We start from the raw sequence: 106,125 nt of genomic DNA, 5'->3' as shown, positions 1-106,125 counted from the left end.
AATAAACACTGCTCATTTTCCATTAATATATATATATATTTTTTTGGCAATTAGCTGGTCTCATTTCATATCAGAAACAAATGTCTCAAGTCAAATAAGAATAATTTTCAATTTAAATCTGTCAGGGGTATGAATAATTTGCAGGTTAGCCGTGTATTAAGATCAAAACAATTAAAATGATTGTTTTTCCATTAAAAATAAAGCAAATAATATGGAATTGTATACATCTGTTTGAAGTAGTAATACTGTGAAACCTGTAGCTTGTGTTATAACGTTGAACCTCATACCAGCCCATGCCTAATCACTATGAATGGTCAATCGAATATAAAACAAATAAACAAAAAAAAAAAAGCAAGTCCGTCTCTCTTTGCTCCATTTAGTGGCATCTTGCATAAACATTTTAATATAAAGATGTTCAGACTATTCTGCTGAAACGGATTTAATTAGTGCAGATTATTCTGTCTGGTGAAATAAATAAGCCCTTCCCTTTCTGCCCACTATTTGGCTAAACATCCGTTAAAAAATATATGGTCGCTAGCATTCAAAACTAATAGACAATTTACAGAAAAGGGAAAACAAAATAAAACAAACACACTAAAAAGACATAGGACGATCTTAAAGCTACAGACAGATTTTGCATAATGCTTCTAGCATAAACATTACAAGCGTACATTCCACAACGATGCTTGTGCTGCGACTGTGGGGATTAAACTTTCTTTGTGGCTTTCTTAAAAAATAATTTTTGATTATTTGCCACACCTGGTGTCCAGCAAGGATCATCTCCATCTTTGGATGTCAAAAAAAAAAAGAAAAAAGAAAAAAGAAAAACTCCATCAAGAGCTTGCAGCTGGCTGATGCAGCCATCATATATAAAGAAGTCACAAAAAAAAAAAAGAAAACAGGCAACTGATCTGAAATAGCTCTCATGATTAATTACATACAGTACATCTGCCACCATTATCTTCAATACCTGACATTTTCACTCTATAATAATCAGATTTTTTTTTACATTTATATAAAATGATATAAAAAAAAAAATACAAAATTTAAATGATACCGTTCATAGCTTGGACTCATCCATCTATGTGTGGTCCGTTCAGATGTTTCTTTTGGTCAATTCCTTTTAAAATTTAACATCAGCTTTCCTTAAAATGTGTTGGACACTTTTGTCAATACTTTTTCTTAACGTAGCAAAGCAACGTAACAGATCATGGAATAGGTATGCGTGTTTGATAGACATATCTGTACCCAGCCGTAATGACACAGTCACATCAGTCTATGGCTCACAAAGTGGCAAAAATGGAGAGAGCCGATCCAGCGAGATGAATCGGCGTTCCCGGTTTCTCTTTGTTCAAACCTGAAAGGCTGGCAGAGAAGATTGGCCCGTGCCATTACAGAGATAAAACAAGTACCAGACAAGCCATTTCCTGGAGTCCACAGCAGAAGAACCGTTCCTCAGAGGCGTTCAGTCATGAATAATCTCCAGCTACGGTTAAGAGGCAAGTGCAAGATGTGACTTTTTTTTTTTTTTTATCCCCCCCATCCTCGTCACGGATCACTCGGGACTGTCGTCACTCAAACCGATATCTCGTACGTGGTCCCTCCAACGCCGGTTACCTTCTTCACCCCACCCACCGGTTTGGATGTGGTGTGATTGGCCAAGGCTGGGCGAGAGGCGGATCTGATTGGATGTTCATTCAGAGGCGAAGGTTGAAAAGAGAGGAGAAAGAAGGAGGTGAGAAGTTTGGCTTATGAATTCACAAAACATTCAAGCAGCAAATGTTGCTCCACTGAACCACTTATAATACATGTGATAATCAAAAATGCCTTGCAAAAGTATTTAAACCCCTTGAAAATCACAAACTTTCATGTATTTTAATGAGATTTTAAGTAACAGACCGACATGTATTCATGTACTTTTAGTCTGTTTCCTGTAAATAAAAATAAAAAGGTTGAACCCTATAGTCTAATTTGTAAACACAGTCCACCTGTGTGTAATTTAAACTCATAAAATCAGCTCTTCAGTTTGTTAGAGAACATTAAGTAACAAACAGCAGCCAAGTCAGAGAAACGTTTAAAGTCAAGTTGTTATTAAATGATATTCCTACTGGGGCTGGGAGATATGACTTAAAAATCAAATCTGATTTGTTTTTGTACGAAATTCAGTTTCCAATTTCAACTGATTTTCTTTTTCTTACCCTTTTCCTTAAGAAAAAAGAAATGACAGGAAATATCTTAGAATCTGGTTTTTATTTGAATAATTCCTTATGCGAGTTGACCTGAATTCAAAGGTGAAATAAATAGAAGCTGCAAAACAAGATGGTCGTTCTTCACTGGGTTAACATCACTCTGGAAACCCGAGAAGCGCATTGGTGAAAACAAAATCCAGATTGTCCAAAATTTAAATTGTCAATAACAGAAAATTTGACTAATTGATAAAAATCAATTTATCGCCCAGCTCTAATTCCTAGTTTCAAAAACGTCAATCCATCAGGACGGGCAGGAAGAGCAATAATAAGAGATGCAGCCAAGATGGTTCACAGTAACTCTGGGATTCATGCTGCAGTAATGCTTTTCTCAGGCTTGGAGAGGGAAGAGGATTAGAGGTGATGGGAAGTCTGATGGAGATGAACTGGTAGAAATAAATGACTTGAGACGGGCCGACGTTCACTTTCCAGTAGGACAACCACCGTAAATATAGCCAGAGCTACAATGTTTGGATTCAAATATGTTTGTATGTTAGAATGGCCCAGTCATAATCCAAAAATAAAGTAAAATGATGACTTGCTGCAAGGCTTAAAAATGAATACTCAGAGAAACTCAGATTTCAGATGTTTTTATCAGGAGAAAAGGATAGAAATAATCCAATGTATTTGCAGCGGAAGGTGGTTCTACTAAATATTGACTCAAAGGGGGTAAAAACGGATGCATGCCACACTTTTCAGATTTTTATTTGTAAAAAGGTTGAAAACCAAGTGTCGATTTTCTAACACTTCACAGTTGTACACGGCTTTGTGATGGTCTATCAATTAGAATCCTGATTCAAGTTGCACTGAAGTTGTAACATGATCAAGTGTGAGAACGTTCAAGGCGTGTGACGTCTTTTGCAAGGCACGGCGTATTTTGTGAGTAAAGACAACAGAACGTCCAAATGGACCACAGGACAGGAAAAGAAACCAGTAGAACAACACATGCTGTGAGGTCAACAAAATATACTGGCATGCTTCAAATATCAAACTACAGATTCCAACTATTGAAAGAAAATCACGTGTCCAAAAACACACCCAATCAGTTACAACAATTACGCACTGAATGTAAACCATGTAGAAGAAGGAAGACTCACACAGATCAGGAAGGAAGAGACAGGCTGACACAAACCGGGAAAGAAAAACAGCAGAGAAAGGAGAAGAGTGGCAGGCTGACGACTCTGGTGACGGATCACTACTCACTGTGGAGCCTGTTGCCCTCCTCCAAATCCTTCCCCCCCCAGCACAGAGCCCGCCCCCACAGGCCGGGGCTTGTGCTGAGACCCCGTCTCCCCTATGTGAACCGGGGACTTGGTGAGGGAGAGGCCACGGGGCGGTGGGGACACAGGGGGGTCTAGTGAGCGAGCCCCGGGGGAAGAGGACGAGGAGGAAGGGTTGCGGGGGATTCGGGAAGTCAGGTCCTGGTTGTGATGGAGCAGGTGGCGGGCTTCAGGAGCCCCAGGGGTGGAGGACAGGGGTGGGCTGACAGCACGCAGGTAAGCCCTATGGGGGGAGGAGAAAGTGGTAGAGCCCTGGAGCAGCTGCCCCTCCCTCTGCTGAGCGAACTGAGCTGAGAGGAAGGGCGACGTGTAGCCCTGCAGAGGGTGGCCGGGCGGCGCCACCCCGGGTCGCCCGCCTCCTGCAGTCGACAGGAAGGGAACGTGAGGCTTCTGTGGCGACAGCTCATGGGCGGCGGACTCAAACTCCGGGCTCTCGGATGGCGTCAGCAGGCTGTCGTAGGACAAGCTGCCATTCCGAGGCGTCTGATTGGCTAGGCTTTTGTAGCTGGTGTCTGTGGTGCCCTCCGATTGGAGCGTGGCCAGCGGGTTATGAACAGTCTGAGCCGAGCGAAGGCTGGACGAGCGCGAGCCGCCCGTGGACAGAACCAGCGAAGATGGGTAGGAGGTGTAGGAGCGCCCAGCCAGGGAGTAACCCGACACGCCCCCTGACACCACACCAGCCATCCCGCCGGGGCCCCCAGGGCCCTCACCCCTATCCCCTCCCCCTCTGCGCACCCCTACACCTCTTCCCACCACTGTGGCCCCGTCCAGGTTGCTGGGCTCCGAGCGGTAGCTAGGCTGACGACTGGACTGAAGGATGGAGGGCGACGGGGAGTCAAGACTCTCCCCGCGGGTCATCTGAGGAGAGGAGAGGAGGAGAAAAAGACCACAGGCAGAGAGGGAGAGAGGCGAGGAAGAGATGACAGGGGGCAGAATGATGAAAATTTCCATCTAAGCTCAGAAAGAATAAAGAAAGTACAGGTACATCTCAATAAATTTAAAGAGCAGGTAATTTCAGTAATTTAATCAAAAAACAGGAATCTAATATAGTCTTTTCACAGAGAGTGATGTATTCCAGGGTTATTATGTGCATAATTTCTGATCATTTTGATTTTGGCGGCTCACAGCTAGCCTGGTCATTGCCTTCCTACAAAATTCAAATCTCACTTCACTGCTCCGTCTGGATCTCTCCCATTATAGGGGATTCCCTCCAGTAGATTTTTTGACCGGACCAATCAGCGAAGGAGATTTTGCGAATGATGTTGATTTTATGCGCTGCTTTAGAACTGAGGTCTATCTGTCGTTTTAGCGATAGCAGCAGAGAAAGTGAAAGACGGCGTTCAGTCCATGTTGCCCACGCTTTCAAATATTGAATTAACAACAACAGCCGCCTGGTTCGGATCAGCACTTCTCTCTTCGCTGTGGAGGATGGTTGTTTACAGTGCAGGCAATTTCTGCAAGCATCAAACTGCCACATTAAATATGTCTTGGACAAACGTTAGCAATTGGATAAACTTCAGAGTCCCCGCCTCCAGGAAGCAATCGTTTCTCTATAGCAATGTTAGATTATGGTTCATACAGGGGAGACTGCCGACTTGACTGCTGTCCAACAGACTCTGCACAACAGGTGTAAACCACAAAACAGCGTGGTTGAAAAAATTGCTATATCAAAGACATTGACGGAAAGTTGAGTGGAAGAACCAAGAGTGGTTTAAAAATTGTGATAATGGCAGCCTGGGGAAGATTATAAATCAAAGGTAATTAAAGAATTGAAGGCGTAGACGGTAACTGGAGTCACTTCTTAAGAAGCCACATCCACAGTCGCCATTTTCAGGAAATTGAACTACAACTGTTCCTGGATTAACGTGTGTAGGCTTGTCGCACAACAACAAATTTTGCTGGGTTATAAATCGTTCCAGAAACTATTGCGATAGTTGTTTTGAAACCATTTTAAAATGGTGGTAGTTTATTCAAAATGAGCTCTGACAAACGTAATTACATACGATAAACTGAATTGGCTTTCAAGTACATAATTAGCTGAAAGTCATGATCATCGAAATGAACAAAAATTATCACTCTGTGTATAACAAAAATAGGAGATGCACTTTAAAAAAAAAATGTAATTAGAAGTTAACCTTTTAATGATATCATAATTTATTGAGATGTGCCTGTAAAGAGGCTTTGCACAGATTGTAAAAAGACAAAAGAGTGGTGGGGAGCATTGGATGCTTAACTGGTGCTCTACTCCATCATCACACTACTGAAGTAGAAACATTGACTGGTTTGAGACTCCGTGTGCAAACACATAAATGCAAATGCAAATACATATGAAAGATGAACTGCACATTCCAGTCAATGCAGTCTGAAGGGAGAGGGTAGACCCAGTCAAACACACACAGACAGCCAGGGGAATACACACACACACACACACGACTTACTGCTCAACCGATGGCCACTGATCAATTTCAAGTAAAAACAAAAAGAAGGGCATTTATTTAACAAATGAAAGCAGAAGGCGGACACAACTGCCTCCACACCACTTCACACTTAAACAGATCGGTGCTTTTCCTGCTCTACTGGTTTCCTTCTCATGCAACAAGCTGAAAACTAGAAAATTAGCTTTCTGTCAAATTTTAACATGTTTGTTTCTATTTAAATGACCGCATCAAGATCTCCCCCCCCACCCCCTAGTTTCCTTCCCAGCATATAGTTGCAGTACTTACATGGCATGCTGTGAATAACCTACATCACTGCTTTGAGCATTTAAATGTACCTTGTTTGGATGTGTGACACCAGTGTGATTCTTCCCCGGGCTGCTGTACGCTGGTCGGTATTTGTACATCGACGGCGTAGGTGGAGCGTCTGACAACAAGCTGCTCGCTGCAACACAAGGAAGCAAAAGTGACACTTAAAAGGAGTTGCAGGAAAGATTAGAAAACACATTTATCCTAAAGAATCTTCTCAACATTTTATTGTTAACACTTCCTTTTACACACATCAGGTGATTTATATCTCTGTAGTTATTCTCTCTTATGTGCTTTCAGGGCCAGAATCACGGCAAACAATTTCAGTGCGCTTAACATTAGCTAAGCAGGTGAGGTTTCAGGTGGTATCCCTCCACATTCCTCCATGCTAAGCAGAAAAAGCGAAAGGAAATTCCTCCAAATGTCTGAAGGGAATTTGCCTCTAACCTTCTGTGTCGGCACGGGGCAGACCAGGGTAACGAAAGTCCGGCTTCGGAGGCGGTGGAGGCTCTATGTCAGCTGACTGGCTCTCCATCTGATCCAGACTGCTCTTAGACTGGAGGAAACACAGTTAGTTGTTAGAGGCGCATAAACTGATAAGAGAAGTAAATAAAATAAAAAAAACACAGTGATGAGGCTGCCACATCCTTAAAAACTTCTGAAACTATAAACTCCTGGTCTAGTATTTAATACAAGATTTCTCTTTAAAATGTCTAAAAGGTCTGTCAAGTCAGGTCTGACTGATATTTGCTTTCACTAAAATGGAAAGGAAAAAAACCCATAAAGTGTTTTTCAAACACAAAATGTAAGAGCAGCAGGCTTCCCTGCTTACAGAATGATTTTTTTTTTTAAAACGCATCTTAAAATATATTAGCTGTGTGTTCAGGAAAGCCAATGCAAGCATGACTCACCCTGCTGCTGTGTCGGTCATTCTGGATCCCGTTGTCCAGAACCTTAGCTTCCAACTGAGCCTCAGTAAGAGACGGTCTAAGAAACGGTGGTTGTACTTCCACTGTCTGACGGTTCCACCACCGGCCCATGTACCTAAAACACACACACAGATATTTAAGCATCATTCATTAGAAATGATGCTGCAAAAGGTGTTCACAGGCTATTCCCACCCTCATGTTTCAGAAACAAAACACAGTTGAAAACCAAAAAAAAAATGGATGCAGAGAATGGAAGAGTGAAAAAAAAGACTTGAAGCCAGGAACTGAACACCAGCAAATACGAGGAAAAGTGCTGACCTCGGTGCCAGCGGGCTGCAGAGAACGTGTGAAATATTCCTCCAGCAACCCTTGGTGAAAGGGTTAACGCCTCCTCTGAACTTCCCCGTCACCTGCAGTGGGAGAAAAACGCATGTGCCTGCTCAAGTGGATTTCAAATGTTTGAAGGAAAAAAAGTGAATACATGTCAGGGAGAGGAAAAGATGCACACTAAGCACTTCCTTGTACCTGTTCATTAGTGGTCCTACCACGGGCCACCAACACTATGTGGAACCCAGTCAGGCCAGCAACTGGGACAAAAAACAGACCAGCGACACACATCACAGCCATACTGGTAAAAAGGGTTAAGGAGATTTTTAGAAATGCAGAGAAATGAACCGAAAAGAAGAATAAAATACATGAAAAGTAATTAAAATAGCCTCATTGTGGCTTCAAAGTCCCCACTTAAAGGATACGTAACAGCAGCATGCGGCGTGTCGAGCTGCTGGCGGTGATGCAGGACGTAAACCAAGCCGAAGCCAAACACGTCCATGATGTGGGTGGTCAAAGACAGTAAAAACAGGAAGAAATAGCGATAATTCCTTCGGCCAATACAGTTGTTCACCCAGGGACAATGGTGGTCAAAATCCTGGGAGAGGAAAAAAAAAGATCAAATTCAAAGTAAATATACAGCTTAGAAAGAAGGAGGGTATAAAACAAGGGCAGTTATGAAATCATAAACGCGCTCAGTCTCCACTTCTCACATTGACCATCAAGAACGTAACAGATACCTGGAGTTTATAAAAACCAGCAGTGAAATGGGGATTTAACATCAAAATTAATACACAAATTAATTTTAACATAAAAATTAATACACAAATTAGGACATGTATGCAACACCTTGAGTAGTATCTCAAAGAATATCTACAAAGCATTCACTCAAAGGGGCTGAATATTTATGCAGGCCCGAATTGTTTGCAGTTTTGTCTTCTTCCACAATAATGCACAACTCTGCGTTCTGCACTTCTTTAAGAAACTAATGTTTGTGGCAGCTTGACTACAGAGAAAGAGATAAACAACAAATGCCAAATTTAAAAGGGAAACCAAAAGTGCAATCTTATTTAAAGAGCCGAAAATTTTCCATAAGTTGTGCGAGTGTCTTTACGTGAACATGCATGTGTTGGTGTGCATACCTCCACACAGTTGTCACAGACAGAGCAGTGTGAGCAGCGGGGCGGGCGGTAAAAGCGGCAGGTCGAGCACCACTTCATTCGCACCTGGATGCTTCGGATCTCAACCGTCTTATAGAGAGGAGCACGGAAATCGTCCTCTTTGTCCTCGTCTTCCTCGGCTGCAAATACAAAACATGCAAAACAAACTGTAAGCGCGGCATTTGCTTAAATGAAGGCGTGCTCAGCAGCAAAACGTCTCAAACTGAAAGGACAGATGCCGCTGAAGACCAGAACTGCCGACTCCGGCTCCACAACATGCTGCTCCAGTGACTCACAGCAACATTTGTAATAACTTATGTTGTGCATCATGCTCTGAAAGTATTGAGGCATTTGCATGTGTGCACACACTGGCTGCCACATCCTTACCTCTGGGGAAGACTCCAGGATCCATGAATGTAGCCATGCAAAAGTTGGCAAGTGTGAAAAGGAAGATTACAGCAATGTAGATGGGAATTATACCGGAGATGTACTCCGATAACCATGGGGACCTGGAGAAGACATTCAGGGATTAAAAAAACAAAAAGGAACATGTTGCTCAAATTTATTCTGATTTCTAGATTGTCATAAAGACACAGAAAATGCTCTTTTCACACCCCTTCAGCACCTGATGAGGAATCTTTGAGAAAGGCAATTTAACTCCCAAACACCTCCACTGAGACTGGAGAGGGACTAAATTTATACCGCATCCAGAGCTCAGAGGTGTGACAGTGTGAAACCGTGGGAGTGTTGATGAACAGATGGCAATACTGGTCGGTCAATTCTCTCTCTGAATACATGAAAGTTACAAACCACAAAAATAGCTACTTTTAATCCTACATGATGCGTTTCAGACACAGGGGCATCTTAACAAAGGAGCATCTTTGAAAATGAATTTGAGTAATTCAATACAGAAACTAAAAGTCATACAGGGATTTATGTAAACAGTGTTATATTTCAATCTTTTTTTTAAATTTATCCCAGAAAAACTAAATAAAAAAACAAAAATGGTGATTTTTAATTCTGAATATTATGCTATGATCAATTACAGCTCACACAATCATGGGGAAGACTTGACTAAACAGATGTTCTGCCACATAAAGTCATTGCTACAGAAGGCCGTTAACATAGCGCAGTAACCAATCATATAAAGACAAAGTGGAGTGAAAGAAAAAAAATGTGGTAGGGAAAACAGTAGGGATAAATAGAGTATTGAAAGGATTGTGAAGTAAGGCAGACTCAAGAGTTCAAGAGAGATTAAGAAGGTGTGGATTGTGGCTGCAGCGAGTGAATCAAGAGCCAAAACACAGATAAATGCAGGACACAGCGTGCAATTATTCGCTCCTTGTGTTTGAAACTCCTAAATGAGAAAAAGCTGCCAGGAGAGTTTTATGTGGGTTAAAGAAAAAAAAAAAAAGCCTCAACTGCTATTCAGTGGTCCAAACTCCTCTTTACAGATCAAAATACATTTTGCATTTCAACGTCCCAGAGTTTGGAGGAAACGTTGAGAGGGATGAATCCACAATGTTTGAGGTTCGGTGGGAAGTTTCCACAGTCAGAGATCATTTGTGGAGTCCCACAATGTGCTGGTGTTGGTCCACCATGTTTTATTAAGTCAGAAACCAGCACAGCACCTCACTGGATGTGTCAGAGCAGTTCATGCTTCCCTCAGCTGTAAAGCTTTATGAAGGACTTGACAATTACCAACACCACTAATACTTGGTTTTATGAATGAGCAGCTATCAAAGCTGTGAATTATCCTCAAGAGGAAAACAACAGACGTTAAACTCAACATGGCAAGTGAGCTGAAAGTCGTATTTAAATCAACACATCAGCAGAGGAACCGGTCCATCCAAAAGGAGGCCTGACCAAGGATGGAGTGTAAACACCAATATATATTAGTTTCCATGAATTTTTAGTCATACTCATATAAATCAAAAGAAACAAACGCTTGAAAAATATCATCCTATGATGTAATTAATCTATACAGTGGGAGTACTACTTTATGATTTGACTTACTAAATAAATTCACTTCAAAATTATATTTCAATATACTGAGATGTACTTGTAGTTATCCAAGTACAATGCATTAACATTAGGCCTGTCACAATAATCAATTAATCAATTAATCACATGATAAATTAAAACAAACTCAATTTCCATTGGCATGATTCATAGTTTCTCTTTTTTTCTCTTTTTCTACCAAACGCTGGATGATAAAAGTCTTCAGTTTGGTGCTCTGCGCTCAACTGGCCCCATTTTTTGAAGGACAATTTACAAAGACTTCAAAATTCATTTTATTTTTTTGTTTTGTTAAATTTATTTTGGATATTTAAAATGTCTTCCAGTTTCAGTGCTAATCGTTCACTAGAATGTAAAGTTCACTGACTTTTTTTAGAATGTGCTCTTGCATTATTAATTTGCCATTATCATCATGATACTCAAAACAGCAATATTATCGTTTATCGCGATTCCTTCTGGAGCAACTTATCGTCCAGCAAAAATTGTGTCAGGCTTGATTAACATAAACCTGTAAAGAGATTAATCTTTTATAAAATTACAACAATTTTTATAAGTAAAAAAAAAAAAAAAGGAAAAATACTCACGTGAAGCAAAAGAAGAGGGTCGTGGACCCAACCAAGAAAGTTATGGCTGCAGACACCGGCACATATCGGCTGGGGCGAAACGGACGGGGAGGAGCAGAAGCTGGGCCCCCTACTCCTCCCCCAACCACCCCACCACTGAAACTGGGCATCAGTGACGGAGAGAGGGGAGGAAGAAGAGAGCGAGGTAGATATCGACTGTCTACCTACTGTAAAGGGGAGGTTACAGGTCAAAATGACGATGCAGGTGTTTAAGAGGCGGGGCCATGGCTACAAATCTATGTAAAGCAGAAATTGAGCGGAAACATGAGGGATTCTGCGTGTGCACACTTCCAATGTCTCCTGACTGAGATATAAAACCGTTTTCAAAACAGCAACACACAAAACTTGGATGCGCACAGCTTCTTGTAGATAATTAATTTGAATGCATACATTTAATTTCTATACAAGAGCAAAATAATACAAAAATATATGTATGCAATTCATATATATATATTACTGAGTATGGCTTAATGTATCTGTATTTGGTGCAATAACGCAACAATATAAACACTGCTGTGCATATATGAAAAATAGGGCAAAAACTCAAGCACAAAACTAAAACCGGTGCAGTGTTTAGTTAAATTTGTGTCGCTGCGCTTGAGTTTTGATTATCAGAGGATAACAGTATAAAAAGAAAACAAAATGAAAGAGGTAGTCCATCAGAGAGAGAGAGCAGAAGCATGTGGAGAAGAACAAGTAGAGAGGATTGAGCACAGCAGCTGCTGATGACTTCTTCCCAAGAGAGCTTATTTAGGCACTGGGTGGGTGGAAGAAACTGAGGATGGCGGCAGAAGGGACACTTCTGGCATTTCAAACTCAGTTAGGAGAAAGAACCACCTGAAACAAATCCACTTTTAATCCAGGTGTGGGAAGCTTCAAAACAAAAGTTCAGGTGTTTGTTTAAAAAAAAAAGTGTTAACCAGTCCTTGTGTTTAAAGGCTTCTAAAAAGGTTTTAAAAAATTTTTAAATTATCCAAGAAGAGCCTGTTTCAGTTTTCACTTGGTCTGCTGATACAATGACAGAATCAACTCATTCCATAAAGAAGCCCAATGGAGCTCAGCAAGGTGCCACTGTGCTTGCTTTGGGATGGGTGTAGCAGGGACCTTTCCCACCTCCAGCTTCTCTGCAGAACGCTCTCCTCTCATTCTGCATCCCTTAAGGAAGGTCACACACAGCTTGGGCGTCATGTAGATGGACACATGCCAGCCCTCTTCTTTTCATTGGTTCCAGGTCCTTCTTCATGCCCTAGCGCTGTGGATTAATTGCTGGAGGTACCTGAGACAACATGAATGCAACTCATTAGAAAACTATCAACATGTACATATGAAAAGCAAAACACAAATTATGCAAATAATTTGAGTTTTAACAAATAGTAAATTAGCTGGTGCTCTTTGCTGGTAGGATTGCACAAACCCTGCCTGACTTGCATTCCTGAATTTATGCTTGGAGTTGTTTTCCAGTTTTCAGACTTTTCCCAATCTTACTACATATTAAGAATGGAAATAAGAGATTATTCTCAAAATGTTTGAAAAACAGCAGAAATGTTTTCTTTACCTGAGGAGCTGAACCATTAAATACTAGAGGGACTACTGATAAACTATCCAATATGACTATACAATACAAATAACTGATGCATTAAACTCTATAGTATGCTAGGAATGGACAGTGGTTCACAAAGTATTGCAGATCCCTCAAACTTATCCACTTTTTGTCACATTACAGCCACATGAGATCATGTTTGTCAGAAAAACTCAAAGTAGTGCATATTTGTGTTGTGTAAACTGGATACATAGTTCCAATACTTTTACTCATAAAAATATGAAAAAGGGTGTCGTGAATTCTTATTCATCCCCCATTTACTCCTTATACCTAATTAAAATACAACCAGATACATTTATAAGTTATCTTATCAGTAAATCTAAGTCCACTTATGAGTTATTTAAAATCAGTAAAAATTGAGCTGTTCTGTGAAGGAACACAACAAGAAGCGAATCTGTAACAACGATTAGTTGTCTCCCCACAAAGTTGGCCTTTACGGACGGGGGAGATGAAAAGACTTGTTGAAAAAAATCTACAAGATATCTACAAAACTCATCTCTGGTCAGATGAGATCAAAACTAGATTGGTTTGACTCTGATTTCACAATAGTGTGACTGACACAAATTACTATTACAGTACTTTTCACCATTCCTCAGAAAGTTGTTAAACTACCGGCTGTCGGCCAACTGTTAACGTCAATGCCCTCAAGCGGCAAAAGGAAAAAACCTCCCGATACTGGAAATGCAAAACACCCCTATGACACACACACACACACACACACATATCATGCTCATTTATTTCATATCCAGAAGAAAAACTTGTCCGTGTTGTGTGAGCCAACCGCAAACAGATCCGCTGCTAACAGTGTAATCTGATAGTCTGATAGACACACCCCTCTGTCCAACAATCATCTGTACTTGGTGATAATAAGGAGCTGGAGCCGAGACACCGTCTCTTGTTGTTAATCATCTCGTCTGACCCACAACAAATCCCCCCACCCAGACTGTAATGGATGTTAATCCTAAAATCTCCGTGTCGAGCTTTGTCGGTCTTGTCACAACTACAGCCTGCTCCATTAAGTGGCCGATTGAGTTCAGTTCTCCCCAGAAACTGAAACCAGTTTCTGGTGTTTTGTTTGAAACCACACAGGAGATGTTTAAGATGTATGAAACAATGAGGCAGAACAAGACGTGAAAAGGAGGAAGGCCATGCGAGCGTAAGGATTCAGTGAAGTCAACTAACGTTACCCATAATCTGCTCCCAGCGGAGATTCTCGTAAAAAAAAAAAAAACACAAATACTACTCCTTTGAACGATCCTTGTTTCGGCCTTCATTTCAAGTGAGTAATAACAACAGCCATATAAACATCGCAATTACTCACAGGCTCTTTTTACCCAACCTCGAAAGTTTTTTGCGACACTGCTCAGTCTTTTACCACAGCTACTGAAGTGAGCTAGCGTCAGTTCTCTGCCTAGCTTCTCGGCGAGAAGCTTTCATTGAAGATTCGAGGGGAAAATGTGGAGATTTTTACACGAACAGTCACTAAAGACAACAACTAAACACGTACCCTAATGTAGTTGTCTTCTCTGTGGTGTGTGGGGGTCGTTTTAGTCCTCCTTGAGTTAGCCACCAGCAAACTACTTAGCCGCTTTCTAGGCCGACATCGGAATCCAGGAACTGGCCTGTCGTTTCCCAGGTTGGACGAACAGCCAATCAGAAGCAGAGTGGGCGTGGCCTCCAGGAAAAGCGACAGCAGAGATTCTCACTAATAAAGAAATAACTACAGTATGAAAGAGGACCACTCAATCTTTTTAAACAAATACATACAGGAGCGCAACTACATACGCTACTTCCTGCGGTGTATGCGAACACGTCATCGGCATCCCCCACTTGTAAATTACAGTAATTAAATTCAAACCATCATGGTATGTAGGTTTTTGTTGCCTCCTTAATTTAAATATTCCTACCTGAGATTATCACTTGTCCCCCCCTATAGAGCCTATTACTGAGCTTCAGCCCTTCTCTGTGGTGTTCTCCACTAAGTCATATGGTCAAAAAAGTATTCTATTAAAATTTCTGATCTTAATACAGTTTTTAAAAATAAAGTTTAAAAATTATTGCTTGGGATGAAGTAGCTGAACCCCATTCTGGGTACACACAGAAAATTAATCACACATGTGCAAAGCTGCTTCTTGTCAGATTTTCCTACCGTAGCACGGATAGATAGCGATGTACTATGCAGAGAATTAGGACCACTGAAAAAAAAAGATATTCTGATTTTAATCTCAGAATTCTGATTTTAATCTAGGACTGAGTTGGTACATGTTTACACACCAAATATGAAATGAGCTCTTTATGTCATGCTCCTAAACATTTACCGCCATACTGGTAGCGCTGCTACTGGTAACCACCAAACAGGTTGGTGTCCTTTGCAGCACTAAAAACAGACACAATAAACACGGTCTGGACGTGGACAACACAAAATACCGGCCATTCCTCCCATTTTATACACAAGCTTAACAGGTATAAAAAAAAAATCTACATGACGTCACTTAGAAGTGACAATCTAATCATTTTCAGGATTTAGTAAATTAACCACCAGTTAGGATAAATATGATTAGCTTTTGGAATTGTAGTTGTGTTAGCAAACTGCTTCATTTTCGAATAAAAGTATAATTAACACACAGGTTTTCTCAAAGTTAAAATTTATTTGTACAAGAGAGAAGAAAAGACATTCTATGAAACAGATTATCAAGAAAAATATTCCAGCACCTATAAATGCGCAATAAAGGAAGGTATAATTTAACTAATTGTAATTCCTTCTCGTTTTCTTTTAAGTCCTTGCAAAGCACCTAGAAAGAAAAAAGTGCTTACAAATACGATCATTACGTCATCCCAAGTCCTCTTCTCCGACTTGTGGCTTCATTTCATGTCCATAAAACGGATGTCCATGATGAGCAGCGTGTGTCTGGGTAGTGGTCTGGGTGCAGGCGACAGCACTTTCATCACCTGCGCCTGAGTGTCAACGTTTGTGACCACAATGAAGCCGCAGACGGGGCTCTCCACAATGCTCTTCCTGGCGTCTTCGTCTCCGTCGTCGACGCTGCTCACACTCAGCATGTGATACGTCAGGTCCCTCCCTGGAGTTACCGGCACCAGTTTCAGCTGCGTGTCGTCCTGAGACATTCCCAGTGGCAGGCAGGAGTCTGGGATGGACGGCGCCCCTATCTTGTAGATGCGAACATCTGAGAATCGCACTTCAAAAGAGAAAGGGAAGAAGGAAAGCCCGCGGAAGCCATAGAAGTACTCGCGGATCTTTTCATCCCGAGTCTCCCGCCGGCACTCCTTGGAGCGTTCCACCACTCCTCCGGACTTTGGCAGCAGCACAACACGTACAAAGTGCGGCAGGTCCCGTTTGAGTTCATTGTAGAGTCTCTCATGGTCCAGCACAAGCACCACGTCCACCTGGAAGGTGGAGGCACAGTGGACCAGTGCCTGGTACCCAGAACCCTTCACCCAGCCACAGGTGTTGATGATGCAGCCGCCAACGCTGGCCTTCCTGTTTACCTCACAGCGTTGAGAGAACACATCGGCCAGGCACGATGTCAGCTATGAGATTAGATGAGAAAGTCAGACAAGTACAAAACAAACCAACTTTACATCAGCAAAATGCAGAATCTTCCTTCTTACCTTGTTGTAAAGTTTGATGTTGGTTCCAGGAGTCGTAGAACCAAAGTGATAAACTAAAGGGGCCTGGACAGAGAAGCCCTCCTCCACGTCTGCAGGACGTTCGATGCACAGAGCTGATACAGTCCCTGGAACAGAAACCTGAGACAACATAATACAGTACACGGCTTAGTCCGCAGAACAACAACAGAATAAGTCTTGCCAGAGTCTTAAAATCACCAGAAATTAGGAGAGTAACATAATTCACATCAATTTATAGCTCCTATGATTAACATAGATTCACCTGGATACACATCAAGAATAGCTGCACAGTAACAAAACTCATGCAACAGTGATATTAGTGTTGCAAACTGTGAATGCAATAAATCTAATCTTTCTTATTAGCCATTACAATGGATCCACATCTCCCTGCAACCTTTAGCCCCTTACAAGTTCAAGACTCATGCAATAAAGTTGGTGTTATTTTTATTTCTTTAATATTTTCCAAGTGCCAAGCAATAGTTTTGCTTGGCACTTGGCACAGCAATGTTGATTGCTGACAATACCACATTTAGTTGTTTAGGAGAATTTTCTTTGCCCTTTAAGCCCAATTTTTATATATATTTTGTTAGCCAAGAAGCTAAACTTCATGGAGAGTTTTGGGCTCAACATGATTGAAAAGAGGGGAAGAGAAGACTGAGGAATATGTGGATTTAACCCAACCAACTTCAATAACATTTCATTTCCATACTTCCTAATATCATGAAGCACTACTAAGCAAAGAATTAAACAAAGTATGTATTTCAAATATCCATATGACACTACGAGTTATTTGTGCATTTCATCATTATTCATGTCACTGGAAACGGAGTAATGAAAAGTAAAGTCGTTGTCCTCGTACAGATCAACAACCCTATAATGTCATATTGACATAATAAAATGAAAAATGAAAAGGCTTTTACCCCACTCTGTCCAACATCCAGTTCCACCAGCGTAGGTCTCCTTCCAACTCTCACAGCATAGCTGAGAAGCATCCGGCACACTGTGGACTTCCCCACGTCTGTAGGTCCCACGACCATTACCTGGAGAACAAGCATTTAGTGGTCTTGTTGTCATTTTGTTCTGAAGCTTTTATGAAGAGATCTAGAACATCCTTATTAAAACTTACTCTGGGACCCCTCTCATTTTCCCGCTCAGCTTGTTTCCTCATCTGTTCCAGGGCAGCATGAGTGTTCAGGTAGAGCAGCATAGGAGTATCCTTGGACACATAGGCCACCTGCAGTGATAGCAACACTTTTATAACCACTCTTATTAAATTTATGAAGAAAAAGTTGAGAAAAAACCTCAAGCAATTTCCAAGTAAGAGCGCAAATATTAACCCAACTTCATAAATTGTTTCCTGATTTACAACTACTGCAGAACCCAAGTTTTATTCTTATTAAAAAAAATAACATTGGTATATGTTTTATTGCAAATAAGAATAAAAAATGAAAACTTTCAAACATCTACACCAGGCCCTGACCTCTGGCTTTCCATACAGATTCACACTGCATCCCTGCCAAGTGAAAACAGCGATCTTGGAGCCTGGTCCGAAGGTGTACTTCTTGTTGCGGTTCAGCTCAGAGCCAAACACCTCAGCCATCCCCGTCAGGAGCTCCATCTCCACCTGATCCGCGGCCTCTCCGGCCTCCACCTCGAAGCGAAGCTCGGTCTCCTTCTCCAGGTCGAACCTGGTGCACACCTTCCCAGAAGAAGATGCATCTTCACTGGTCTTTTCCACACCCTCTGCTGCCATTACTGTCGAGCAGAAATCACGTTCCTTTCAGTAATTATCTTATGTCATTAGAAAACGCTTCATTTTGCCTTAGCAGAGAAAGGCTGTAATAGTTTTTGCAAGCTTTAGGAAAGGAATAACTTTGTGTTTTATGCAAACATGTCTTCCAGAGCAAAGTTACTGAAAATATGTAAGTATTAATTAACATAACATAAAATAATTAAAATATTAATTAAAACAATGTATAGAAAAAGCGAACAGATGCTAGAATACACGATACAACGTCGTATTGGATTAAGATACAAAGAGGAAAACAGATGAAAGTAAAAAGCAAACTAGCTCTCACTTAGCATGCCGCTGCTAATCTACAAAAACAATCAAATGTAACCAGGAATAATAGCCTACAAATGCGCCACATGACTCCAGTTTTCTATACAGGGTGATTAATATGTTGCTTTATTTGCTGTGTACGGTAATACTCACACGTTAAATTTAAAACTTATTTTGGAGGAAAGAAAAAATAGTACGATTCTCATGAGGAATTGGTGTCGCGTAATGATGATGTCACGCAAATAGTAGACGTACATTTTTTTATTACTGCCCCCCTGCGGACAGTATTTGCTCTGCAACGTCCTATTTCTAAATAACTTTATTAAACTGCTCTACTGGACCATTTCAAATAACCTGGGTTGTTCAAATAACCAAGAACTGTTCGCTTTACTGGAGCAGATGATCCAGAGGCTCCTTTTCTCATCGACTTAGTTACCTTTATGAATTAAGTAATTTTTGGTTGACACAAATGCTTGTTCCTACAAGCACAAACTTGAATACATTTTCTCCAACTATATAGAAATACATATTTCCAATCATTTCCCTCACTTGCAGTACATTAAGAAAACCAAAGACCAAAATGGGTTCTGGTTTTGGATCCTAGTGTGTTAGCTAGCAGAGTTAGACATTCTCAACAATTACAAATAACAAAAAATGCTACTTCATGTTTTCCTCTTTGGGTTTGTAGTTGTGTGAAATAAGACCTGTTTTAGAACTGGTAACGAATAAGATTAAAGTGAATTTAGGGACAGCAATTCACGTTTCATCAATTTTAACCAATTTTTTAAAAATAAATTACAGGACCTATATTTTTAGAGTTATGCTTGCTCTCTAAAAGAAAATTATCCAACCCTACTTTTTGCAATGGCTTGAAAGAATTGTAAAAGGTTTGGGCTACCACTCTTTGATTTATATTTTAGCATTATCTCTTAAAATTATATTAAGATGAAAATATATCAGAATATTAACTTTTTTTACATGAAGCTGACTCCATCAATTCATCTATTAGTGGTGATTGAGTGATTGTTTGAAGACAGTTTCTGACATTTACTCATTTATTTACTGAAAATAACTCACAAAAGTAAAACACATCAATTAAATGACTTTATTTAGGTATAAAACCAAAGGTTTTCAGAAATGGGACGTAGAAAAACTTTGCAAAAACATAATGTTGCATTTGCTCAGATGATCCACTAGGTGTCGCCATGCGTCCAGGAGACTTCAGACAGAGCTGGGCTCATCAGAGGAGAGACTGAGAACGTCTCATTGGTCACTCCTCATCATTCTGCTTCCACCAGTCAGATCTCCTAGATGCTCAGCTACATATAAGCCAGATAAATACCTCTTAAATTTCATTTAAGACACAAAAAATGTAGTATAAATGTAGAAAAGCTTGGTTAAATGATATAATGATACAATTTAAATGCTTGGACTAATATCTGCCTAAATTAAAAATAAGTCAGCTTTGACCAACCTTCACTTGGTATTTATTCAGTCTTAAGAACTTCCTGCAGAGCGGCAACAACACTGTCTGGCTGAGGAAACTTCAGCTTACGAGGTGGACCCTTCTTTATTCCCGTCCAAAGAGATGTTTCTTCAGGGACGACACAAAAAGAGACGAGTTATTCGAACCAGCAAGTCAAACCATAAGTATAAAGTCAATAACAGGAAATATCTTACAACAAACAACTGAAGCAGGTGGATAAAGCAAGAAAATTGGCAAATGAACACCAAACTTCAAGGGATTATTTTTCTGGAATGTTTTGTTTGATCTCCCACTTTGGGAAATTTTAACGAGTCGTGACAATGATTCTACGGTACGAAAGGGCAAAAACTTGGCAAGAACAACAGTGTTCCCTTGGGGAGACCAAATGGCCCTGTTATTCTTGGCGCCTCCATCTCATCCCTCCTCACCTTTGCCTCCGTCCAGCAGAGTGATCTCGAAGCTGTTCCTGCGGGGCTTCTCGGGGTTGAGGACCACTGTCAGCCCGGGGCGGGCGGCCAGAAGGGCAGATTTCACCTCCTCGGCGTTACGCCCATACACTCGTCAGCTTTTGCTGCAGGACACAGAAGATCAAGAATGAGCAAAAACCTCACATATGTACATACTGTGGTGGAATAGAGCGGTTTAGATTAATCATTTAACAAGAAAAACAGTTATGGAGATCCGGCTCTGATCATCTGGCTGAAGTAAACACACCTGGTTTACTGGATGTCGAGAAATAAATGCTCTTTTAAAAGAAAAAAAGTAATAATGTTGGGTAATTTGCAAGAAACAGAGAATCTCAGGGCATTAATCAGCAGGAAGTTACATTTTTACAGTATAAATCCTAATTGACATAATAAACTTGTATCACTCTGAAGGAAGTTCTTCCTCCACAAATGGTCACCTCTTTAACGCGGCTCATTCACCCGCTGGCTGGAAAAGAATTGGCCACATTATATTTATTTGCAAATTGTCTTCCAGGGAACGTTTAATGCTAGTTACGAGCAAACTTGGAAATATCCACTGGAGATGAGATCTCCCAGGGTAGACTGTGATGTCTAAGTGTGAATGTAAACAATCAGTGCAGTTTTTTACTACAAGACCAGACCAATTTACAGAAATGTTGTCAATTAATATCCTTGTCTGTGTGTAAAAAGTACATATCAGATGCTAAGTGAAGCTACTTCAATTTAAGCCATTGTTTAAAGAGAGAGTTTGGAAAATCTTTTCCTTTTCCAGGAGTTTCAAATGACTGAATCACATCAAGTAATCAGGTTCCGCTGGAGTCATTTGACTCAGCTGAGTTGGAGCAGGAAAACATCTAAAATATACAGGATGACAACTATTGAGATTTTTATTTGCACATCCGTGGGTATTTTCCGAATTCAGTTGTTTTCTTTAAAAGTCATCAGTGGACGATTTTAATAGAAGGGTGTACAACATGGCTGCACAGTGTACTGTTGCCCAGCAGCGAAACGTATAAGTGACCTGGCTTACTATAATGGATGACAAGCAAAAAGTAAAAAAAAAAAAAAATATTATAAATAAGTGTTACTTGCTTGAAAGTACATGCGATGCGTCAGTAAAAGACAGACAGAAATTGAAATATTTGAGTTAATGAACTTCAGAGGACTTCAAATAAACATAAAATAAATATATTTCACCTCTCATATTTAATTTGAGGTTCAGTAATTTCTCTTAGAATGAATTAATGTGCTCTTACACACAATACAAATACATGTGTGCAAGTTTGTTTGTCCTGTGAAGAACTGGGGACCTGTCCTGTGTGTATCCCGTCTCCCATTAAACACCGACTGTTCATTTCTATTAATAATAATAACAATAATAAGCTGATAAAAGAGCTCACCAGTGTTCAATGACCACTTTCAAGACATTTTGGCCGCTCTCCTCCTCTCCTTTCTCCTTCTTCTCCTCCGTAAATGTCTGAACTTCTTCCGCTTTGCGCTTCGTCCCTCTGCGGCCTGAACACAAGATGTTACGTGTGTGTTGCATGACAAAAACAACCAAAGTTTATCTGTAAATGCTTCAGATAAATACCCGTCTGGATTAAACCAGGTGACGCTTTGGTATTATAACGTCATTACATCTGTCCTAGAATGGTGTCCGAAAGCGAGTTCAGGGTAAAATGTGTTCAGGAACTTAATTTATAAGCTTCGAAATGATAAGAGATACTATGAAGAGTGAAACTAACGACAAAATGTCCAGATATATCTTTAACAAGGAGATTAACGGATGTCACCTTCATAATGTAAATAAAATAACCAGCTTTTCCCCAACAATTTGTCACAACAAAACACACCCACCTGCCTTGGACGCCATATTTGTTGGAGAGGTTTCGCGCTCAGACCGACTGAACCAAGAACCGCAGCAGAGAGGGGCAGTTTACACGGACTGAACCATTCACGTGAGGGCGGGGGTTTCCATCCAGAATCCACCCAAAAAATGTCACCAGAATGGACAAATCCTCATTAAAACACGTTATGACGGTAAATAGAAAGTATTAAACTACCCAAGTATTGCTCACACCCTTTGGAGGACTTATATTAGGCCTGGATGGATTCTTTGGAAGGAAAATTTGAATCCAATAATTCTACACTATACACAGAATAAAACACGTTGTTGTCACAAATCATAACATCTTCTTCAGTTTTACTGCCAGCCTTCAGGGCTGGTTTCTGTCTTGTTTCCATCAGTTTTGTCCAGTTTTTGTCGTATTTGCTGACACTGATGACCCGTGAGAGGTCAGAAAGATGCTGAAATTAAATCAAAATGAGTTCCAAAAAGTATTATTATAAGGTTATAAAAATGAAGGTAGTCAGGTTTTTGCTCATTTTTTTATTTTTGGATGTATGATTGGTGGACTTTGGTCAATCACTTTATGTATGTTGATGACCTGGTTTTCCTCTCAACCAGCAGTGCCGGTTTTCAGCAGTTACTGAATGTCTGGGTTGAGATTTGATGTGCAGTATAAGACTAAGGAAAGTGTTGTATTAAGCAACTTTGTTTCCCTGATTTTTATTCTGTCAGGGCAAAAGTTAAATGTTTGTTCCAAAACTAAATATCTGGGTCACTACGTCACAGACCAGCTCTGTGATGATGATGACATTTATCGGCAGTGTCGCATGTTGTTCGCCCAGGCAAACATTCTGTGGAGGAAATTTCATATGTGCACTGATGAGGTAAAAATAAGCCTGTTTAAAGCTCACTGTACATCCTTGTATACAGCTCCTTTGTGGTGTAAATTTTAAAAAGCTAGCATGCAGAAGCTTAAGGTTGCTTAGAAAGACTTTTTGAGAATTCTGCTTAAGAAACCCAAGTTCAGCAGTGCAAGTGAGATGTTTTGTGACGCACATGTCAGAACCTTCCAGGCACTTGAGAGAAATCTGATATACAAGTATATGAGTCGTCTGGGCAGCTCATTGAACAGTGTTATTGTAATATTTTCACATCCTTCTCTCAGTGCGCTAAGATACCAGCTCTGTGGAAACATTGGTGTGCAAGTCTTTTATAAGATTTTATTTAACTTTTTTGTTTTTTATATGTGTATTGTTGTGTATCATCTCTTTGTGGACCACAAGTCTGTTGAATAAAGCAATCACTTGATTACAATTCAGAAATTTGAACCAGGAAGTGTACACTTTTCAGAGCCTCTCCAAACTGTTGGGCTGCCATATTCTTTAATCATTTTCCTAATCCAAAAATATAGTCTTATTTGGAGAGCTTACAAGACTGAATCCAAGACAGGCATCAGGAAAGAGGACTAAATCCTTTCAGAGCAGCAGACGGATATGACTGAATACTCCAAAGTCGGGAGCCAATACAGCGTTCCCAGAATAGCAATCCTTATCCGTCACAGTGGATATGACAGTGACTTTTTTTGGGCACATAAAGTTGGTTCGTCCAAGGGACGTCACAAGTTGCGTCTGTGCCGGAAAAATACAACTCTCCCAAAGCGAGGCGGAGTGACTCACAAAAGCACATCTAATCACTCTCCTATTGTCCTTTGTTACCAACAACCTCATTGTTTCGTCTTCTCTTGTCTTTGGCTTACAATTATATCTCACCCTTTCTGAATCACGTCATGCAAATTGATACATCAAATCTCTGTGGTTTCTGTGGGTCTTAGCCTGTCTTTGCGATCTGTTGCAGTGTATTTTTAGCTGCTTACAGAAGGATTGAGAGGGGTGGACAGACTGCAGGACAGATGTGCCCTTCCTTCACCTCGTCCCCCACTTTAACCCCGAAGTGACTCAAAACCGGACATTGCTCTCATCACAAATGCTCATACCAGCAGCATGTTTACATTTCTATGCAAATACAAGCAGGTTTAGAGGAGTAGGAGAACAACAGGAGGCGGATCATTCATGACTGTCAGTAGCTTTCAGCAACAGCATCTTGCCTCTAAATGCAGTATTCAGCTGGTGGAGGCAACGTTTCACGTTTACTGAACTCAAGCATCTGTTTGGCAAACTTGGATTTCTGTGTTGATATGTTGAAAACTTAAAATGGCGGTAAAATCATCCAAAGCAACCTATGAAAGCATGCCCAGACTAAATCAGCTACTCTTCTTGAACCTTTTGGAGTGCATATAAAACCTGCTCCCATTGTGAAAATAACTATCTAAATTTTGCAGTCAAACATGTATCTGTAATTAGTATGTAACTATTAAGTTCTTAACAGAAATAAATAAGAAAGTTTAGCTCGTCTTTCTTATTCTTGTTCATCTTTATGTAATTACAGATGGGTGAATATATGGACAGAGAAATAAAACCGTAGAATAAAGTTTTGTCTACTTGTTTATTTATTGTTTATCTTTTTTTCTTTTTTAAAAAAAGCTCAAAAATTAATTTTATCCACCATCGATCATGCATCCATTTAGAATCTCCATATAGATCACCTTATACATACCTGACCTATATACTTCAAATTGCTGGAACTCATTCACGTGTCAACATGCAGTTATCAATAAGGGCTCTAGTGAAAGGAACAACTCAGAGGAATCTTCTGCTATTCACAAATTCACTGAAAATATGACATGATACAAGCACAACAAAACAGTAAAAACCTGTTTGATTATTATAGTTCAGTAATTAAGTTTGGACTGATTCAGTGACATCTGCGTGGAAAATATGTTAAACCACAGGAGTCAAACTCCAGTCCTCAAGGGCTTCTGTCCTGCAGTTTTTAGATGTTCCACAGTAGAACTGATCTCCTTGTGTAGATCAGTTCTCCAGAGTCTTGCTAATGATTTAATTATTCTATTCAGGTGTGGTGCAGCAGAGGCACATCTAAAAGTTTCAGGACAGCGGCCCTTGAGGACTGGAGTTTGGTGCTCTGCTAAGCTAGTGATGATGGAGTGGATCCCTGTGTCTTGAAGAGGGTCGTTTTATTGTATTTTATTTTATGTTATTTTATTTTTTAGCAGTGGTGTCTTTGCAGTTCAGACGTTAAAGTTCTCGCTTCAACCTCATCACATGATTATGGATGAATGTGTATTATTTAATAAATTATTTCATGCATCAGGATTTCTTCAAAAAGAAAAGAGAATCTCCCAGTCTCTGTTCTGTTTTTGTATATTTATTTATTTTTTACTCATTTTCATTGAGGTACCAGAGCAGACGTCTGCTGCACTGCATTCACTTTTTCTGGTATCCAAAGCTGAAATATTAAAGTTAAATTTCAAAACTACGGTACTGAGCCCAAAGACAAATTAGTTAAAATTGTTTGTAGATTTATTGTAGATAGTGAAGGCTGTTGGCAGAAATCTCATCTAGCAACAGCTCATCAAATGTGAAAGCAAAGGGTTTTTTAACCATTGAAAGTTGTTAGTTAAATATTTTCCTTCCCATCAAAGACTGAACTTTTATACATTTTCTTTTCCAGCAAGTCTCTTCCTTCCTGCTCCTTTCTTGGACCTTCCAAGAAAGGGCTTCATGATCAAGAAGGCCTGAAATATCCGCTGCACACAACACGTGCGAAGGTGAACGTCAGCAAATACCCAAGATCTACGCACATGAACACGCCGACTGGAATAAACCCAGGCAAGAAAGACACAGCCAGATGGGAAGAGTGTGAAAGGGATGTAGATGCGCTGGAGTGATGGAGCTTAAGATAAAAAAAAAATAATAATAATAATGAGATGACTGAGTGACAGCCATATAAAGACACGCAGATACACAAAAGAGATGCTGAAAAACTGAGCATGACTACACTGGTTGCCAGATGGGTGGAGAAAGAGTGGGCCCATATTGTCAGAGTGATTCTCACAGATAATGACCTGGTTTTACACCGGAAAAAACACAATGAAAGTCTACAGAACTCCCAGTAAGGGAATGACTGCAAACGCCTACAGTTTTGTCACAACAGAGAAGCTCTGAAATATGGAAAGGAAAATCAAAGTGGGGACAGTGAACTTGTAACTCTGCAGGTGGTCATCTTTTAATACTGAACAATGAATATCCTGTTACATAAAAATCCTAGTATTGTTTCCTGGGAGATTGAAGATTATTGGATTTTCTCACAGGCTTTGTGTAAATAACAGGACCAAGTCAGCACCTTTATAGCAACTTTCTAGCACATTTCAAATACAGATTTAGGGCTAGACTTAGACTGGTTTGATACAAACCGTTCCAGTGTTGCTCCAGCTGTACATTTAGGGCTGTTGTCCTGCTGGAAGGTGTTCCTCCACCCCAATATCAAGTCTTATGCAACTACTGACAGGTTTTCTTCAGACTGTATGCTCTGTATTCAACTTTGTTCATCCTCACATTAACTTTGATCAGAAAATTATTGCCAAAGCATGATTCTGCCATCTCTGTGGTTCATGCTTTGATGATAGATGCTTGCTTTGGTCATTCACTTAGTTTAGGCGGACCTGTTGTTGTTTCTTGATAATTTTGCAGATGTGCCATAGTTTGTTCAGATGTTTGAACAGCGCTCTATGAAACGTTCTAAGCTTGGGATATTATTTATTGACATAAATCTTCTTTAATTTTCTCCCTGTCTTTCCCCCTGACCTGTCTGCTGTGTTTCTTGGTCTATAATGGTGAAAACTTTCAAGGAGTATGAGCTCTTCAAGGCGCTGCATAAATATTTACAAGGACGGTTGTTCATCTCCCATGTAAATATAAATTCTGGAGCAGGTAAAGGTGAAAAGACAAAAGTTTTTAAGTGAAATTGGAAAAAGTGAAAACAAAAAATTGTTAGCCAATGAAACGTGACATATGATCACATTAGGTTGCATTATTTGTAGAGCTCCCCTCTACTGGTTACACATTTTCTGGTTTATCTGTACAAAAAATGGATGGGCATACAATTAATGATTTCTGTTTTGTTCAGTTCATTGGGTTTCAGACTGTTTCATCTCCCCGAGAAGTTGCTAGGCAACCAGGAAGTGACTTGCCAAGAAAACAGTCAAGAAATCCTTTACTTTTTGAATTTTCCATTGCACATTTTCTGACAAGATACCAAATAAATAAAGCTCAGTATTTGCTGCCTTCATTCAAACTTTGATAACAGACTCCTGAGTACATTTCAGTATATGATGATGAAGGCAATTTATTTAAATAAACATTTGAAAAAATACATTTAATATGTAAATTGATTTCACACAGACTGATATATTTCAAACCTTTTATGGCTTGCAGCTAATAAAACCCCAAGATTAGACTCTCACAAAATTTTAACAATTAAGACTTACATTTATTTTTATCAGAAATAATATTTTGTAAATAATGCCTTCATGGGGAAGAGTGCAAGGTCATTACATAAGAAGCTTGCTTTCCACAGTGTGTGCTATGCAACCATATTAATGAAATATTGAGCAGAAGGAAAAATTGTGATAAGAAAGTGAATAGCAACATGAGATGCTGCAACTTTGAATATGTTGAAAAAGAATGCTGATTGAAAAGTTTGGTGGAGATTCACAAAGTAAGAGCTGTGACTGGATTCAGTGCCGCATTCTGCTACTGTCTGAACACGTTCGTCTTTAGTTTTCTGAATTAAAGAATATTTTTTGAAGTGGAGAAATACTGATAAATTTAAATGATTAAATTAGTAAACTGTTCATCAGCAAGCATTCCATTAAAATAGTAAAAGTGGAACAGATTGTGAAAGTTCTCCTTGAAATCTCCAGTTTGTGTTTCGGTGTGTGTGTTAGCGTCTTGGTACAGCACATGCATGGCCGCGTGCATCATGATGAACATATTCATGTTGAGAGCGGACCTGTTGAGGGGGTGTGCTAATTCCGACACACATTGTCACATTTTGGTCCTGGTGTGTGTTCCCCATCCTGCCTCTTTCCCTGATTCACGTCTCAGCCCACCCACCAACCCCCAAACACATGTACATCCAGACTCCCTCTGCAGTAGCCTGATATAACCACCGTCTGTAAACAGCAAGTAAAGAGGCTGGGGTGTGAAGTGACCAGCGCTTAAACTGGCGACCTTCTTCACTCACACTCCCAGTCACACATGAACCGCTAACGCTGCTTGCACACAAACACAAAAATATACCATTCATCCACCTCCTGTAGTTTTATAAACAAGTTCAGCACAGACAAAATAAAAACTACAAAGTCCAAAGTACAAAGTATCCAGGATAAAAACTCGTTTATTTCATGTTTAGCCACTGGCAGAATTTGGTAATGACATAAACATTTTAGGTTTGTTTTGTACCGAAGGGATATTATTATTGATCTTTGCCTGCTTCGTAGCTATTTCATACATGATAGTCCCAATACATATGTACTGTTACATAAAAAAAAGAGCTGAAAACAGTTTTTTGCTCTGATTATGAGAATGGAATAGAAAATGTGTGAGTGTTGTTGTGGTGTGGATCTTGTAGACTTTGTTGCAAATTAATTTCCCTTTGAGGTCAATAAAGTGCATCAAATTAAATAATTATACTTACTATATTTTTAATTACCTCCTTAGTTTAATCTGCACTTTTCTTTAAAATTGTGTTTTTATGTAATCACATTCAAACTTTCTTTGTGGTGATTTTATCTAAATAATTTACATAAATAAGATGAAAACTTGCAAGAAAGAACTAGATTAAATGTAGCTAAATATTATTACTCTTAGATGGGAGTCCAAAAATCTTTTATTTGGTTGTTAATTGTTAATTCGAATCAAACAATTCATTCTTCCCAAATTGAATGCTAAATAAGAAATATTTCAGCAAATTAATGCAAACAAATTAGTGACTTAATAAATATGAAAAATAATTAGAAATTGTGTTTTTATATATGTGAATCTCTTTGACCTCATCTCAAAATGTTTATTTTATTTCCAATGTCAATTTCTAATGTGGCAAATACGGATACCGCTTTGAGAAAACAAAAAAAAAAGCTCGCTGAAACTTTATGAATTCAGTTTTTTTTTATTAAATAAAACACTTCAACAGCATCTTCCATTAAAAATACAAAATCCAGCAACATCACAGTATGATCAGTTTAGAAATTCACTGTCATGATTCAGATGAAACATGGAGGGTTGGTCACAAACACATGGCCTTAATCCGTTACTTTTCTTCCACAGATGCAGGAGACAGAAAGCTGCAGCTCCATTGTGGAATAAGCAGACACATTGATTGATTGTCATGATCTGTTTGACCATATTTTGCATATATGTTGGTTCTGGTCAAATCCAAAGCAAGACATGCATTTTCAAATTCTCCTTTTTGTGGAAAATGTTCCGGTTAGAAACACAAAAACAAGGTTTACAAACGTAATCAAACAGACTGAGAATTAGAGAAGTCCAGGAAACAACATGAAAGCAAATAAGGCTGGAGTGATGGTTGGGTGAAACTGTACGAGCTAACACATATTATTAGGCTTCCTTTCATTCAAAAATCAATGACCTTAATACAAACTGTTCTTACTAAAAGTACAAATCCTGTTAATCCTAATTACAATAGGGAATAAGCTTATCTACAGTGATTCTTTGCTGTATTTACAGGTGCTTGTTTGCTGGTAAACTTCCATTACTTCCCAGGATCTGCATATTTTCCTAACGTCTGGTGGTGCCAAACTGTCTGTGAATCCCCTACTTTATGCAACTACCATGACATAAACAGTGATTAGACAATCATTGGATCATGGAATCGGCATCGTTTGGACTGGGATATCACAAGTAGCATCTGAAGACCCCACCAGGTTACTTGCACTCACTTATCGTTTTCTGCTTCAGCTAATCTGACCTCTGCTCTTTGCTCTGAAACAGCTCCCTGCTGCCTCGTCCATCTCCTGCATCACTGAATCATCCCTCGCGAATGTGCAGGAGGCAACTGAAGGGAATCAAGATGCAATTTCTTTAGTGTGAACAAGAAAGAGCAGAAGGAAAATTTAGAGGAAAGAGACGATATGAGAGGAGAAAACAGCTCAGCTTAACAGGAAATGGAGAAGGAGTGCTACTATGAAGAAGGAGAGGAAGTGGAGATGGGATGGAGTGATGGTTGAAGAGGAGGATGATGGGAAAGCTGCGCTGTCATAGCTGGGAGCACAGTCCAGCTCAATGCAGCGGATGGAGGAGTCTTCGTTTCCATAGTTGGCCCAGTACTCTTCCGGATCCAGCTTGGGAAGAGCTGCCTCGTCTGCGGACAGTTCGTACTTGTAGGGTAAGGTTTCAGCGGACTTCTTGGGGGGATACTGAGGCTTTACGGGGGAGAAGGGTAAGGTCTTCACACTCTCTGAGCTCTTCTGGAACGAAGCCTTCGATGAAGATGCAGGCTTGTGCTTGGAGAACCACCAGCGCGTCTTGGTGCTGAAGGTGGTGGTTGTGGATCCGGCCATGGAGCCGGGGTCAGGCACGGGGCACAGGGCGAAATCCATCTCACGCAGGAATCGGAGGTCCTGGCCACGACGCTGGGATGGGGAGGTGCACACGACTTCCGAGGAGGAGATGCGGGCTTTGCGGAACCACTCCCAGAGGGGACGGGACTCACAGCCACAGGACCAGGGGTTGCTGTTGAGGCGCAGGAACTGGATGCCCTGGGTGTCCTTCATGGTCTGGCCTGGCAGCTCGGCCAGAGAGTTGTTGAAAAGGTAAAGGATCGTCAGGCGACCCAGATCGCGGAAAGCCCGGCGGTTCACCTGTCGGATGCGGTTGTCATGGAGAAGGAGGCGGTCCAGGTTGACCAGGCCTCTGAACACATTCTCAGAGAGAACACGGATTCGGTTCCCGTGCAGGAAAAGATGGGTCAGGTTGACCAGATCTGAGAAGAGGTCGTCCTGCAGAGAGTGGAGTTGATTTTCCTGCAGAAAAACCCAAATATGAGAGAATTTAGAGAAAATGCAAAAGAGGAAGCTGATGCTGTTAAACTTTGCAGCTGATTACTGAGTAGTAATCAGCTGTAATGTTTAAATGTGGGATGTGCTGCTGAATTTTCACTCATTTTATTGATTATTTGTTTGTTTTTTTTAACTGTACAATCTCTTTTTTCATATATTTCTGGATTTACCCTCTGACCTTACTAAAACTGAATAGTTTGTGTGATTAAATGAGGCTAGATCACTGGTGTACATGTGCTGCTTTGGTTTTCTGAGTTTGTATTTGAATGTGTTGCTTAGACTAAATCTCCCAGCAGTGTGGAACACGTCACTGTGTGTGTGTGGGGGTGTGTGTGTGGCTTGGATGCAAACTGTTGCGTCAGTAAACTAATTCTGCAACATGACTGTCTCCTGTTGAAAGCATAATAAATCATGAGCATCTCAAAAGTGTTTTTACATTTCTCTGTGTGTGTGTGTGCGTGTGCATGCCGCATTTACCTGCAGGTAGAGAAACTGCAGGCTGTACAGCTTGTGGAAGATGTCATGGGGGAGAGTGGCCAGCTTGCAGCGATGCATGTGCAGGCTCTGCAACTTCTCCAGGCCCCTGAATGCTCCACCTTCCAGGTGCCGCAGCAAAGGGTTGTCGCCCAGGTCCAGCTCCTCCAGGATCCGGAGGTTGCTGAAAGCTCCGGCCTCAATCCATGTAATGTTGTTTCCATACAGCCAAAGCACCTGCATGGGGATTTAATGGGAAATGTGTTAAAAAAAAGAAATTCTTTAGTAACAGGAAACATTTCCTACGAGTAGGAAACTCACCTGTGTCTCGAAGCCAAAGGAATCTGCGCGAAGCTCTGTGATGCGGTTGTTCTGCAGAAAGACTCGTTGGGAGTCGTAGGGTACTCCAGCTGGAACCATGGTAAGGTTCTGGGACTGGCAGCTGACCGTCATGGGCGTAGGGTAACACACACACAGCCTGGGGCATGCAGAAACCCCGCCCGGCTTCACCACCACCAGCCACAGAATCAACCAAAGGGTCAGTCCACCTGAAGGTACAGAGGAGCAGAAGGAGGTTTTTACTAAGCTGGAAAACATCATAATTCACAGGAAGAAGGTTTTACAGAAACCGTAGAAGACTGAGGAAGGGATGCTGGCGTTGTTATGGTTTGGAAACCTGCTCATTGTCTGTTGATTAATGAGCTTTCTGTCTATCAAACCTGTTGTTGTGATTCCATGTAATGGTACTGTTCCTTCACCCATGTCATTTTGATACTCCCCATATATAATTCAGACAAAAAAATCAATCACCTATTCATTTCCAGATGATCACTTTACATAGGTATCAGTGACTCGGTTGCATAACTCTGGCCTTGAGCAAGTTTAATTGGCTAAGTTGGCACTAATCTATGACCCAGACATTCTTAAATATTAGAACGTGTTATTTGCAGCATTAAATCGACAGATTTCTAGATCTCATGTTATTTAAATCAAATGGTTGTTTCCCCTGGGAGAGGTGCCAGGGGAGAGAGCATGTACAAGCTACAACCAGAACCCAGAGCAGGATCAGTTTCAGTTTTAATTAATAATTCAGAAGCCATTTGGCAGCGCTCAGATAACACCCCACAGAAGAAGTAAATGCGGGAAAAGTACATGCATTAAATATTAATAAGGTTCCATTCATCAGTTCTGCGCAAGATTTTCCACCATCTAACCTTCTGACCTTTTAACAAGTTTGGTCACAGAAACTGCAGATGATGTGGAGAAAAATACACATCGCCTGAGTGTTAGAGTTTGAAAGTTGTTTGCACAAATCATGGAAGAGCAGCACTTGAAAGTTTTAGGGATAGCCTGATGGGCCAAACTAAAATACAGAAGTTAATTTTAGTTGTTTTATTTAGTTTCATACTAAGACTCTTTGTATGCAAAAAGAGAAAAAAGTTAAACTTTACAACAGAACCAAACTCAGATTTGCTCACTTAACATTATTTTAACTATATTATTTTCTCCTGAACATGCAAAAGTGGCAACCTTATTTGCTACCAGAACTTAAAAATGCAAATCGACACATTTATAAACTAAATAAGTTGTGTTAAGTTTTTATTTAAGCTAATGTTATTTCAAAAGTTTGAAAATAAACCAAAGTTTCTGAGCGTAAAAGCGCAAAAAGTTCATTCGCCCACAAAAAAAAGACAGAAATATATGAATTATTGTTGCTTAAATAGCTAAAACCCATAAAACCTTCCAGAAAACACATAAGACAACTCAAATCACAAGGTCAGACTAAAAGTTAACATCCTCCTCCTGCAGTTTCGAGATGCTGCTCTACTTACTCTTGAAGTTGTGAGTTCTGGAGCTCCTCACGGTCCTACGGGTCTCCATCTCGAACCAAAGCCGAAAGCGAGTTAGCCTGCGCGGCGTGGAAGTGCCTGCTTACTGCTATCTCTGCTGCGGATCAGCTCTGGTGACCGAGTCACTGCGGCTTCTGGCAGTGTCGTTCTGGATTCCCGGGCAGCTTTTTATACCCGCGGCCGGCGCGTCGCCCACGGCCGTGGGCAGCGAAGGATCCTCTCTACGTCAGCCAGGAGGGAGGGTTAAGAACCGCCGGAGGAAGCGCCTGGAAAGGCAGTGGAAAGCAGAGACTTGGCGCTATCCAAATATTGACAACCGTCTCCTAAAGGGGAGATTAATTATTTTTTACTTATAAATGTGGGGATGATTATAGGAAACAAAATGCCCTAACTTCCTAAATGCATACATTTGATTAATTTTGAATTAAATTTTATATAAAAACAAAAGATGCAGGCTTTGCTTTATACAGTCACATTTTTTTTCTCCTTTAAGACAAAGCACAGTGTGGGAGGATTGGTTGACTTCTACTGAAGCTGGAGGTGGGATGGAGGCCGTTTTGGCACAAAACCAGCTCTCTGCCTCCTGGAGGAAAGCCAAAGAATTTACTGTAAAACTACAACTAATTAAAAGTGCTGTGATTTCACCTGTGGCACATCATGCTCACCACCAACGGTGAAAAAGGGAGGCTGGTAAACTCATTTGGCATTAAACCCAAAATCTCATTACTCTGCTTCAGTGTAGGCTGGTTTGGAAAGAAGCCGAGAGCCGCCTACATCTCACAACAACAGATGAACATGAAAGGAAAACCCAGCGGTGGAGCAAAAATGACCAAACCCAACATATGGACAGGCTACGTTATGTGTGTGTGGCTGAAGGATGACAGAACACTGACAAATCTTTGTGGTACAGTACATACTGCACATCAAGTTAATCATCAAAACAAAGTGTCCATTTTAATGGCCTATTTATCAAAGTAGCACTTGGCAAGAAGTGGATCTATATGTTTTGCTTAATGTCAGGTTCCTTTTAATGACAGACAGGCTAAAATACATACAGACAAACCTGTTAATATTTGGATAAATGTCAAATAAATTAGTCAAACGGAAAATTTGCCTCAAGAACTCACTTTTTGAAGCAAATAAAAGCATCAGCTATATTTGTGGATGAATTTTTAAATATTATCTAAGCAGGATCGATTAATTAACTTCAATATGTTTGCTTATTTATTATTTATTTACCATGGATCTGAATTTTCACAATTGCTCATAAATTTCAGATGGAATTGACATTCGGGCAGGTCATTCAGGAAGGTAATCATGAGCATTTCAAAATTAGTTTTTATGTATTTTGGGTATAATTTTCCTGTTGGAATACCCAAAACTGTCTAATTTGTAATTGTCTGCCTCCTCAAATGAAAGGAAACAGGTTATGATTCTATACAGCAACCCAAGAACCTTTGAATCTCAAGTCGATTCTGAGGTAAGAAATGTTGGAAAACCAGTTTTACTGTTCATGGACCGAGAACGATCTGGCCAAAAATGAAGTCAACAAATGAAGTCAACAGCATTTTCAAGCTGACAGAAAGTGATGCCTTCTGGGAGACAGTTCTGCTGTTAGACGAGACAGATATTCAACTATTTGGGCACAATGGGTAAAATTTTTTCTCTTCTGTCCGTCTTCTCTTGTTGCTGTGTGGTGACGTTGCAGGCAAAAGACTCTACATGCTACAAACTTTGGTTGAACATCAAAGTTTTATTACAATACTGCAGCCCAAGTCAACACGACCGAATTATAAGGAAATCTTCACCCGATCGTAACGAAATCCTCCAGATCTCTGAGCAATTTCCCTTTTATATAAGAAAATTTTATATACAGTATATAAATATATATTTCACGTTTACATCTTCTTTCAGGTCCTGGTACTGGATTGTCTGCTTGTACATTTGGAAACCGTACATAATAATCCTCCAGAAAGTTCCCCTGTGTTGTCAGACACTACATTATATACATTAACTTTTTTAAAACCCAGAAACCAAAAAAAATCTTATTAAGCAACGACAACATAACTTAGGTCTCAACTGCTTTCTCTCTGTAACTGATTAGAATGTCAGACAGTCTGCAGTCAATAAATTGCCCCATAAGTTATGACGATAAATGATAATAATGCTGTTCTGAGACCATTTTCAAGTAACATGATAGTAATAATGGCATTCTCAAAGATCAATAAACTTTAAATTCTAATAAAAATTTAAACACTGGAACTGGAAGAAATTTAAATATCCAAAATAAATAAAGAAAACAACAGAAACAACAAATTAAATGAATTATGAAGTCTCTACTAATAAAATTATCTTTAAAAAACTACCAAAACTTTTATCACTCAGTTTCTGCTAAAAACAGAAAGGAAAGAGAAGAACGATAAATCAAATGAAAACTATTGAGTTTCTCTTAATTTATCATGCGATAATTGATTTATTGTTTATTGTGACAGGCCTACCTATACCATTTCAGATTAGAAGAATGAGCAAAGCCAGAATTGAGACAGAAACTTTAAGACTTCCTGTAATATAAATTTTTTTTCTTCACATAATTCATATATTTTTATTTATTTTTAGGGCACTTTATCTAAACGTAAGAACTCATTTGTATAAGTTTGAAGGTATATGCTGTGGAAAACGACATTAGGAGACCACCAGGCCAACTCTCACTGTTTCCAGCTGATTTGGCAGTTGTGAAACCACCTGGAGGAGAAATCACGGTGCAGTGAGGCCGTGGGACGGAGGTATTGTGCATATGAAATAAAGTGTGTCAGGGCGAAGAGGGCGGGCTGGGTTTCACTCACGTGTGGCTCGTCCCCAAATGTCACGGGTCACTGCCAGGTCCTCCATGATGCATATCATCTGCTCCCATCCCACCAGAGCCTTCTCCAGGGAAGGTCATCTGCAACTCCAAGCTGGGCTCACAGTGCAGAGACTAATTAACTGCGCGCCTGGAATCGGACCACTTGTTGGCTGTGGTGCTGTGAGAGGGGGAGGTGGACAGCTCACCAAGCAGCCGGCCTCCGCAGGGGGCTGTGGAGCTGAGAAGGTCGCCCGCGTGTGTGTGTGTTTATGTGCAAATCATTTATTCAGTGGCCCTGGAGTAACGAGGGTAGGCAGCTGGCTCTCCATGTTCAAAAATGCGTGTGTGAATACAAAAGGTTCTTGAAACCCAAACCTGTTTATCAAGAATCCAAAAAGGTGATTTTAAAAGCATTCCTCTTACTGGTCCATCATTCTGGTGTGGTACCACGCCTTGCATTGTCAGTGTGTGCAAAGAGAAAAAAATAAATATATACATCGCCTTCCAGATCCCAGATCCCCTCCCATGCATTCTCTCACTTGCCTCCTGTGGCAAAGTGAATCACAGGGACTCTGGCATTTGAACTGGTGTAAACACAGCATGCTCATGGACTCTGTCCCGGATCCTAAATTAACATGTATCTGACTGTCCGTCGCCCATCAACCCTCAAACACACACAAACACACCCCGACGCAGAACACACACATTTGTACAGAGTGCTGAAGATCAGACAGAACTGGCTTCTGCCCACCGGATCCAAGGTCAAGCAGAAAGTTCAAGAAGTATGTAATCAGAGATTTGTCAGTGGGGAGTTTCTAAGTGATCCTTGGTTATAAAAACACAAAGTAAAGTGGCTAATAATTCTCACAAATTGTCGCTTTTGTTGGGAGAGAGAAGCTGATACAAATGTATGAATCATGAGGAATGTGGGTGCTGGACAGCAAAGGTCAGAGAAGACTCTGTTAATGAGACAATGAATCATTTGATATTTAGTATCAGAGGAGAAGCCGATATGTGTAAAGTTCATATTTGCAACTGATTTAAATATACGCCGAGTTTGATCCTTGATGGCCTCAGAACTAGATTTTGGTAACACAAAAGTGGAAAGTTATTCGTCTGAACGTGTTGAATAGGTTAGGAAAGTTTACCCTAAACTTGAAACACCCATCGATGTGGCATTATGGGATTATTGATTACTGAACATTATCTACAGATGTGTTAATGTTGCAATAATAAGAAAGATCTGGTCTTCACCACGTTTTGACATCTCTACAAGTGACACAATATCACCATTGATACAACTAAATCAAAGCCAAAGGAAAAAAGTTTGTGCATATACCTCCAATTAGTTTCAAAATAATGAAACGTTACGATCTAAATTGGTTGTGCTTTCTATTTGCCAATACAATGTTACGTTTGTTAAAATCAGAATTGACAGTTTACATGGAGGGCTCCTTAAATTAGCCCAAATAGTTAAAATAGATAAATAAAACCAGATACTAATCATGGTTCAAGAATGAATAATTAACAATGCAGCATTATAAAAGCATCCCTCTGCAAATTATTGCTATTAACTCAAACTGGAAACAAGAAGTCTCAACACAGATGTTTTCTGTCTCTCACCTTTGCTACTTTGATTCACTTCATTGAGGTTTACAGACCTTCGTTTCTGCTCGCCCCGCTCTCCTTCAGGATCAGGCCTTTGAAAAGTTTTTTCCTTTCTACAATATTCTGTTTCATCTGCTGCTGCCAACCTCTGTCCATGACCTAATTTCAGCCTAGCTTCAGATCAGATGGTCTCATGTTTTACTGTAGACATCGTGGGTATTCAGAGGAGTTCCTATAGTCGACTCAATGACTGCAAGATTCCCACTTCCTGTGGCTCTAAGACAAACCCAGATCATCAACCTGCCATCATCATATTTGATCATAGCTATTAAGTATTCGTAAAAGTTTCAATCAGGAAGGAATGCATCAATATTTCAAATAAACACAGACATAAATTGACGATCATAATTATCAAAGATGATGTTTTTATCTGTTTTGAAGGCAACACATCCAGTATTGACAGAAATGTTGACTCCATCACTTTTTTACATCTTTTTCGTACATTTTAAACTTAAATCTTATTGCAACATATTTTCCTCTAATGTTTTATATGCAGGTTCAGCTGTTTCAGCAGCCCAGAGTCACAAATTACAGGTCATTTTAGGTCTATTGTTTTCATAAAAAGGCTTTCATTTGGTGTATCTAAACTTGATTTACCAATGGTTTGTTGAATTTGAAGTATTTGGTCTCCATGATCTGCTAAAAGAGATTTAGTTGCTCAGGTCCATCAAATATGGAGTTGATGTTATATCAGCTTTTATTCCTTTCTCCTACTCTGTAACTCACTTCCCTCCGCCTCCTCAGGCTTTTCCTGAGCCTCTCCACCATTTTTTTTTTACTAACTACTGTAACTGTTCACTAGTTCAAACCAACAGCCTCTGCCAAGGATTTTTATTCAAATAAGTCACCCACTACTTCAGTATGTGTCACTGAAATGAACATGTGAATCTGACATGGGTCCAGTCGAAAATTAGAACAGAGCAGAAAAAAGCAGCAGCTGTTTGAGCCATCTGATGATGGATGTCTGTCACCAGAGTGTTCCTATCAGACTTCAGATATCAGGATGAGCAGGAGATCATTCATCAGGGCTTTATTCAGATTAAATTTAAGTTCTGCGTTTTTGTTTTTCCTCAGAACATCTTTTGATTGTGAAATAAGAAAGCTGCTGTCCAAACTCTGTGTTAGCTTTGGGGACTATTTGGCTCAAATCACTCTTCAGCCCAAGCTTTGGGGAAATGTTGAGGCACTTTTGATTTTTTGATCATGTTCCACTGCAGAGTTGTTTGCGTTCAAATATTTGTAGCTTTTTAACAGATACACGGGAAAAATGCAACCTAAGGACAGAAAGTGTGCATCCAACTGCTTCATCATCTGCATGGATTAATTAACAGGACAAGATAGACGGAATATCAGAGGTTGGTCATGTCATGGTTAGTGGTTCAGTGAAACAAACACACATGAAAACATGAGCAGAGTAAGAAGAAACTGGTAAGGCAACAAAAATTATAAATAAGAGGAAACAGAGAAGAAAAAAAAGGAGGATTTCCTGCTATCTGAAGTAGAGCATATAGAAACTTTCAGAACATCTTGATTGTGAAATAAGAAAACATGTTAGCGTGTTAGCTTTGAGATTTGGCTCAAATCACTCTTCAGCCCAAGCTTTGGTGTGTTGAGGCACTGTTTTGATATTTATCTTAGATGCACACAGTTCAGAGCTGAGGATCAAATATTTTCTGGCTTTTTGCTGCTGCTAGAAAAATGCAACCTAAGGACAGACATGATTTATCTTCCATCATCTGCATGGATTAATTAACAAACACATGGATGATGACAATATGAAAATGTAACATTTGTGACTTTTTGCCTGCTGCACTGTTCAAAGGGAACAGACAGTCGGAGTGAGTCTTTAAAATCTGCCATGAAGATGTGGTGCAGCAACAAGTCACCTCATTAACAGAAAAAAGGAGGATCTTTTCCTGCTGCCTTCATTCTCGAAGTAGAGCTTTTATGAAACTTTTATTGATTAACTGAATGAAAAACATGAAGCGCTGAAATAGATTTGTTGATGTAAATGCTGGTGTGTTGATGTTGTTTTCATATTTATCTTAGATGCCACAGTTCAGAGGTGAGGATCATTATGTTCTCTGGTTCTGCTGCTGCTAGACATTCACTCAGTTTCAGACATGATTTATCTTCCTCACCATCCGCCCAGATGACAAAAACAATGATGACAATATGAAAAAACATTTGTTTTTTTGCCTGCTGCACTGTTCAAAGGGAACAGACAGTCGGAGTGAGTCTTTAAAATCTGCCATGAAGATGTGGTGCAGCAACAAGTCACCTCATTAACAGCAGATTGATTCTCATTCATGAAATTTCCTCAATGGAGGATTCACTTCACAGTTTAAAAATGTTATTCTACTTCTAGCATTTTTTATTTATTTATTTTTGCTAATGAATATCTACTTTATGCAATTGTTTTCTTCTGAAATGTAACTTAGAGCAGATTTTAAGCTTAAGCTTGGTAAGGAAATGTGAAGCTGTATGGCTTCACGTTCCTGCATGCAGGAAACATAATTGACAGTTTACCGATTTATTTTCTCAAACACGAACATCTCATGAGACACTTTATCAGTTTTAGCACAGCTCCCTCTGGAGACACAAAGGTTTTTGTGCAACTTTTCTGCATTAAGTTGAAAGGTTCTCCAAAGACAGCAATGAAATTAGGTTTTAATCAAATATTTTGTCAATTTGCTGGACTAACATCACAAAGAGCTCAAATTATTAAAAAAAAAAAAAAAAAAAAAAAAAGTTTTTGTAGGATTTCAGATTTTGTGTAGCTTTTCAGGTTCTTTACCAGAGTAATAACATATTAAAAAAGAGAGATCTGTAGTAAAGATTGGATAAAAATATTATTATGGTTGCTCAGGATTTTTGTGTTGTTACGTAACTTTAAGAGTTTGCCATCTACAGACAGCAACAATAAGATGCAAAGAAAAGGTTGTGACTAAAAGAAGGAGAAACAATTTGTTTTTGTTTTCTGAGTATTACAGTAACAAGTTTGTTACTATAAATGTTGCACCTGTCATCGATTTGTCTATGTAGTTACTTCATCTTAGTGTTTCGACAAATGTCTCACTAAGAAATTGAAATATATCAACAAAAATATGAATTAATATATAAAACATATGTAATTTGTTTGTGTTCTTTATTGGTTCTGAAATATTATTGTTTCATACTGAACAACATTAATTGTTCAGTTAATGTTGTTCAGCTTCATTTATTACAACTAAAAACCAGCGATCAGGCCGGAGACCTGGGAGTAGTGATGGACTCTGACCTGAACATTCAGAGCCACATAAAGACAGTCACAAAGTCGGCCTTCTATCACCTGAAGAACATTTCCAGGATTAAAGGACTAATGTCTCAGCCAGATCTAGAGAAACTCATTCAGGTGTTTATCTTCAGTCGTATTGATTATTGTAACGGCGTCTTCACAGGTCTGTCCAACAAATCAATCAAACAGCTGCAGCTGATCCAGAATGCTGCTGCTCACGTTCTCACTGAAACCAGGAAGATAGAGCACATAACACCAGTTTTAAAGTCTCTCCACTGGCTCCCTGTAGCTCAAAGAATAGACTTTAAAATAGGTTCAGGTCAGAGTCCATCACTACTCCCAGGTTTCTGGCCTGATCGCTGGTTTTTAGTTGTAATAACTGAAGCTGTGCACTGACTCAAGATCGTTCCTCTTTAGGTCCAAAAATAATAACTTCAGTTCTGTTTCTGTTCAGCTGGAGAAGGTTTTGGCACATCCACACATTGATCTCTTCTAAGCTTCTGTTCAGTGATCGGATGGGTTCATTTGTTTATAAATGACAGATTATAGACAAAAAAAATAACACAAAGCATTAGTCAGCTACAGAAAAAAAATGTATTAGATGAAAAAAAAAATCAAGGATGTTAACATCATATAATCAACTTTTGTTTTGCACCAAGTAAGACCTCCGTATGTGATGTGAAACTATGGAACAAACTAATAGGATTAGAAGATGAGAAATGTGGTTGAGCAGTATGCATAGCTTAGTGATCGGCAGGCCTTTTCCAACAAGACACAGGTTGTTTTTTTCATCTGGGTTCACCGTCTGCAGGGTGGAAAATTTGGCACAATGTGGTTCTGAAACTGGGAGTCAAGCCATGCCTCATTATTACCTTGAGCATTAGCAACTACAGCCTGACTAAACTCCACACTGAAGTCGAACTCCCGACTCAGTTTCTGGAGCGTATTTGGTGTTTCTCAGGCATTGGCTCACAGAGAGCGGTCAGGTAGGTTTGTGGATTTTTACAGCCCACTAGTTGAAGCAGTTGCCTTTCTGCGGATTCAGACTCAAGACAAAAGTTTTCACTTGTTGCTTTTTCAAAGCTAAAGTTCAGATTACCCAGCCTTCCTTGAATCTTTGAAAGGTCTCCCAAAAGTGTTTCCATATTCTAAAACTACACAGCAGGATGGTTGGTATTTGCTCAAGCAGGACATTTTATAGACACCACCAGATGTTTTTTTTATTTTCCCACTGGGCAGAGAAACTAGGGGCCTACCCAGAACATAAAAGTTCAACCTTCCTGACCGACAACAATTATTTGTTTATTTTTTAAAGTCACAGTTGAATCTGTAAATGGGCCTGTTCAGATGCGAGACAGATCTGGCAACTTTAACACTTCTGCAGTTCTTAGATTTATGCTCATGTGATCTTTGGGTTAGAAAGGAGACACAAGCTGTGTGTGTTGCTGAGTTACAGACTCCCTTTCATCAACAGGGCAGCTAAACTGTAACGTTTTAGGAAAACTACTATGGTTGTTATGAAATTATCCAGTAAATAAGCCTCATCCGGACTGTAACATTTTAAGCGCAACCTATAATAAGTGTTAATTTCTGACTTGAGATAAATGCAGTATATAAAATCTGCTAGTTGGGCTAACATTTAATTAAAGCTTATGCCCGTAATTTATTTTCAAACCCAGCATAGTGGATCTGTTTGTCACAACTGGAACAATGGCACAGTCATTCATGTGGAGAACACTGTCCCATCAGTCAGTGGGCTTCAAGAGGAGAAAGCTTTGGTCTTCCTCTTGTCTCTCAGAGAGGCGCGTTTTCGACAGTGGAGGTAGACAGAGAGAGGATGTATGAAGGGCAGCAAGCTGAGCAGCGTAAGGCTGATGTTCACCTGCACACACGTAGGACACGACGAGAGAGGAAGTCATGAGAGGGAGGGATCACAGCTGAGTTAACTGAGAGATAAGTCAGCACTCACGTATAAAGGATCTCCACCCAGAACTCCGTTCACCAGAGCAAAGCAGGGATACTCCAGCAGACAAAACAACGCAGCCAGCGACGTACCAAGACCATACAGCTTCCCGAAGTGACACGATGGAAACCTTATCAACAAATAAAGAGAACTTCAAATAAAAATTAACTCTTTAAAGGTAAATGTAAGGGGTTCCATTTGTGCCAAAATCCAACCCCCTTAAATGAAATGACATCTATTCATTTTTAAAAAAAAAAATGGAACAGCTTTTAGTTTCATAACGTGTCTTTAACCCCGTTTGACTTCTTTTCTTTTTTCATAACACAAACATGCTTCCTGCTTTTCAGATTTCGCTTGGCCGAAGATGATACTCACGCCACGCTGATGAAGGATGCGATGCCGCCGTAGAGGAAGGAGCGGTTCACCACCTGCAGGATGAAGGTGAGGTACTGAAGCGGCAGGGAGGGGATGGAGGCACACAGAGAGAACAAGAGGCACTGCAGCGCCGTCAGGAATAGAGAAAGCACAGACGCCTGCAGGTCGGCCTCATGCTCCGTCTCCCCTACAAGCATTGACAATAACGTGTAAATATATCGCAGCATGGTTCCTTGTCTTTCAGGCTTTAGGATTTCTCAGCTCCTCCTGTAAATGTCCACCAGGTCACCTGCAGCCCGAGGTTTTCCCTTGTGTCTGTCCATGATGAGGCCGTTCCAGGGAGCGCACAGCACAGCGCACAGCTGGGTGAAAGCAAAGGCGTTGGTGTACTGGCTCACTGCACAGATACATGCACATAAAAACAAATATGGTCAGCAAACAATGTTTTGATAGGAATCCCACAGGTTGAGTTGACTGCAAAGTAGCAGCAAAACCTTCAAAAACGCAGCATATAGACTCAAATAATTATTTTTCTGATAAGAGCAATGAAGGAGTCACCCAGAGAGGAATCTCCTTCTGTCAGCCTGAGCAGCATGGGGTTGAGCGTGCCGATGAACAGGAAGTGCCTAAACTGCATCACCGACAGCCAGAGCAGGTGGCCCACAAAGAACCGGGACAGCAAACACTCTCGGAAAGTCTTCTCTGAGAGGAACAAACACTCAATAAACCTAGAGAAGATGGACCAGGAGCCAAAGCGGAGAAAGACGGATTACAAACCTTGTTTGAGAGGGATGTCCTTTGTAAACGGTGTGTCCTCTGCTCCTGTAAGTGTGCAGTCGTTTGCAGTCACCTCACTGCTCTCAGTCTCTAAAGGACCACAAGAGACCCTGCAAATAGATTAAAAACAAGTCAAACATGAAAGTCAGTCATAATTTCAGTTTTATCTTTCGTAAACATGTATCTTTCTGTTTACTAGCATCAAGATGTTCAGAGACATTGACCCACAACCACCACAATTTCTAATAGGCAAACATTTTATTTAGTCTGATTATTTTTAATTTATAACTGTATATTTAGCTGACTATTTGAAATGTCTTTCAATCATCACACTGGTTACATATTTGAAAAGACTGACTCTCAAGATAAATAGTTTATCATTGTTTGTCTAACAGTAGTCCTCTACGGCAATAACACAAAATCTCACCAATTATTTTTGTCTAGTGTGCAAAAATACAAGACAAAAATATAAGTTATATTGCCAGTAGTAAAAGAAGACTTTTAAAGTGGCTTAACGTTGCTGCGCCCAGGCGGTTTGTTCGTACCCGTACGTGTAGTGATCAGGCAGTGGGTGAGGAATGAAGGTTCTGGGCAGCAGGAAGAAAGTCCTGAGGATGTGGACGACGCTGCAGGCCGACAGAAAGAGGAAGGCAGCGCGGAGAGAAACACCTGACTCATGTAGCAACTGCAGAGAGAAGAAGACTCAGTGGCATCCGTGAGCTCTTTACTCCTGTACAAAAACGTACTTTCTGAATGTTTGTCACCTTAATGATGAAGAAAAGTGCTGAAGAAGAATCAAAAGCTCCATTATAAAGGTTGATTATGGTAGAGCGTCGTGAGCCAAACAAGTTTCCAACCTTTAGGAGGCAAAAACAAATAAATATCATATTGAAGCTTTTGCACAGGATAAAACTTGAATCCAAAGGAAACTGAAACTACATTTTGAGGAGTTGAACTTAGGGATACGATCAGGAGACGACACACAATGCCATCTTTCACTAAGCATCTCCTGAGGCGACTGGTTGTCTGTCTATAAGATCATAAGCCTGATGTACTTACCCAAAAGACAAGCATTTCTTTGGAAAGTGGCTCATTGAGAAGTAAATAAGTGATCCTGGTCACGTGTCTTTTCTCTAGTTTTCTTTAGGGAATCATTTACTGACAATAAAACTATCTTAGATAAAAAAATTTGTCAGAGAAAGAACTTTAATTTGCACCGTTTCCTAAAATGAAAAGTAGACTATGTTTAGCCTTTATAGACCTGCTATAGTAAATGTGCACAGCACTGCAAGACATTTTGAGTTAATATATTTTAAGCACTCTCCAATGTCTGGAAAGTGTTTTTAGTCATGCATTGTCTTTATTTGAACTCATCATCCCTGGAGCCAGAAGGTCATGGTACCTTTTCACTGTGACTGAAGCCCTTCCACTAAAAACCTCTAAAAAGATACAAATAAAGTCCTCTCATCTGACTTTCTGCGAAAATTTTGCAGTAAGCCTTTAGAACAAACATATACTATCCTCAGGCAAACGGATCAAATCAAATCAAACTTTATTTGTGTAGCACATTTCAGCAGCAATGCATTTCAAAGTGCTTTACATCAAATCAAACACAAAAACACAATGCAACATAGAATCAACATTAAAAACACAACATCAAGTCAGATTCCGTCAATAAATTTGCAATTGGTTACATTTCAAATACAACTCTAAACAAGTGGGTTTTTAGTTGAGATTTAAAGGAAGTCAGTGTTTCAGCTGTTTTACAGTTTTCTGGAAGTTTGCTCCAGATGTCCCTAACATTTTCACAGAGTTAAAAGATGACATTCAAGCACCAAAAGCTTCACCCACAGGCCTTCGCTTTCTGAACTGCTGCACAGTTATTCCTGATCTTTCAAGAAAAAATATTGTGCTGACAGACATGTATAAAACCCAACGTACCTGGATGTTTGTGATCAGAAATAAAATGCCTCCCACAGCCAAAAGGGGGAGAGCTGGGAAGAGCAGGAAAGGCAGAGCTGATGGGAAAGGAGAAAAAGATAAGAAAGAGACGCATCACCTTTTATAAGCTGGTAGAAATCATCATCGTTTCTCACCTGGTGAAGAGATCGCCACCATCAGGGAGCCAGTGGTGTAAAGAAATCTGTTGAGAGATAGGACTGTCTCAGAATAAACAAAATAGCACAGATCATCATTTTTCTTCCTTTTTCAAACGGATGATCCCAAATGAATCGATTTCACATCATCTCTTGTCCTCGTCAGAAAAGCAGAAGATAAGATCTGAGATGTTCTGTTCCAGCTGCAAGCAGCACTCAGGTCAGCTGACTCTACCTTTAATTTGTTTTCGTCAACATATTTTCCTGAAACAAAGAAGAATATTTTCCATGCAAACCAGAACCTGGTATTTTCACACATGTTCAGGTTGCTTTGAAGTATTATTCAAATACTGAAAAAAATGAACTTCGGGGGTTATCACATTAACAAAAGAATATTATGTACTTTTAACAAAATAATTTCATGTTTCAAACAAAAACGTGATACAATCATGTTGGATAAACAAGAAATTCAACAACTTCCCGTTTATGAAATTTAATCATGTTGAGATAACATGATTCATTTTAGTCAGACTGATCTTGTGCTGAAGCCGAGTGAGATCACGCGAGTTCACGCGAGATCATGGGAAATCACAATCTATCCCACAGCAACGTCTTGTTTCACCGTGATGTCTTCAGGTTGATGTGCACAAAGGTTTCTAACAAACCAGAACATTTAATTTGTATTTAACTGAGACAATTTAATAAAATTCCAGTTGACTAAAGTTAGTCATTAGTGACTAGTCAGTAATGACTAACTTTAGTCAGTCATTAGTGACTAGTCAGCAATGACTGACTAAAGTTAGTCACTAATGACTAACTAACTTTAGTCAGTCATTACTAACTAAAGTAATGACTGACTTTAGTCATTACTTTACTACTAAGGTTACTTTATTACTAAAGTTAGTCAGTCATTACTGACTAAAAATAATCAGTAATGACTGACTAAAGTTAGTCATTAGTGACTAACTAAGTCTCATTTAGAGACTAAGTCTCTAAATGGATGAAAGTTTTAGAGGAGCTTGCAGCAAACAAATGCACATCACTGTGGTTTATAAACACAATTTTACTCACATTGCCAAGAGTCGAGCCACTGTGGTACCAAAGTGATCAAAAACGAAGCCGATGGGCAGCGAGAAGAAGTTGTTCACAAAAGAGGTGATGGCGAAAATAAGTGAAAACTGCTCATCTTGTGCACTGCAGTCTGTTGGTAATGCAGAGAAAGACATAAACAAGACAGTGGTGTATTTACATGCATAATTGATGAACAGGTTATATAACCATTTTGAAAACAATGCAGTAACATTTACAGTTAAAGCGTAAGATTGAGTAAATTGTGACGAATAAACCAGCAGCAGCGGAAAGATCAAGCTGACCTAATATCTGAGTGTCATTGACTCCTGTTGTGTTAAAGCACAGAGAGCTGAAGTAGCCGTCCGCCTTGAGGACAAAAACAAGAGAAGCCCATCCGAACACGGCACCGGCGAAGCACAGACACTCCACCAGGCCCGTAACGAGGGTGAGGCAGCGTCGCACCGACATCTTGCTCTCCGACACCTGCATGCTCACTCAGATACAACTATCAGCAGCAAACAAACTCATTCACACAAGCAGTTGTAGTTTCTGCACCTGCGTCCTAACAACAAAGAGAAGAGAAAATGTCTTCACTCTGCTTTTCTTAAAGAGAATGAAGGTTTGAACAAGTTTATGACAGAAGATGAAGAAGTACCGCAAATCTAACGTTTTAAAACCATTATTATGAGATAGAACAGGTAATATATGCTGTGAGCAAGCAAGGAATGCTGCAGAAACACACCTTTCAGTAACAGAACCTAACAGTTAAGGTCACAGATATATGCAGAAGTAACCATTTTGCATTGCAAACGCATGGAAACTTGCAAAAACAAACCAACCTTCGTCAAATTGCAGTTTTCTGAGAGGGTTGCCACAGCTCAAGATTGCATCCCTAATTCTCGAGTCATGCAGTCCTTCTTTATATAGATCAGCTCTTCCCTCCTCTTCCTCACCCCACACTTTCCTCCCTCTTCTCTTTCCCCTGTTTTCTTCTTCTCCCTATGAAAAAGCCTAATCCTCGGGGTGTTAGTCTCTGTAGAATAATCTTTCCTGTTCAAAGTCACATAGCGGATGCTGCAAGGTCTGGATGGGCAGCTTCTGTCACAGCATCATGTGATGGAGACACTATGGATATATAGGCAGATGGAAATGCTGATAGGTCTTATCAGTATTTAAAATGTGGCTGCCATTAAAGGCAGTGAAACTTTGACTGTGCTAACAAGAATTTGATCCATTTGAATTTGAGTGATGTAGAAAAGTTTTGGAATGTCAAATGAAGGTTTGAAAGGGTGACGACAAAATGCATCCCTTCCATGTATGTGAAAGGATGGAACGGTTAGGAGGCACAAACATTAACCAAAACTGGGGAACACCACAAGATGGAGCGTGACTGAAATGATAATGAGTCTAAATGTCAGTGGGATTGTTGATTAACATTTTCTTAATCCAAGTTAATATGTCTATGTCTGAATGGTCGCTTTAAACCTGAAGGCCTAGATAGAGCAGGCCTGAGAGCAGAACAGAAAGAATTCAAAGAAATTAAAAATACATGTTCAAGTTACATGGATTCTGTTTTATGTTTGCAAGTGATGATGCAGAAAACTGACTTATGTTTAATTTATGACTGCAGATAGGTAACTTACCAAAACTAAGACAAGTCCCATCATAAAACAAAGAGCCTGATGCTGTTTGTCTTTCCACTGTGTCTTTAATTAACTGATTTATTAATAATCCGTTTTACAAAATGCTTAGTCAGAATCGCTTTAAAACTACATTTATCTAAACCTTTCTGGTGTAACGTATTCTTTCCTCTGAAGTGGCTGGAAATCTCTCATTTTTGCAATTCATAATATCTCTGCATTGTACGGAAGAGGATTAGCGCCACCGAAAAGAAAAAAAAAAGAATTCTGAGATTAAAGTCAGAAAATCAGAATTTACTTTAATTTTTTAATTCATCATTTTAAAATAAAAAACTGCCAAAAAAATGTAAAAAAATAATAAACTGAACGATTTACCAGCTCTTGTCCAGCTCCCTCTTGAGGCAGAAACGTGCATGTGCAACTTTTCTTCATGATGTTTGAATCGGCAGCATTTTGCCTGTTACTTCTGTTTTTCTTCTGGAAACTGACTGCGTTGATACACTTCATTTATAAGACCACAAATAGAAGCTCTGATTCTTCATTTTAGTTTCCTGTTTAATTTTGGTAAATTTATTTCAGATTTCATCTTTTTTTATTTCTATTTTCAGCAGAAACATATATTTTTGTTTTTTATGTATAGTCTAAAAACAAGTCCGTCTATTTGATTGCTGTTTTGAGGTCACACCTAAATTTCTAGTGTTTGAGTTGCGAGTTGGAAACCCAGTAGCATTAGATAATTGTTGTGCTCAATGACCAGCTAACTGCTCTGATAAAACAAACCATTATTTGTCAAGTATTTGCTTGTATTTAATGCTTTCAATGACTAATTATCATAACTTTAAGTGTCATTGCAGGTAAATAATCTAAGAGGAGGAAAATAGTTAAGTGCACAAATATGCTGTATAATGGCAGCAATATTAGACTTTGAGTTATGACTTTGTGAGGAACTTCTGAATGTTAAAGTCTGACAGGCCATAAGCCATTTTTCTAAAAACAAAACACAACCAGAGCTACGCTGTGGTCTGATGGAACTAAAGTTTTAGCGTTTGACCAAACTGACCATCTTTTCAAACAGAAAGGAAATGCAGCAAATTGCAAACCTGAGAACATCATTTAGTACAGGGGTGACGGTGTCAAGTTAAAGGATGATTTTCTGCAGGAGGGTCTAATACTCTTCACAAAAAAAACCCAAAAACATAGCACCCATTAAAAAAACAGTAGTGGGGAAATTGCAAAGCAACAACTCAAAATATGTCATTAAATAGACAAAATTCCTGAGGCTGCAGCAGTATTAATCAACAAAGTGTCCTAAGGAGATTAATGTCAGTCAATATTGCAGCTTCAACACGTTACGATTCCTCCTTTTGAAATGTAAGAATTATCCAGTTGCACATTTATCAAAGTTAAATGCATTTCGGAAAACTCTCAGATTAATCCAGAAAAACAAACATTTTGAGAACAGAAATGTATCAAGTTTTTATTCAGAATGGATTTTTGTACGTAAAAACGTGTCCATCAGTCAAGTTACATGAAAACAATGGTACAATTGCACTTTCTTTCACAACCTGTAGGTGGCAGTTGACCTCAGTTTAACAAAAGCAACAAAATGTGAAGAACATTAATTAATTCCCTTCATCACACATTTAATCAAAAGCTACATTTTGTTCAGCGATGTTATATCCATATCAATATTAATCAATATCTCATTAAAATAAATACTAGTCAGCTTTAGTTTGGCACTTTCCCGCGGAATATAAAACGTCCCTTTTTGATCCTTTACACGTTTTAACACAGTATGTCTATATGTCTCTATGTTTAATATAAAAACACTGAAATAATGACACTCCACATAATGGACAAAAACACGAATTCAATGTAGTAAAAAGAAACGTTTTTCTGGTCAGAAGGAAATAAATCTGCTGTGCAGCCAGCAGAGGGCAGAGATGTTTCCTGTCTGATGAAGCCGTTCAAATCTTTGCTGAGTAACTTTTATATTGTTATTACGGTCACTGTAATGGTCCTTAGTCTGTTTCATAATAAAAATAAACTCTATGCCTTTTCCTTTTCAGCGATAAATGGCACATATTAGGCACCAAACAACAAACGTACAACAAATTTGTTTAAGTAAAACGTTTGACTGACCTACGCAGAAAAACAATGATTGACCTACGCAGAATATCTGTGCAAAAAGGGAAAAAAAAGAGTTACTTCAAGCATCAGATGACTGAGTAAACACATAAAAAGGTTGTTAGTATGAAGTGAAACTTGCAAAAAGTAAAGGAAAGAAACAAACATTCACCTTTTTAGTAGTGCGACTGAGGATTTGTAATTTTATGCCTCTGTGGGACACTTAGGATTATCTATGAAAAGAACTCTGGCTTAAGGTGAAACTGTAAAATGATTACAAAATTTACTGAAAATAAAGTTCTTAGTTTCTAGTCAGGAAATGGTACTCGACCACCAAGGTGGAAAGCTTTAAATCACCGTCCTCGGTTTGCGCTCTTTAAGATGAGGCTTTGCTCCTTGCTCTCTCAGAGGCGAGATTTCGACAATGCATGTAGACGAAGACGGGATGTATGAAGGCTAACACGCTGAGCAGCGTCAGGCCGACGTCCACCTGCACACACATGAAGAGGGGAGGCCATGAGAGGAGGGTTCACAGCTGAATTAGCATGCAGCTGACACAGATAAAACTTGTGCTCACGTATAAAGGATCTCCACCCAGAGGTCCTTTCACCAGAGCAAAGCAGGGATACTGCAGCAGAGAAAACACTGCAGACAGAGCCATGATCAGACCGTACAGCTTCCCAAAATGGCAAGACGGAAACCTACAAAGATACAACAAATTAGCCGTAAACATACATGATCAATTAAACTTAACAAAACCAGCACCAAATAAAGATCCTTCAAGAAGGAATCCAACTGGGCTCTGAGACCAAAAGCTTTATCAGCAGGAGGGATTCCTGTAAACTAACGCTTTAATGCAATCAGCTGGACTTCCTAAGATAAACTTTAAACAATCTGGATAACATCGTCAATCGACTACAACTGCATTTCAGATTGAACTGTACTGTCTGTTACTTAATCTAAACATGAGAACATGATTAGGACAGAATCAGTTTCAGCTAAGAACTGAAACTGTAAAATCCTTTGAGATTACATTTGTTTTGAATTTCTGCCGTTTAAATAAACTGAGCAAAACTTGGATTTGGATACCAATAAACATCTCGCCTATCAGAATAAAGATAGCATTAAAATTTTAAGGTAGTGAACATAGTTTTCATTAAAACCTTATTTCTGCAGTAAAAATGATTTTGTAGGTTTGATGTAATGTTTAAATTCTAAATGGAAAATCATAATTTTTACCAGAATAAAAGCTTGAAAACATGAGCCTGTTAATGCCCATACAATGTATTTTATTTATGAGCAACTGAAATAAATAAACTTTTAAATGCCATTCTAATTTATTGAATATGAATGTAGAGGTACACTAAATATACACATTTTACATAATGTATTAGTACAAACTAGAAAATGTTTGTGGTTTCGCTGTCAAATCATATTTATGCAAAAAGGCTTGAAATCAAGTCTAGCACCGTGGCAATTTCTGCAAATGCATCCGTACTCACGCCACGCTGATGAAGGCTGCGTTGCCGCCGTAGAGGAAGGAGCGGTTCAGCACCTGCAGGATGAAGGTGAGGTACTGAAGCGGGAGGAAAGGGGTGGAGGCACACAGAGAGAACAAGACGCACTGCAGCGCCGTCAGGAATAGAGAAAGCACAGACGCCCGCAGATCAGCTTCCAGCTCCGTCTCTCCTGTAAACATACAAATATAGATCCTCCTGTGAAGTTTAGAGACTCCATTATGTTATTTCTGGGCTCCTGCTGTGCCAGCATAAACAGGCATACAGTGCAGTGAAGAGAGGCGCTTTAATGCAATGTTAACAATCGCTTAGATTGTATGAATAAACTGCTTTTTATATCCAATAACTAAGAGGCAAGCAGAAATATTATGACCAAAATAATTACAAGACTTTATTTTTAAACCACAAACAAGTAACTATATTTTTATTTGTCTGAATACATTTTGTTTTAGCTATTTCTCTCGTCAGATGCAATCCTAAAATTTGTGTAAATTAAATAGTTTTAAAACCAACTAAAATGACTTCATGCATCATGACTAAACACCTCCGTAATATATTAAATCATTCAGAAAACCTCAAGTTGTTGATTTGACGAGTAAATAGTCCCCTTTACTTTTAGGAAAATGTTGCCGACGTTTTTCATTTTCATTAGATAAATTTGTTCAACTGCGTCTCACCTGCAGCTCGCGGTTTGCCTTTATGTCGGTCCATGATGAGGCCGTTCCAGGGAGCGCACAGCACTCCACACAGCTGGGTGATGGCGAAGGCGTTGGTGTACTGGCTCACTGCTCAGAGACATGAGTAGAAACAACATGGTTAAACGTACATGTTGAACGCACCAGCCGTCTGACGTAGCAAGTACCTAAAATCCGTTGGAAAAAGTAGCATCAATTTTGGCAGTGATGTAAATGTTGACTTTTATTCTTCTATCTCAGTGTTATTAGCTCTCAGTATTTTTTATTGTGACTTGGTTTTCTGTGAAGCTGCAAATACAAAGATCCAAGTTTTCCATTCTTATATCAAAAACTACTGACTTATCTAAGACTTTTCCACACTTTTCTTATTCTGTAACTTATTCTCTAGGAGATAATCCTGGGTATTTGGAAGAGACTCTTTGGCATCCTAAAGTATTTCTGATCTCGTATATTTTGATAACGACATACCTGTTCACTGAGGTGTTCTCAAAATATCAGCACATGCTTTTATGCACTATTCAGAGTAGTAAAAATCAGACTACAGTTATTTTTCATAATTCCCTACGTCCTTCAGTTTCTGCTGAATTCAAATCTATTATCTCCTTCAAGGAACCTGCAGCACAGGTTTTCAATTTCATGTGTTAAAGTCCAGAAAATTTATGTTGTCCGCAGAAATGCATCTTTAAAGTAAATGATTGATGCACAGTTTCCTTAGAAAAGACCCATTATAAACAAAAGACAACATAAATCGATATTTGTATTTGAAAATGCATTTACATGCATCTCAGACCTACATGCAATAATGCAGTGTGAACTAAAAGTGAGGAAATCTGAAAAGCCCAACTTCTGCATGTATCACAGTTCAAACTGTTGATCTGACACCAAGACAGTGGGGTGTTTACCCAGTGAGGCCTCTCCTCCAGTCAGCCTCTGCAGCATGGGGTTGAGGGTGCCGATGAACAGGTAGTGCCTGAGCTGCATCACCGACAGCCAGAGCAGGTGCCACAAAAAGAACCTGGACAGCAAACACTCTCGGAAAGTCTTCTCTGAGGGGGCAAAAAGAGGCGCAAATTTATTAAATGCAGTAAAACAACAAAAAGAAATTAATCGACCCCAGATATGTAAATAATAGTATAAATTTTTTTTTTGTTAAATACTGGACCTTGTCTGACAGCAGCGTTCTTTGTGAGAGGCGCTTCTTCAGCTGCTGGATGCGCCTCACCGTTTGCTGCCACCTCTGCACTCGCAGCCACCGATTTACCACAAGAGACTCTGCAGTGACGGACGGTGGGAGTGATTTGAGAAAAAGACTCAAGTTTTCATGAATTCTTTGAAATAACTGATTCAGAGAAACGGATATCATCTGACATTACATGATCAACATTCTGTCTTGAACATATTTTTCTTTGTTCTAAAAAAACTTTGTGGATTTTAAACTGTTAACTAAATTGCTCTGATCACATTAAACCAGATTTCCACCACACACACACAGCCTAATCTGGGGTTTCACTTCTTAAAATAAGCGACCTGAAATGTATTATATTAGATAAAGCAAATTTCCTGCTGATGTTTATTATATTGTAGTTATTATGGAGTCTAGAAGTGGGAACACAGAGTCTGTTTTTCACCAGCAGCAGATTATTTTGTCTACATTTCATCGACTCAGTAACATTTGTCAGCTGTATTATTTTAGTCCGTTTCTTTCTTTGCTGAGCTACCATCATTTGAGCATTCACAGGTACCATTTAAGTGGAAAACAAGTTTTTTCTGCTGAATTTGCACCTTTCATCCATGTGCTCTTGGTTGAGATTCTAACACTTGGAACTAAAGACTTTTAAAAACTCCTATTTTTGGATCTGTCTTGTTCCTGATGAGTAGAGAAAAGAAGTGCACCTCAAATCAAAAAACAAACTAGTTTAGGATTAATTATCAAATGACAAATGTATGAAAACAAATGATTGTTTTTGTCTTAGCTGTTTTAGGTGATGCAGTGCCATGACACAAGAAATTTGGTATTTTGTCAAATTTTAAGCAGAAAGATCAAGATATACAAAAATGTGATAGACCAACACAAGACCCACTTGTAAATATGAACTTGAAGAAAAATGTTGGATGGTTGACATTTTTTTATAGATAAAATGTATTTACACCCCTAAATAAAACTATGCAGTGCAGTGGTTTTCTGAATCTTGAATGTTTTAGATACATCACTACCTTCACTCAACTGTCTTCAATAAAAAGCATTTAAACAAACTTGTGCAGGACTTGGCGAAGTAAACCGAAGTCCAGGTTTGAATCCCATCAACAATCTGTGACCAAACTTCACATACGTCCTCAATACGATGTGGCCAATCTTCGGCGTTTTTGCAAATAACAGGAACAACATTTACTGTCTACATGTGCATAAATAGTAGAAACCTACAACAAAAGACTTGTACAGCAAGTAAACTTGATAGAGTTCAAGGGGTATAAACATATTTACAAAGTACTATATTTGCATGTTGCTGACTCCCATTTGGATGTTTCTTTTATAGCTTTTTTTAAAGACGGTTACAGTGTCTATGCAGCCTACTCATACCCATATGTGTAGCGATCCGGCAGCGGGTAAGGAATATGTTTTCTGGGGAGCAGGAAGAACGTCCTGAGGATGTGGACGACGCTGCAGGCCGACAGAAAGAGGAAGGCAGAACGTAGAGAGACGCCAGACTCATGCAACAGCTGCAGAGAAAAAGAGATGGGATGGAGATTATTAGTGGCACATATATTTGTATGTGGAAATTTAAAAACATTATTTGATAAATCTCACCTTGATGATGAGGAAAAGCGCTGAGGAAGAATCAAATGCCCCGTTGTAGAGAGTGATGATGGTGGAACGACGGGATCCAAACAGGTTTCCAACCTTCAAGAGACATAAAGCAGATTATTGCTGCATTACAGTGAGGATCTCTGCGAAACGAGTAGAATATCACCAGGTTATTCTTTCCCAAGGAGATTTGTGTTCCTGCTGCAGAACATCATGAATTGGATGAAAGATGTGAAGCAGCCTGAAAAAACAGGAACTTCCTTTTGTCCTACTACGGAAGCGCTGGTATGCAGGCATTAATAGTCTTTGTCACATAATGTCTTTTGCAACAGTCTTGCAGCGTTTCTTCAGAAAGTGGGTCATAGATGAGTTAACAAACAGTTCCTGACTAAGTCGTTGTTTTTGCCCAGATGTCTACAACCTGCAGCCATAAGCAGCTCTTCAATCGCTTTAACAACAAAAAACTTAACGATGTTTAGGTCCCAAGTGCAAGTATTATCCTGCTGTTTTAATTGCTGCAATATTTGCAAAGTATTGCACGACCCAATGAGTCTAATTTTACATAGAAAGTAGCAGGATGAGCTCAGCGTGGGTGAGAGTAACTCTTTATGGTCTGAAATGCAGGTTTCCTCCTCAAAGTCCAACAGAAATAAATCATTTTAGATAAAGATCTGCAGGTCGGAGTTTTGATCCAAAAAGGAATCACATGATTTACCCAATTTATCTTAGTTTCTAACCTCCATGTTATTTAAATCAGCCTTTAAAAAACTGTTTCAAAAGACAAAGGACATTGTGATGTTGATGCCTTTCGATCGACGCTTTTAATGAATGAAAAAAATCTTTTGATTTTTCAGTATTTCATCAACAATTAGAGCCGATCAAGAAAAACAGATCAAATTTATCAACTTTTCTCCCACTTGGAGCATCTCTAATTTTCTATACAGTCATTTTAAATTTCAAAAGGATGAAACACTTTTACTCATTTCTATCAGTTTCTACCAAAGAGCGACAAAGTGACTCATTCTAATTGCAGGGGTCAGAAAATTAATATACGATTCCGATCATTACACAGTGAAAAAAGAAAAACAGAAAACAAACAAACAAACAAAAAACATTTAATTTCTCCCTAAAGATGAATAATAGTTTTATGTCCAAACCCTATGACAACAACACGAGCAGCAAATCAACGCAACCAAATCAGCCGCCCGTGTTTTGGCCTGAACATTACCTGCATGTTTGTCATGAGAAATAAGATGCCGCCAACAGCCAGAAAAGAAAGAGCCGGAAAGAGCAGGTAGGCCAGAGCTGATGGAGGATAATAAGACTGATATCAGAAACCTTTCTAATTTGCAGGTATTAATTTGATGGAAAACTGTTAACTTATTTTTTACCTGATGAGGAGAAAGCCAACATCAAGGTGCCCATGGTGTAAAGGAATCTGAAAGTGAGACGGAAAAATGTTGTTTCTGATTCCAAGATGCAACTTACACCACGATGAGAAACAACCTGGATTTAAAATAAAATACATTTTAAGCTTGGAAAACAGGAACTCTGTGGAATTCAAAGCAAAGCAACTTTAATTTCCTGCTCTTGGCTTGCACTAAGCACACTTCATCCTCATCACCATTTGACCCTTTCATATTTACATTCCTTTGGTCTTTATTTTCTCTCCACCCTTTTTCATTGGAAACATGTGTTGACTTAGTATCAGGCCACACTAATGGATGTGGACATAATAAATCAGCAGCTTTGTGATGATTTATTAGAAATGATAAATTAGAGGTTTAGAAAAGGTATGTTGAAAATTTGAAACTTAAAATAATCAAACCATCTTGACTTACTCCCAACCCAAACAGAGCAGGAATTATAGCTGAATTTATTATTTTTTTCACATTTCCTTTGTCCAGGGTTTCTCTTTCAATGATCTGGGCTCTTTTGGATGAAGTTTGATTATTATGAGTTTATTTAAACAAGACAGTAATGACGTATGATGAAACCTGAATCCTGACATCCGTCAATGAAATGAGGAAAGCCGCAGGTGGAACTTTGTTAGGCAGTAAATCACACTGGCATTGGGATTTCTTTTAGGAAATCTGGCATCGTTTACATTCACTGATGTCTTGGTCACAAATCTGCTTGATTAAATCATGTTGTGCAAATCAACAGATTCTCTGTAATTTACAGAGACACCTTCGTATTTAATATTTTCACTCACATCCCATAGAGTCGAGTCACTGTGGTCCCAAATCGATCAAACAGGAAACCATTGGGCAGCGTCAGAAAGTTGTTCATAAAAGAAGCGATGGTGAAAATGAGCGAGAACTGTTCATCCTGTGCACGGCAGTCTGTAGCCAAAACAGAGAAAGGTGTTAAAAATACTAAAATATATCAACAATTAGTGCTCACAATCAAACTTTTAATCCACAGCAGGTAAAACTCACCCAGAGTTTGCGTGCCGTTGAGTCCTGTGGCGTTTACACACAGAGAGCTGAAGTAACGGTCCTCCTTGAGGACAAAAACAAGGGCAGCCCATCCGAACACGGCTCCGGCGAAACAGAGACACTCCACCAGGCCTGTAGCAAAGGTGAGGCAGCGTCGCACCGACAACTTGCTCTGCGGCTCCGGCATGGTCACTCGCATAAAAACACTCGGCAGCAGAAAAACTCACAAGCACATGTTCACCGGCTTTTGTGTCAACATGCACTTCCTCCCACGTGGTTTCAGTCTCAGCACTTTGAACCTACCAGCCACAAATAAATAAATCACAAGAGAAGGCAACGTTTTCATGCAGTTAGTTTCGTCAGAGAGAATGAAGGTTACACATCAAGTCTCGTTTCGTCAGAAGCAAAAACTATCCTGTACTGATGTTTGAATGGTAGATTATGATTATCATCGCAGCTGGAAGAGAAAATATCTGTTATAAATATTCTAATAGGCAACCACCAGTCATTTTCTTGTGCTAAAATTGACGTCAAGAAAAAATTCAAAAACTGAGCTAATCATTAAAAAAAAAAGCACAAAGAAGTGATGAAAAACACTTTTTTCTAAAAGTAAGGCAATATCCTTTAAAAAGAAGCAGACCTTTCTCTGTTTGCTGCAACTGAAATCTCCCTGAAGGATCTCCACTGCCACCACTCTGGCTACTACCGCTTCCTTTATGCAGGTCAGTTCCTCCTTCCTCTGTTTACCCTGCATGTTCCTCCCTCTAGTCCATCCCAAATGTTGTTTTTTTTCTCCCTTTTCCAGCAGCTCACAGCTCTGCAGCAGAGAAATCCCTCCCCATCTTCAGGCTGCTAACTACTGTGATAAATAAACACTCCTGCATTCCTGGCTGGCCACTTCGCAGAGCCACAGAAGCTACGAGGCTGCAGACGGGTGTGATGCCATGGAAACTGTTTGTGCAGGTTTAGCCAAGAGGCGATGCAGCTCACGTCACTTCAGGAAAATAAGGGCTGCTGGAGACTGACCCACAGTAAACATTAACGTGTGAATACCAATTCTTTTCTTTTACTCTCCTATGAAATACACTGTAGCTTTACACACACAGGTTTTTAATCAAACGAAACCATGTGCGCCGGAGATGCTTCAATATTTAAATTTCTATTTGCATTTGCAAATACTAACTCTGAGCCCAAACTACGGCCTTTGTGTCAGAGTAATGTACCAGCATTAGAGAGCAGGAAAGAATTAAAACATATAAGAACATATAAACGCGAAATTTGAGAAGTTTGAAAAAAAAAACGTCTGTAAGTTCAGACCGGGCCACAAAGCTGAATAATGCAAGGATATGTTCTCAAAAGGTATAAGTCTGGCTCAACGACATCTGATTCAAGAGATGGAAATTCTGCCCTACTTGGCTGGACCAAGGTCAGTCAACATAAAGGGGCTGAATATTTATGCAATCACTTATTTATTTTGTAAAAACAATACAAATGATAATACATCCAAAGTTGTGAAAAGTTTTGACAGGTCGGGCGCTATATTTTGTAAAGATGTTGTCTGCTCGATGTGAAAACTATAGGACTAGGAAGAGGTGCATGCTTTCCAGATTTTTATTCGCAAGAAGAATTTAAAGACTATAGAATTTACACATATGCACCACTTAGTGTTAGTCTGTACTATAATTATTTTTGTTTTATTTTGAAAAAATATGTGTAAAAGCTTAATCAGTGCGAATACTTTAAAACATCTTTTGTGTGATCATAAATGTCCAGGTGCAAATATGATGATTCCCTACACTGGAGGTCAGAAAACAAATTAATCTGCTGTCGATTAAGCAGAAACACAATGATCTTTCTGGGTATTGTGAAAGGCTCCCAAAAGCAGAAGAAATTAGATCATACCAGAGCTGCCAGCATGTGATACAATATTACAAAACTTTCACTCTGGGGCATGACTGATAAAAATATGAATATTTTAAATGTTGCACACGAAACCTTTAGAGGGATATTTAAAAAATGCATTTTCTCATCAGTTTGCGAAATTTGAAGGTGGACTCATTAGAATGTCATTAGACAAAAGTGAGGATGTGATCACAGAAATACGGCTTTGCAAAACCAGTGTCACAGAAACCCATTCATGCACTTGGAGAACGTGAACATGAAAGCTCCATGCATATAAACCTCAGGCCGGGACTCCAACACAGGACACTCTCACTGCAAAGCCAAATTTAGTACATTATTTTAATTCTGCAGCGTCTTTGGGTTGAAATGTGTCTACAATACCAACATTAATTCACATTTAAGGAGTTAAATCTGGACTGCTTCAGCAAGCAAAACATGATTTACATTGTCATCCAGGTTTCAATAATTTGCTGCTGCGTTTGTCGATCAGCAGGATTTTGGAGGCTGAAGAACATTCAGAAGTCAATCATGATTGTAAATCATACTATCATTACCATAAGTGACCACAATGTTCGCCTCATCACAAGACACAAGCTTCTGGCATGCAAACCAGTTACTTCTCACTTCCTAAAACCACAGTTTGACCCGGGCATCACAACCATGCGTGCCTGTATGTGGGTGTCAATAACGTAAGAAGACACAGCCATCTTAAGTCATAAAACACATGACAGTACACTTAATGACAACTCAGTCACTATAGTTCAAACAAAAATACTACTATTGGTTTTTATTATAAATGTTCAAACAAAAATACTACTATTGGTTTTTATTATAAATAAACAAACCCTCAATATTTATAACTGCAACTCCTAGAGATATCTCAGTTCCACTAAGAAAAGAAGGATGTGTTCAAGTAATATGAATACAACCCAAGACAAAATTAAAGTTTAAAACGTTTTGTACAATCATTTAGTAATAATAATTTTGTAAATCTCAACATTATTTCCCCTTAAGATAGCTAAAATTACATGCGAGGTGCACATGATGTTCCTCTTTGTTCCTCAATAGATTGAAGTTTGTCAGGTTTAAATTTAAGACATTTAGTTTAGTGTGTTGCTGACTGCTGAAGTGAATGTGAACATCATGTTGATATGAGATGAAATATGAAAGAAAACAGTAGCAGCTAACAGGTTTGGCAGGTGAGTTAGAAAGGTCTCAAAATAGGTCAAAATCAGCAAATCCACTGCTTCAAAAACTGTGTACAAATGGAGAAGGTTCAAAACAACAGCCAGTGAGTTTAGGCACGTCCGTCTGAGCAATCTGACCCTGAAACAAACAACAAGATGCCAAAGGAAGTTTCCAAAATTCCTAAAACATCAGCAGGCTTGTACTTGTTGCACAAAATTAGCTTCCATCTATACTACCAGGGGTAAACATTTACTCTCCAAGAACGATGTTTGCCAGAAAGAGCAAAGACAAAGACCAGAACTTCAGGCATAATGTCCTTCGAACTGAATCATTTGGACTCCAGAAGAGAAAAACTGTTTGTCATAAAGCAAATGCAGCGTTCCAAGAGAAGAACCTCATACATAACAGTAAAACGGTAAATGGTATCAGTAATGTTAGCAGAAAATAGAATTGAGCCTTCAAATGCTTCTTCAGCTACCGAACGTAGAAACATTTATTTACGTTAAACCACTGTCTCCCTCTCTGATGAACAAACTCAGAAAATTCCCACAGTGCAGAGAGGATTTTAAAAAAGAAACGCACAGTGGCAAACATTGGAAAAATCTTGTCAAGAAAACTTTGCAAGCTGATCATGTACAGTATATTTAAGTTTTTTTCTTACTTTTTTTGCGCATTTCTTCCAAGTCCAAGAGAAAACAAGCTGAAATTGGATCTGGTGAAGATAATATAATTGAGCCGAAAAGTCAACAGAGGCAACGGTGATATCTGTGACCGTGAATTTAACGCTCAGTACGTACTGTTGTTTAATATTAGTTTAATTTTAAGGAAAGTGAAAAAGTATGCTGAATATTTTATTAGATCCTCCTGTGATCACATCTAGCATCTTTTTATTGTAATCTACAAAGACAGTAAAATAAATTACACAGATTCCAGTTTTTTAAGTACATTTTAAAAAGTAACTATTGTCCTTTTTCACTTCAAACAAAAATAAAACAGGTCTACTTGGCATTCTGATAAATAAGAGGAATGCCACTTACCAATAAATTATATACTCCTGACACATCTGAGTGTTTCCCATTACATTATCTCACATTTATAATGGAAATGCATTTGTGAATTGGGCGGCAGAATTGAGTATATGTGTGGTGTCCAATAAAAATTACCCACATTCTCTCTGCAATGCCAAACACTTGATTTGCAACTGGTTCTGGCTTGGTGTCGCCTCAATCGTTTCATTTAATAATTGAGCCAACCGGACCGCCACTTTTGGTTATAAGACTTCAGGTTTACCTTAGATAAGTCAATAGAAGCATTGTTAAATGGAGAGGATATCTTTCTTTTTAATGTTAATTCACAGCAAAAGGATACAGTTCCACTAAATTCAAATCAATCTCATGTTCTGAGAAGTCATGGAAAACATGTGCTCTGTTTGCATAACTAGCAACTACCCCCTCCCCCCCTTTTTGTGTCATCAGGAAAAATGCAACTATCAGCAAATTCTTCTCCTTCAAAACATCTAGATATTTTTATATATTCGCTTTTTCAGAAAGAAAAGCCAAAATAGAATAAGACCATGGGACTGTCACTCTCCATCATACCCTCTACTTCTGTTTTTTTTTTTTTTTTTTTTTTTTTTAACTTTAATGTAAACAGGGCCGGACGTAGGAGGGTGTGGGCCCCTGGGATTGACCCAAGGTACGGGCCCTACTTAATAATCATTATACAGTTGCATATATATACACACACACACATATCCCCAATTTCCTTCCTTTTGGGTGGTCGGTGCTTGGCCGTGACTTACTTGTGGAACCGATCCTATCCACAAACCTTATCTACCTACAAGGTCACAAAAATCAGCCACTGTCCACCATGAGAGAGGGCTGATGCACAGTCCCAACCACCAGGTCACCAGGTCATTTTGCACACACACGCACAAAAAAATTTCAGCAAGTCAGATTTTTAAAGATTGTGAACGGCCAGAAAATTGCTACCAGTGCACCTTTAATGAATGTAAAGATCATTACTACAAACAAAATATATTTAGTATTTATTAAAGAAATATTTGAACATCTTGAGTAGGTCCATTCAACAGAGGTTTCCTAAGGAAGAAAAATTTGACAATGTTCTCTATCCATCCTCAATGTACAGTATGTATTTATCCTGTACCTTGGATAAATAAGATAAATAAGATATCCAATGTAAACAAATAAGATATTGTTTATCTTTAAACAAGATAAACAATATCTTATTTAATTGCAATGCAACTAAATAAGATATTGTTTAAATTGGAATGGGCAACAGTTTTAGTTTTTGTACATAAAGCTATCTTTATCTGTCTCCCTCCCTCTTTCAATTTGTATAAACTGTATCTTCCTCTGTAATAATAATTTTTATTTCCTTACCAAGTTCAGACAGTCAGGCTATTTTCTCTCTGAGAGCCAAACTTGGTCAAAACTTTAAATTCGGTGATGACTGGATTTAGCTGCGTGTCGGGGCAGGGCAGGACGCACTCGTGTTAATTTATACAATCGGCCTTTCGCCATATGATTAGGACATTTCCTCCCGCTGCTGCTAGCTGGAAGCTAAAGCCAGTTCCGCTTTTTTAACTTCACATTGAGCGCGAGCGAGCAGAGCAGTCGCATTACTTTTCAGTGACTTTAGCTCCTTTCTTTCTCTTAGAATCGTTCTGTCGCTTTTTTCCACTCACTGACACACGATTCAAAGCATCACTGCCTTTTAGCATCGTTTAAAATACAAAACACAGCCGCGGTGGATGGAGGAAAACTCGTCATGTGTTTGGATGTACTCACCGCTTGCGAGCTAACTTTCAAAACGCGATGTTTGTAAAGATGTTCCGATGCCTTAAAATTAACATCCATAGCCTATTTCCTGGTTCTTGCTCACAAAAATACAAACCATCTTTCGGGGGCCCCAGGCTGCAGCCCTGGAAAGCCTATGCTAAAATCCGGGCTTGCATGTGAAATAAAACTGTATATCACTCATATAGAGATAAAGCTGTTATAAAGCACATTTGAAAGTTTAATTTAAAGCTTCCCGTTTTCAGTTTGCGCGAAACTAAGTTCTGTTTGTATTTCCTTTACACCAAACTGAAGTGGGCTAAAAAAGAATAAGCGTAGCTGATTGATTTAGTGGAAAATCATTGACTTGACATCAAACAGGGTTAAATATGAGCCTGTTTGCAAATTTACGCAGTACACTACCCTGAACACATCACAAGCATATGGTATGGTTTCGAGAGCACACATTTTCAGTCTGAAAACAGAATTTCATGTCTACTTCTACTTTTTCAAATATTCACTGTGCTTTCTCGAACCTTTCTCCCCGCGCTCAATACGTGTCAGCTGGATCAAATCTCCACTTCCAAACCTGGCTTCTTCTTCTTCTTCTATAGCGTTTTCTGGCAGTTTACAAATTTTGTGTATTACCGCCATCAACTGGACGGAGATGTAATTCAGAAATTAATTTTTCCTATAGCTAGATCTTCAAATCTTAAAATAACTAAATTATATACATACTTATACACTCTCACACACATACATACTAAAGCCTCTCAGCTAATTTTGCATCTTTTAAATATTTAATAAATGCTTGAATTATATCAGATGATTGATGCTTCCCTAATAAATTAGCCATAGTTACTGAACCCCCCATTATCTTTTCCAGTACTTTCATCTCTTTTATGTCCTGGAACCCATGTGAATTGAATACTTATATTTTGTTGCCTTATACTATATATCAAATAACTAACTTCATCTAACTTCATAATTTTCCACTTATAATACTGGTTAAGCAAGACATTGAATCTAAGCAGATAACTACCTTACTAGGCTTCACCTCCCCAAACTTGGATGCTTGCTTGCGAATCATTTTGTGCTAGCCTTGGAAAAGAAAAAAAGTACTGTCGCCTGGCAACCTCTCAGCCAATTGAATGAAAGTGTTATGCTAGGTGCTTGTTTCCTTCTAGTGGATGGGTCTGTGTAGCTGCTATGTATTGCAGCAACCTGCACCGCCCACTGGATGCAGGCCTCAGCTTTCTTCTAACAGCCTACTGATCCTAGAAAGGAGTTTATTCATCCAACCAAAAAAATGGATTCACAGAACCAACTGTCACAACTTAGGCCCTGTTTACACAACAATTCCTGGTGAAAATGGAAGAGTTTTGTTGTGTTTGTAGTATACATTTACATGAAACCACTGAATGTTTTCTCTGACAACGGCACAGGTTCCAGAGTGCAATAGTTCTAACATACCGGTGTCCGTTGTCTTGTAAACATAACAAAAGGATCTTTTCTGTCAGGGAATCCCTAGCTCATGCATAGTATGACTCAAAACATAGCTCCTTCCTACAATCCACAGAAGAAGAATAAACTACTGACAATGCTGTTGTTATTATTATTCATGTTTCCCAATCAGACACGGTTCCCCCAGCGTCTATTCACCGCTCCAGGTGGCAAAATACATGTGTGCTTGTTCAGTAATCATAAACAAGTACTGGCTAGTTACGCAGACCGTGAAAGCTCAAACAACGTGTTTTAGCAAAATTATCCCACTTTTTCCAACTGCACCCTAATCAGACACACATAGTGCATGTTTTCCCCCGTTGCCCCCAATATGTGTTTAAAAAAAAACAAACTAATCTATCCATCCTGGACAGCGCAGGTTGATACAATTGATAGTAGGCACACAGGCACACCCACTAGAAAGAAACAAATGTACCCAGTGTAACATTTTCATTCTATTGGCTGAGAGGTTGCCAGACAACAATACTTTTCTGTTCAAAGCAACTGAAAATGTAAGCACAAGTATTAAACGTTTTGAGAACAAAAGACATGAAATCCTGCTTTCAGACTGAATTATGGCTTCTCGAATTATGGCAGAAAAATTGAAAAAGAGTGGTAAAGTCAAAGTGTGATCTAATTAGATTCCTTATCTTTAAACCCCTTAATTGCAATGCAACTAAATAAGATATTGTTTAAATTGGAATGGGCAACAGTTTTAGTTTTTGTACATAAAGCTATCTTTATCTGTCTCCCTACCTCTTTCAATTTGTATAAACTGTATCTTCCTCTGTAATAATAATTTTTATTTCCTTACCAAGTTCAGACAGTCAGGCTATTTTCTCTCTGAGAGCCAAACTTGGTCAAAACTTTAAATTCGGTGATGACTGGATTTAGCTGCGTGTCGGGGCAGGGCAGGACGCACTCGTGTTAATTTATACAATCGGCCTTTCGCCATATGATTAGGACATTTCCTCCCGCTGCTGCTAGCTGGAAGCTAAAGCCAGTTCCGCTTTTTTAACTTCACATTGAGCGCGAGCGAGCAGAGCAGTCGCATTACTTTTCAGTGACTTTAGCTCCTTTCTTTCTCTTAGAATCGTTCTGTCGCTTTTTTCCACTCACTGACACACGATTCAAAGCATCACTGCCTTTTAGCATCGTTTAAAATACAAAACACAGCCGCGGTGGATGGAGGAAAACTCGTCATGTGTTTGGATGTACTCACCGCTTGCGAGCTGGCTTTCAAAACGCGATGTTTGTAAAGATGTTCCGATGCCTTAAAATTAACATCCATAGCCTATTTCCTGGTTCTTGCTCACAAAAATACAAACCATCTTTCGGGGGCCCCAGGCTGCAGCCCTGGAAAGCCTATGCTAAAATCCGGGCTTGCATGTGAAATAAAACTGTATATCACTCATATAGAGATAAAGCTGTTATAAAGCACATTTGAAAGTTTAATTTAAAGCTTCCCGTTTTCAGTTTGCGCGAAACTAAGTTCTGTTTGTATTTCCTTTACACCAAACTGAAGTGGGCTAAAAAAGAATAAGCGTAGCTGATTGATTTAGTGGAAAATCATTGACTTGACATCAAACAGGGTTAAATATGAGCCTGTTTGCAAACTTACGCAGTACACTACCCTGAACACATCACAAGCATATGGTATGGTTTCGAGAGCACACATTTTCAGTCTGAAAACAGAATTTCATGTCTACTTCTACTTTTTCAAATATTCACTGTGCTTTCTCGAACCTTTCTCCCCGCGCTCAATACGTGTCAGCTGGATCAAATCTCCACTTCCAAACCTGGCTTCTTCTTCTTCTTCTTCTTCTTCTATAGCGTTTTCTGGCAGTTTACAAATTTTGTGTATTACCGCCATCAACTGGACGGAGATGTAATTCAGAAATTAATTTTTCCTATAGCTAGATCTTCAAATCTTAAAATAACTAAATTATATACATACTTATACATTCTCACACACATACATACTAAAGCCTCTCAGCTAATTTTGCATCTTTTAAATATTTAATAAATGCTTGAATTATATCAGGTGATTGATGCTTCCCTAATAAATTAGCCATAGTTACTGAACCCCCCATTATCTTTTCCAGTACTTTCATCTCTTTTATGTCCTGGAACCCATGTGAATTGAATACTTATATTTTGTTGCCTTATACTATATATCAAATAACTAACTTCATCTAACTTCATAATTTTCCACTTATAATACTGGTTAAGCAAGACATTGAATCTAAGCAGATAACTACCTTACTAGGCTTCACCTCCCCAAACTTGGATGCTTGCTTGCGAATCATTTTGTGCTAGCCTTGGAAAAGAAAAAAAGTACTGTCGCCTGGCAACCTCTCAGCCAATTGAATGAAAGTGTTATGCTAGGTGCTTGTTTCCTTCTAGTGGATGGGTCTGTGTAGCTGCTATGTATTGCAGCAACCTGCACCGCCCACTGGATGCAGGCCTCAGCTTTCTTCTAACAGCCTACTGATCCTAGACAGGAGTTTATTCATCCAACCAAAAAAATGGATTCACAGAACCAACTGTCACAACTTAGGCCCTGTTTACACAACAATTCCTGGTGAAAATGGAAGAGTTTTGTTGTGTTTGTAGTATACATTTACATGAAACCACTGAATGTTTTCTCTGACAATGGCACAGGTTCCAGAGTGCAATAGTTCTAACATACCGGTGTCCGTTGTCTTGTAAACATAACAAAAGGATCTTTTCTGTCAGGGAATCCCTAGCTCATGCATAGTATGACTCAAAACATAGCTCCTTCCTACAATCCACAGAAGAAGAATAAACTACTGACAATGCTGTTGTTATTATTATTCATGTTTCCCAATCAGACACGGTTCCCCCAGCGTCTATTCACCGCTCCAGGTGGCAAAATACATGTGTGCTTGTTCAGTAATCATAAACAAGTACTGGCTAGTTACGCAGACCGTGAAAGCTCAAACAACGTGTTTTAGCAAAATTATCCCACTTTTTCCAACTGCACCCTAATCAGACACACATAGTGCATGTTTTCCCCCGTTGCCCCCAATATGTGTTTTAAAAAAACAAAAAACTAATCTATCCATCCTGGACAGCGCAGGTTGATACAATTGATAGTAGGCACACAGGCACACCCACTAGAAAGAAACAAATGTACCCAGTGTAACATTTTCATTCTATTGGCTGAGAGGTTGCCAGACAACAATACTTTTCTGTTCAAAGCAACTGAAAATGTAAGCACAAGTATTAAAGGTTTTGAGAACAAAAGACATGAAATCCTGCTTTCAGACTGAATTATGGCTTCTCGAATTATGGCAGAAAAATTGAAAAAGAGTGGTAAAGTCAAAGTGTGATCTAATTAGATTCCTTATCTTTAAACCCCTTAATTGCAATGCAACTAAATAAGATATTGTATAAATTGGAATGGGCAAAATTTTTAGTTTTTGTATGTAAAGGCAGCATACACATCCCAAAAGAAATGGAGACATGTTCTATAAAGTACTTTTCCAGCTATTTTTCCAAATAGATTAAAATCATTTTCTGTTTAACTTTAATTACATAATTGTGCACCCTAATTTAAACTATCACACAAGATCCCAATGAAACATACAGAAGTTTGTGGCTGAGGGGTGATAAAATGTATAAAATGTCAAGGGGTATCAATGCTTCAGGACATGCTGTTAAATTACCACACCATTGTTACTGCATCAAGATCTAGAGTGAAGCTCAAAGGTCAGAGCTCTTTTTCTTGCAACCTGAAGAAACCTAATTGTAACAAATTGATCAGCTTTTTTTTTTGCATGAACAGATAAAATTGACAAATCTGCATGGAAATATTGACATTTTGTCCTACCTTAATCTTTAACTCAATTCACCATCCAGTTCCTGTTTTCATCTCGTGGGTGAATGTGCTAAGCAGCAGCAACAGTGAGAAAGTTTGGAGGTTATGCACTTGGTGCCGCAGCCTGTTATCTTCAGATGAACTTTGTAATATTTTCACACAGACTGAAGGCTGCGGATTTTAACCCCCTCAACCCCCATCACTGATACGCGATGCCCCAGGGCTCCGTACCGTAAAAACAATTGCAAATAAAGTGTTTTAAAATGACAGGTTTGAAAACATTTAGTTTTAAAATGAGTAGGGTTTGACGAAGGCAATTTTAATCATCTGTTCGGTAGTACTTGCTGGCAGTCTTGCGGGCAGACAGCACTGTTCGGATGCTCACATCAGCAGGTGATGAGGTGCAATCGTGCATCAAGATCCAATAGCGTTGAATATTTCAATTCTTCCTCATGGAGTCATTGTACGGCGGAATCACTTACGTGGCATGTTGAGATCTTCTACAGCTATGACTGTTTGACTGTTTTGTCCCTGGAACCAGACAAGAAAAGCCCCACGCATTAGGTGGGCGAGGCGCACATGGTTTCCAAGCATCTCCGTGGTCCAAAATACCCAGAGTGGAACCAAGAAGCAAACCGGTCCTTTTTTAATTCAGGTCTATCGAGAGCATAAATTATGTAGTCAACAACCAGAAATAAAGGTTTTGTACGGAGCCCATAATGGGATATGGGAGAGAAAGAAAGAAAGAAAGAAAAAGGAAAAAAATCCTCTTCCGCCACCGTGTGACCGTTTAGGTATTGCATCGTTTATTACAGTCAGTTCCCTGACAGGGCCATTAGAAATATAATCGCCTTACAATATGATAGCCCGAGTCACCCTATGTCCATGTGTGGATTGAGTTGTTTTGTCTCAGTCAGTTCCCCTCATCTTGAGAGGGGAACTGGTCAACATGTCATGTTGACCAATAAAAGCCATAATTTACTGAAGGACAATAAATCATAGAAATCTTTTTGGATTAATAAAGGAGTAGAAATTAAAATCGAGTTCGGCTGCCTCAATCCGCAAGTCTTAAATTACAAGCCTAATTTTGATTAAGCTCTACATAGAAAATAGAATTTAGGCTACAAAGAGACATCAGCAACAAACTATTTTAAAATGCACATTTTCTGCATAGTCATCAGTAAATCATTTATTGTGGTGGGAAAATATGAAATGCTTCACAATTAATTTGGCTTTTTAAAACATGATAAATAAAAGATATCTGAACGACGTGGTAATTTTGTCAAAGTTTGGTTCAGTTCTGAAATCTAAAAGTGGGCAGTAAAAAGTCATAATGCAGCTCATAATTAAAGAACAAAACAGAATATGGTGTTTTGCACAATTACTGGTTTTCCCTAAAGTTACATGGATTTACACACACACTTCAACTTATTCAACAACAGTCAGTGAAAGTTCAGATGTCGGTGTCTTGTTTAGAGTTAGGCCTTGTTCAGGCTAATATTGAAATATGGTGGAAGATATTCCAATCTGAGTTGAACTCCATCAGAAATATTTACCTGTATTGTAACTATCTGCTGTGTTTTGGTCTCCTTGTTAGGAGTCAATTATCATCAGCTGTGTGTTGTTAGGCAACTAAGTTCTGATTGAACAGGTTTTGTCCTTGACAGCATTTATGAACCATCAACTTTGCCTCTGGCAGCACATTAGCTGTTCAACATGATCACTGTAAAGCTCTTGCTGAGGTAAGGGAACCATTTGTAGTGTCCTTTGACGCTTAATAAAGTAGTTTCCTAATGTTCAATGTGTTTCAGGGTTTCCCTCTTCTGCTTGCTGCTGCTTCTGGATGTTTATGGCTCTCCAGTGAAAGGTGAAGTCACCAATCTATTAAGGAAAAGTATAGTTAAACCTGTTTCTTAATATCATTTCTGTTCACCCAGGCTCAAAATCTCAAGGCCAAGGCAGACCTAGTGACTCTGGAGGAGATCATGGTGTCTACCATGCTACTGGCTACTCTGCATCTGGCTCCTACAGGCCATCTGGAAGTGTTTCTAAGCCAGTGGCAAAACATCTAGCTCAGCCCCAGTATGTTCTGGCCCAGCCTGTGCCCTTAGGCCGGCCCTCGTCTGTGCCCATAGCAGGATATACTGCAAGCAGTGGTTCACTAGTCCAACAAGGAGGCTCTGTTGTTGGCTCACACCTACCAACCCTGGCAGGTTCTAGGCACCTGGTTCCTCTTCCAGCAGTGTATGCTAGCAGTCCTCCACAACCTGGAACTCAGGCTAACTTGCACAGTAAGATTTTAATAAATCACTTGTAAGTTTGCTTGGGTGATCCTAAATTAAGTAAGCTTGACTTCTTTCTCTCCAGAGATGCAGTGGGCTATTGCCCCTCAAGCCTTTGAGGAAGCCACAAGAAATACCCAGCCTCAAGGTTTGAGCATTGTTGGGCCACCACTCCCTCCAGCACTTTCTGCACTGGCCCTTCAGTCTGGAGACACTTCTAATGTTGTGAAGGAGGCCAAGATTGGGAACTACCAGCAGCCGATAGAGGAGTTTGGTTACCCATCTGACCGTGTGGGGCCTGGTCTGGGTCTTCCACCTGTTGCTCTGCCAGCTTCTGGTGTGGGTGGCTTGTGGGGCTTCCCTCCTCCCTACACTTTTCCTTGCCCCTTTCACTACCTTTACCCTGGTTTTGACTACAGGCTCTTGTATGGACTGTACCCTCCTGGCACCTACACTACCTTAAGCAAATACCACGAGAAGGGCAAAGACTATCAGAAAGAACATGGCTCTGATGCTCCACAGAGCCCTGGCTCTCAGCAGCAACAGAGGCTTAAGATGCCACTTTAAGTCTTTGTGTTACATAATGCAAAGGTGGGTTAACAGTTGTAACATACTAATGTATCTTGCCATTGGCTTAACTTTATTTTCTCTTGTAGATGGAGTCTTAAGGATGTACCATGTCTTTTAATAAACGTTTCCTCCAACATCTTCTGTCAGTGTATTGCAGTTTAAATTAAGTGTGGGAAGCTTGGGGTGTCTATTTGAAACCTGAGATGCAAACTACAAACGTTTATTTTTATTTTTATTTATTATATATAAACTAGTGAAGCTGAACTGGCCATGGTACTGTCACTGTGGGACTTGACTGGGTGAAATGCTTGTTTGAACAAAGTTCTCTAAGAACTACAGTAGCTCCTGCAAATGTCTCCCTATCTTGTCTAAAAGGTTTGTCATGGGTTTGCTGCAGGAATGTTTAAGTGCACACAATGGGAGCAAAACATACTTGCTGATTTATGGGTATAGCTTGGTTCTTTAGCAGGTCCAGCTCAAGAATATTACAACTGTTTTGCTGACGGTGTCTTGGGATTCCATCTAGGTTAATTTTGAGTGTCACCCTAACATGATGTAATTAACTCAAAGTTAAGGATAAACACTCTTTCATTGCAGAACTGCTTATGAAGCCTATATAGAGGGAACTTGTACATTAAATGGGTTTGCTGTTTGTGGATCTGTGTACATTTGTGGTTTCCACAGCAGAGGCAGCTGTCAGGCCAGTAGGGCTGCCACTACGGCTCTATTTTAGGAACTCTCGTTCAAAAGGTCAGATAAAGAATAGGAATCCTCACAAAGCAGGGGGAGGGGGATGTTGGCCAAAAGTGGGTGAAGGCAGATGACCACAAACACATCTCTGATACTGAGCTGTGTTGTCTGAGAGGGTAAACCAGAAACTGAGATGCAGAATAACCAGATTTAGAGGAAAGTAAAGAGCAACAAACTTGATAAAGTAGACAAACTGCTTTTATTTGGATATCATGGATGAAGAACCACCAAACCAAGAGAAGGAAATGACCTGCCAGTCAGACACCACCAAGAATAACCAGGTCAGTTTTGGGCTTTGCTTCACACTTTATTGTGATTTGTATGAGAACAAATTCAGTGATTGGCATTTTAGAGTCCATACAGGGATCGCTCAACCGGAGCATTTGAACCCACAGCAGGTATAGTGAATCCGTGATTCTGGCTGCATATGCTGTGTTGCACCTGTTCTTACTCTTTACTGAATGACTCATTTGTTATACAGGGTGATGCACACTGGACCTTCCTATTCTTGCTGTTGACTTGGTGCTGGGAAACCTGACCCGATGTGACTGTTATTGTGGGAGCTCGTTAACAAATTAGGGAAAACATGGTTCAAAGATTCAGATTAGGCAACACTAAAATACAAGTTCAAAAATTAGGACCTTATATTTAGAAGTTTCAGATATTAGGTGGTGTATATTATGAGGTGGTTTAAAAATATTCTTGGTTAACAATATTGACCGAAGTGCTACAAAGACGATGAAAGTATATTATGAAACATTTAACAAAAAATGTAACCCAATTATGTTTGAATTCAGTGAAAATAAAATATGCTGTCCGAATCTTAGTTGGATAAAGCGTGGAATGTTTTTGTGCACAGTTCTTTGCAAATGCCTTGTGTCGTCCTTTTATGTGCGCTCTGCAATAAGCAACTGTTGCATCTGTTTATCAAAGCAATTTATATGGGATCCTTGTGAACTTTAACCTCTCAAAATTGTATACTTTGAATTTATTTTACTCGATGCATGAAAAATAATAAATATAATTTGAAAATTTGAAAAATAAAGTAGGAAAAGTACCACAGCTTACAACTTCCATCCCAAAAATATTGCCCTCAGAGAAATAGAAATTGGTTAGAATGTCCAACAACAACCAGGGAACTGACTGGAAAACGCCGGAATACAATCGTCTCTGCATAAGTTGAAGATCACCATGGATTGAGAGCATTAAAGCGAAGGAAGAAGCAGTTTCTCCAAAATGAACACTGTTGAGATCAACTAAATTATGCACATGTCCACATGGATAAGTTAGATGTTAAAAGGAAAAGTTAATGGTCAGAGGAGTCAAAGACTGGGCAATGCAGCTACAGTAATCAAATATTTGGGGGGAGGCTTTTACAACTAAATACTGGGTCAGCTGTCATGCATCGTGACAAGGGTCTGCTCCAGTTCAAGTGGTACATTTCCATTGCACAAAGTAGAGTGCTGTTCAGGAAGAAGTACTCCTAAATTCTTCAAATTGATCTCATCTATAAAGTTACACGACGGAAACACAGTTAGGTGTTCACGCAGTATAATGATCCCAATCATCCAACTACTTTTGAATATAAATCAGCTGACCAAAAGCCATGTGTTGTCCTTAAAAACTGGGACAGTGGCAGGAAACCAAACCTGTTAGATGTTAGAATCCAGCCAACAAGTTTCTACCAAGTGAAGAGGTGAACTAATCAGTCAGAATTGTGTACGAAGCTTGTTGACAGACAAAAAAAAAATGGTGTGAATTCTCAGCAACAAAATATGAGTTTTTCGGGGTTGTATGTATAAAATAAGACCTATATGAATAATTTTGACCTCCTCTGGTTTCACATTAATTCAAAGTTTTGTGACCATTTCCTTTTTATTCATTAAAGTTATTTGTTGCATAACTTTGAAATATAGCTTAAATACAGGCATAATTAATGACATTCACTTTGATATAATGTTGTATTTCCTGTCTTGTTGTCCAGCTGGACAAACCAGCCCTGGATGGGAGTGAGAACTCAGAGGACAACGCAGAAGGTCAGAGGGTAACTGATGTTGCAGAGAGCAAGGAGGCAGAAAAAGCACAAGATAAGGCTAATGCTGAAGATAAAAACAACATGGAGGATGTCTCTCAGTGTGCTGAAGAGAGTGGACAAGATAAAGAGAATAGGTCCGCAGTTGATGACGTGAAGGAAGCTGAATTAACAACAGAGAAACAAGATGGGAAAGTAGATGTGGAGAATGGTGACAAGAAAGAAGAGCAGGTGGATGAGATGCAGAATCAAGAAAGTGGGAACATTACGGAGGAGATCAAGGACAAGGAGGGAGTAACAGTAGAGAACCAAAGAGAAAACATCAAAAACAACGAACCAAAAGAAAGTGAGCAGAACAAACATGCAAAACAGGAGGAAAAAGTGGTGACTGACAAAGGAAAGGTAAAGGAAACAGAAAAACAAGTGAAGCCTAAAAGAAAGGGGGGCCCTCCCTCCTCAATCTCTCGACCAAGAGCCTCTGCACGTTCTATTAGAGCATCCAATAAAAATGACATTATTGCTAAGTTTCAACAAGGTGCCCCAGAGTGAGTAATAGCCAAAATATCTATAAACTCTAACATTAAAGTGATATTCCAAAAAGCTTGAGGAAGCTGCATTTTTTTCTCTCTCTCTCTCTTTTGTATGTAGGACACCGATAGCTCGCAATTTCAAAATTCAGAAGTCCGCTACAGCGATGGCAACTGGAGCTTCAATCAAACAGAAGATTCTTCAGTGGTGCCGCAACAAGACACGCAAATATGAGGCAATTTCAACATGTTGAACCCATCAAAAATCCACCAAGTTCAGGTCATAATGTCAGTGCCAAGAAGAAGACATTACCTGTACTCTTCTTTGATCCCTGTAGGGTGTAAACATTGAAAACTTCTCCTCGTCCTGGAGTGATGGGCTCGCATTCTGTGCTCTAATCCATCGCTTCTTCCCTGATGCTTTCGACTACAGCTCACTGAAACCAGAGGAGAGGGAGAAAAACTTCACTTTGGCCTTCCAAACAGCAGAGTAAAGTTTTATTCATTTTAAACATATTAACAATTAAACACCACATTTAAAAGCCTTTAAATTCAGGGTATTTAAGAGATATAGTGGGACCAGATAGTTCCCATTCAAATCTGTAGAAACAAAGATGTTTCTCTGTCCTTTGTGGCTCATCAGATTTCTCTCTCTGCTGCCTTCTTCCTCCAGGTCCCTGGCTGACTGCTGCCCTCTACTGGAAGTGGCTGACATGATCATGATGGGAAATCACCCAGACCCGATGTGTGTGTTCACATACGTGCAGTCCCTCTGCCACAACCTCTCTAAAATAGAGAAAGAGAGGAAGGACAAGGAGGAAAAGGAGAAGGCTGGAACCGAGAAAGAAGAGAAAGAGGAAGGCAGTGACGCAGCAGGAGAGGAATTGTGTGCTGACTGTGAGAAGATGGAGAACCAAGAGGAGAAACGAGAAGAGGACAAAGAAGCAAAGGCAGATGAAGAAGAGGAAGATTGCCCAACGAGGCGTCAGGATGAAGATGCTGAGGGAGTTTTGGTTGAGGCAGAGACTTAGAACAAAATTGACAGAAAACAAGAGACTGAAAAAAATCAAAGATTACTGTTGATGATGACTTAGTTCAGTGTTGCATACAGTGGTCTCAACTCAGATGCTAGTTATTTAATGTTCCAAATATATGAGCATTTTTTGTCTGTTGTGCTGTGTTTATCACTCTTTATTTTAATGACACTCCATAAAAGATAAATTCTTCCCATAAATGTGTGCAAATAAAAAAAGCATAATAAAACGTTGGATGAAAGTATTACATATAAATCGTTCAATGGAAATTAAAGATGTATTGGTGGATTTGTTACTGAAATAACAAACAAACATGACAATAACCATAACATCATAACATTAATGTTTTTTTGTTTAGCTTATACAAACAAATATATACTCTTAATGAAGCATGTTCAGTAATGGTTTTTGACATGGGCAATGTGGTTTTCTGCACAGGGTGGTGCAATGTAGCAGAGAGCTCAAACATAAATGCCAGCATTTTGTAGGGGCCTGCTGCCCTACTGAGGAGTGAATGAAAGTTAAAGATGATTCAGTGATAAATTATGTATTTTCCTCCAGTTGTTGTCAATAGCAAGGCCAACAATGGCAATTAGATCTTTGTACCTTTCCTTCTCCTGAATGTCTGCTATGCACAACACTTTTCTACATATTGTTGATGAAGTGTTTTCACAATTTTCTGAGACTGGTCTGTTGTACAAGTAAATACCACTGCCTAAACATCTATGCTAATTTGATCCAACACTTAGTGCAGAATTACATTACATTTTGACCTGCTGAGGGGTTAAGAAGATTTTTCGTATTTTGATTAGTTGGCAGGAGACAGGGGCTTACCTGAGGTGCATCCATGCAAATTTAGCCACCTACTATTACTATATTGGTATTTTATTGTATTTGAAGGACTGCATTTAATCATATCTAGTATTAAATCGAAAATATAGATTGGTCAAACACTGCATTAATCTACTTTTGACAGTGGATCTTTAAATTATAGTTTGAAATGTGATATAAATTAGCTTTTTTATTTTCATTGTAATCCCTTTAATGTCAAACATGAACACAATCTATAGGCTAACCATGTCTGGACTGAATGTTTTACAATGTTAAATATTAATATTAAATATTACTAAACAAAAACGTATGAACGCTGAAACCTTTAACATTTTCAGTTAAAAACAACTCGAAATGAATCTATTTAACACAAAACCTTGGGTCTGAGTGCTTATCTGACAAAGTTTTCATAATTTCCACTGATCCAACAAAAACCTTTGAACCAACAATAAGGAGCTGCGTCGTCTTTCTAAGCGTTACGGTAGTCGCCTTCTTCACTACCCGGAAGGAAGACTGTTGTGTAGTTCGTTTTCAGGGCTAACACACACAGACAGAGACCCGGCGGTGTTGTTTTCCAACATACTTCCCAGTAAAACATGTCCACAGACATGCCAGCGGCGCTCGGCAACTTCAACATGGAGTCGCAGCTTCTGTCCATCATGAACGTGTTGGTGAAAGCTGCTGTAGCGGAGATCGTACAGCTATTCTCGGAGAGCTCCGAGTCTATGCGGCTGCATCTCAGCCAGAGTCTGAGGGAGAACGAAAATCTGAGGACGAGGATGAAGGTGATGAGGAGTGAGCTGTTTTCCCTGAAGCTCCAAACCAGGACGAACCGACCGGCCAGCCGCTTCTCTGCCTTCAGGGGCAATGTAACAAAACCTCGGCCAAAACTGCAGGGTAACGACCCTCCTTTTTAAGCACCACTTTTACTCTAATAACAATAAAAAGACGCCCCACACGTGGAGAGCAATACGTTGTTACCAACAGGGCCGGTCCCACGATTGTTTTGGAGCTACAAGATTTCGGGGGCCCAATTCCATTTTTTTTTCTTTTCTTTTTTTGGTAATTTGCAAGCCATGTCCTTACTTAGGCTTTTCAAAGTCGACATTTAATAATGATACAAATAAAATTACAGTAAACTTGAACACATTCAAAAGTTAACATGTGAACCTACAATTACAAAGAAACTTATTCAAATAAGACATAAGTGAAGAAATAAACAAAAAAACCCTACAAAATAATCGATAAAAGGTGCTACAACTTTCAATGTTCAGACGTTTATCTTTGAGCCATTTTAACATGACATATAAAAGCAGTTATCATTCAGAGGAAATATATCATTGCCTTGAGAGTCTTAATGCATGATACTTAGGTTATCACCTATTATTTATTGAATAGAATAATAGAACTGCTATTACAAAGAGCAGTGACATTGCAATAAGACTATATGTTCAATATATGCTAATAAAGTCCTAAAATGCAATGTTGCCTATTTATATTACATATTAGATATTTTTTATGTTCTGGAGTTATAGTGTTTGAAGAAAGAAAATACTTATTCTTTGTGTCAATTTATTGTCCGAACCAGATGGAGGATATCAACATAATTTCCCTTTTTTATTTACATTTTTTTGTATAGGCCTCTAGTATTGCTTTAACCCAGGGGTGGGCAACTCCAGGCCTGGAGGGCCAGTCTCCTGCAACTTTTAGATGTATCTCTACTTCAACACACCTGAGTCAATTACTGAGGTCATTAGCAGGACTCTGGAGAACCTGACTGTACTTAGGAGGTGATTCAGCTATTGGATTCAAGCGTGTTGGACCAGGGAGACATCTAAGAGTTGCAGGACTCCGGCCCTCCAGGACCAGGATTTCCCACCCCTGCTTTAACCTGAACTGACCACCAGAGGTTGACTTTGTACCAAGGTCATTCTGCACTGGTGTTGTGCCTGTCACAACAAAGTACATTTGAAGTGTCTTGATAGAAAGAAGACTTTGTCTCATTAATCTGTGCAGTGTTTTTTCTCACAGTTCTGAACACTAATCTGTCTTAATACCAGCTACTGTTTTTGACCATAAACTTTCTCCTTTCTCTTCAGTGTTTATGAAGCCAGCACAGGGTGATAAAACCGTTCTTGAAACGGCTTCCACCTCTGTTACCCAAACCAAGTCCTCCTCCTCCGCTGTCCAAGTGCAGGTGAATATAGTTTGAAGTTGTTGTGAATCTGTTTGAAGAGTTGATTTGCTCAGGTTTCTGCCTGATTGTTTGCCAGTGTGCCGATGTGGACAGTCCAGAGGTCATTCTGATCAAAGATGAGGATGATGTTGTAGGATCTGCGCCTGACATTGGTGAGTCGGCTTCACTGGTGCTGTTTGCTGTTCTGTTTTGTAGGCAAGATAACGATAAATATGTAACAAATAAACGTTGGTGTCCCTTTTTTTTCCTTTTAGGTCAAAATAACTTTGGAGAGGATTGCACGCAGGCTGCAGGGAATCAGAGCTTAGACTCATCCGGCTCATCCTACTTGATTGATAACAAGCAGCTGAGGATCGTAAATGTTCACAGCGTAGGACAGGCACCTCTGCAGGAGGACAGTGACATCCTCTTCTCTGCCTCTGAACTTCAGGCTTTGAGCGTTCTGTCTGACCACAGCATCCCTCCGGAGACGATTCTTAATTTCACGAGTGGTGCGAACGGCCGTGTACCGGTAGGAGCGGTGCAAGAAAACTGTACTGAAGTGGTGAGAAACATCCAACATGAAAGGGATCCTTCCACTCGGAGAGCTTCAGCAGCAGGGAACCAAGCATTAAATTCCCCCGCGGTGGATGCAAATGGACAGCCCAGTCACTTCTCTCAACAGCACAACGTCCTTCACAACCCGATCAGCAAATCCCTGGACTGCGGCTTCTGCGGCGAGCGCTTCCACAGCCGCGAGGAACTTATTGTGCACCGTGCCAGCCACACCGGTGAGTCGCCCATGCCTTGTTCCTTGTGCAGCAAGACTTTCGCGAACAAGACCACGCTGGCCATCCACATGCGAATTCACACCGGCGAGAAGCCGTACGCCTGCACGCAGTGTGGGAAACGCTTCACGCAGAACGGCAGCCTCAAGATTCACCTGAGGACGCATTCTGGAGAAAAGCCGTTCTCGTGCAGCCTGTGCACCGCCAGTTTCAACAACCCGAGCAACCTGCGCAGACACATGATCACGCACAATTCCACCGTAGGGCTGTGATTTTAATTAAGTGGTCAGGATCCAGATTTTTTTTTTTTTTTTTTATGACTTCCTGGAAAAACGTTTTGTTTATCATAATAAAACAAACTGCAGCCGCACAGCAGTGTTGTTGAGTCAGAGTTTGACATTTCCTTGCTTGCAGTGTGAGCAGCAGAAGAACTCCTGACTTGATCTCTGAAATGAAAAAACCCCAGAAATGTGATTCAAGTATTTCAGAGCATTGTTAATAAGACATTTAACTTTACATTTTGTTCTTATATTGCATATTTAAAGCTACAGTGTTAAATACCAAACCAATCATACTGTTGGTTGAAGTTATGTAATTAATTGAAGAACCATAAAAGCAGGATATTAATTTTAATCTTTCGACTTGATTCAGCCTAAGAAAAGCTGCTGTCAATGTCTTGACAAGACACTGTGTGAACAATGATGTTTAAAATTCAGTGATTTGGCTACTTCACAGTCATGGGAAAAAGTTATGGCGTTGACACAAATTTTGTGATTAAATACAGTATAAATACAAAAGTTATCTTTTATAGGTTGTAACGTATAACGTAAGATGTTAATAAAAGTGGCACAGATTCGGGGCCTGGCGCCTCTGCCTCCTGGTGCGTTGGTGGTTCTCTGTGCATAGGTGAATCTAGGATCTCAGTGTCCATGGCTGGATCTGCTTCAGTGTAGCTGGGGAACCTTTGAGTGTCTGTGGCTCCGATCTCCTCCATGTCTGCCTGGTGTCCTTGGGGACAGGGCTGTGGCTCCTCACACCGACTATTGAATATTCAGTAACACTTTATTTGAAGAGGTGTGCATAAGACTGACCTTAGATTGTCATAAACATGACATAGCGTCTGTCATGAACATGAAGGAGTCTTCATGACTGTTTATGACTGTTTTAATTAAGTGTTATTTGGTAAATAATGACACTTTCAATGCAAAGTTGATTCTTTTAATTGACTTTTAATGTAAGTTTTAATGCAACTTTTAATAAAAATGTAGCTGTTTACCAAATAATACTAGGTTGACACTTTTAATGCAGTTTTAATGCATATCTACCTTAAAAATGTCATTAGGTACTGAAAGACACTTTATGACAACAGTCCTAAACATTCATGAAGACTCCAGTTCATTGATTGATTAGACTGATACAGTTATTTTAGTTGTTCTCCTTTTTTATTAAAATTAACTGGTATTTTTAGCTGTTGCATAAATGCAAAAATGTTATTTTGGTTATTTTAAGCCAATAAAGCTTATTGAGATGAGAAGGTTTGATAACTAAACTGACCTTTTGCCATAAAAACAGAAACACCCATGTGTCACCGCCAAAACTTTGGATCATGATTGTGTATTTACATGTGGTTTATTCCTAGTACTACTTAGTACTATTTAGTTTTTGTGTTATGAATTTTGTTGATTGGAAACCATTATTATTTTTTTTTAAATCTTGCATAAATCTTTTTCTTGTTTTGTTTTGAATTTTTCTTCACGTCATTGTTTCAGTCATTTGAAGTCTTTTTTGTTAATTGATTCTCTTTTGAATTTGGTTCAGAATATTGACTAAATTAATTAGTTTAAACTTTCTAATTTTCAAGTATTGTTTGATAAATGATTCAATTTAAAACGTTTTTTGAAGTTATTATTATTTCAGGTAAGAACACAAAGCTTATTCTAAAGTATTGAAAACATTTTTGCCTAGGCAAATTTTATTGTTGAAATATGTACAAACTAAAAGAGCTACAAAACCAGAAATATGTGTTAGTTGCCCTTTATAAGTTTTGGAGCATTATTATGTTTAAATTTTAGATTCCAAAAAATCTTTTAAGTTAACACTGACCTTGAAATAGATCTTGATTTACTTTATTGTATCTTATTATCAGTCAAATGAACTATGTAGAACATTTCAGCATAGCTTTGTGACATGTTTTTTTTTTCTTTTCAGAATTTATTTAAGAATAATTTTAAAATTAAGAAAAGAATGACTGTTCTTATCTGGGAGCACTAGGTGAGCTGCATTTAAAGATCCTTTAACGCATACTATGCATTTTGAAATAACCATCTGAGTTTTCATACATAGCATAATGTATTGTGAAAATAGACAAAGGAAGGCAACATTTTCTATTTTGTGATTTTTTGTGTGTGCAATTTTCCTTTATAAACAAACTTCCTCCAACTTTATTGCTTGATTTCCAAGTTGTTTTACTTGACAGATTGTTGCTGACTCTCTTTTTTTTGTTTGATTTGCTCTTTAGTGTTGGATATTCTGTCATAAATAAATAATTTTCCACACTGCACGTCCAGAGGGCAGCACTATTGTAAAAATTTCTTGTGTGTCCAATATTTCTCATTTTGAAGAGTGTTCAGGGGGGCTCTCAAGGAAACTGTGGGGAAATTCCTTGCATTGTTCCTCTTTCCACTCAGCCTTTCTTAGTGTGAATCATGACTGGAAAGATTTTTGGATTACTTCATGAATGTATTTTATTTATTCACATGTTTTTGGTTTTACAGAAGTTAACTATTTTACTTTTTTTTATAGAATGTTGTTTTGATTTTTTCTTTTACTAATAAAAAATGTAAAAGTGTAGTGTGTATTTGATGCACACATCCTGAGTTAGTGCTTTTTAGAACCACTTTTCAGCACAATTACAGCTTTAAGTCTGGACATGACTCTACCAGCTTTATATCCTATTGCTCTACACAAAAATAATTTGAACTCAGTCTGAATGGAAAGCTTCTGCAGATATTTCTTTTCAAGTCTTGCCTCAAACATTTTATTGGATTTATTGGCCTGGCCTTTTCTACTTGAATATTCTTAGATTTCACCCATGCTGTTGAAGCTTGTATGTTTAGTGTCACTCTGGAAGGTAACCCTTCATAACCAGGAGAATTAGGTTTCTTGTAAAGGCGTGTTTTTTCACTTTTTATTTCGGGATATCAGAGTAAATGGGATTTAATACAAATATGTTGCCAGACTTTTCAGATTTCTATTTATAAAACAAAAACAAAAAATATGAGCTTTAAAATTTTAAATTATTTTAGAAAAGTAAAACAAGCAGATTTAATCGAAGCAAATCAGGAAATGCCTAATATAGTCCTCAAGAAATACTGAAGTGAGTCATACACAGAAGCGAATAGTCACTTGTAGCATTGTTTTTATGTGTCAACCATTTTCTCGTATGAGTGTGGAATGTTGCTGCCATTCCCCCACGGAGTGCACCCAAGCTTCCTCTTCGTGACCATTGTTCTTGAGCAATCAATGAAATGACATCAGTGTGTGTTGGGAGGCGGAAATACATGGGAGGAGACAGGAGGCGGCACTGCAAGCGGAATTTAAATCCCCTATTTTACAATTGCAATAACCAACCTGGTCACACAAGGAGATGTGTGTTTGATCAAGAGAGTTTAATCGTAGATTGGTAAACTATTCGCAGGGACTATACACACACACACACCTGTACGACACATTCTGAGTGCGACGTGTTTACCGTAAAGCCTTTTAAATCCCGCCCTCCGTTTGGTAGAAAACTCTGATGTCGCTTGGTTTTCCACAAGGCTGACCCGCAAGACAGGGAAGGAGGGGGAAAAAGAGAGAGAGGGCAGAAAACACTAAAAACGGAGTAGTCTGGAAGGGGTCGGGGCTGGTATTCCCTCAGCAGGTGAGTAAATCCATAATTATTCCCAGATGTTTGGTTGTAATTTGTGCTTTTCGTACCTCCCTCCCGTTACTCGCACATTTTGAGGGCACTGCAGCGTTGGCAAGGAGTGGTCGCCTTTTCGACAGATGAGCACGACTCTCGGTGGCTAACGTTAGCTAACGATGCTAATCTAAAAGTTCAAACAGATTAGTCTCTCAGTGAACTCTGCGGCTCAAAAGACCATATAATACCAACGAGTGTGACTGTTAATGCCAGGATAGGTTATCTGTAAACGCCGCTTGGCCTCTATATTTAAATTATTTAGCGAATAATGTGTTTGCTATGCTAACGTTAGCTCCACTCTCGGAGGGCTATGTGGGTTATTGTGATGCTAACGCTGCAAGACAGCCAATCCAGGTCGTTTTGCTGCTGAGCGAGCATTCAACTCAACAGAGCCGATTTTTTTTTATCTCATTTAGTGGGCCGGTGGCGTTTACAAAGCACCCTACGTGAGTAAAACGTACAACTCCTAAACAATTTCTGTCTTTTTAAAAAAAAATATATATATATGTATTTCTGCTGTTTGATGACGTCCTCTTCATTGCTGCTGACCCATATTGCCAAATAATCTGTGTGATTTCTAAATCATTGGAATGCTGGCTGCTCCTAACTTGAAATGTTTCTCACTTTGGGTCCACATTTCTGGCCTATTTACGCCGCAGTTGATCATTTTAACATTTGAGAGAGAAAAAAAAGATTAAACAGATTTTTTTTTTTAATTTATTTCAATTTCGCAACGACAGTGGAAACACAGCTGGGCAGTGTGTTACCGGGTTTTCCTGCAGGACTGAATACAAAGTAAAAGGAAAACATTTTAATTGTTTAATGTTTGTTGATGACATTGTAAGAGATAAAAGAATTGACATGAACAAGTTGCACTAGTAAACACTAGAGTAGACTGGCGACTTTTCCCACAGAAATGAACTAATTGAGTCATTCTAGTCTGCCTCTCATGTGTTGCCAGATTGTCCTATAATTGATTCTGCGGTCTTAAAAACTGATCAAATGTTTTGCTAGAGTCACGCAGAATAAAACGGACATTAATTTGAAGCAAGAACTTGATTAGAAAAATTCAAATTTATGAGCTTTAATCAGTTTTCATTAAGAGCTTTTTCTTCTTATCTTAATGATTAACTAGATGACAAAACAAATTAGCACTTTTCAATAATGATAAACCACTGCATCTAGAGAATTTGATAGAAAAGTCTGAATATAGGCTTTAAGCGTATTTTAATATTTCATCACCTCTTCTCCTTTTGTTGATGACTAAACCTGACTGTAAATATTTAAGGTATGATTGTGTGTACATTAAGAAATGTCTTTGCGAAATCTGTTGTGGTCTGTGTGGGTGGTGGTCGCTCACACAACCTGAGATTATCAGTGAACCTGTTGGGTGGGTCTTGTGTGAACTTGTTTTGTTACTGGAAGAAGGGAAGAAAAAAAAAAGAGGCATGGGTGTGGATAACTGTCAGCGTGAGTGTAAACATGTAAGCAAACCTTTTTCCTCTTTGTAAACAACGGTTTCATGCAGACGTATACTGGATTGTGGTTTAAAGACATCCATTTAAGCTTTAGGTCTGTCCTGGTAGATGTTTATATAGCAGGTGTTTGAACTACAGGTGTAACGGGCTCATGTTTGGTGTTGGTCTGCTGGTGCTGCCACTAATAACACCACACGCCGGCCTCTGCTGGCGACTTGTCTCCAGGCCACTGTTTGATTGCTGACACATGCTCTGGACATAGCCTGTGATTGTGTCTGCTCTCTTAAGGACTCTGGGTTAATCCATAGAGAGCCATACCGGAGGGTGTCTGCATATGTGCGTACATGTTAACTTCACATGTGTATGTGTGAGGAGGTAAGTGGATTAGTGGGGTAAAGCTTCAATCCCATTACAAGTCTTGCTCAGCTTTAGCATCACACTGACTTCGACATCAAACTGCGGTGTCAGTTTGGCTGAAATCGCTTGACCAGATGTGCATTTCTGTGAGCGGCTCTCTTGTTTCGGCAGGTGTGAGCGCTCATTTCCAAAACTCGAGTTTAATTAAGCCGACAAAGCCTTCATTGATGGTTACGCATGCGCATGATCACAGATGTCTTCTGACGGGGTTAAGTGAGTCATGCTGACTGATGGCTGCAGAATCAGATGGGAATATCTGACTCGTGGTGTGTCAGGGTTCAATCAGATGTTGTTGACCTCGGAGGCAACGTGCTTGTCGTTTTGAACTTCTGCTGCTGTCATGCTTTGGACGAGCGAGCGTGACCCTCTTGTTCCCTTCGAAGTTTGGAACGCACTGTCAGGACTTTTGGGGACATGTGGCTGGTTGCATTAAAAATTACGCTGTTAGATTAATCCAGAATTATTATGGATATAAACTGAAATGACGTTTGCTGGTATAAAATGACTTATGTTTACAGAGTTTCTTGCAATTAATATTCTTACTTTTATGAACTTCATTATGTTTAGGCAATCATAAATGAAAATATTGTAGTCAGAATATTCATTTCTAGTTCATAAACGTTAGTAGTTGATATGATTAGGTTGTCTGTGTACTGTAAACACAGATATTGGTTTAATGTGAATGCCATAGAGGAAAAACATCAGAAATTTTGATGTCTAAAAAATATATATATAAAATTTAGTTTTGCTTATGTATGAATTATTAAGCTAATTATGTTTTTGAAATGCATTTAGGGCTTACAGTCTTAAATTAACTTGCTAAAGTTAATTTAAAGTTTTACTCTGTACACTTCGTACAGAATAAAAGGGTTTTTCTTCTCACTGATCCAACATTAGACCAAGTTATACATCTAAGACTTATTGTCTTTTTTACATATAATGAATGAAGAAACAGTCGAAGAATACATTAATTCATTAGCAGGTATGCTAGAAAACCTTGTTTGGACAGAATGAATGAAAATCAAGTTTTGGTGCAATTATAGTTTTTGTCTCCCTTTATAAAGGTTATAAGAAAATGATGGGGAACTATTTTACCAAAAATAGGAAGTGGGTTATGTTTGTGTAATTTAGTCATGGGGCAAATGGTGCACCGTGATCCAGAATGGCGGCCATCAGCGAAGGTCCTGTAGGTGGCGGTTCTGTCGTGGAATTTGTTTTTCGGGGAGCTGAAGATCCACCTCTGATGTTGAATCCATAACATCCTGTTTCTCAGGAAGCTGGCGCGAGGGGAAAGAGGAGGGAGCGGCTATGGGACAACATTGATTGTTTTCATTGTTTGGCGAAACACGCTTCTAACTTTCAAGGCCAAAACCAACAGCTGCGAGAGACGTGGGGAGCGGACAGAAGCCGTTCGTGTCCAAAGAGGAACCAAATTTAACACCGTTCTCGCATGGACACACACACACAGGCCCACTCAGATGTGTGTGCTGATGTTATCTCTACTCCCCGGCTCTTTTCACATTGCTGTCTGTTCTGTCAGTTGCACAAACTTCGCATTGTTCCCACCAGCCTCCCAGACTGACAGCTGCAAATTCCCTCCTGCCTGCGGTTAAACTCCAGTCACTCACACACTCCATGATGTTACAAAATCACACTCCCCTCCAAGCTTCCTAAGAAATAACAATCATGGTGTATTATTCATCTTCTGGACATGGCTTTCTCTTTGCAACCACAAAGAGAGAAGTAAGAGCTTTTGGGTGGTTGAAAGAGCGGCCGATAAGATATTTAGTGTTCTTTCCGTTGTATCACAGTGACCAAATAAGTCGCCTTGAAACGCAACAAAAGTAAACAGAGATAGCCGAATGATGACCAGCCACTGTCCTTAGCTGTTCCTCTGCTTTTCAGTGCAGACGAGGGTGGGCTGTGAAGTTGAATTGGCCCAAGACAATGGCAGGAATGCAAGACTAGCCATTATCCTTTATTCAACAAGCCCAACCTTATCTCTGTTATATTCGCTAGTCTTTTATCCCTATGTTTGCTCTTGCACTCCCTTTGTTTTCCTACCTGAGAGTCCACTTAGGGTAGTGTAGAACAACAATAAGCCCTATCTGTTGTGGATAAAATCTGCCCTTTCCCCGACTCTGACCAAATATGGTCATGTGTGAAGCAGCTCAGCAGTTTGTTATTGGTTCAGGTAGGAGGCTTTGACTCCTAGTGTTGGGTTTGTGACATCATGTCTCTTGTCAGTCGCACCTATCCCGCATGTAAATCCAGCTCCCAGTGGTTGTTGCTGATTTTCTTTCCTTGGGAAATTTCAGCCACGCCACTCCTTTTCTCGTTAGACTGTCCTCCTTCCCTCCTGTTTTTAAATCATCCTGCTTGCCACACCCCGTGCTGGGAATAGAGTGTCACTTCATTGTATTTTTTTTTAAAAATGCCCAGGAGCAAATGGAGTCTTCCTGGCGAAACCACTAGGCTCTCTACACGGGCATCACAAAGTCTGATGGGACTTGCGCAATCTGATGGAGGTGAAACTGTGAGTCACTCATCACTATCTCTCGCTCTCATTATGCCTCTGCTTGTCTCTCCATTTGCACTTGTTAGTGCTTTACCTGTCAGACCCAGGAGCACCTGCTGCTTGAAGTGTAAATGCGGGTCCCAGTTGGTTGGCCAAACCCTTGACACTGAGGTATATGTCTGTGCCTGTTGACCAGATGCAGCCAGAGACAGAAAAACACAAATCGAGCCGCTGCTCCTCTCGTCCAACCGGTCGGGCAGGTGTGTGGTAATGGCTGCTGCAGCAAAGCGTGGATTAGGAGATAAGGGCATCCGTTTCCATGGTCCACTTATTTAACGCTGATATAACAGTGTCTGGTTTTTTTTTTTTAGCTAACGTAACATGGAAGTTTGGACGGGAGATAGAAGGCAGCTTAGTTGAGAAAACGACAGCATCAGGTTGCCGTTTTTCACGTTTAAAATGCGATTCCACCTGAGACAGAAACCCGAGCTCTTTGTGGCCGTTTCGATCTCTGAAACACATTTTCTCGTTTCTGCTGACGGTTAAATTTTCTGTGGCTAAGAGCGAGCTGCAGGTCGGTCAGCTTCCCACAGCTAGCTGCCGTACGCAGGCCAGATGTTGGGTAAATACAGGGTGTGTCTGAAGGCTGGGGCTACTGTGCATCTGTCTCTGCCTCTTCCACTCACACTGCAAACACAGCTCTGTTGACACGCGTGTTCGCCTTTTACTCGCCATGTCGCTGTTTTTCAGTCTTGGGGACATTTACTGAAAACATTTCTCCTTCACTATCTCCGTTGTTCTTTCCCCTCCACCTCTCTGTAGTTCATCCCCCTGTTTGTTTTTGCTTGGATGTTGAAGAGGCCTTCTCCACATGTTCAACTAGAGCCCCCTCTCTGAGCGCAGCGTGACCTCTCACCTCTTCTACCAAACCACGCCCGCAGGTGAAGGTGTGTATCCGGGATTTTTGCTGCCATTTTAGACACTTTGTTTGCTTTAACTCCAGTGAGAAATGTCAACTTCTTGTTTGTATTTTTGTTTAAGCCAAACTGAGAAATGAACACTTCTCCTTTCGATTTGATGCTTAACTTCCTGCTGAAGTTTTATGCTGCTGTTGTTTTTTTTTCTTTATCAAAGTAAATTTAAGTAGTGTTTGAGTTAAAAGGGCAAAGACACTTGTTTCTTTTTTAAAAATCTAACAATGCTGAAATAACAAAAAGAATGCAGTTTCCCATAAAACAAAGCTTTGTCTTGACGTGACTCCTAATGTGGCAACTTAAGGCAGTCAGAAGCCTAAAGTGACGCCTCCATTTGTGCATGAAGCTCCTTTTATCGATCTGGATGCAGAAGCAAACCATGACACTGACAAATCAACACATTGCATTATTTATATTCGGTGCATTAACTGGAACATTGAAGCATCCGACTTTCTCTTATCGCTGCCCCACACAACTGTGACGCCGGTTTGATCCCTTGACTGTATCATAACATTCATTAAAATACCGGTTTCTTGGAATAGACATTTACAGAAAAATGCAAAACATTATTTATTTGGTTTTATTTAAAACGGAAAAGCCTGAGTTATTCCTTCTGCAGCTGAAATACATTTCAGCAATGTTTAGATTTTATTTTTGATGCAAGGAAGAAAAATGTTTAAAAATACATTTTTGACAAAAGATTCTTATTGCACGTGTGTGAACATTTTTTGTAGTTTGACCTGTTTTCGTCTAATGTTTTAAATAATCCGGTTTGCTGCCGTTGCTGTAGATTTGGCATTATATCTGAACCGTTTTCTGCTTCAGCGTAAAACCCTGGAGTTTCATTATTTTGCTTTCACAGGTTGGTTGAAGGTCGTGTAAAGAAGTGTGGAGTAACTTTGAAGTCAGATCCGGCCTTTTCAAAGGAATAACATAATAATCCACTGTAGTCTAGGGGATTTTTTTTTTTTTTATGCAGGTTTCAGATATCATGCCTTCACGGTTGTGACTAATGTTCTTTTATAGTTGAGGTAAAAGCAAGACCAACTCTTGTGAAACCCTGATGCCAGCAGATATCTAAGATGATGTCTAATTCTGAGTCATTATAGATGGTTTTTCAGCTGAAACTGGACAGAACAGAGTAACTCTTCTTTTCCGCACCAAACCTCCACATCCTGTAGAATCAGATGTTGTTCTGGAGTGCCAGGTTTTACTTTTAAAACCCCTCCCTGTGTGCTGCTGTGTTTGCATCTGTATGGCTGTGTGTGACGCCCCCACTCTCACCCCTTGGGGCGGTTCAGTGTGTATGGAGCAGTGTGAGAACGCAGCGGCTCTGCTGGAGTCAGTCAGGGAGCAGGAGATGCAGTTTGAACAGCTGACTCGGGCTCTGGAGGAGGAGAGGAGGAGAGTTGGCCTCCCCGCCACCAGCCCCACGGCCCTGGGTCACCCCTTCCCTCTCACACAGGTAACACGCCCTGAAGAGTCCAAAACATCCCCATCTCTCCCATCTTCTGCATCATGGATCCTTCTCCCCCTCATCTGCACCATCCAGTGAATTTACTTTTACTCCTTCAATAGCCTCCATCGGTCATTCTTGCCCTCTCTCTCCTCGGCTCCACCTCCTCTCCATCAAAACTCTGCAAATCGTGCCTTTTGTGTGTTTTGCAGTGAGTTCCTCTCTTTAAGCCCTTGTTTACAGATATTGTTGCATGCCTTCATACTTCCTCTGCCGCTGACGTTTATGAGATGGCCGTCACTCTTCCAGCACTTTGTCATTTACCGGACGTTCTCTTTAACGTTGATGAGCATCTTTTGTTGCCTGTTCTGGAATTTCAGAAATGCTCCTCCTTCCTTTCAGCATGATAAAATGGATCTGGTGGTTGTGCATGTCACTTGGTTTTCCACACAAAGAAGTACAGACTAGTTCACAGACACTTTATTGTGCTATTCCAGCTCTGCTTTTATCATTTTTCTCCTAATGGGGTTTAATGTGCCGTTATTAATGTAGTCCCAAAGTAAGTTTGAGTTGTTTTTTTATGTTTAAATGCCTTCTAAATGTTTGACTTTTACTGATATGATTGATACAATTTTAAAGTGTAGTCATTTGAGTAGAATAAACTCCATCCAGTCTTTTTACTGGCTGTTCTGGTTTATTCAAATAGTCTCAAACTATTCAAAATGTGCAAATATCAGTTGTCTGAATTTTTTAATAGATGATCAGAATTTCCTTTTTTGTTAATTTGAAGGAAGAAACTAGTGATGAAATGTCCAGACTTATAACTAAGCAATATATTTTAATATTTATTGCATGTATTTTTTTACAGTATCCTTATTTATAAAGTTCAAATTTTCCCAACTAGCATTTTATAATTTAGAAGTATTTTTTTTCTTACTTTTGAAGCACTGTTTAGTATAATTTATTGAAGTATTGATGATTTCTTTTTATCAAACGGCCATCTGCTGCTGCCTTTAATGGATCAGAAGCTTGACTTGTTTTTTTTTTTTTAGTCTTGATAAACTTAAACAGGAAAAGCAAACTTTGCTAAATTTTGTTATTGAGAGCATTTTTTTATTCACAGAGATTAAATGGGTTTCTCTGGATTATTCACTATCAGATTTAATCTTGCCTGAATCCTTAGAAGCTCTTCCGGTCGGGAGAAAATACATTTTGATTAAATATGTTTTCTTACTCTTAAATAAAAGATTAAGAAAATCTTAGTTGGCCATTACTGGAGCCGGTTATAAACATTCATTTACAAACATGAAAGGGTTTTTTTGTTGTATGTTTTTTAATTTAAGACTCCAGATTCAGATTTCTAACTTGAGTGTCTCTTTATCCAACGCACCTGCATCAATAATTGGGTCATTAATTAGACATATTAGAAGTTGATTGCATCTTGACGCATTCCTGCTTTTTATTTTATTTTTCTAAAGTTAAAAACTTTAATGTTGAAATTTTTAATCCAGTCCAGATTTTCAAGGTAGTATTAATTTAAACTTGTCTGTGTGTTTATCTCGGAGGCTGTTTTCAGCTGTGCTTTTAATTTGTTGGGCTGGTAATAGAATCCAACTGGTGTTTGTTTTGAAATCACGTGACTAATCTCAAAACAATAGAAAAAAATATATAGTATTTTTACATCAGTGTTGATGGAGGTAAGCTGAAGTTTTTCCACCAGGACTAAGTTCATCGGGGTCAGTAGACTAGAAATGTAGAGGAAGTGCGCCCCACTGGATATAAAAACACTGCCTTCCCTTCCCGTTAATTTAAAATAACAGACCTTCCTCCTAGTTAGACATAACATCTAATCTGGCATGATGCACTATAAATGTGACCCGAGTCAGTAGGGAGTCTGAGTCACCGTCACTGTCATAGAGAAACTGATAGTAACTTGGGTGGATGAATGATGACTGGAAAAGATATCTAGAGCAATGTAGCGATGCCGTGTTCGCATGATGACTGATATTTCAGGGAGTTTATCTCAAGAATGAATGTTGGCCACAGTTTGATTCGAATGTGTGGCAAGAGGTGGTTATGTAAGCGAGCAGAGCAGGAGGAAGAGGAGTGTAAGAGCGTCGGTCTGCATTCCAAAGTGTTCGCCTTTTTCTGTGTGTGTGTGTGTGGGTGTGTGTGTGTGTGCGCGTGTCTGGCGCTGATTCACTGAGCCATTAACATGCAGGGACAGGTTGGTCAGCCCTGACTTGGCTTTAGCAGCAGCTAGAGGAACTCTGATTACTTAAAAAAAGCACACAGTTTGGACAACTAATGATTATGTGTTGAAGCAAACTGATGTGGGGTTTAATATGATGTTCACAGTGCTTCTTCTTCTCCATCCTAGAACGGGCGTCTAGGGGATGCAGACATAGAACGTCTGAAGCTGACTGACTCGTACATAAACGGCACGCAGGTGTGTTTTTTGTATTTTATGCTGATTGTTGTAGTAATTGAGTAAAATGTCATGGTGTACAAATTTTTCATTTAACCATGTAAGCCTTTTTTTTTTTTTTTTTTTTTTTATTTTTTACACAGTATTACAAATTCATTGAAAGATGCAAATAAGCCAATTTTTTTCATATATTTTTTGCCTAAAATTTAATATTGTAGCAAAGGATGCATCTGCAGCTGAAGAAATAATTAATTTGTTAGTTGTTTTTTTTTTTTTTTTTAATTAATAATGGGATAGCAAAAGATACCCAATTTATTTTTAACAGAATTTGAACCAGGTGAAGCTAAAACTTTGCCACTTGACTTTAGTGTAGAACAGATTTACCAAAAAATAAATAAATTTTTTGTCTTAAGTACAAAATGTAGAGTTTTGGCATTGATCTCTCTTTGTGTTTTTATGTTTAACGTTTGCTGTTGCTATTACAGTACAGAATGGTGGACCCGGCACACGGAGCTCTTGATGACAGCTACACACCTGAGGATGAGTCCCAGGAAGTTCACTCTGTCTTTTCTGAGGAAGGAACCACCCGGAGGACAGATAACGGGGTATGTTTCATGCTTTCACGGTTTCTGTATCTTTAGAGCGTTTTCCTAAACTAATGTGTCTCTGCTTCTCTGTGTCAGATGAAGAAACCGGTATCGCGCATGATCCCGCCCTCTCAGTCGTCTATGGATGGGATGTTGTCACCTGCGATGGGGGTCTACAGCGCCACGCTGGACAGGCCTTACAGGCCCACGGGGGTTGGGGACTACCCTACCGCGACAGTACCTCGAAATTATCACTATGGTCCGGTTGGCGGCTACGAAGACTACCGGCCAGGTCCGCCGTCGGAGGCGTACACCAGCCTGAGCCGGGGCTCGCACATGGATGAGCGCTACAGGTACAGAAATACAAGCAACTCAGAGGAAGTACAAACGCAGAACTTCAATGTTCTGCTTCATGTATTACATCTGTTACAGAAACTACACTTTTTTTTTTTGGAACAGAGCATGCTCTGCAGAAATTTAAGTTTCAAAATGAATGCAAAACACTGGTGGGCACTAATAAAAGCCTTGCATGCCCCTGCTGATTTATTTTTACGTTGTATTCTATTTTAGGTCAGCTCCATTACGCTACTTGAGTTTAACCAGTCCCGTGGTTGAATTATTGAACTTATTACTTCCTCTTTGTTTTCTTCACACGTTAAATGTTAATAATCAGCCTGAGAACCGAGAATACTTTACATGTTCTGTTTTCTGTAAGTTTGTTTCATACAGGAAGCTCTAATGTGGCCAACCACTTTATGCCTCTGTTTTCTGTGTAAATAAGTGCCCCAAGTAAACGTGAAACTGCTTTAGTGTTCCCATGAACCACTGTGATGTTTTTACAAAGTTAAGGCCTCTGAAAAGTGCTTTTCTTTTCTATCAAACACCTCAGATGTTTGCCACACAGATGAGATGAAAGCATCTTATCTGAATTTATACTAAAAATATCTTGCTACAATTGAAAGAAGACAAAATTAACTTCCAAGTAACTTTTCAGAAAGAAGTGGGAGCTTGTTTTAGTCAGTTATTTAATATTGATGAGAAAGTGCTAATAAACAATCTGCTAGTGGAGCAACACATTTTTCCTACGTGACAAGTTAAAACGTTGGCAGATTATTTTATTTAAAGCTAGAACTTTTCACCAATATTAAATGTAATATTGTATTGTATTGTAATGGCGTTTATTCTGTAGTGTTTGGGTCAGTTGGAGGGAAGCATTTCACAGATTTTGGTCTCCATGATTCTCCTCCTCGCCTCGCAGGCCTGTCGATGGATACAGAACTCTGGACTCTGGCTACAGAGCCCACAGCCGCCAGCAGCTGGACCCGTATGCGGCGCAGCCCCAGGTGAGTCGCATGAGGGCGCTGGGGTCGGCGTTGGAGATGAGGTATGGCCACGGCCACTACGGACTGGAGGATGATCAGCGCAGCATGGGGTATGACGACTACGGCATGGGGCCTCCACCCATGCACCCTGGAGGCTACGGTACAATGCCTCGCCTTGGGCCGGGTCCAGCAATGGACAGACGCAGACTCAGGTATGACAGCAAAGTCCTGCTCTTATTGGATAATTTCTTGAAGTCCCAGCTTCAGGATGCTCTGGACAAAAGTTGCTCCGTCTTCCTGAAATCTGCAGAAGTTGCGAAGACACTTTGGACAGTGATGTGGGAGGAGTCGACCCTTATGCATGGGGGCTTCCCACAACGTTGGAGAGGGAGAGCATGGCCTCCCTGGACAGCATACTGAGAAAGGGCCCTCCCACTTGGAGGCAGCCAGATCTACCAGAGGTGATCGCCATGCTGAATTACCGTCTGGATCCTGTCAAGGCCAACGCCGCTGCCTACCTGCAGCATCTCACGTTCAAAAATGATAAGGTGGAATATTGCTCCGCTGCATGAACAATAATTATTCACGATCCAGTATTTCAGGTTTTGTTGCTTAATATTTAGGGTTTTACATAAGGTTTCTAACTATTTTTAGGTGAAGTCGGAAGTGCGCCGCATGAAAGGCATTCCGGCCTTGGTGTCGATGTTGGATCATCCCAGTAAGGAGGTTCATCATTCAGCCTGCGGCGCTCTGAAGAACATTTCATATGGACAAGACACAGACAACAAGATCGCCATCAAAAACTGCGATGGTGTTACTGCCCTGGTCAGGCTGCTGAGGAAAACCCACGACCAGGACCTCACTGACACGATCACAGGTCTAACCTCTCACTGGATTCTTGGTTTTAAGTAACTTTTTGTTTTATTTTGCTCTGTTTATATTTGCTTCTTTTTCTTGTAGAACTGAGCGATGACTTGATTCTACTGATCAAAGTTTCGGTTTTTAGAGACCTAAATTTCTTCTTTTTTTCATGTTGCAAGAATACAGTCAGTGATATGAGAATAGTTATATGACAAAGCTGGGGTAACATCATAAGAGTCATATTATGTTTCATAATTTTAAGATTTTTTTTATTCATTTAAAAAGGTGTCTTCATTCTACGAATACTACGTCTTATGACTCATAAGAGTCATAAGAGTCATAATATGACTCTTATGACATCATAATAGTCATATTATGTTTCATAATTTTAGTTTGGGGAGAAATTAAAAAGATTAAAATTGGAAATAAGATCTGGTATGAAAAAATGAGATTTTTTTTACCAGAAAAAATACCTGATAATTATATAATTTCTTATAATAGTAAGAAAATATAATTCTTACTGTATTTTTGGGGGTTGAATCAATTGCAAACTAGTTTTTGAAATTTCACTCCTAGAAGCTTAATAGATCATTAAATATGGGGAAAAAAATTAGATGGTAAAGTCAAGGCAAATATAACCTACTCTGTCATGAATCAATAAAATGCAGAATTTTACACTTTTTCTCCACACACACTCTACAAATCAGTCATACCAAAGCAATCCGTGCTTCAGAGATGCGAGAGGCCTTGCTGTTCCACACAAGCTGCTTAGTTTTCTCACAGTTAGACCCACATAGCAAACTTAAAATATGCTCTCATTCTGCAACAGGCACCTTGTGGAACCTCTCCTCCCATGACTCGGTGAAGATGGAGATAGTGGACCACGCTCTGCACGCTCTCGCCGACGAGGTGATTGTTCCTCACTCAGGCTGGGAGAAAGGCGGAGGCGAGGAGAGCTCCAAACCACGACATTTGGAGTGGGATACAGCCTTGACCAACACTGCTGGCTGCCTTAGGTATTGGAACGGAAAGTGGAGAGAATTGGGAGGAAAACGTGAAATTATGCCCTTAACTTTTCCACCTCGTTCATCAGGAATGTCAGCTCAGAGCGGAGCGAGGCCAGACGAAAGCTGAGGGAATGCACAGGGCTGGTGGATTCTCTCATGTACATTGTCCAGTCACAACTCAACCACAAAGATGTGGATAATAAGGTTATTATTATTATACTGGAATCTGCACATCTTTAATCCCTCGGTCCTGTATTTTTATTATGATAAACTTTTGTCTCTCGATGTTTCTGCAGCTGGTGGAGAATTGCGTCTGCCTTCTGAGGAACCTGTCCTATCAGGTTCACCGTGAAATCCCCGGCTGCGAAAATTACAAAGAGCTGACTCCTGTCAACCAGGGCCCCGCCTCAGCCCACAAGGGAGGCTGCTTTGGTTCACGAAAGGGCAAAGGTCAGTGTCGGACAAGTTTTAAGTCCAAAATTTCTTCTGTGTCTGAGACTTCTGCTGTTTGAAAGCCAGGCAGTCGCTGGTTGGTTTGAGCTTGCTGGTGGCGGAAGCACCTGTTGCTGTTTTTCACACTCTGCCACTGTTTCCCTTCTCTTCTCCCTGCTCCCTCTGTCTTCCCACCCCCCTTCATGTCTTCCCGTCTCTCCGCTGTGTTTAGATGAGTGGTTTTCCAAAGGTAAGATTTTCCTCTTGGTGTTGTCTTGAATGCTTAAGAGCTGCTGCCATCACCTATTTTACTAATGCTAAACAAACATCAGTGAGAAACAAAGGCTGTTTACTCGAGTCACACTGGCATGAACATTCGTCACTGGAACAGCGCTGCATGCCGACGGTGCTTTCATCACTCGGCGCCATTTCTAGAAGTAGAACACATAAAACTCACTGTGTCTGCATGGGATATTTATTTGATCATTTCTCCAATTTTTAATTTTATTTTTTGTTATGATTTGCAGCAAAGAAGGATGGGGATGATGGAAGTCCAGAGTCTTATGATTTTCCAAAGAGGACAACACCTGCCAAAGGTATGACCAGTCATTTCCTTTGTATGCTAAACATCTGTTTGCTTATCAAGCTTAAGAGTTTGAATATGTGGAAATGTTTGTTTTTAATCTTCATTTCAGTCTGAAAATGTTGGCTTATGTTTTAACTTTTAAACCAGAGGTTCTCAAATTTCATGTTCAAAGGTTGGAGAAACAAATCTAGATCAATTAATTTTTAATCAAATGAATTTGATCGTCACTAAATTTTCTAAAATAATTCATACTTGTGACCATAGGCTGCTGTCATTTTGATGAACACTCTAATTTTATAAAAGGTTTAGCATAAGTTTAATTTCCTTTTGTGCCTCGGCAGTTAAAAGTACCTTTCTATAAAAAATAAGGCTGAGCTATAAAAGTACAACTATCCATATCAAAGCAACAGGTAAATCTCAGATGCCCAGAGTCAGTTATAAAATAAACAAACGGATAAAAATTCAATTTTTTATTTATTTTATTGATAAGTTAAGCATTTATTTGGCAGTCAGTTATATGGCGGACCTTGTGTCTGATACACGTGACTTTACTGCAGCGCTGTTTCCTAGGGTCTGACGTCAAACCCTGAGTTTTAACTTCCCAGGTAGCTGGAACGCAACACTGCCTTTAGGCTGAAGGCCTGTCAGGAATCTGTTTGACCCAGAATGCCTTCTGAGCTAATGTGTCTTTAAACCCTGTCGTCAGCTAAAGGTTCATCAGGCTCTGTTCATTGTTTTGTTGACATCAGGTTATGAGCTGCTGTACCAGCCAGAGGTGGTCCGTGTTTACACTTCTCTGCTCAAAGAGAGCAAGAACCCCTCAGTGCTGGAGGCGGCGGCCGGCGCCATCCAGAACTTGTGTGCCGGACGATGGACCGTAAGTAACCGATGCTTCAACAACTAAATTACCTTTTTAAAATACTTGAATTATCTTAATCCTGCTGTAAAGCCTCTGGAAAGCTTTGCTTCAGCAGCAGCAGATGATGATGATGATGGTGGTTTGTGTGTGTCCAGTTTGGTCGGTACATCAGAGCCATGGTGCGTCTGGAAAAGGGCCTCCCCATCGTGACAGAACTACTCTCCCATAGTAACGATCGTGTTGTTCGGGCAATGTCTGGAGCCTTGAGGAACCTCGCCATCGACAACCGCAACAGTGAGCTCTTGGGTAAGATGATCTTCTTTGTTTACTGAAAAACAGGTCCCGACTCTCACCTGCGCTGTGAAAATAAAGGAACACTGACTCGTGTCTTTCCTCACGTAGGCGAGCATGCGCTGCCTCACCTGTTGGCTGTCCTGCCTGGAGGGCAGAACCAGTCTAGGTGCAGTCTGACGGAGGAAACGGTGGTGTCGGTACTGAGCACGCTCACTGAGGTGCTCGGCAACAACGTGGAGGCAGCAAAGAAACTGAGACTCGCATCTGGCGTTGAGAGGCTGGTGCTCATCAGTAAAGATGGGTAAGTGTTTCAGGATTACAGATTTAAAAACTGTGTGGGGATATTAGGAGAGAGAATCCTTGTGGGAAATGTTTCTCTTTGTAAGACATGCAATTTGATTAATCGGGGTTTTTTTTAAACTGAAGTAATAAAAGATGATTAGAAAGTATACACTCTTTTTTTGTAAAATTGGGGCATTTTAATGACTGTTTTGTCTCCATTTTTGGAAAAACTGAAGTACAAAAAGAAATGGTGAGATTTACTGAGTTAAATAGCTGAATTTGTCAGTACGTATTCTGAAATTGACACGGTGCCAAGTTTGAATTTTTCGCTCAAAAGCAACTAAAATGTTTGCGACAACAACTGGGCTTTCTCCCGAGATAAAAGTGTCAAGATTGAAATCTTTTGTGTGGCTTTTAGAGAGGAAGCTGGTAACAGCTAGAGTTGAGCCAGGATGCAGCTTTGACACACAACCTTCACACAGACCTGCAACGTTGTTTGCACGGGTTGAAATGTCTTCATATTTTAAAATATTATGGAGTGTAAATCATAAATATACATTCTGAAAGCAAACAAACCAAGCACAGGGCACTGCAGGACACCAGCTGATAAGTCAGTAAGTCAGTTTGCGATTAAGAGCTTGGAAATGAGACAAATCTTTTTTAAGGATTTTAAGAGATTTTTTTTTTTCTTTTCTGTAGAACAAAAAAGTTCAAATAAAGTAACTTTTGTTGACCTGCTTTCCGTAGGCCAAGAATTGAAATCTTAATCAAACTGTGTTGAAAGCAGCAAAAATATTTAATCTGATCAGTAGCTTAATATTAAACAGGCTTTTCCAACTTTTGATGTTAAAAGTTACAAGTCGAAAATGTTGCATGACTCACGAGCTTAAATTAGAAAATTGTCCCACTTTTAAACCAGAATCGAGTAATTACTTGTTCTTTAAAGTTAAGCGTCTCCCTTAGTTTATGTAATAAACTGTCTTGACAGTCTTAGCTTGGACACTTCTTGAATCTGTATTCGGGTTTCTCCCAGCACCCGCTCTGACCGTGAGGTGCGAGGAGTGGCTCAGGTGCTGCAGCTCGTCTGGGCTCACAAAGAGCTTCGCCGGCCGCTGGAGAAGGACGGCTGGAAGAAGACGGACTTCATGGTGAACCTGAACCCAAACACCACGACCACCAACGGACCGAGCACCAGAGCGAACGGGACCTACGAGGACAGCACCACGCCTCTACTGGACAGAGGTACGGACATCCTTTCTGCCTCTGAGCCTGAATATGGACGTTTCTTCAAATTAAAGTCTGTAAACTCAAATGTTCTGTTGTATATTTTTATGGTTATTTCTCATGTCTGCTTATTTTTAGGAGATAAGAGAGATCTAATTCCCTTGAATGATCTTGGCCCTGGTGAGTATATTAATCTCCTCTGTTTTTGTGAGTCACTCTATGAATGTGCTGATCTGATTTGTATTTTATCGTTCCTCAGATTCCTACTCTACACTGGACCAGAAGGAGAGGAGACGCACTCTGGACGAAACCACAGACACTTTACCGGTACTTTAAAACCCCCATTTCCTGCCTGAACTGGACTAATCCCTAACCTGATGCATCGCGTTCAATATTTCCTCGCTGTGACCTTTTTAATGTAACTTACTGACACTTCTCTCACAGTCACTTCCTGTCCACCTTCTTTCTTCTCTCTCTTCCTCCGTCACTCAGCGAGGGGTGTATGGGAGCAGAAAGGGCTCCCTGCCTCTGTTGGACTCCTACGATGGTTAGCCCCGCCCCCTCCCCTCTACCCCCCCTCTGCATGTAACAGCATGGTATGTCCAACTGACCTCTAATCCTGCATGTTTACTCTGAGCTTCTTTTGTCTCTTATTACTTCAGACCCTCGAATAAACTGGTGTAAATCCACGGTGGTGTGCTGGAACAGAGGTGGAGGTTTATTTGGTCATGTTTAGATCTGTGACGCCCCCCGATGTTCTGTGCTGTACATATTGCTGTAGTTTGCGCCTGAACTGGTCCTTGTGCGTTGTTTCTAACTCTGGATAATACAAGTTTAAACACTAGAACGAGTGCGCAGTGGTGTTGTCACAATATCATTTTTTTTTTTTTTTTTGCGGTCGTAAAATTATTTTTCTCAGATTTAATCAATCTCATAATATAGAATAGGAGTAAAAAATATTTTGTTCATATGCTGCGTGTCTATGAGCACACCCTTGTGGTTATCCTTGAAACTGCACCCTATGTTCCAGCCTATAAGAAGATTTAACTTGTCTGATTTTATTTTTTGGCACCACTTTAGAAAACACATATTTAGGGCAAACACCACTTGCAAGTATTTTTTTTTTTGGTCATAATCTGTGACACTAAACCACTAGGGATGATTTTTGAGGTTATTTTACTGGCATTTTTATAAAAGATTCAGAGAAATCATAATTTTATCAAGTGATTTTAAAAATCATAGAGAAAAGCTAATGTATTCTGAATCTATTTTTGCCTTTTATTCTTGCAAGCACAGCTTGATGATGGAGTTTTTTGTTGTTTTTTTTTGTCTCTGTGAAAAATAAGTCAAGTCACAGGATTTACCACTTCATGTATAAACCATCACAGAAGTGTTGGTTTAAATAAAAAAAGTTACGTTTAATTTCATTTTGTGCAATCGATCACCTTTTTTCTCTAATCTAGATTACAATGAAAAGTGTGTGGAAAGCATGAAGTTTAAAAAGAAGCTTCCCGTGTTACTGTGTCTTTCATTACCTCAAAGATGAAGAAAAAAACATCTGATTATTCTAAAGAATAAAATGAAGAAAATTTTCTTTTCAAAAATAAAAATAATTGTCGCCGTTTGTGTTAAAAGTGATCAAAGTTCAGACACCAAACAAATAAATTAAATGATGAAACATTTCAATAAGGTAAATGATTAATACTCAAACTCCAAACCACCAAACAGCCATGTTGGAAGAACGTTTTTGCCTGTTCAGTCTGCCTAACTTAACTTTTTAAATAACCATTGTTGCATTTGATTAGTGGTCACAGAAAACACTTGAAAACACTGTAATCCACTCGGTTTGCCTTTATTGTAAAAAGACGTTTAACTGATGCAAGCTACGCCTTAAATCAATGAAGTCTTATCCAAACCCAACAATCACATTTAATCTGCTCAAGCATTAAGTTTATCGTTTGCTAAAATCGTTCTCATCAAAATACGTTTTCTTTCGCTCATCAGCTTTAATTAAACACGTTTTATTTTTAAAAGTTGTGACAGCACCAGTGTGCAGCTGCCATGTTGTATCTTTGTTGTTCATAAATGTCTTTTTATTTTCTCAGTGGTTTTTAATTTGCGTGTTTTGCCGTTTTTGTTCCTACAGAAAAACTCATAGTGTGCATCACCCAGACGGGGCCCTCCCTGCCCTACCACTGCTACTGAGGGGAGAGAGGAGGCAGACACGGACGCCGTCTCCTCCTCTTCCTCTGTCTAACCCTCCTCTCTGTCGCCACACAGCTGGGATCTGAAGATGAGGATCAGCATCCAAAGAAAGTGGTCGTGTTGCAGAAGAACAGTTACACACACACACGCGCACACACACACACACCTGTTTCATTCAATTGTAGCAGCAGAAATATATTCAGTTTATAAATTATAGTTGTCTTCTGTAAAGGCAATCACCTTTGTTGACAATCATTTTATTCTGCAGCCGTCTCCCTGGTCCCCCCCACCATTTCTTTTTCTTGTTACTAAGTGAACAGATATTCATGCTCAATATGTTGCTGCCAGCCCCTGCATCCGAACGATGGATCTGTCTTTAGCCGTCTGTGTAGGGGAATATAGTGTACATAGGTGAAACAGGATGACTGCATTGGTTTTGGCGCATTAATTTAAGTGGTCCCTTTCCTGGGAATGCTGGGAGGCTGGAATCGCCCACAGGCCGCCCTGTAGATGGAGAATGTTTATATAGGAGTTATTTTCCTGTCTAGAGTTATTTTCTCTCTGTTGGGATGAGCACAGCCCTGTATATTTGTCAAAATGCTAAACCTGTTGCCGTATGTGTGTGCGTTTCTTGTGTCAAAATGATTATGGACCCTTATTTGTTTGTTGTTTTTTTATTTTTAGTATTATTATTATTATTATTGAGTAATGTCTTTGCTTGCACGGACCAGACACGTTTGTTAATCGTTTTTCTCAGATTGTCCCCTGTTTTGATTTTTTTTTTTTTTTTTTTTAACTGTCTTATGTTCCTGCTGCCTCTTTTTCTGTTTTTATTTAAATTTTTTAATTTGTTTCTGTTACTCTCCCCCAAGTAGAAAATAAGTTTTGAGCTGCTTGTTTAATTTTTTATTTCTGCAGACTCGTCCAGTACAACGTGTCAAACCTGGTACTGAGATGTGAAGCTGTGACAAACACTACTACATGTTTAACCACTAACCAAACTTTTCCTATCTCTACACTTAAAAGAAGAAAACCAGGTGAACATTTGCTGACTTTTCAAATAAGAGTCTGCCATGTAGCCATTTATTCCTTCGTCTCTAAATCCGTTTTGCGTCGCCTGAAATATGAATTTTGGAGGCTTTTGTTACTCAGAGGAGACTCGAGTTTTCCTGCAGCTTTGGGAGAGATGCTCTATAATTTAAGTTTTGTTCTGACCCATTTATTTTGTACTTTGTGTCCAGTGTATTTTATTTTGGGGGCTTTGTATGTGGGTGAGAGCATTATGCAAATTATTATTTTTTTTTCTTTTTAATTCAACTTTTATTGCTATGTTTTTAAAAGCAAAAGAGACCAATCTTTAGTTTGTTTGTTTTTTTTCATAATCTCTTCACACACATAGTATATTTGTACTGTTGCCTATCCATGTAAAATTATGACATACCATACACCTGCCTTGGCTCTGAGCAGTTGCTTTTTCAGTGAAGTATGTAACTGGTAATACTTTGTTTTTTTTTATAAATAAAGATTTTTTCTTAGACAAGTATTTGCCACCTGTGTCGTGCTTTTCAACTAAGAAACGGCACCATAAGGTGTTGAAGCTTTACTTTTTTTTTTTTTTTAAAGCAAGTCCTTTTAAAACACAAATGATATTTTATATTAATCAGTTTTGATTAGAATCTTGATTCTATTAGACTAGTTTCAATATATTGTGAAATTTATGTAAAATCAAATTTCATGTTGTTCCCTCATTAAATGCTGCTTTTTTTAAAATATACAATTAATCAAAATGTAAAACCTTTTTGCTTCTATTACATTGTTTTGAGAATTGTCTGCCTTTATTTTGTATCGGAAACAAAATACTACTTTTGTAACCTATTCATTTCTCTGACTTCCTGACTGACAGTTAATTCTTCAGATTAAGTTTCTTTAGATTTTATTTTTTTTTTTTTTTTGCT

General features: G+C 39.5%; 9 protein-coding genes and 1 pseudogene across 24 annotated transcripts; 4 read left to right on the top strand and 6 right to left on the bottom strand.

Moving 5' to 3' along the window:
- Positions 1–366: 366 nt before the first annotated feature.
- zdhhc5b (zinc finger DHHC-type palmitoyltransferase 5b) lies at positions 367–14,556 on the bottom strand. 3 transcript variants are annotated; one of them, XM_044126406.1, is made up of 12 exons: positions 14,436–14,556; positions 11,290–12,604; positions 9,074–9,195; positions 8,669–8,826; positions 7,952–8,124; positions 7,725–7,827; positions 7,518–7,609; positions 7,182–7,314; positions 6,718–6,826; positions 6,300–6,406; positions 3,450–4,384; positions 367–1,681 (listed from the first exon to the last, which is right to left on the bottom strand). In XM_044126406.1, exons 2-12 carry the CDS (start codon positions 11,436–11,438, stop codon positions 1,576–1,578), a joined length of 2,187 nt encoding a protein of 728 aa, XP_043982341.1. In that variant the 5' UTR covers positions 11,439–12,604; positions 14,436–14,556; the 3' UTR covers positions 367–1,575. The 3 variants fall into 3 exon arrangements, 2 of the variants coding, with proteins under 2 accessions (XP_043982341.1, XP_043982342.1); XM_044126407.1 differs by having other exon boundaries at positions 14,250–14,447; XR_006371594.1 differs by having other exon boundaries at positions 1,545–1,681; positions 3,344–4,384.
- Positions 14,557–15,556: 1,000 nt separating this feature from the next.
- clp1 (cleavage factor polyribonucleotide kinase subunit 1) lies at positions 15,557–18,893 on the bottom strand. Its single transcript, XM_044126405.1, has 6 exons — positions 18,792–18,893; positions 18,057–18,331; positions 17,703–17,810; positions 17,497–17,616; positions 16,559–16,696; positions 15,557–16,477 (listed from the first exon to the last, which is right to left on the bottom strand). Exons 2-6 carry the CDS (start codon positions 18,327–18,329, stop codon positions 15,791–15,793), a joined length of 1,326 nt encoding a protein of 441 aa, XP_043982340.1. The 5' UTR covers positions 18,330–18,331; positions 18,792–18,893; the 3' UTR covers positions 15,557–15,790.
- An 836-nt stretch (positions 18,894–19,729) lies between these two features.
- Positions 19,730–22,555, bottom strand: selenoh (selenoprotein H). Its single transcript, XM_044126404.1, has 5 exons — positions 22,449–22,555; positions 21,992–22,106; positions 20,553–20,695; positions 20,113–20,232; positions 19,730–19,957 (listed from the first exon to the last, which is right to left on the bottom strand). The coding sequence occupies exons 1-4, from the start codon at positions 22,462–22,464 to the stop codon at positions 20,126–20,128; spliced, it is 381 nt and encodes a 126-aa protein (XP_043982339.1). The 5' UTR covers positions 22,465–22,555; the 3' UTR covers positions 19,730–19,957; positions 20,113–20,125.
- A 6,950-nt stretch (positions 22,556–29,505) lies between these two features.
- On the bottom strand, positions 29,506–33,916 carry rtn4rl2b (reticulon 4 receptor-like 2b). The gene is made up of 4 exons (XM_044126403.1): positions 33,742–33,916; positions 32,231–32,457; positions 31,913–32,146; positions 29,506–31,399 (listed from the first exon to the last, which is right to left on the bottom strand). Exons 1-4 carry the CDS (start codon positions 33,788–33,790, stop codon positions 30,527–30,529), a joined length of 1,383 nt encoding a protein of 460 aa, XP_043982338.1. The 5' UTR covers positions 33,791–33,916; the 3' UTR covers positions 29,506–30,526.
- An 8,102-nt stretch (positions 33,917–42,018) lies between these two features.
- LOC122836661 lies at positions 42,019–48,440 on the bottom strand (annotated as a pseudogene).
- Positions 48,441–50,918: 2,478 nt separating this feature from the next.
- Positions 50,919–76,844, bottom strand: LOC122836662 (solute carrier family 43 member 3-like). Of its 6 annotated transcripts, none has more exons than XM_044126399.1 (13): positions 76,761–76,844; positions 59,052–59,350; positions 58,826–58,955; positions 58,002–58,048; positions 57,839–57,915; positions 56,614–56,706; positions 56,386–56,525; positions 54,970–55,079; positions 54,710–54,853; positions 53,790–53,897; positions 53,098–53,284; positions 52,173–52,296; positions 50,919–52,085 (listed from the first exon to the last, which is right to left on the bottom strand). In XM_044126399.1, the coding sequence occupies exons 2-13, from the start codon at positions 59,248–59,250 to the stop codon at positions 51,972–51,974; spliced, it is 1,473 nt and encodes a 490-aa protein (XP_043982334.1). In that variant the 5' UTR covers positions 59,251–59,350; positions 76,761–76,844; the 3' UTR covers positions 50,919–51,971. The 6 variants fall into 6 exon arrangements, with proteins under 6 accessions (XP_043982334.1, XP_043982331.1, XP_043982330.1 ...); XM_044126396.1 differs by lacking the exon at positions 76,761–76,844 and adding an exon at positions 70,299–70,443; XM_044126395.1 differs by lacking the exon at positions 76,761–76,844 and adding an exon at positions 68,189–68,269.
- LOC122836664 lies at positions 71,947–73,279 on the top strand. Of its 2 annotated transcripts, XM_044126402.1 has the most exons (5): positions 71,947–72,028; positions 72,098–72,153; positions 72,224–72,577; positions 72,654–73,159; positions 73,225–73,279. In XM_044126402.1, the coding sequence occupies exons 1-4, from the start codon at positions 72,003–72,005 to the stop codon at positions 73,133–73,135; spliced, it is 918 nt and encodes a 305-aa protein (XP_043982337.1). In that variant the 5' UTR covers positions 71,947–72,002; the 3' UTR covers positions 73,136–73,159; positions 73,225–73,279. The 2 variants fall into 2 exon arrangements, with proteins under 2 accessions (XP_043982337.1, XP_043982336.1); XM_044126401.1 differs by having other exon boundaries at positions 71,948–72,028; positions 72,654–73,279.
- smtnl1 (smoothelin-like 1) lies at positions 73,948–77,750 on the top strand. The gene is made up of 5 exons (XM_044126400.1): positions 73,948–74,169; positions 75,873–76,465; positions 76,569–76,683; positions 76,786–76,937; positions 77,121–77,750. Exons 1-5 carry the CDS (start codon positions 74,101–74,103, stop codon positions 77,476–77,478), a joined length of 1,287 nt encoding a protein of 428 aa, XP_043982335.1. The 5' UTR covers positions 73,948–74,100; the 3' UTR covers positions 77,479–77,750.
- A 1,076-nt stretch (positions 77,751–78,826) lies between these two features.
- Positions 78,827–82,544, top strand: LOC122836651 (zinc finger protein 552-like). Its single transcript, XM_044126380.1, has 4 exons — positions 78,827–79,209; positions 80,412–80,509; positions 80,586–80,661; positions 80,764–82,544. The coding sequence occupies exons 1-4, from the start codon at positions 78,909–78,911 to the stop codon at positions 81,546–81,548; spliced, it is 1,260 nt and encodes a 419-aa protein (XP_043982315.1). The 5' UTR covers positions 78,827–78,908; the 3' UTR covers positions 81,549–82,544.
- Positions 82,545–84,904: 2,360 nt separating this feature from the next.
- Positions 84,905–105,710, top strand: LOC122836645 (catenin delta-1-like). Of its 8 annotated transcripts, XM_044126364.1 has the most exons (22): positions 84,905–85,198; positions 89,578–89,671; positions 90,476–90,600; positions 91,929–92,092; positions 94,464–94,532; positions 94,997–95,116; positions 95,195–95,451; positions 96,357–96,632; positions 96,731–96,968; positions 97,075–97,297; positions 98,111–98,297; positions 98,375–98,492; positions 98,585–98,738; positions 98,953–98,970; positions 99,248–99,316; positions 100,056–100,183; positions 100,321–100,471; positions 100,568–100,760; positions 101,775–101,983; positions 102,104–102,145; positions 102,225–102,292; positions 102,458–102,561. In XM_044126364.1, the coding sequence occupies exons 4-22, from the start codon at positions 91,934–91,936 to the stop codon at positions 102,515–102,517; spliced, it is 2,739 nt and encodes a 912-aa protein (XP_043982299.1). In that variant the 5' UTR covers positions 84,905–85,198; positions 89,578–89,671; positions 90,476–90,600; positions 91,929–91,933; the 3' UTR covers positions 102,518–102,561. The 8 variants fall into 8 exon arrangements, with proteins under 8 accessions (XP_043982299.1, XP_043982301.1, XP_043982298.1 ...); XM_044126366.1 differs by lacking the exons at positions 89,578–89,671; positions 102,458–102,561 and adding an exon at positions 104,112–105,710; XM_044126363.1 differs by lacking the exon at positions 89,578–89,671.
- Positions 105,711–106,125: the final 415 nt, after the last annotated feature.

This window comes from Gambusia affinis, linkage group LG09 (genome assembly GCF_019740435.1).
Source record: "Gambusia affinis linkage group LG09, SWU_Gaff_1.0, whole genome shotgun sequence".
Lineage (NCBI taxonomy): Eukaryota > Metazoa > Chordata > Actinopteri > Cyprinodontiformes > Poeciliidae > Gambusia > Gambusia affinis.
This window is presented reverse-complemented; position numbering and strand designations above follow the sequence as displayed.

Bases quoted from the DNA above. Each gene is read 5' to 3' on its own strand.
- zdhhc5b (XM_044126406.1), bottom strand. From the start codon at position 11,438: ATGCCCAGTTTCAGTGGTGGGGTGGTTGGGGGAGGAGTAGGGGGCCCA. The intron at 8,827-9,073 runs GTAAGGATGTGG...TTGTATTTGCAG, and splicing joins TCCTGGAGTCTTCCCCAGAG to CCGAGGAAGACGAGGACAAA. The intron at 8,125-8,668 runs GTATGCACACCA...TTCCTCTCCCAG, and splicing joins TCTGTGACAACTGTGTGGAG to GATTTTGACCACCATTGTCC.
- clp1 (XM_044126405.1), bottom strand. From the start codon at position 18,329: ATGGCAGCAGAGGGTGTGGAAAAGACCAGTGAAGATGCATCTTCTTCT. The intron at 17,811-18,056 runs GTCAGGGCCTGG...CTATCACTGCAG, and splicing joins ATCTGTATGGAAAGCCAGAG to GTGGCCTATGTGTCCAAGGA. The intron at 16,478-16,558 runs GTAAGAAGGAAG...CTAATCTCATAG, and splicing joins ACATCAAACTTTACAACAAG to CTGACATCGTGCCTGGCCGA.
- rtn4rl2b (XM_044126403.1), bottom strand. From the start codon at position 33,790: ATGGAGACCCGTAGGACCGTGAGGAGCTCCAGAACTCACAACTTCAAG. The intron at 32,458-33,741 runs GTAAGTAGAGCA...CTGTACCTTCAG, and splicing joins CAGAACTCACAACTTCAAGA to GTGGACTGACCCTTTGGTTG. The intron at 32,147-32,230 runs GTGAGTTTCCTA...ATCCCCATGCAG, and splicing joins CCTTTGGCTTCGAGACACAG to GTGCTTTGGCTGTATGGAAA.
- LOC122836662 (XM_044126399.1), bottom strand. From the start codon at position 59,250: ATGCGAGTGACCATGCCGGAGCCGCAGAGCAAGTTGTCGGTGCGACGC. The intron at 58,956-59,051 runs GTGAGTTTTACC...TTTTGGCTACAG, and splicing joins CAACGGCACGCAAACTCTGG to ACTGCCGTGCACAGGATGAA. The intron at 56,526-56,613 runs GTGAGATTTATC...TTTTCTCTGCAG, and splicing joins CGCTTTTCCTCATCATCAAG to CTGTTGCATGAGTCTGGCGT.
- LOC122836664 (XM_044126402.1), top strand. From the start codon at position 72,003: ATGATCACTGTAAAGCTCTTGCTGAG. The intron at 72,154-72,223 runs GTGAAGTCACCA...CTGTTCACCCAG, and splicing joins TTATGGCTCTCCAGTGAAAG to GCTCAAAATCTCAAGGCCAA. The intron at 72,578-72,653 runs GTAAGATTTTAA...CTTTCTCTCCAG, and splicing joins AACTCAGGCTAACTTGCACA to AGATGCAGTGGGCTATTGCC.
- smtnl1 (XM_044126400.1), top strand. From the start codon at position 74,101: ATGGATGAAGAACCACCAAACCAAGAGAAGGAAATGACCTGCCAGTCA. The intron at 74,170-75,872 runs GTCAGTTTTGGG...CTTGTTGTCCAG, and splicing joins ACACCACCAAGAATAACCAG to CTGGACAAACCAGCCCTGGA. The intron at 76,938-77,120 runs GTAAAGTTTTAT...TTCTTCCTCCAG, and splicing joins TTGGCCTTCCAAACAGCAGA to GTCCCTGGCTGACTGCTGCC.
- LOC122836651 (XM_044126380.1), top strand. From the start codon at position 78,909: ATGTCCACAGACATGCCAGCGGCGCTCGGCAACTTCAACATGGAGTCG. The intron at 80,510-80,585 runs GTGAATATAGTT...ATTGTTTGCCAG, and splicing joins CCTCCGCTGTCCAAGTGCAG to TGTGCCGATGTGGACAGTCC. The intron at 80,662-80,763 runs GTGAGTCGGCTT...TTTTCCTTTTAG, and splicing joins AGGATCTGCGCCTGACATTG to GTCAAAATAACTTTGGAGAG.
- LOC122836645 (XM_044126362.1), top strand. From the start codon at position 91,883: ATGGCTGTGTGTGACGCCCCCACTCTCACCCCTTGGGGCGGTTCAGTG. The intron at 92,093-94,463 runs GTAACACGCCCT...TCTCCATCCTAG, and splicing joins ACCCCTTCCCTCTCACACAG to AACGGGCGTCTAGGGGATGC. The intron at 100,472-100,567 runs GTAAGATGATCT...TTCCTCACGTAG, and splicing joins CCGCAACAGTGAGCTCTTGG to GCGAGCATGCGCTGCCTCAC.